The sequence below is a fragment of the Myotis yumanensis genome, unplaced genomic scaffold (assembly GCF_028538775.1).
Source record: "Myotis yumanensis isolate MYYU_CA2020_CCGP unplaced genomic scaffold, mMyoYum1.0.hap1 SCAF_18, whole genome shotgun sequence".
NCBI lineage: Eukaryota > Metazoa > Chordata > Mammalia > Chiroptera > Vespertilionidae > Myotis > Myotis yumanensis.
In genome coordinates, this window is record NW_027223769.1 from 9,357,664 (window position 1) to 9,501,842 (window position 144,179).

Genomic DNA, 144,179 nt, shown 5'->3' on the forward strand with positions numbered 1-144,179 from the left:
ATACTGTTTTAGAATACACGGACAAGTTTATCACCGCACTGGAACTTACAATCCTTCGGATGTTGTTTCTCAGAAGTTTGCTCAACTCTATATTTTGGATACAGCCAAAGCTACAAGTAAAAGATTAGCAATGCCAGAAAACCAGGGTTGCTCAGAAAGACTCATGATCAACATCAACAACCTCATGCATGAAATAAATGAATTAATAAAATCGTACAAGATGCTACATGAGGTAGAAAAGGAAGCCCAACCTGAAGCAGCAGCAAAAGGTATTGCTCCCACAGAAGTAACAATGGCAATTAAATATGATCGTAACAGTGACCCAGGTAGATATAATTCTCCCCGTGTAACCAAGGTTGCTGTCATATTCAGAAATGAAGATGGAGAACCTCCTTTTGAAAGGGACTTGCTCATTCATTGTAAACCAGATCCCAATAATCCAAATGCCACTAAAATGAAACAAATCAATATCCTGTTTCCTACATGAGATGCAATGACATATCCTATTCTTTTCCCACATGGTGAAAAAGGCTGGGGAGCAGATATTGCATTAAGACTCAGAGACAACAGTGTCACCAACAATAATACTAGACAAAATGTAAGAACATGAGTCACACAAATACAGTATTATGGATTTCATCTCTCTGTGCGGGAAACGTTCAATCCTATTTTAAATGCAGGAAAATTAACTCAACAGTTTATCATGGATTCATATTAAAAAATGGACGCCGCCGAAACCGGTTTGGCTCAGTGGATAGAGCGTCGGCCTGCGGACTCAAGGGTCCCAGGTTCGATTCCGGTCAAGGGCATGTACCCGGGTTGCCGGCACATCCCCAGTGGGAGATGTGCAGGAGGCAGTTGATTGATGTTTCTCTCTCATCGATGTTTCTAACTCTCTATCTCTCTCCCTTCCTCTCTGTAAAAATTCAATAAAATATATTTAAAAAAAAATAAAAAAATAAAAAAAAATAAAAATAAAAATAAAAAATGGACGCCAATCAGATAAATTTCATCAAAGCAAACCAATCTAAGTTGAGAGTTGAAAAATATAGTTGTTTGATGGATTATCTCAAATCTAGATCTGAAAATGACAATGTGCCGATTGGTAAAATCATAATACTTCCATCATCTTTTGAGGTTAGTCCCAGAAATATGCAGCAGCGATATCAGGATGCTATGGCAATTGTAACGAAGTATGGCAAGCCCGATTTATTCATAACCATGACATGCAACCCCAAATGGGCAGATATTGCAAATAATTTACAATGCTGGCAAAAAGTTGAAAACAGACATGACTTGGTAGCCAGAGTTTTTAATATTAAGCTGAATGCTCTTTTAAATGATATCTGTAAATTCCATTTATTTGGCAAAATAATAGCTAAAGTTCATGTCATTGAATTTCAGAAACGCGGACTGCCTCAAGCTCACATATTATTGATATTAGATAGTGAGTCCAAATTACATTCCTCTAATTAAGTCCCTTTCAATGTGCACGAATTTCATGCACCGGGCTACTAGTGTGTGTGTGTGTGTGTGTGTGTGTGTGTGTAATGGTATATTTTACCACAGTCTGTCAGTCAATAGATGTAGAGACCGTCAGGAGGCTATTTTGATTATCCAAGCAAAAGGTGATCCTGATTTAGACCAGAACCTCAATATTATTTTTTTTGTTCTTGAAAATCTATAGATAAAAGTTTGACTATCACCTAGATTTTATTTATAAATTATATATATATGCACTAATATGCTATTTACATTATGAAACATACATAATAGTAAAAAGAATTTTCAAAGAAAAAAACAACAGTATATATAAGTTTTAGGCCCTGGCTGGGTAGCTCAGTTGGTTAGATATGCCAAGGTTGCAGGTTCGATCCTGTCAGGGCACATACAAGAATCAACCAACAGCTCAGTTGGTTGGGCATCACCCTGTGCACCAAAAGGTTGCTGGTTCTTCTGGTCAGGGCATATGCCTGGGTTGTGGGCTCCATCCCCTGTAGGGGGCATTCATGCAGAAGCATGCAGGAGGCAGCCAATCTATGTTCTCTCTCACATAGATATTTCTCTCTCTCTCCATTTCTTCCTCTTTCTAAAATTCTATTTAAAAAAAGAGTTCTAAGATTTTCTTCCTGTTTCCCAGAAGATTGCCTTCTTATACTAGTGGGTATCTGAACCGCACTTTGAAAGCCACTCACAGACTGTGGTAGTGGCAATGGGGAATAAAGTCAATGATTAAACAGATATGGAGGGTCAGGAAGAGGAGGGAATCCTCAATTTCTTCTGGTTTCTGGAACTAATCATTGTATTGCTGACACATTGGTGGGAAGCCCCTGAAGAAGATGGAAGGGTGGAAGATGGGAAAAAAGGCCATGGCTGCCATTGTGAACATGACATCAAAAAGGAAGTACTAAGTAGGCACTGGGGAGAGTGCTAGGGATGCGACTGGGGCTTAGGTGGTCATTGAACTGTGGGTAGGAGCCGCAAGTGGGTATAGATTGAGGGGAGGCTATTTGGAGGTTGGTTTTTTAAGGAGGAAAGGACTAAAACATGTTTTCATGTCAGGAAGATATGACTGACAAAAAGAGAATAAGTATACAGGAGAGATATGCTCTGGTTCATCTTGTGAGATTCTGAAAAGGCTGTAGGGGGATCTAAAAAGCTTGATAAGCCCTGGCTGGGTTGCTTATTCCTCGGTTGGTTAGAACCTCATCCGGATAGGGTAGGATTGTATGCATAAATAGGTGGAATAGCAAATCGATGTCTCTCTCTTTCAAGTCAGTAAAAAATAAGACAAAATGCTTGGCAATGGGTTTATCTCAGGCTGCAGCAAAGAGTGAGGGGCACTTGGGAACAGAGGTGTGAGGAGAGTGAAAAAGGTCTGAAAGCAGAAAGGTGAGTTGACAGGAGAAATGTGGTAGAATTTCTAAATTAGGATCTATTTCAGGTTGATAATCATTAATTCAGAATAGAACCCTCTTTCTGATTAAGTGGCTTGCCCCAGCAGCTTTCAGGTAAAAGTGAAGAAGGTGGAGCAAGGATTTATCTGGGGGTTGAAAGACAGAGAAGGGGTAAGAGTATTACTGACATGATGGGCTGTGGAACCCAAGCTATGGGAGGAGGGATGTGATATGAAAGAGAACATCTGGGCTGGAGGAAGTGTTTCTGGGTGCTGGTGTCGTCTTATGTAGGCTGGAAAAGGGACCAGAGATGATGATGGCTGGCTTCTGAGTGGACCAACTGTGGCTCCTGCAGTCTCAGGACAAGCCTGTCTTATGTTTGAAGGTCCTAGCTCCTATTCCAGGCCCCAGAAGCCTCCAGTGTCCATGCCTAGAGGTACTGGCTAACTGCCGGATGGGACTTTAAAGAGGCCCCCTTCCCATGCGGCAGGCTCTGACCCACATTCCCAACCACCGCTGCTCACTTCAGTCCAAACATGATGGTTGCAGAATAAAGTTCTAGAAACCACTCGTGCTGGCACCATCTGGGCTCCTTCTGTAGACTTCAATCCAGGGCCAGGAGGTTCAAAGAACCATTCAGCCATACGCACAGTTCTTATTTGAGCTCAGTGTGAACATTGCCAACCTTGGGTGGCCTCTGTGGAGCCCTAACCCCTCAAGCTTACCTGAGGACATCTTGTACTGTGGACTTATCAAGTCCTCTTTGTGACTCCTCTGCAGTTATCATACCAACCTCATAAAGATTTGAACTATTTGTTTTCATTCATCAAACACACATTTATATAGAGAAGGAGGAGGAAAAAACGCCCATGTGCCCACCACACAGGTTTGAGACACTTGTCACTTTATGTCACCTCTATTCCAAGCTCTCTTTTTAGAGTGCCAAGAAAAGAGGTTGGAGCCCACAGGGTCTAGAGATGGGGTTGGGCCCTTCTGGAGCCCTTGTCTTCAGGGACAAGCTGTGATCCTCCAGCTCTCCAGAGAAGTTTATGATTGAAGCCTCAACATGCACACAGGGATGGCATGGTGCTCTAGAGATCACCAGACCAACACCTCAATTTGCTACTTAGGAGGCCAAGAAGGGCCAGGCCAGGGACAGGGTCTCCCTGAATCCACCCAGCACCCTGTGTATCTGGTTAGAAGCAGAATTGGAGCCGGATCCTGTGGAAGGGATGAGAATCTTGGGGGTTACTGCTGGTGAGAAGAGAGCAGAACGAGGTATCAGAAGCTCCTCAGTGACTGAAGAGCCCTGAGTTAGTGAGATGGGCCCAAGATGCACCTTGACCTTGGCATGAGAAAATAAAAGCAGATTTGCTATGGCTAGCTTTCATGAGGGCTTCACATTTCTAATGTCAGAAGGGCTGAAGAATACAAACATCTCTAGAGGGGTTCATGAGGGATTAGAGAACTGGTTTTCTTAAGCAGGCAAAGTTCCTACTGTTGGCTGTGCACCCTTCATGGATGTAAAAGCCAGGGCTTCCAGGCTGGGCTTTAACATGTTACTTTTTAGTCGGCCTGTCTGAAAGAAGAACCTTCAGGGAAGGAGTTTTCACAGCCAAGTGTTCTTGGGGGAGAGGGGCAGGGGCAATGGTCTTGAGTTTAGAGAGAGTAAAATTTTTTATTTTACCTTATCAGTCTCCCTTAGGCAGAGTGTGGAAGCTGGAAGATGGGCTGCGAGCCCAGAAGGAGTAGCTGCATTCCAGAATCCACAGGATTTGGAAGAAAGTCTGGAGAGGGTTGGCCAGACGTTCTGTACACAGAGCAGCTGGCTGTCTGCTTAGTATGAAAAGGCTGGGGCAAGATCAGTCCAGTCTAGTTTGGGGGGTGTGGCCGGCAGGGAAGGGGGTGAGGGCAGAGTGGGTCATGTGCTGAAGAGCAAACTCAGTCTTCAGACTGCCTGGAGCCCACAGGGTCTAGAGATGGGCTCCTTTGAATGTAACCATCTGAGCATCCTGTTATCCTTTCTTCATTTCACCCTCCATTGGCTGGAAATGGTTGTGCTGTGGCCAAGAGGACCTTGCCAGGCACATCAGCTTCTGTCTCACCCCTACTTTTAAGATCCAGGTTGCCTTTGATTGTTTTGAGGGTTTTTGGCTGGCCAGGAGCCTGGGAGATCTGATGTGTGGGTTGGACTGCAGGACTTCAGGCTCCTTCCCTTAGAACCAGGACAGGATGCCTGGTACCACCTTAGGGAACACGTAAGATACAGGAGGAGGGGCTGCCAGGGGACTCCCTGAGGGCTTTCCAGAGCTTGAAGAAGCACAGGTTCCTGGATGTATGAGCTGCCAGATGCACTAGGGACCACGTTGGACGCTCTGCCCACCATTTATCAGCTATGAAGGTGGAGAGGGATATTTTCCAGGCCCCCTAGACAGTCAGGGGTCCAAGAGTTTATGACCAGAAAAGGAAGGAAAAGTGTACTGGGGAGGTAACGAGGCAAGGTTCTGCTGTTGGTAGAGCCATAGGTGCTGTGGCCTTGAAGTCAAGCTACTCTGAAAGCCAAGGGCACCTCCAGTCTTATTCCAAAGCCAAGAGCCAAGGCCCTGCTGTCCTCAGATTCTAGTATGCGGAACTGGCCATGGGCACCACCCTAGCTCAGTGTCTATGGTGTGGTCTTGGTCTAGCAAAATGTGTCTCCCAAGGATTGTGGAAGGATAGTTTGCAGAGTCAATTCTGTCGTCTTGTAAAGAGTTTGGACTTGAATCTCTCAGATCTGCAAATTCTCCAGGGGCCAAGATAGAGGGGCATGAGAGATCTCTGTCCTTTTTGAGTGTGAGTAGACTTTCCTTTTGATTATCAAAATGTAATACTTCCAACACTTTGTCTCAGAAACAAGAGGGGCTTTATTAGCCCCAACCATAAAAAGCACTGTGGTCTCTGGATGACTTTCCTTGGCAGTAGTCCTGATACCTGGGAGTAACTTACAGACTGCCGCCCTGCTGCCCACTCTGGGTACAGTGGGAAGGAGGGCCTCAGGGGCTGGGTCTTCACTTCTTCAACACATAGTGCCAGTCCTCCAACCCAACAACTCTGACGTTGCCATATGGTTCAAATCTGAGATTTTTATATGTGCTTGTCATTATTACAGTTTGGTTAGCATTCCAATTGGATCTTCAATTGCTAGCAAGCAGGAGGAGTAAAGTGCCACTAGCTGTTTCTGGTGGCATTGGTTGGTGACTTGTGCAACCTTGGGAACTGGTCACAGAGCTTGGACTCCCTCCCTAAGAGATCTGTGCTACTCATGTTTGACGTAGGTGCTGTATGGCAGGACCACACATAAGAATTTCCCTTCATCAAACAGCTGGCAGCCTCCCCTGCGGAATTTGGAAACCTGGTGTTCTAGCCAGGTGAGAGAACAGCGTGTGTAAGTGGTGAGTGGTCAAAGGGGTTTCTCCCCCCACTCACTCCAGAGAGATGGGCTCAGGGCCCAGGGCCCAGACCTCTAGCCTTCTCACTGCCCATGTTGTGCCTAACCTAAACGCTAACCCTGACCACACAGAGCTACCAAATACTCATATCTTCCATTTAGGGGCAAAGCTGGGCAGAACTAAGTAACATTTATTAAAAATATATATATTTTATTGATTTTTTACAGAGAGGAAAGGCGAGGGATAGAGAGCTAGAAACATCGATGAGAGAGAAACATCAATCAGCTGTCTCCTGCACACCCCACACTGCGGATGTGCCCGCAACCAAGGTACATGCCCTTGACTGGAATTGAACCTGGGACCCTTCAGTCTGCAGGCTGACGCGCTATCCACTGAGCCAAACCGGTTAGGGCTAAATAACATTTTAAAGCCAAGTTACTAGAAATACTTGAGGAAAGGCTGAGTTTATCAACTAAAATTTGGCTTTTAACTTACAATGGTTTCAATACCATGAAAAATTGCTGTTAAAGTGAAAAATAATGTACTGTGATCACTGTACAGTGCAAGTGAGCCTGTAACACCACCCGGTTCTAAGATAATGAGGATCTAAGAGGGAGCTAATGAAACCAAAAGCCACCTTTGACTTGCCTTAGCTCTGAGCTTCTACCAGTCAACACTTAAAAGAAGCGCCAAGGCCGTAACCAGTTTGGCTCAGTGGATAGAGGATTGGCCTGCGGACTGAGGGGTCCCAGGGTCGATTCCAGTCAAGGGCATGTACCTTGGTTGCGGGCACATCCCCAGTGGGGGTGTGCAGGAGGCAGCTGATCGATGTTTCTCTCTCATCCATGTTTCTAATTCTCTATCCCTCTCCCTTCCTCTCTGTAAAAGGATCAATAAAAAAAAAAAAAAAAAAAAAAGAATCACCAAGGCCCTAGCCGATTTGGCTAAGTGGATAGAGTGTTAGCCTGCAGACTGAAGGGTCCTGGGTTCGATTCCAGCAAGGGCACGTGCCCAGGTTTTAGGCTGGACCCCCAGTAGGGACATGCAAGAGGCAGCCAATCAATGAATCTCTCTCATCATCGATATTTCTATCTTTCCCTCCCTCTCCCTTCCTCTCTGAAATCAATAAAAATATATTAAAACAATAAAATAAAAGAATTACCAAGGACACTGGTTTTACTGAAAGGGAGCCAGGTGGCCTTAAAAATATATGGAGAAACCCTGAATGAACCAAGTCCAGAAGCCGTCATAGGTTTGGCCCACTCCCAGACAGAACTTTGGTTGGAGGGTTGTTTTTTTAAAAATTTTTATTGATTTTAGAGAGGAGAAACATTGATTTGTTTTTCCACTTATTTATACATTCATTGGTTGATTCTTCTTTTTTTAAAAATATATTTTTATTGATTTCAGAGAGGAAGGGAGAGGGTGAGATAGAAACATCAATGATGAGAATCATTGATTGGTTGCCTCCTGCACACCCCCTACTGGGGATTGAATCCACAACCCAGGCATGTGCTCTTGACTAGAAGCGAACCTGGACCCTTCAATCCGCAGGCTAATGCTCTATCCACTGAGCCAAACCAGCCAGGGTTCATTGGTTGATTCTTATATGTGCTTTGACTGGGGATCAAACCCACAACTTTGGGGTATTGAGATGACGCTCTAACCAACTGAGCTACTGGGACAGGCCTTTTTATTTTTTACATTAAAATTGCTTTCCCGCCCTGACCGGTTTGTCTCGGTGGATAGAGCGTTGGCCTGTGGACTGAAGGGTTTCGGGTTTGATTCCAGTCAAGGGCATGTACCTTGGTTGCGGGCACATCCCCAGTGGGGGGTGTGCAGGAGGCAGCTGATCGATGTTTCTCTCTCATCGATGTTTCTAACTCTCTATCCTTCTCCCTTCCTCTCTGTGAAAAATCAATGGAATGTATTTAAAAAAAAATTGCTTTCCCAATTACAGTTTACATTTAATATTATTATTATTTTTTTAAAATATATTTTATTGATTTTTTACGGAGAGGAAGGGAGAGAGATAGAGAGTTAGAAACATCGATGAGAGAGAAACATCGACCAGCTGCCTCCTGCACATCTCCCACTGGGGATGTGCCCGCAACCCAGGTACATGCCCTTGACCGGAATCGAATCTGGGACCTTTCAGTCCGCAGGCTGACGCTCTATCCACTGAGCCAAACCGGTTTCGGCCATTTAATATTATTTTGTGTTAGTTTCAGGCATACATCATAGTGGTTAGACAATCATATACTTTACAAAGTGTTCCTCCTGATCTTTCCAGTACCCACTGGACACCATATTTTTATTATAATACTAGGGGCCTGGCACACAAATTTGTGCGTGAGTACGGTCCCTAGGCCTGTCCTGTGATCAGGGCCACCTTCCCCAGCTGCCTGCAGCCGGCCTCACACCCCACCGCCACCCACCCCCGGTTCCCTGTTCGCCGGCTGGGGGGAGGAACCGAGAGGTCAGCCATTCTGCCCGCTCCCTGGTCCTGCCCCCCACCCCAGTTCCCCGTTTGCCACTGGGTGATTGGAGCCTGCCAGCCAGGGAACAGGACCAAGAGGTGGTCAGTGCGCCTCATAGTGACTGGTTGAGCGGTTGTTCTGCCATTAGGGTCAATATGCATATTACCCTTTTATTATATAGGGTTATTGACATTTCCTATGCTGTACTTTATTTACATCCCTGTGACTATTTTGTAATTACCAATCTGTACTTCTCAATCCCTTCACTTTTTTCACCCAGTCCTTCAACCCTCCTCCCTTCTGGCAACTAGTCTGTTCTCTGAAGGTTGGGGGGCTCTAAGTTGTTTGAAAGCATGACCTCATGGGACTCCTCCTCCAGGAAGCCTTCTCTGGAATCCCCAACTCTGTACTTTCCCAGTTATAGTATTTATCTCAAAAATATGTTTTGCTTCTTCTGGATTATGAGGTTAGATATCCATCTCATACTCAATTGTATTTCCAGCACCTGGTGCTGTATATAGCAAACATCAAGCATTCACTAAGTGACTTCCTCCTTTATTTAACAAATTTCTGAGCACTTACTAAGGGCCAGGCACTGTGCTGAGTACTGGGGATGAAGTGGTGAATAAGATAAAAGTGATCCTAAACTCACTTGGTGGGGAAGACATTTAAACAAACAAAAAGACAAAGATAATCATAACATAAACATGCAAGCACAACTGGGACATGTTGAGTGAAGAAAATGTAAGAGTGCTAGAAGACTATTGCAAGGAAAACTTAAAGCATTCTGGAAGGCATCCCTGAAAAGGGAATGATTAAATTGACATTTGAAGAATGAGAAGCAGTTCTGTTTTTTTTTTTTGGTGGGGGGGAGGGGAAGACCTGTGGTAAAACTGCCTGTGCAAAAGCCCTGAAGTAAGAAAGGACTTGGCTCATTTTAGGCATCTAGGGAAGGCTAGGGGAGTTCTCCAGGGAATACATCATACAAGGCAGGATGGGAAGGATAGAACTATTTCTTAAGAGAAACAAAATTACTGAAGAGTTTGATGCAAAAATTTGTGTTTCCATAGCACTGGGGTGGGAGGACAGAAGAAGAGGGAGTTAGAAAGGCATTCAGGGGCCTGTGTGTGGTATCAGAGGGGCAGAGCAATGGGGAAAATCAAGGCCCCCTTCCATGTATCTTTTATATTGACATTTAACAAAACACTCAAATCTTAAGTACACAGTTCAAATGGTCACTTATGTATACATACATACTATCCCCACCACCCAATCCTATCTAATAAGAGTAATATGCAAATTAACCATCAATCCCTCACTCTATCACTCCCTCACTCAGTCACAAAGATGGCGGCGGCCACAGAGCTGGAGTGAGCAGGAGGATTGGGTTGCCCCCGGCAATGGAGGAAGCCAAGCTTCCCACCTGCCCTGGCTGGACCTAGGCTCCGCTCAAGGCTACAAAGTTTCAATTATAGAAGATAAATAAATCCCAGATACCTGCTTCCAGCCGGTGGGCGTGGCCAGCCTGAAAACAGTCCTCAGCCCCTCACCCAGGCTGGACAGGCACCCCAGCAGGACCCACACCTGATCCAGGACACCCTTCAGGGCAAACCAGCCGGCCCCCACCTGTGCACCAGGCCTCTATCCTATACAATAAAAGGGTAATATTTAAATTGACCGTAACAGCAGAACCTCTGGGAATGACTGGTCACTATGACACACACTGACCACCAGGGGGCAGATGCTCAATAAAGGAGCTGCCCCCTGGTGGTCAGTGCGCTCCTACAGTGGGAGCTCTGCTCAGCCACAAGCCAGGCTGAGGGCTGCCAGCACAGCAGTGGTGGCGGGAGCCTCTCTCGCCTCCTCAGCAGCGCTAAGGATGTCCGACTGCAGCTTAGACCTGTTCCCTGCTGGTAAGTGGACATCCCCCGAGGGCTGCCGGGCTGCCAGAGGGATGTCTGACTGCCAGCTTAGGCCCAATCCCCCGAGGGGTCCCAGACCTCAAGAGGGCACAGGCCGGGCTGAGAGACCCCCCCGCCCCAGTGCACAAATTTTTGTGCACTGAGCCTCTAGTCAAGATATAAAATACTTTATTTAGCAGGCCCAACCTCCCACAAAGATGATTACTATTTCATCTCTATCCCCGTAGGTTAGTTTTGCCAATTTTGAGTTTCATGTAAATGAAATCATACAGAATATACACTTTTGTGTCTGGCTTCATTCACTCATCATATTGTCAGAGATTCACTTATATTGTGTGGAGCAAGTTTTTATTTTCTCTTGTATTCCATTGATAAATATACCACTATCTATTCATTCTACTGTTGTCGGACATTCGAAATTATTTCCAGGTTTTGGCTATTATGATTACTATGCACATTCTTGTACAAGTCTTTTGGTGGACATAAGCCAATCACTTCTATTGGGTATGTACCCAACAGGGAAACTGCTGCGTCAGAAATATATTTAGCTTTAGTATATATTGCCCATTCGTTTCCCAAAGTGACTGTACCTGTTTACACTTCCACCATTTCACATCCCAGTTCTTCCACTTTCTCACCCACACTTCACATCATAGTCTTTTAAAAAGTTTCAGTCACGCCCAAACCGGTTTGACTCAGTGGATAGAACGTCAGCCTATGGACTGAAGGGTCCCCAGTTCCATTCTGGTCACGGGCGCATGCCCTGGTTGCTGTCCTGGTAGGGAGCGTGCAGAAGGCAGCTGACAGGTGATTCTCATCACTGATGTTTCTGTCACTCTCTCCCTCTCCCTTCCTCTCTAAAATCAATAAAAATATATATTAAAAAAAAGTTTCAGTTACTTTTGTGGGGGTAGAATGGCATGGCTTTGTGGTTTTAATTTGCATTTTCTTGAGGATAAAGTGTCAAGAACCTTTCATATGTTTATTAGTTTTCAATATCCTCTTGTATTAAAGATAAAAAAATTCAATTGTTGATCCTTTTTCTTTAAAAAACTGATTTTAAAAAATGTCTTTATTGATTTCAGAGAGGAAAGGAGAGAGAGAAACATCAATGATGAGAGAGAACCATGGATCAGCTGTCTCCTACACGCCCCACACTGGGGATCAAGCCCACAACCTGGGCATGTGCCCTGACCGGGAATCGAACCCCAATCTCCTGGTTCATAGGTCGATGCCCAACCACCGAGCCATGCGGGTTGGGCTAAAAAACTGATTTTTAAGCTCTCTATATATTCTGGATTCTGAGCTCTTTGATGACTAATATTACATAATGCAAATATCTTCTCCCAGGCTGTGGCTCCCATTTTCATTCTCTTAATGTCTTTTGATAAACAAATTTTGTCTTAATGAAGTCATTTATCAATATTTAGCCTTTTATAGTTATCACTTTTTGTGTCCTCTTTGCCTAGTCCAAGGTCCTGAAGATATGCTCTTATTTTTTTCTCAGAAATATTCTCAGTATAGATGTCTTGCATATTTTTTCCCCTTTCTCTAATAGTTCACTTATTAGTTTGTAGATTTGACACCAGTCTCAAGAGGAAAGAGTTCAATATTTCACCAGTACATATAATGTTGGCTGTACATCTTTTATTAGATTAGTAAGATTTCCATTTATTCCTTATTTGCTGAGGTTTTCCTTTAATCTCCTTTCTTTTGAAAAGGCTTAAGAATGTGTGCACACCCCGTTTATTCATTTGGTGTTGGTGTTTGTTAGGAGACCAAATGTGAAAAGATGTCAGTCTACTACTGAAGGCACCCTGGGGCTCATGCCAGCAATTGGGGTATTGCCAGGCTTTTCACTAAATCTCTGTGGGCTTATCATTGCCAGGTCCTCTGGCTGTCCTTTCCCAAAGTTGGCTGTGGCAGACATTACTTGCACTTACTCATGTTTAGTTTTATACTTCCCTCCCTGACTCCTTAAGTTAAATGAGAAGTTCAAGTTGGGTTAATGCAGAAACGAGCATGTCTGACAGCTCCTTTCCATTCCTGGGTAGAGAAAGCAGCTATCTTCTGATGGCGCTACAGAGAGACACCAGGAGAGTTCCATCTCAGTTCAGTGGAAGTCAGAAGACTCCAGGATTTCCATATTTAAACCAAGTAGCAGCTGGGAGAGAAAAGCTGGCCCAGACACTAGGTATGATTTGAGCAGAAGTCATGACCTAGGATGATGAAAGCTGCAGAGCAAATCCATTGACAGTCTGGAATCGAGACACATGGACACTACCAGGGAGAGGTTATTCTAAGTATGGGTTGGCATGGTATTTCTTGCTTTGTTAAGAAGCCTTTAGACACTTGTAGAGACTAGGCCTGGGATTCTAATCATTCCCAACCTAGATATAAGCCCAGTGCCAGATTATGGGTAGTTCTGAATCCTAATTGGAAGCTGAGCGGGATCTCCAGGCTGTCCACAGCAGTGGCAGTGCTGGACATGTGGATTCACTACTGCTGAACAGCAGTTAGCCACAGCAGTTAGCAACTGCAGGTGTGCAGTTGCCCTGCTAGCTCACAGCCCTGTGACTTATTTTTAGATCTGTGGCTCAGAGGCCTAGACCAGGACTGAGGCCTTAAGGAGAGAAGAGGCCCTGCTCAGGGGCTGCCTCTTGTGAGTACAGGTCTTGCTGTTTGACACCATGATCACATCCATATCAGACCATAGTTGCAGTGATACAATTTCCAATAGGACACCATCTCTTGAGGCCACCATATTAGATGTCTTAAGACATGTATGATTTGACAATCAGATTTGTGTTCCCAAAGGTTCATTTTGGCTACTGCACACACAATGATTTGGAGGAGTGTAGTATAGATGGTGACCAATGAGGAGGTAGTAGTACCATCAAGAGTTAAAGGTGCTTCACACTAGAGCAGTGGTTCTCAACCTTGGCTGCACATTAGAATCACCTGGGAATCTTTTTAAAATCCTGATTTCTGGGCCTCATCCTCCGGAAATTCTGTTTCTTTGTTATGGGGTGGGGCCACAACATTAGTAACAAAGAAACAGAATTTCCAGAGGATGAGGCCCAGAAATCAGGATTTTAAAAAGATTCCCAGGTGATTCTAATGTGCAGCCAAGGTTGAAAACAACTGCACTAGAGGCAAACAGATTTCCGCTTTAAGATGGTAAACCAACTACAAATGTCTACAAATGTTTACCTTCTTTTTAAAAAGACTACATTCATATGTTAATAAATGAGTGAAATGATATTTATAATATAAATAGAGCTGGGCAGGGAGGAATCTGTGAGGTATTTTTCCAACAAATTTCTAGACTGATGAGAACAGAATAAGTACAGTGACCAAGGGCAGAGAAGGTCCCTGGACCAGGCCTGGAGTGCTAGCGTGTAGGAGGAGCTACTCACCTGGAGCTCTGAAATGCTTCAGACTCTGAGGCAGCAGGTGTGACAGAAGGCAGAGTAAAAAGGAGGCTTGAAATCAGGAAAACTACTCTAAGGTCGGTCTGCACAAGCAGTGACCAATCCTGTGCCTCACTGTTGCAATTAGAATGACCTATAATTAGGCAACAAACTCCTGAGAAACACAAACAGTAAAAGAAAGACTCTTCTCTGCAGGTATCAGTGGGATCTGGAACTAATGGCATCTTTGAACAAAGCCCCTGGAATTCAGACATCTTGAGGACAAAAATCACTACCTGAAAGCAAACCTTGCCAGAAGATAAATCCTGGCCACATACTAGTATAGAGCTCTAGGACAACTAACTCTTCTGCCTTCTAAGATATTTGAATAAAGTCTACTATAGGAAGGAGATTAACAATCAGAATAAGGAAAGAAAATAAGGAAAAAACTAAGACAGCCCTGGCCGGTGTGGCTCAGTTTGATTCCCTGTCATATGGGAGGCAAGTGATTCATGTTTCTCTCTCTCTCCCTTCTTCTCTCTCTAAAAAATCAATAAAATATATATTAAAAAAACAAACAAAAGACTAAGACACAAAGGATGGATTCAACAGTTCATATCTGAGTAAAAGAACATGGTGGATTGCATCAAATAAATTATTTAAGAAATAATAAATGAACAAGCTAAAGGAAAGACACAATCTTTAAATCAAAGGTCCATGAACTACCCAGCATAACACTGGATAAAAAAAAAAAAAAGACCCATACCCACAGAAGTCATTATAAAATTTCTTAACACAAAATAGTGCTAAGTTTCCAGAGAAGAAAAACACACATCATATTTAAAGAAAAAGAATCAGATTGACATTGGATTTAGCAGTACTGCATGTTAGATGAAGGATCAGCAACTGACCTAAGAACGGTTTTATGGACAAAAAGGGGCCACATACTAACCTGACTAGCTCAGGGAAGGCCTGCTTGGCAGTTTTGCAAACTCAAAGACCTAAAGTAAACACAAAAGGATGGTCTGAAATTAAAATTTTAACTAAAAGCAGTTATGGTGGGTAGTCATTTCCTAGGCCTGTATCTTCACTGACAAAGATCAACTTTGATCTTAACTGAGCCTATTGTCCTTTTGCCTGTAAGATAACATACCTTTGGAATGTCAGGATAACTTGTAACTTCCCCCTTTTTAGACCCCTCAGGGCACAACCAATGCACCAAGGCAGAGACCATAAATTCCCTCATTGTTATTATCATGTTAATTATTAACAATCTTCTACCCACTTATGTAAATGTATAAAACTAGGTGAAAAACCATCATTCTCTGGAGCATTATCTTAATTCCTTGAGATTCTGCTTCCTGACAGTTTGGCTCAAATAAACTAACAAAAATTCTTTGGATTTGAATGTTTAACAGTTTTTATATTTTTAAAGGCTTGTTAAATAAAAAGAAGATGGAACTTTACTATTTGAAACTTTACTTTCTTAGAAAGCTCCCTAAGGAAGAATTCTATAAGCAAGGGAATAGAAAACATGCCACCCAGGAAACTGTGATTCTAACTTATAAGAGCAATGAAGAGAAATCCCAGGATACTACTTTGCTGAAGATCTTGAAAGCAACATGTTTGGATTTTAGCAGGATGGTGGAGGGTTATAGAACAACTGTCTCTAGGAAACAAAGAGACTTCCTAGACTAAATTAAATAAATAGTATGGTTGAGTGTTAGGGAAATCTTTATTATACGATAAAGGCAACAAATACAAGCAAAAAGGAAGAGCATTCAGAATCTCTAAGAAAAACAACCCAACAAAAAAAAAACTGTAGAGAAAATAATGGTCCAAGAAAAAATTGGCTAAATTAGATTAGAAAATCTGTGAACTCAAGAATGGAACAAATTCCAAGTAATAGAGACTATGAAAGAAAGATGGAAAAACAATTTAAAAACTGGAGAAGTTAAGGTCCAATCATGAAGCAAACTAAAATGTAGATGCTTTTTCATGGCTGGTGTGGTGCAGTTAGTTGGGCGCCATCCTGTTGCCAGGAAAGGTTGCGGGTTTGATTCCTGGTCAGGGCCCAGGCCCAGGATGCGGGCTCGATCCTGGGTAAGGGATGTGCAGGGGGCAGATAGATGTTTTACTCTCACATCGATGTTTCTCTCTCTCTCCCTTCCTCTCTCTAAAACAAAGCAATGAAAAGTCTTAAAAAGAGATGAGTTTTGAATTTATGAAAGACAACCCATTTAATCATGATCATAGTAATATCTTTTTTCAAGGTACAGTATTTATGATTACAACTGTAGGGAAGGCATACCACTTGGCTCTGTGCTGAAGAATTCTTATAAAATCATAGCAGAATATTGTTTATTATTTTCAGCTTTTAAAGTCACCAACATGTAATTAAGGCAACTCTTAATGGCAGGAAGAATAACATTTTGTAAGAAAGAAAATACAGATGGGATTTATACTACTTGGCTCATTCAAAATGATGTTTACTTAATAAGTAATATATATTAGCTATAACCAAGTGTTAGGGTAAGTACATTAATAAGATACAGAGCAATGATGTGTGAATCTGTGTCTGTGTGAGGTTAAGACAGTATATCTTCATATCAGGAGGTCTGTAGTTGATAAACAGGTAAATAAACAAAGTAAACAACAGTTCATATAGGCTCTTCCTAATGATATATTAATAAGGGGACACAGGTCTCCTTATTCATATAAGGTCTCTCTCTCTCTCTCTCTCTCTCTCACACACACACACACACACACACACACACACACACAATTTAGAGAGGAACACTTTCTAGAATACAAATAAACAAAAGTATTTGTCTTAAAGGAAGAGAAGCAGACTGACTATATACTATTTTGTTTCATTTTCATTACTATGTACAGGTATTATTCAATAAAAAAAACAACCCACTTTTTCCCCCTAATACAAAAAGAGCTCCTGAAAATAACTAAGAAAAGACCAACATCCAAGAAGAAAAAAAATCAAGCAATATTTATAAGCAGTTCACACAAAAGAAGTACTAATAACTTATGAAAAAATGTTCAACCTCATGCAACATGAAATGCATAGGGTACCAAGGTAACATTTTTCAATTATAAGATTGGCAAGCTCTGACCGGGTGCTCAGTGGTTAGAGCTTTGGTCTGCATATGGAAGGGTTGCGGTTCAATCCTGGTCAAGGGCACATACTATGCTTGCAGGCTTGATCCCCAGCCCCAGTCAGGGCATTTGTGGGAGGTAACCAATTGATGTGTGTCTCACATCAACTCTTCTCTCTCTCCCCTCCCTTCCATTCTCTCTAAAAATCAATGGAAAAAATATCCCAGGTGAGGATTAAAAACAACAAAAAGACTGGCAAAAGTTTTCAAAAGTTTGATAACATCATACTGGTGAATATGGGGTAACAGACACCCTCAAAAACTGGCTAAAGTGTAAATTGCTATATATCTCTATTGAGGGGGATACAGGAATATTAGAATTACAAAGCTATGTCTCCCGTTATCTAGAATTTCCAGTTATTGGATTTGTTTTACAGATAAATTCACCATTTATTAAATGATTCATGAAGGTTCTTCATTACAGCACTTTGTACTAGCCATGGAGAGGGTAACTGTAAGTCTGAGGGACAATGAGAAGAAGACTTCACTGTATCCTACTATTTATTTTTGACCTGTGTGAATGCATGCATTAAAGCCTTGGCCAGAGGACAAATCTGCTGAGGATACCACACTGGCCACCACACCACAGGGCTCACCACGAAGGCCTCTGCAATAGATTCAGTATTGGAAGTCTAAGCCTCATGTTCCAACTGACAAGGAGCCAGGAGAACCACTCTGGATTAGTGCACTGGCCTCCAACCCAGCCTCCCTGCTTCTTGCCCTACTATATAGTTTATTCTCAACACAGCAGCCAAGATTCCTTGTAAATTAAGTCAAACTGTCATTCCTCTCAAAACCCCAAAATTGCTCCCACCTCAGGATAAATAACAATCATTACAGTTGCCCCCAATGTTCCCTTTCTAACCTCAAATGCTACCATTCTTTCCCCACTCACTTCACTCCAGCTATTCTAGGTTTGCTCCTGCTTCAGACTCTTTGCAGCTATAGTTTCTTTTTCGTTTTTAAATGTTTTTTAATTGATTTTAGACAAGAAGGGAGAGGAAGAGAGAGAGACAGACAGACAGAGAGAAACATCAATCATGAGAATCAATCGGCTGCCTCTTGCATGCTCCCCTCTGGGGATCAAGCCCACAACTGGGGCATATGCCCTGACCAGGAATTGAACTCTGACCTCCTGGTTCATGGGTCGACGCTCAACTACTGAGCCACACCGGTGGGGCACAGCTACATTCTTTTGCTTGAATATTCAATCGCCTTTTTGAGTCATTTCTCAAATGTCAGCTTTTTATGTCTCTTTTTTAAAACCCCACACCCGAGGATATGCTTATTATTTTAGAGAAAGGAACGAAGAGAGAGAGAGACAGACAGACATTGGTATGAATCTATCCTTTGCCTGACCCGGGATCGAGCCCACAACCTTTTGTTGCATGGGACGACGCTCCAACTGAGCCACCCGGCCAGGATTCCCTAACCCCGGGGTTGGCAAACTGTGGCTCGCGAGCCACATATGGCTCTTTGGCCCCTTGAGTGTGGCTCTTCCTAAGCCTTAGGAGTACCCTAATTAAGTTAATAACAATGTACCTACCTATGTAGTTTAAGTTTAAAAAATTTGGCTCTCAAAAGAAATTTCAATTGTTGTACTGTTGATATTTGGCTCTGTTGACTAATGAGTTTGCCGACCACTGCCCTAACCTATTTTAAATTGGAAGCAGCAATTCCCCTCCAGCCCATACACTTATCTCCATCCCCATTCCTGGCTTTTTCTCCAAGCACTTAAGCATCTTCTTTTTTTTTTTTTTTAAAGTGATTATTATTATTTTTTTTATTTTTTATTTTTTTTTATATATTTTATTGATTTTTTACAGAGAGGAAGGGAGAGAGATAGAGAGTTAGAAACATCGATGAGAGAGAAACATCGACCAGCTGCCTCCTGCACATCTCCTACTGGGGATGTGCCCGCAACCCAGGTACATGCCCTTGACCGGAATCGAACCTGGGACCTTTCAGTCCGCAGGCCGACGCTCTATCCACTGAGCCAAACCGGTTTCGGCACTTAAGCATCTTCTTAGCATATTACATATTTTACTACTTTATCTCTCAAATATAAACTCTAATAAGGGTTGGGTTTCTTTTTCTCACTGCTGCTTACCCTGCAATTGCAAGAGTACCTCTTCTATAATAAGGGCTCAAATATTTGTTGAACAAACTGTTTCTCCTTTCCCATACTAAATCAGCAAAACTGAAAAACAGAATATAGGTAGGAAGGAATAAGACTGTTAGCATGACTATTGTCTCTCATGATAAACCTTTTTGAGGAATTTAAAATAAAACACATACATGGCCCTAACTAGTGTGGGTGGCTCAGTTGGTTGAGTGTCATACTGTACACTGGAAGGTTGACAGTTGGATTCCTGGTCAGGGCACATATCCAGGGTTTGGGTTCCATCTGTGGTCAGGGTATGTACGGGAGACAACCCACCAATGTATCTCTCTCACATGGATGTTTCTCTCTCTCTTTCCCTTCCTCTCTCTCTAAAATCAGTTAAAACAACAAAAAAACCCCCACATTCATGTACACATATCTCTCATCAAAATAATTTAAACATTTTTAATAAACAGATATTAGATATATTTAGGAAGAATTGATAGAACTTGGTAATAGGTGTGATGCTGGTGCAGAATTGAAAGAAACAGTGTTGAAATGACTTCCAGATTTCTGGCATACTCATGTTAGTAGATGGTGCCCACTGGAAGAAAAGTAGAGATTACTTCAAAATTTGAGAGGCCTTCAAGTAAAGATATCAAGAAGTCAGATCTAGATTCAGAAAAGAGAATTGTGCCAGACATGTGAATCTGAAAATAATTCTTCATAGGCGTTGCTGCCAGAGAGAGTATGCAGCTTAAAAAGGAGAAAAAAGCTAAAGAACTTTGAGGAACACACTTTCAAGATGGGGTGGTGGAGAAATCAAGTAAACAGAATGAGGAACAGCAGCTAGAGAGGGGAGGAGAAAAACCACATGAATATAGCATCTAGGAAGATAAGAGTATTTTAAGAAGGAAGAGGTCAACCGTATGGAATGCTTCTGTAAAACAAACAAGGGAGAAAAACTGAAGAGGCTCATTGGAGATCATTGGTGACCTTACCAAAAGGAGTAGATCAAATGCATCAAGAAGTGAAAGGGAGATCATCTTGACAGTTAAAGAGCTAAGTAGGAGCTGATAAGATGTAGGATTCAAGCCAAAACCGGTTTGGCTCAGTGGATAGAGCGTCGGCCTGTGGACTGAAAGGTCCCAGGTTCGATTCTGGTCAAGGGCATGTACCTGGGTTGCGGGCACATCCCCAGTAGATGTGCAGGAGGCAGCTGATTGAAGTTTCTGACTCTATCTCTCTCCCTTCCTCTCTGTAAAAAATCAGTAAAATATATTAAAAAAAAAAAAAAGATGTAGGATTCAAGCATAATTTTCTTAAAATAGGAGTTCATAACATAATTACTAAATATGCAACATAATTACATGCTAATTTATGAATATTAACACATTATTATGCTATATAGAATGTCAGCTTAAAAATTAAATGTGAACAGAAAGGATCCATTATTAAGGAAGAAGTTTAAGATAAAGAGGTAAATCAGTGTTTTAAGCCTGGGAGTTAAGGAGCTAGAGCACAAGCAATTTTTTGTTGTTTTCATGCTATTTTTATTGGGCCACCAGAAAAAGGCTAAACTGTGGATGAGATTGGTTTAGAGAGTATAAGTGCTTTGAGGCAGTTTCTAATAAATATCCTGTAGTTCTCTCTGAAATAAGATGGCTAGGCCATTTGATGACTGAAGTGATTACAAAAAGGTACTAAGTTTTGCTGGCAATGTGAGGGCCCAGTAGAGAGCAGTAATCAGATTTATAGAGGTACTAATTTACTCATTTGTGATTATTTTCCACAGGAAAAAGCCCTCTGGGTGAATACTGACAATGTGGATGCTTTCAGAGTTGAAGTTTCTCTAGGTAGGAGCAGAAGCAGCTCAAAAGAGGCACAAGGGTAGGGTTGGTGTGGTTCAGTGGTTGAGCGTAGATTTATGAACCAGGAGGCCATGACACATGAGCAGGTTGGGGGCTTGATCCCCAGGAGAGGGTGTGCTTGAGGCGCAGACAATCAATAATTGATGATTCTCTCTCATCATTGATATTTCTCTCTCTCTCCCTCTCCCTTCTTCTCTCTGAAATCAACAAAAACATACCTTAAAAAAAAAGAAAAAAAGAGGAGCGAGGAAGTTTAGATTATTTGCAAGATAGATGAAGGATCATGGAGTCTAGGCTGGTTGGAGATGGTGCTGAGGAAAGCAAAAGAGAGAGCTGATGAATGCAAAGTAGAGAGCACTGTTTTTAAAAAGTTCTTTCTTTGTTTTCTTAAAAAAATATTTTTATTGATTTGAGAGAGAGGAAGTGAGAGGGAGATAGAAACATCAATGATGAGAGATAATCACCGATCAGCTGCCTCCTGCACACCCCACCACTGGGGACTGAGCAGGCAACCCAGGCATGTGCCCTGACTGGGAATCCAACCGTGACCTCCTGGTTCATAGGTCCACGCTCAACGACTGAGCCAAATCGGCTGGGCAAAAAGTTATTTCTTGACGAAATGAGTGATGCCAGAGGAATGGCTACGTAAGTGCGTGTCGTTTCCTACTCCCCTGATATTTCAACAAGTTAACCATCTATCTATAATTCAATAAAGAAGTCCATGCTCAACATAGATGCATGCCTGAGACCTGCACACTAAAACACGGAAAGACGGGCTTCCTGGGATAATGGGGAGACAAGAAGTGAGGAAAGCACAGATATGGCTACAGATACAGCCCTGTAGTGCAGGGGGTCTCCAGTGCAGCTGGAAACTCCCAGCCTGGCCAGGAAAGGGGAGAAAGCTGGCTGTGGTAGCAGGCACTTCCTTAGGCTGAGAGGAACAGAGAGCTGTGGGGGGCAGCACCACGAGGCAACCTGTGAGCAGCAAGAGAGGACACCGAGTTGTGGGCACGCTGCGAATAGGGCCTGAGTCATGCCAGCGAGCAGCAAGAGCGAACAGTCAGCAAATGCCCGCCCAAGCAGCTCCCCACTGCTGGGCCTGGCGGTGGTGTTTCAGACAAAGAAAGGAAATCACAGAGCCCTGTCGCTGATTAGATTCCCAAAACTCACCTCCCGTTGCCCTTGGAGTTGCTCCAGGAGCATATTAGGTATAAACCAAGAGCGTTTCCCTCTGTGATTGAACCCCAGGAGGGGTGCTTCGCCTGGAACTGTGGAGGTCAGGGGTAGCCATTAGGTAGGGGCAAAACAAACTCCACCCTGAAGCAGCAGAGACTTGTACTATCTTATGGAAGCCACAGAGGCTCAAAAAAGTGAGGCCACAGAGGTAAGAATCGTGCAATTCAACGCCATCTACTGAAGCATAGTAGAAAGACCTCCTCAGAGATAAATGCAAAAACAAAGGAGGACAGAAAATACCATGAAGAACCAGAGTAACGAAAATGACCAGAAAGATAATGAAAAATCCCCAGAAAGTAGGCTGGAACAAATAGAATTATGTGATATAAATGACAGAGATTTTAACATTGCAGTTCTGAAAATACTCAACTAGATGTGAGAAAATACTGACAGGCAATTCAGTGCACTCAGAAAACAAATCAATGAACAAAATGAATATTTCTCTAAGGAGATCGAAACTTTAAAAACAAACATAACAGAACTCCTGGAAATGAAGCAGGCAGTTAAGGAGATCAGAGTAAACTGTTGAGCCTAGAAAACAGAACCAATAAGTTAGTGGAAAGAACTAGTGATATTGAAGGTAAGAATTAAGAAATGATGCAGAGGGAAGAAGAGAGACCCAAGAATAAAGAAAAATGAAAGAGCTCTAAAGACCTCTCTAACTGAACCAGAAAAAGTAATAGCAGAATCATAGGCATTGCGAAGGAGGAAGAGAGGGAGCAAGAAATGGAGATTCTATAAAAACAAATAGTAGATGAGAAGTTCCCATATCTATGGAAAGAACTAGATCCTTGAATCCAAAAAACAAATCAATCCAAAATGGCCCTCTCCAAGACACTTGGTAATGAAGCTGTCAAAAATTAATGACAAAGGAATAATTCTCAAGTAGCCAGGGAAAAGAAGGAAGTGACCTACAAAGGAAAACCCATCAGAATTTCATCCAACTTCTCAGAAGAAAATCTACAAACCAGAAGAGAGTGGAACCAAATATTCAATGAGAGAAATTACCAGCCACAAATATTATATCCAGCAAATTATCCTTTAAATATGAAAGAGAAAGAAGGACATTCTCAGACATACAAAAGCTGAGGGATTTTATCACCAGAAAACCTCCACTGCAGGAAATACTCAAGGGAGTTATTCTATCTGAAACAAAGAACATAAGGTCACAACACTAGGAGTAAGAGCACCAAAAAACTTACAGCATAAACAGGGATAATCTGTGACAACAAAAACATACAAGGGGAAAAGTCTGAACTGGCAAAGGAAAATGAAGATCAGATGCACTCAAAAGGGAAAAAACCATGATACATATGCAATTTCACTTTTTATAAACCTAATTGTAACCACACACAAAAATCTCCAAAACAGGACATATAACTTAAAAAAAGAGGAAAGATGTAGGGAAGACCACAAAAAACCCCCCAAAACCAAAAACAACAGACAGAAGCATAAAGGAGGCACAGAATACCAAAAAACGAAAGATAAAATGGCCATAGGAAATCCTCATACATCAATAACTACCCTAAATGTAAATGGTCTATAAATTCACCAGTAAAAAGGCACAGAGTAGCAACAGGGGATTAAAAAAACAAAACCCAACCATATGCTGCATACAAGAGACACATCTAAACAGCAAAGACAAAGGTAGATTCAAAGTAAAAGGGTGGAAAATGATTCTCCAAGCAAATAATATCCACAAAAAAGCAGACGTAGCCATACTTACATCTGACAAAAGAGATTGCTAGATAACAAAGATAACAAGAGACAAAGATGGACACTTTATAATGATAAAGGGAACACTAAATCAAGAAAACATAACACTTCTTTTTTTTATTTTTATTTTTTTAAAAATATATTTTATTGATTTTTTACAGAGAGGAAGGGAGAGAGATAGAGAGTTAGAAACATCGATGAGAGAGAAACATCGATCAGCTGCCTCCTGCACATCTCCCACTGGGGATGTGCCCGCAACCCAGGTACATGCCCTTGACCGGAATCGAACCTGGGACCTTTCAGTCCACAGGCCGACGCTCTATCCACTGAGCCAAACCGGCTTCGGCATAACACTTCTTTTAAAAATATATTTTTATTGATTTCAGAGAGGAAAGGAGAGGAAGATAGACAGACATTAATGATGAGAGCGAAACATAGACCAGCTGCCTCCGGCACACCCCACACTGGGGACTGAGCCGGCAACCTGGACATGTGCCCTGACTGTGAATCAAACCTTCCCTTTCTGGTTCATAAGTCGACGCTCAACCACTGAGCCTCACCGTCCAGGCAACACTTCTTTATATGCACCCAACCAGGGAGCAGCTACTCACAGAACTAAAAGGAGAAACAGATCAAAACACAATCATAGTTGGAGACCTTAATAGTCCATTCACAGCTCGGGGGACCCCAATGGAACCCGCCTTGGCTGGCCTGGTGCCGCCCGCTTGCTGGACCTGCCCCCCCACTGCCACTGCAGGTCGGGGCCTGGGGGCAGCTCCTGTGTTGAGCGTCTGCCCCCTGGTGGTCAGTGCGCACCATAGTGATCGGTCGTTCCACTGTTCGGTCAATTTGCATATTAGGCTTTTATTATATAGGAGGATAGTGCTGGAAGTCCTAGTCTGAGCAATAAGAGAAAGAAATAAAAGGCATCAAAATAGGGAAGGAAGAAGTCAAACTGTCACTTTTTGCCAATGACATGATGCTGTATATAGAAAACCCTAAAGACTATACCAAACTATTAGAAATAATAAACAAATACAGTCAAGTTGCAGATACAAAATCAATGTGCAAATATCCACTGCCTCCCTGTATACTAACAACAAAACTTTAGCAAAAGAAATGGAAAAAACAATTCCTTTTGCAATAGCAACCAAAAGAAAAAAATACCTAGGAATAAACTTAACAAACAAAGAATGTGGCCCTAACCGGTTTGGCTCAGTGGACAGAGCATCGGCCTGTGGACTCAAGGGTCCCAGGTTCGATTCCGGTCAAGGGCATGTACCTTGGTTGCGGGCACATACCCAGTAGGGAGTGTGCAGGAGGCGGCTGATCGATGTTTCTCATCGATGTTTCTGACTCTCTCTATCCCTCTCCCTTCCTGTCTGTAAAAAAAATCAATAAAATATATTTAAAAAACAACAACAAAAAAACCCCACAAAAAAACAACAACAAAGAATGTGAAAGACCTATATAATGAAATTTACAAAGCATTATTAAAAGAGATTGAAAAAGACACCAGCAAACAAAAAAAATATCCCGTGTTCATGGATTGGAAGAATCAACATAGTTAAAATGGCCATATTACCCAGATTTTAATGCAATGGGGATTTTAAAAATGTCATTTTTTCAAAGAAATAAAATGAGAAATCATCAGATTTGTATGTAACCACAAAAGACCCTGAATAGCCAAAGCAATCCTCAGAAAAAAGAACAAAGCTGAAGGTATCACGTTATCTGACTTCAAATTATACTACAGGGCTACAATAATTAAAACAGCATGGTATTGGCAGAGAAACAGACACATAGATCAATGGAACAGAATAGAGAACCTAGCTATAAAACCACACATATATGGACAGATAATTTTCGACAAAGGAGCCCAGAAATGCACATTTGAGTAAAGATAGTCTCTTCAATAAATGGTGCTGGGAAAACTGGAAAGCCACATGCAAACGAATGAAACTGGGTTACAGTTTGTCCCCAGGTACAAAAATTATTTCAAAGTGGATCAAAGACCTAAATATAAGACCTGAAACAATAAGTTACATAGAAAAAAATATAGGTATAAAACTTATGGACCTGGGTCATAGAGAACATTTTATGGACTTGATCCCAAAGGCAAGGGAAGTAAAGGCAAAAATAAATGAATGGGTCTATATCAAACTGAAGAGTTTCTTCTGCACAGCAAAAGAAATGGACAACAAAACAAACAGTCAACCAGATGGGAGGTGATATTTGCAAATAGTAGCTCTAACAAAGGTTTCATTTTCCAAAATATATAAAGAACTCATAAACCTCAACAACAAAGAAACAACTCAATCAAAAAGTGGGCAGAGGACCTGAAAATACACTTCTCCCAAGAAGACATACAGCCAATAGATATATGAAAAGATGTTCAACCTCACTGGCAATCAGGGAAATGCAAATCAAAACTACAATTAGATACTACCTTACAACTGTTAGAGTGACCATTATCAAAACAAATAATAACAAGTGTTGGGGAGATTGTGAAAAAAAGGGAACCCTCATTCACTGCTGGTGGGAATGCAGACTGTACTATGGAAAGCAGTCTGGTGATTCCTCAAAAAATTAAGAGTACGTAGAGCTACCATATGACCCAGCAAACCCACTCCTGAGTATATACCTGAAAAACGTGAAATCATGTATTCACAAAGCTATGTGTACCCCTATGTTCACTGCAGCATTATTCACGGTGGCCAAGACATGGAAACAACCAAAGTGTTCCATGATAGAGGACTGGATAAAGAGGATGTGGTACATATACTCGATGGAATATTACTCAGCTATAAGAAAGGAAGAAATAGCACCATTTGCAACAACATGGATGGACCTTGAGAACACTATGCTAAGTGAAATAAGTCAGACAGAAAAAGCTAAGACCCATATGATTTCATTCATATGTGGGATATAAAACTGAAACTTATGAACAGAAACAGCAGAGTGGTAGCTGCCAGAGGGAAGGGGGTGGGAGAGAAGGGGGTTTTAATATGAGGTGACAAGAGAAAATTTGACTTTGGGTGGTGGGCACACAGTACAATACACAGATCTTGTAACAGAAACTCACACATGAAATCTATATGTTCATGTTGACCAAAGTCACCTCAATCAATTTAATAAATAAAATTTAAAAGAAAAGTTATTTCTTGAGCAAGCCAATTGGAAGATCCAAGTGTGGAGTGTCTACAGATGAGGTTGATGGACAAGGTCCAGGTATATCCACAGCTTTGGATGGAAGGGGATGAAAGAAAAAGCCACAGGATCAGGATCAGGGTCAAGAACCAGGGTGGAAAAAAAAAAAAAAAAAAAAAGAACCAGAACCAGGTGGGTTTGAAGAGTTAACATAGCAAGCTTGACTGCTATCATTTACCAGGCCTGCTTACAAGTTCGACCCTTGGTTGACATCTGGAAACCTGGATTTCAGTTTTTCCACCATTTCCAGAACTTATAAGAGTGGCTCACTGTGCCTAAACAGCACATCCTGTGTGACTCCTTTCAAAATTCCCTCTGAAAGTTTGAGCCTGGTTTCTCCCAGACTTTGCCAATTCATCTTTTCCATTTGCTAAATTTGCTTTGTATATTTTTGCTGTAAGAAATCATAACCATGAGTATGGTTACTTGGGGATTCCCAAGACAGAAGTGTAAACCACACAAAAGCTGAAGTCATTTGGAAGAATAGAAGCATAGAGTAAGAGGCAAGCAGTTATCAGGTTTTTCAAGATGATGGGCAATAATTAGGTCATTAAATGATCAAATCAGGAGAGTGAGAGGGCTATATGAGCCTCAACAGAGTAATAGAGGTTTTATCAGGAGAGGGAAGAGAGCAAAGACACCAAGCCCACATCCTGAACATAGGTTTGTAGGGCAAGAAATACTCCAATGCCATCATTGGGGAAAGCTGGTGATGGGGATATTTCCACCATTTCCTGGACTTATAAGAGTGGCTCACTGTGCCTAAATGTGGAACTGTCCTTAGAGGTCAAAGGCTAAGAACAAAGAGGATTAACCCCGAATCTGCTCTAATATACACATCTGTCTACATTGACAGTACATCAGGGTTTTCTGGTACCTTATGGTAACGAATTACTTGCTGAGCACACTGGTGTAGAGTGGTATCACAGCTGGTCACTACTATCTTTCACCATATTCTAAGTCTTCAAGAAGTGTAAACCAATGTTCCTCTCACCCACTTTAGCTTTGGCTTCTTTTGCAGAGGGAAAGACATTGCCAACATTATTTTAATAGCCAAATATAGACATTATCCAAATGTGGCATCATCAGAATGGATAAATTGTAGTCTACTGACACAATGGAATATTACACTGCAATGAAAACAAATACTTCACAACCAAATGCAACAATATGTTCAACTCAAACACAATGTTGAGCAAAGAAGCTAAGCATACATAAAGTATATATTATATAATTCCGTTTATATAAAGAATAAAAAACAAGCAAAAGCAATTCATCCTGTTAGAAGTCAGGACAGTAGTAATTCTTGAGGATGCAAGGGGCTACTGAAAGGCAGCTATGTGTGTGTGTGTGGGCTAATAGGGGTACTGTTAATATTTGGATTCCTAATCTGGGTGCTTGTTACATAGGTAATCATGATTATTATGCACATGATTTCAGTGTGCATATACTTTAAAACAAAAGGCATACTCAATATATGTGAAAAAAAGCAAGTACATATTTTACAACAGTACATTTACCATGAATCCATTTTTGTTGAAAAGTACATGGCTGTACAGAACAATGCCAGGCAGAATATACACTCAAATAGTGTTAACAATGGTTAGCTCTTGGTAGTGGAATTGTAGATGATTTTTTCTTTTCTTTTACCTATTTTTAAAAACCGTCCTCAGTACTTCCCATATTCTTTTTACAATGTATTAATTTACAAAAACAAAACAAAACTATAACTACTTGCATTTTATAAGCTGCAACATATAAGACTTTGGGACAAAGAAATGCTATTAAACTCTGGGGAATGGAGCAAGGGATAACCATCACTCAACCAACTCATAAAAAAATTTATAGAACAATTTCAGCACAAGCAAAATCCTGAATTGCAATGGTGGGATTTGCATTCTCATCAATCCTGTGTGAGACTAACACCCAAGGATTACCAGAATTAGGTGAGTACCAGGATTATAGAGGCACACAGACATCTGTTCCTGTCCTCTGTAATGGGATGACTATAAACCATTTACAATCAGTACAATCTTGTCTGGGCCTAGGCTTCTCACACCCCCTCAAGATTAGCATTCTTTGCTTTCTTCCCCTTCCACTCCCAGACTGCTCTTCAAGTCTGGAGGCAAAGGCAAGGCTTTCTGGGCCATGAGCTCTTTTGCTGGCTGCTCTCAGTTTTTTCTGTGCACCTAAAGTATGAATCACTCTAAGAAAGCCTTATTATTGAATTAAAATATGCTTTGGTCTCACAGAGCTGCTTTGTTTCTTTATAAACCACAACATTGGACATCAGTGCATTTTAAAGCGTTTCCTTAAAACCAACAGTCATTATAAACTGGAATCAGATTCAGGTTTATTTTGGTATGTTTATGAGCTAAACCTGAGAACATTATATCAGTCAGCCAAGTTAATTAAATATGAAGACAGCTGGAATTTAAAGGACACACATACCACTGGCTTCAGCTATGCACCATCACTGAGAACAGAAACCACATTAGATTCATAGTTTCACTACGTGCTCTCATAGCTAGATTTATAAATGTCCCCAAACCAGAAGCTTGCTTTTATTAACAGTGGTTCTGAAAAACAGGATACGAACTTAGCATCACCCCTCCTCAGAAGGCTGGGATTGTAAGAGTAGGGACTGGGACCTGTACCTCTAGCTTCCTAGTGCACACACTGGCTGGCTGACTGGCTGTCGCTGGCCTCTGCTGCTCAAAGCTACATTTTCCCTTACTTCCCTCACTTGATCAACTCCTACTCATGGGATACCTCTTTTAAGAAGTTGTCCCTGTATCTCCATCTTTCAAGAAGCTAAGGCAGCCTGCTCTGAGCAAATCCCCATTTAGCATCCTCACATTCAGGGATTAATGGTGCTATTTTACTTCCCTAAACTTGAGTCCAATTGTTTTAATACTTGTCATCCTTTAAAAACACACTCAAAACAGGTAAACTAAGCAAACTGAAGAGATCACTAAGCTCCTTTAAGAGATCACTCATGATTGTGACACTCTCCCCACTCAGTTTAAAACAGCTTACAGTCTCTAAACCAGTGGTTCTCAACCTGTGGGTCGCTACCCCTTTGGCGGTCGAACAACCCTTTCATAGGGGTGGACTAAGACCATCCTGCATATCAGATATTTACATTACGATTCATAACAGTAGCAACATTACAGTTATGAAGTAGCAACGAAAATAATTTTATGGTTGGGTCACAACATGAGGAACTGTATTTAAAGGGCCAGAAGATTGAGAACCACTGCTAAACTAAGAGGGCAGGGGTATCTTGCAACACTGAATTCAGACATGATTACATCTATTAGCACTGGTGCTTACAGAAGCTTCTTTCAGGCAGATAACCCAGAAACAGGGACAACAGCCATGTAAATCTGAGACACAACACACATTCATTTCCTGTATGCTAGGAACAAAATACTCAAGTCTTGGTACTCAAAGTAGCCTAACCTTGGAGGAAAGATTCTGTCCTGCAGAAATGTGTCCCCCCTGCCCCCCCCCCCCCCCCCTTGGAGGAAAGATTCTGTCCTGCAGAAATGTGTCCCCCCCCACCCCGCGAACACACACACACACACACACACACACTTGGTCCTTTCCCTCTCTCATGCCCTAGTCACAACCTGGATACACCAGATTTGGAAGGATGGGGAAATGAAAAAATAATCCTACTGAGAAAACTTCACCAAAGCCCTTAAAGGAGGGGGCTAGATTAAATGAGCCAGCTGTGATGTTTTTTAAAACTCTTTTTCTAAGCCTGGCTGATTAAAACGATTAAAACTACCTGTGGAACCAAGACTGATTCCTAGGCTCCACTATAAAACTTCAGAACAGAGTCTCTAGATGTGGAGCATGGAAATTTGGACTTTAAGAGTGCTTCTCAGGAGATTCTGATAAGAGATTTGTGAACCACCAGAGAGGGAACTGGATGGAGTGGTAACTCCTACCGTGACAATGGGTTCCCTAAATGCTAACACTGCTACTGGGAGTTAAGTCCCTTTATACTTGTCCTTTCATGTCCCATGTATAAAGTTAGTTTTGGGGGCAGGGAGGAACTGAATTCCCCACTCATTGTCTTCCCACGTGGAGGGAGTTCAGCTAGTATTTCTCAAAGTGGAAGGGCCACTGCTGTATTTTGGGCTGGATAAATGATTATGTGGCACTGTCCAGCATAGTGTAGGACATTTACCATCCCTGACCCTGACTCTTAAATGCCAATTGTTCCTAGTCATTGGGACAGCCCAAAACACATTTCTTCACTTTCCTAATTACTCCTAGGATGTCAGTTCAGACTCTGATTAAGAGCCATTGAGCTGGATTAACATTCCTGACCTATCTTTCTACCCCTTCCATTAAGTTCCGATTTTGGAGGGAAAAAGGTCTACCCAATAAGTGAATTTAGGAGGAGCCAGGCGTTCCCTCTCTCCTCATTTGCACCTGCCTGGCCAGAGGTCACATTCTAGCCTGAGGTTTCCCACTTGGCTGTCTCCTCACGTCGCAGACTTGAACTTAGGTGTGGTCTCCACTCTAGAGGGGAGTTCCTTTACCTAAACACCTACAGCCATAAATAAATCTTAGAGAGAAAATAATTTAGTTCTTTTAGGGAATATAAACATGACCATAATTCTGTTCTGACATTTTAAAGATGCCTTTATCTTTCTATTGTAAGAAAACATTACTGTTTAAAGAGAAAGAACTTTGACGAACATTTTTTATTGAAGAGTTTTATTCTGTCTTAGAATAAAATCTTTGCTTTAATATTGTAAGGTGCACTGCAGGTATGCCATGCTGCCAGTTATTGGGGCACCAAATGCCCTAGTCAGTGACCCAGAGGGCTTGGAAAATGCATGAATTCATATTTTTAGAGCATGTAGACTGGTATTTACAGTTTTTCTTCTTGAAATAGGCCCAGACATCTCAAACAGTCTATAAGTATTGCCATAGCACTTGCTTTGATGTTCAGAATGCCTCAGAAATGTGTTCAATATCATGATTTATGGGTCCTCCAAAAGGTTTTGTTGTTAACATGCAAACAAACAGTATTAAACAATATTATCTAAATTATGGCTGTCAAGTACTGAAACTTAATAATGAAACCAAATTACAAAACATCTTCTTGTAGACCTATACAAAAGATATAAAATTAAAAATATCAACCATCTTTAAATATTCTAATTCTACTGTGCAGTTTTCCACATCTTTATCACTACTGAATAGCTTAAGGAGAAAGTTAACAAAATCAAGAGAGATAAGAATATTTAAATCTTTGGATCCCTTTATTCCATGGCCTTCATAAAACACAAAGGTGGCCAGATTTCCCCGCCAGTATAGCTTAAAATATCAAAAAGATTTACTAGTAATTTATAGTTAGCAATGAACTCTATATTGAGTCATTTGTGAATCACAGGCCGAAGGACCAGTGTTATGATATCTGATAAGTTGCCAAAATAATTTCTAACACTCTGAATCCTCTTGAAATATAATGGAATGAGTCAACTTATCACGACAAAATTCCAGGCATTATCAGGAAGAACAGGTTAATTGATGCCTAGTTTTACTGTCTTAAAAAAAGGGGAGGACTTACTTATTTGAAAATACAGCTAAGTACATGGTTATCTATGATTATTTACATTCATTTACTGAAAATATCTATTATTTGGACAAATCCTGTGATATGCCATTTACTATAAAATGAAATTCTTACAATGAGCATGAGTAATTTATCCTTAATAAAAGAATGTATCAAATCTTCATTTGTGTTCTAAACATTAAAACAGAAAATCAAAATCAAAAATCTTAAGCCTGGAAAGCTATGGAAAAAAAAAAAAAAAGACCCACCCATAGCTCTGTTCCTCAGCACAACTTCTGCAAGGACACAGTATGTTTGCTGACTTTAAAATGTTTATTCTTTAAAAAATTAGTTGCTTTTTATACAGCTATACAAAGTTCTTAATGTTTCTTTGGCAATGGAATATAATGGAATTTTATAACTATATAAAAAAGTTACCTTTGCCTAAGAAACAGTATTTACTGTGTGTACATAGTTGACTAACAAAATTCTCTACCATCCAGCACCCCAATTAACTGATGAAATAAGCTACCTCAAAAGGGATATTACAGGATTTCCAAAAAGAAAGGGAAAAAGATACACAGACACAGACACACACACGCACAAACACACCCTTCTGTGGCTTGAAACACAGTATCACGGCCCTAACTGCAGGTAACTTGCAATAATTGCCAAATACAATTTAGTGATAAGAAAAATCCTTTCAGTGATGAAAAAATACTTGTAAGTCCCATTGAAGTACTGCTTTAGTTTACACATAAGAAATTACTTAACCTTCTGCTATTTCAAATATATTTAATGCTCATTTTTAAAGATGAGCTGCCCCCTCCCCCCCCAATATAACTGCATCATATCTTTGAAATTAAGCAGAAAAATAAACAAACCAACAAACAAAAAAACCCAGTGCTGGTGACAAATATACAGCAAATTCACTTCTTCATTCTTGGTAAAGGCTGAAACCAATTCTCAGGACCTTGAAGAGCTAGAAATTCACCTATTTCCAAAGACTTGTTTGTAGACTATGCAGCAACTTTGTTGTCTTTCTAAAAAAAGGAGAAAAAAAATTAGCTGTTTCAAATTATTGGTTAATTAATAATCATTTCTTTCTAATATCCTTAAATATACTTTCCATTATCTTTAAATATATCCTCCCTTTACTCTCACATATAAATCTGTACCACTGATTTCCAGAAAATACTTTTTACTTCCATACCCCAGCAGGAGCTCATTATTTGTTAACTACATTTTCTAGTCAGTATAGAGTTTATTTATTTTAAAAAATGTTGTTTTTATTGATTTTAGAGAGAGATAAAAGAAGAGGGACACACAGATAGAAACATTGATTGTCTGCCTCCTGAACTACTGCTACTGGAGACTGATCCCACAACCTGGGCATGTGCCCTGACTGGGAATTGAACCGGTGACCTCTTTTTTTTTAAAAAATATATTTTATTGATTTTTTACAGAGAGGAAGGGAGAGGGAGAGGGATAGAGAATTAGAAACATCAATGAGAGAGAAATATCGATCAGCTGCCTCCTGCACACTCCCTACTGGGTTATGTGCCCGCAACCAAGGTACATGCCCTTGACCGGAATCGAACCTGGGACCCCTGAGTCCCCAGGTCGACGCTCTATCCACTGAGCCAAACCGGTCAGGGCGTGAACTGGTAACCTCTTGGTGCTGAGCTACACCAGCCAGGCTCTAGTTAAAGTAGTGGTGTTATAGGCTAGTCCCAGCAAGAAGCCACCCCCCCAAGATATAGGTATACCCCGCTATCTTTGATTGCCATCCTAATAACCTTTAAAATTAATGATAGAACTTAAACCTTCAATATACTACTACTAGTCAATTCATCAAGTATAACCAACAACGTACTTTGGAAAAAGATTAATAAAATCTCTAAGTCTTTGATGTCTTTACTAAGTAATAGCATATCCAGACAGTAAAATAACATTTCTTTCCAAAGGGTCATTCCCTTAGGAGAAAGCAAATGATTTAGAAATTCATTTTAAAAGATAACTTTTAAATTTGAAATAAGTTTCTGAAAATCTGAGAATTGACTGGGAAGTTTAAAAAAGCAACTAGGAAAAAAGCAGTAAAAATCTCAAGGGGCCTCTAACTTTCCAGTGAGACTAATCTTAAACTAAAGTCTTGTACACACACAGTATCAGAGCCAGGGGCTTCCATTTTCCTCAGAACTAGTTGCTACTATGTATCTGGCTTATACTGCTGATTGTCATCCTGTTAGAAATATACATTTCCTATGTTAAAGACTAACTTTATCTGTGCATACAACACCAAAGCATTTGTATAATGTTGTTAAAGTAGAATACATATGGCATGGTATAAGTTGGTGCAGAAAGAATTATGAGGAAGATGATCCTGCCACCCCCACCATAGCCAACCTTTACATGTTCCGACTTTTAAAAAATCTTTCAGAAAGCTACCTGATTAATCCAGACCTGTAAGAGCCCATAAGCTGTGGTTTTCTGAAAGGAAAAATAAGCAAGAAAGAGGAGAGATGGAAGGGAGGGAAGGACAGAGATGGAAAGAGGGACAGAGAGGAAAAAGTGTGAAAGGGAGAGAGAGAACCATACTGAGTCATTTGGGATACCCCATTGTCTCTGGATGCTCCCTGAAGAAACACATACTTAAATGGGAGGCCATCTGTCTCATCCATCCTGGTGGCTTAACGTCTTAGCAGCAGCATATAAACCAGGAGCTGGCTGTCCTCTTATTATTCCTGGCCTGACACCCTCCCCCAGCCTCCCCCCCCCCGCCCCCCAAAAAAGGGGAAGAAAGCGCCATAGGACCAAACTCAACACAAGTTTATGTTTCTAACATTATCCTTAAGGAAAATTGGGCTAGAAGTCAAAGAGAGGGAGTTTTGGCTTTTTATATTAGTTTGTACCTATATCTAGAGAGTTAACCTCTCTGGCTCTTTGGTTTCCTAACCCTATGTATTGGGGTGGGTTTGGAGAAAGGTTCTAGTCTCTCACATGAGGGTATTTTTTTTTATTGATTTTTCAGAGAATGAACGGGAGGAAGAGAGGGAGGAAGGGAGGAAAGGAAAATGGGAAGAGGGAGACAGATACATCGACTGGTTGTCTCCCACACACACCGTGACCAGGGCTGGGGATGGAGCCTGCAATCCAGGTATGTGCTCTTGACCGAAATTTGAACCTGTGACCCCTCAGTAACCACTGAGCCCCACTGGCCAGGGCAGTATATGGCTATTTTTAAAGAGTCCTAAAAATTGGTAATTCTATCAAACACGTTTTCATTAAGCTATCAGATTTGCTTATGCTCAGCCTAAAAATGTAATGATTCATGCCAACAGAGCACAATGATCAAAACCAACCATTACATGAAAGCTACTACAAATACTATTGACATCCACTTTGAAAAACGAGTTTAATCCCTGCGGGTAAATCTCCTACTAGTATATGTAATAGTGATCACTCACTATTTCTACCTTTGAAGGAGCCAAATGATACGATTTGAAGGCACAGGCTGCTGAGAAGGCCTCTGATGGCAGGCAGAGGGTCATTCAACTTTGTAATGAACAATCAAGGGCTAGCCACACTGATGGGCCTTTGTTGAAGGCTGAAGTAAGTACTCCTAATGAACATATGCTAGACACTTACTTCAAGCCCATTATGGCTCCATGCTGAGCAAGTGTTTTGGTGGAATACATATTCACTAATGCCAAGAGGCTCCCACATAGCTGGTGATACAAAACAAAATGCATGAAATAGGGAACATGAATGTATTTAACATGTACACTAGCAAAAGCAGATACTACAGGAGGTGAGAAAAGGAAGAAATCAGTGGAGGAAGGAAGAAGTTTATAAGAATAGAGGAAACCTTGGGTAAGACTGTGAAGTGTAAGTGAAAGGGATCCCTTGACTTTTAGCTGTGTCTAACTTCCCACTGGACTATAAACACCAAGGAGGCAGAACTGAGTCTGTTCTGTTTACCACCAATGTCCAGCACAGTGCTTGGCATATACAAAGAATTCCATATATATTTGGTCAATGAATGAATGAGGTCAGAGTCTGAATCAAAAAACAATGTGACTATGAGTGAACTTGCTTAAACCAGATAAGTTAAAGGGTAATAAGAAATGGGGCTGGGTATGTCAAGTGGGACCCTCAGTAAGAGGAGGCAGTGCAATGTCACATTAGAACTTTTTTAACCACCAAGGCAATGCCTCAGGGTCGTGAATCTGTCACTTCTTGAAATACTCAAGCAGATTTTGTCAGAAACACACTAGTGCAGATAAAGACTCATGTAGACAATTTCTACAATGCATTCTAATACTGCAATATACAGGGTGGGGCAAAAGTAGGCTTACAGTTGTTCATATGGAAAATAATACAATTAATAATAATACAAGAATAAAGGCTATGTTTTGCATATGTACTCACAACTGTAAACCTACTTCTGCTCCACCCTGTCTATGAAAGGGTTTTAACTAAAGGATCAAAATGACTGAATAGTGAGACAGTTTCAAGAAAATATTTGCATTAATAAGTGCATATATCATGCACACAGTGATTATTCAGTTTAGATAAAGTAAAATAACAGTCCAGTCTTTACACAGACAACAAGACAGCTATGTTTTCAAATATCTAAAAAATTATGTAGAGTAAATATACTCTGTGTATTTACAAAGGACAGAGTTAAACTAATCATTTGAAGATATAGGAAAAAGATTTTCACTCGAATTGTATGTATACTAGTATCTGTAAAATCCAAATAACTAGATATCCCTGGAGTGGGATAATGGTCTCAGGAAAAGTAAGGTCCCAGCTACCGAAGAGGTTTGGCTAGGAGGTCAGACCTCTCAGACGCTTTCCAACTGAGACTTTAATAATCTGTAAAGGTTTATCTGAGATAAGACTGTGCAACTCTTTCCACAAATGTCAAAACCGAGTGACTGAAAGGTTTAATGACTCAATTGAGATCATACTAGCAATAAAATTCTCACTGGGACCACAGTCTAATTTAAATGCACTTTTTCTCAAACCAAGCTGACTCAATATAGTCTTCAACAAGGAGTTGTCCTAAGTTCTTCAACAGGTAGCTGATATGCCTAAAGTGAGGTAAAGAAAGACTGAAGGTCTGAAGACCAATCAGTAGGTTATTATGGTAGTTGGCAGGGACATGTCAAAGGAATGAATGTGGTGATATGAAAATGGGCCATGATCTTGAATACCTACACGCCCCTGGGGACAAAAGAATGGCAGGTTTGGCCAGTTGGCTCATTGGTTAGAGCGTTGGCCTGAGGATTGAAGGGTCATGGGTTTAATTCCGGTCAAGGGCACATACCTTGGTTGCAGGCTCGAACCATGACCCCGGCAGGGGCACGTGCAGGAGGCAACTAATCGCTGTGTCTCTCGCATCGATGTTTCTCTCTCTGTCGCTCCCTATCCCTTCCACTCTCTCTAAAGATCAATGGGAAAAAATCCTCAGGTGAGGATTAATGAAAAAGAAAAGAAAAGGAAAGAAAAGAAAAGAAAAGAGAAGAAAAAGAAAGAAAGGAAGAAAGAAAGAAAGGGAGAAGGGGAGGGAGGGAGGGAGGGAATGGTATATTATTAGCCAATCAAACACTAGGAAGAGGCAAAGCTGAAATAATGGGAAGGCAAGATGATGATGAGGTCATTCTGAGGAAGGTTAAGTTTAAGTTGATCATAGGCACAAAGCAGGTGAAGATAGAGCAATGCAGATGGAAGCATATGAGGTCCAAACTGAAAAACTGATTAGAAGCTTTGCTCCGACAAGCTGGAAAAGGGAAGGGGGAAAGGGAAAGTCAGAAGGAAGAGGGAAGGGGGGCAGAGTGGGAGAAAGAGCGCACTTGGACATGCTTTAGCATATGCAAGAGTGCAAACAGAAGCATGAATGCTTTCAACTAGCAGCAAACTGAATGTTCCAGGCAGAAGGAATGGATAAAAAAGGTCCTGAGATAGGATTAAGCTTGTCCCTAAACAAGAGCAAGAAGGCCCACATATTTGTGGCAGGGTGAATGGAGAGAAGCAGAGTCCCACTGGCAAAAAGAACTAGAGGTAGTTCTAGACTTCTAACCTGGAGAAGATCATGAAGCATCTTATAGGCTGTGTTGAGAAACATGTGTTGTTTTATTTAAAAAACAAACAAACAAGAATAAAAGACTCTGCCCAGCCAGTGTGGTTCAGAGGTTGAGAATTGACCTATGAATCACGAGGTCACAGTTCAATTCCCTGTCAGGGCACATGCCTGCGTTTCGGGCTTGGTCCCTCCGTAGGGCACGTGCAGGAGGCAGCTGATCAATGATTCTCTCTCATCATTGATGTTTCTAGCTCTCTCTCCCTCCCCCTTCCTCTCTGAAATCAATAAATGTATTAAAAAAAAAAGAGAAAAAAGAAAAAAACACTTCAAGTTGGGTGTCAAGTATTGCAGAGGAATTAAGAGCAAATATTTGTGAAAAGGCTACTGAATTCTGTAAGCAAAATGTTATGGGCAAGAGCAGTAAGTTTCTAAGATATAGTTTTCTAGCTGGAATGGCAATTTTGCGTCAGATGTGCTGCAGCTCCATTAGGCCACCATGGCTGAATAGCCAGAGCTAATGATGAGGCTAATTTTCAGCAGTCTTGTCTGTGATGAGACAATATCAAAGGCATCAAAATTAACAGACCATCCCTGGCTGGCTAGCTCAGTTAGTTAGAGCGTTGTCCCCATATGCCAAGGTTGCAGGTTCGATCTACGGTCAGGGTTCATACAAGAATCAACCAATGCATGCATAAATAAGAGGTACAACAAACTGATGTCTCTCTCTCAAATCAATCAACACAAAACAAATAAAAAATTAACAGATCAGATTCCAAAGCCACTAACACATAACCTTCAGAAGGATCTCAACAACGGTCAGTTACAATGGGATTTTGATCCTTTCTGTATATATACCTTTCTCTTCGCTATCCCTAAAAATCAATAAACTAGGATAGTGACAGACTCCTTTAAATAATAGTACATATAAACATACTATAGAGAACTATACAATTTTCTAAGAGCAGTTCTCAAATGTCAATATCATGATATTTTCAAGACCATGGCAAAATAAGAAAACCAAGGAATATGTGGTTGCGTTTTTCACAAAACTAAATTAAGAGCACTGACTCAGGAACAAATTTCCTAGGTTCAAGACCCAGCATCATCACTTACTAGCTGACTTCAGACAAGTTATTTAATATCTTTATACCTATTTCCTCATTTGTAAAATGGGGATTAAAAAGAGAATCTACACCACAGAGTTGCTGTGAGGTTTAAGTGAGTTTGATATATACATGCAAAATACTATATAAATGTTAGCTGCTATTAAACATATAGGTTTGTCTTCCATTGTGAAGTATGTCCTTCCTAGACTCTTTTAGCGTTAAAGCATACTTTGTTATCTCAAATAAAGATGGTATGCTATAAAACTTTTGTGGATAATGCCTTAAGTGATCTTCTGTGCTTCCAACAAAATATAATCTTAAAAGAAGAGATAAAAAAAAAAAGAAGAAATAATCCTAAGTCAGTCTCTAATAGCTTTTTTGGGGAAATTTTACCAATCTGTAAAATCTAAAACTATAGTTCTATAATAAAAAGACAAAAAAGACTTATTAGCCAAGTTACTACTCATTAAAATTATATAAATATCCTAATCAGGTAAAAAATGAAAGTTATACAAATGTCCTAAAAATATTCACCCAAAATAGGATAAAGGCAAAAACATTTTGAGTTTCATTAAAATGCATGCTGTTTGGCATGCAGTTTTATGAAAAACATATAATACTTACCCTATATTCAAAATCTGCAAATTCCCTGCCCCCACGACCTCCTCTGAATCCACCACGAAATCCTCGAGGGGTGGTGAAGGTACCACCTCTACCACCACCACGCCCTCGGCCACCACGGAAACCAAGACCTCCTCTGCCTCTGTACCCCCCACGGCCACGGTTTGGTCGAAGTGGGATTCCAAATGTTTCAGCATTTAATCTTCTTTCTTCAGCCCAGGTTGGTCTCCGTTCTCTATTTTAAGCACAAATAATCTTTAGTGTATATCAGGTTTTAAAGAACATTTTTCAAGCAAAACTATGTAACACTAATTCCCAAATTAAGGCGAAGCAATTCCTAAAGATCAAGTAAGAATAAGCATATTATATAAGCCATCACAAACTGTTCTTGTTCCTTTAATATTGTTAAATTTCATGTGAAAATATAACTGGTATTAGATTCTTGCAAACACAGTTAATAAAATAAACATGGTAACAGCATCAATATAATGGGAATTCAGATATAATGGGATTGGCAATTAACTCCACCCCCCCTCAGCCCCAGTGGAAGAGAAAGTAAAGCCAGAAAAGGAAACCGTCTCAGGAAAGTGGGAGCAGGAGGGTAGGTTCCTGAGTTCCCAGTATGATCCCGGCCCAATCCCTGGACCTGATGCCTGAGGCGTCTGAATTGCTGCTGTTGCTGCTTCTATTCTAGAGCCCAAACACGGCTCAGAATCATCCCCATTCCTGTTTAAACAATGGCCACCAGGTGGCACTAAACCACAGCCTGGAGGACAATTTGGATTGATCAGCAGAATCCTTGGAACTCTTTTAGCTTGTTATGCTAGGTTTTTTAACCTGACAATCTTCTGGATCGACATTTACTTAAATGTGGCAGAGTTTTACTATATCAGCAAACTTCAAAGTAACATTAGTACTTTGGTCCTGCTTTATTTGAACTACACTGTAAAGGGTAAAGTAAAAGGTCTTACTTAGATGAAAGCTTCTGTTTTTGTTGTTGTTTCCTTTTTATTGATGAAAGCTTCTGTTTTAATTACTAATTTTAATTTTCGTGCACTTACTTTCTTTTAGGAAAATAAAACATCAAAAATTTGCTGTCATTAGATATTTTTGTTTTATTTTTTGATTTTTTGATACTCCTCCCCTGAGGATGTTTTTTTTCCATAGCTTTTCAGATAGAGTGGAAAGGAGAGAGAAGTAGGGAAAGAGAAGAGAGCGGGGGACACACAACTGGCTGCCTCCTGCACAGCAAACCTCAACCCAGGTAGGAGCCCTTGACCTTGACAGGGAATCAAACCATGGACCCTTCAGTGTGTGGGCCAATGCTCTAACCATGGAACACACCAGCCAGGGCAGATATTTTTAAGTATTCATTAAACTTTGTGAAATTATAAGAAATCATAAAAAAAAAAAAAAAAAAGTTCACACATCAACCTCCTAAAAGCTTAAGAACAGCTTAAAAGACAGTACCTATTATCATCACAAGAAATATTATCAAAGAAGGATTTAGTTTTGTCATAATAGCAATTAGGTCCAAGTGGATCTTCTTCATCTGCATTTCCTTCACTGTTTAGAGTATCAACTCCTGAGTCTCCTTTATCTTCACCATTAATAGGCTTCTCCTGTTTCTCAAGTTTATCTTCCACTGAAAAACAAGCACATACCATAAAAGTCAACACTTGTACTAAACATCGATTCACAAGTCAAATAAGAGTATTTTCTGAGTAGAAAAATAAAAATTCACCTTTCAATTTAAGTTTATTATGAAACTCTCTGTCAATTTCCTCCTTGTTAAATTGTGCATTTGCACTTTCAAAGTCAAAGTCTTTCTCAAATTTCATAGGACCATCTCGTCGAATACCAAATCTTCCTCTGCCACCTCGATGACACCCACGCCCTCTCCTTGGAGCTGAAGGAGCACCTGGAACTATGTTAATAAAGAAAAAAAATAAGCTGGTTTAAGACGGATGTCATCATTATGGTTTTTATATTGAATGGTCAACAACAGAAATGCTTATAGGTCTCTATACATTATTATATTTATATTTTTATATAAAAAAGAAATGAAGTTTCACTAACATTTAATATATAGCACACATGAAATTTATAAACAGCACACATGAAATTATATTTATGAGGTCCACACTCACATATATAGGTGAGAGAGTGCACAACCAAACAATTTGGGAGATGTTGGTACTAAATTACTGTATACTCCTTGAGGGCAGGGACTATGTTTTGCTTATTTATATTCCTTACTAGAGGCCTGGTGCACGAAAATCATGCATTGGGGGAAGGGATGGGTCTCTCAGCCTGACCTGCGTCCTCTCGCAGTCTGGGAGTCCTCGGGGGATGTCCGACTGATGGCTTAGGACAGTGGTTGGCAAACTGTGGCTCGCGAGCCACATGCGGCTCTTTGGCCCCTCGAGTGTGGCTCTTCCACAAAATACCGACTTCTGTGCATGGGCCACGAAGTTTCAATTGCACTGTATGCGCCTGCACGTGGTATTTTGTGGAAGAGCCACACTCAAGGGGCCAAAGAGCCACATGTGGCTCGAGAGCCGCAGTTTGCCGACCACGGACTTAGGACATCCTTAGCGTTGCCACAGAGGCGGGAGAGGCCACTGCCGCTGCGCTCGCCAGCTGTGAGCCTGGCTTCTGGCTGAGCAGTGCTCCTCCTGTGGGAGCACACTGACCACCAGAGGGCAGCTCCTGTGTTGAGCACCTGCGCTCTGGTGTTCAGTGCGCATCATAGCAACTGGTCGTTCCGCTGTCAGGCTGAAACTGGCTCTCCAACATCCCCAGAGGGGTCCCGGATTGCGAGAGGGTGCAGGCCAGGCCAAGGGACCCCACTGGTGCACGATCGGGCCAGGGAGGGATGCAGGAGGGCTCCAGGGCGTGTCTGGCCTGTCTCGCTCAGTCCCAATCGGCCGGACCCCAGCAGCAAACTAACCTACTTGTCGACTATCTGCCCTCTGGTGATCAGTGCATGTCATAGCGAGTGGTTGAGTGGCCTTAGCATATCATTAGCATATTACGTTTTGATTGGTTGAACAGATGACTGGACGACCAGACACTTAACATATTAGGCTTTTATTATATAAGATACCTACAGAGTACCAAATACATTGTGGGTTCTCAAAATTTAGGAAGCCGCCCTAGCCAGTTTGGCTCAGTGGATAGAGTGTAAACCTGTAAACTGAAAGGTCCCAGGATCGATTCTGGTCAAGGGTACGTACCCCAGTTGTGGGCTCGACCCCCAGTGGGGGGCTTGCAGGAGGCAGCCGATCAATGAGTCTCTCTCATCATTGATGTTTCTATCTCTCCCTCTTCCTTCCTCTCTGAAATCAATAAAAATACATTAAAAAAAATTCAGGAAGCCTTTTATGGAAAGGATCAGAGGGACCAAGATTTAGAGTAAGAAAAATAAATGAACACGAATCAGAACAAACTGCAAGGTGGAGATGTTATTGCCACATCATAAATAACACAAAAGACAAGAAGCACCAGGTGTCAACCATTCTAAACACTTCCTACTCCATCTTTATTGTTTTTCCTCTAAGTGGCTCCATATTATTCAAGTCTTCCTATACCTAGTCTTTCTCTATAATATAATAACAGAATTTATCCTATATAGTAAAAGCCTAATATGCTAAGTGTCTGGTCATCCAGTCAGGGGTTCAACCAAAGTGTAATATGCTAATGATAGGCTAAGGCCGCTCAACCGCTTGCTATGATGTGCACTGACCACCAAGGGGCAGACAGTTGACCGGTTGATCAGTTGCTATGACATGCACTGACCACCAGGGGACAGACGCTCTGACCAGTAGATTAGCTTGCTGCTGGGGTCCGGCTGATCAGGACTGAGCGAGACAGGCCAGACACGCCAGACACGCCCTGGAGCCCTCCTGTGGTTTCTCTCCAGCTGACCAACCTCCCACGTCCCTTCTCAGCCCCAATCGTGCACTGATGGGGTCCCTCGGTCTGGTCTGCGCCCTCTTGCAATCTGGGACCCCTCGGAGGATGGTGGAGAGCTGGTTTTTTTTTTTTTTTTCTTTTTTTTCTTTTTCGCTTAAAGTATTACAAAGGGTATTACATAAGTGTCCTTTTTTCCCCCCCCGCCCTTGACAAGCCCCTGCCCTCCCTTACCCCCCAGTGTCTTATGTCCATTAGTTATGGTTATATGAGTGCATACAAGTCCTTTGGTTGATCTCTTACTCCCCTCCCTCCTGTCCCCCAACCCTCCCTGGCTTTCCCACTGCAGTTTGACAATCAGTTTTTTTTTTTTTTTTTTTAATATATTTTATTGATTTTTTACAGAGAGGAAGGGAGAGAGATAGAGAGTTAGAAACATCAATGAGAGAGAAACATCGACCAGCTGCCTCCTGCATATCTCCTACTGGGGATGTGCCCGCAACCCAGGTACATGCCCTTGACCGGAATCGAACCTGGGACCTTTCAGTCCGCAGGCCAACGCTCTATCCACTGAGCCAAACCGGTTTCGGCGACAATCAGTTTGAGGCAGCTCTGCCACTGTATTTATTATTGTTCAAAAGTTTGTAATGGTCTTAATTATCCATGAAAGAGTGAGATCATGTGGTATTTTTCCTTCATTGACTGGCTTGTTTCACTTAGCATAATGCTCGGTGGAGAGCTGGTTTTGACCTGATCCTGCAGGCCAGGCTGAGGGACCCCACTGGTGCATGATTCGTGCACCGGGCCTCTAGGTAGGTATAAAAAAACAATACCAAAGCATTATAAATTATAATGAAAACTTGAGAACCCAAATATCCAACACAAGAGAAACTGTTAAGAAAAAAATGGAATATGGAATATGGAATAGTACTTGATATGAGTTAATAGAAACATAAAGAGCACAAAGCAGTATGTATTCAATGATTAGAATTATGTGTAATCTTTATTTATTTATTTTTAAAAATATATTTTATTGATTTTTTACATAGAGGAAGGACGAGGGATAGAGAGTTAGAAACATTGATGAGAGAGAAACATCGATCAGCTGCCTCCTGCACACCCCCAACTGGGGATGTGCCCGCAACCAAGGTACATGCCCTTGACTGGAATCGAACCTGGGACCCTTCAGACTGCAGGCCGATGCTCTATCTACTGAGCCAAACCGGTTAGGGCTATGTGTAATCTTTAATACATACTGACAAAGATTGGAAGTGACTACAGAGTAACAGACATGTTTGTGTTCACTGAAATTTGGCAAACTGCCCGTTTGAGCAAACAAAACACAAGCCCCCCCAGCAATGTATGCAGACACTTAAAAAAAAAGGTTGTCCTGGCTGGGTGGCTCAGTTGGTTGGAGCGTCGTTCCCCTACACCAAAAGGTTGTTTGACCCCAGGTCGGGCATGTAAGGGAGGCAGCAGATTGATGTTTCTCTCTCACACTGATGTCTGTCTGTCTGTCTCTCTCAAATCAATAAACATAACCTTGGGTGATTTTAAGTATAAAATTTTAATGAGCCTTGGGTGATGAATTGTGAAGAGTGAAAGATACTTTTATTTATTATTTTATATAATTTTTAAATGATGGAGTATAGTAATTATTTTGAGAGAGGGGTTCTCTCCTTTTCCAAATTAAAAAAGTGGAATATAGCCGTGGCCAGCGTGCTCTGTGGTTAGAGCTTCAGCCTGTGCACTAAAAGGTCTCAGGTTTGATTCCCGGTCAAGGGCACAAACCTGGGTTTTGGGTTCACTCTCTGCCTCCCCCCACCCATTGGGGTGCATGCAGAAGGCAATGGGTTGATGCATCTTTCACATTGATGTCTCCCCCTCACCACCCTCCCCCCTTCCTCTCTCTCTGAAAAGCAACAGAAAAAACATCCTTAGGTGAGGATAAAACAAATAAACAAAAAGGTGGACTATAATAAATCAAACCAGAAACTTTGTCTATGATACATAGCACATAATAAAAAAATGCATAAAAAATGTACAGCACAAATGAGGTGTTTATACATTTAAAATATATCTAGCTTTTAAAAACTAAATGAAAGATCACTTTCCATTCTTATCTGAGCAAGGTAATTACACATTGCCTTAATTTTTTAAAATTGGAAGTGTTTTAAATTATAATTTGTTCTCTAATAGAATGGATGAATTTGGGATTAATAATATAGATTACAAAACATAAAGTATACAATCTTATTAGATCAATAATTATAGCCCTAGCAGGTTTGGCTCACTGGATAGAGCATCAGCCTGGGGACTGAAGGGTCCCAGGTTCGATTCCAGTCAAGGGCATGTACCTTGGTTGCAGGCACATCCCCAGTTGGGGGTGTGCAGGAGGCAGCTGATCGATGCTTCTCTGTCATTGATGTTTCTAACTCTCTATCCCTCTCCCTTCCTCTCTGTAAAAAATCAATAAAATTTATATAAAAAAAAATAATTATGAAAGGAAGTTAAAGTTCTTTTTTTAAAGAAGTGTATTTTTTATTGATTTCAGTGAGGAAGGGAGAGGGAAGGAGACAGAAACATTAATGATGAGTGAGAATCATTGATTGGGAACTGCGACCTCCTGGTTCACAGGTTGAAGCTCAACTCGTGAGCCACATCTGCAAGGTGGAAGTTAAAGTTCTTGAACAATTACTTCAAAAAAAGGCTCAGGGCATAATTAATTTAAATGAGAAAAATGTCAAACTTTTTTTTTTAAATCCTCACCCAAGGATATATTTTTCCACTGATTTCTAGAGAATGGATGGGAGATAGGAGGGGGTGGGGGTGGAGAGGAAGGAAGTGAGGAGGGGAGAGAGGGGGAGAGAGAGAGAGAGAGAGAGAGAGAGAGACACTGACACTGAGGTGAGAGAGACACATCAATTGATTGCCTTCTGCACAGGTCCCTGGGCCTGGGGAACCTGCAACTGAGGTACACACCCTTGACCGAGGTACACGCCCTTCACTGGGAACTGAACTGGAGACCCTTTGGTCTGAGGGCCGACACTCTAACCACTAAACAAACCAGCCAGTGTGAAAATGTCAAACTTTTAAGGTACAGATAATTCTATTCTTAAAAACATAAAAAATTCTTTTTTATAATGCTAATATGAAACTGACACAAAAACATCTATCTATATAATAAAAGCCTAAGCGACCTTTAGGGCAGAACAACAGAATGACCGGTTGCTATGAGGTGCACTGACCACCAGGGGGCAGACGCTCAATGCAGGAGCTGCCCCCTGGTGGTTAGTGTGTTCTCACAGGGGGAGCACCACTCAGCCAGAAGCTGGGCTCACGGCTGGCAAGCGCAGCGGCAGTGGCGGGAACCTCACACGCTTCCGCGGCAGCGCTAAGGAGCAGCAAGCAGGCAGGCAATAAGGAGCAAGTGGTCCTGGACTGTGAGAGGGAGCAGGCCGGGCTGAAGGACACCTCCCAGTGCACCAGGTCTCTAGTGTCTCTCTCTCTCTCTATATATCCTATCTAATAATAGAGAAACATGTTAATTAGCCGTACCTCCGCTACCCTTCCCATTGGCTAATCAGGGCGATATGCAAATTAACTGCCAACCAAGATGGCGGCCGGCAGCCAGGCAGCTTGAAGCGAACAGGAGGCTTGCTTGCTTCAGTGACGGAGGAAGCAACGTTCCCTGCCTGCCTTGCCGGCCTCTGAGCTTGCACTCTAAGAAACAATGTTACAAATATAGAAGCTAAACAAAAACCCAGAAACCTGCTTTCAGCCAGCCGGGCTTCAGCCAGCAGGAACGCAACATTGTTTCAATTATAGAACAAACGCAGATCCCTGCTTTCAGCCAGCCGGGATCTCAGAGCTGGAGTGAACAGGACTGCAACAGTGTTACAATTATAGAACCCAAACAAACCAGATACCAGCTTTCAGCAGCCGAGGCCAGGGCTGGAGCCAAGCCTCAGTGCTAAAGCTGGCGCAGAATAAAAAAGAAAGAAAAAAAGGACAGGTTGGGAGCTTCAGTCACCCGCCAGCCTGAAAACGGCCCTCAGCCCCTCACCCAGACTGGCCAGGCACCCCAGTGGGGACCCGCACTCTGAAGGGGGTGTGACCAGCTGCAAACAGCCATCATCCCCTCATCCAGGCTGGCCAGGCACCCCAGTGGGGACTCCCACCCTGATCCAGGACACCCTTCAGGGCAAACCAGCCGGCCCCCACCCGTGCACCAGGCCTCTATTCTATATAGTAAAAGGGTAATATGCCTCCCAGCACCGGGATCAGCGGAGCAGCTAGGCCTCCCAGCACCGGGATCAGCGGAGCAGCTAGGCCTCCCAGAACCGGGATCAGTGGAGCCACGAGGCCTCCTGGCCCCTGGAGCAGCATGACAGGGGGCAGCGACCAAACCCCCTGATCACCCTGCGGCTCTGTGTGTGACAGGGGGCGGGGCCACAACCTACCTATCCGCCCTGCTCTGTTCGTGACAGGGGAAGGCGCCCAACCCCCTGATCAGCCCTGCGCTGTGCCTGATAGGGGGGAGCTCCCCAACCCCGATCGCCCTGCGGCTCTGTGTGTGACAGGGTGCGGCGCCCCAACCCAACCCCCCCCGCCCACAGGCCCTGCTCTGTGTGTGACAGGGTAGAGCCATAACCTCCCCATCGGCCCTGCCCTGAGTGTGACAGTGGCGGTGCCCCAACCCCCTGATTGGCCCTGCTCTGTGGGTGATAGAGGGCGGCGCCCCAACCCCCTGATCTGCCCTGCTCTGTGTGTGACAGGGGCGGTGCCCCAACTCCCCTATTGGCCCTACTCTGTGAGTGACAGGGGGGAGCTCCCCAACCCCCTGATCAACCCTGCTCTGAGCCCGACCAGGGGCTGCACCTAGGGATTGGGCCTGCCCTCTGCCACCCGGGAGCAGGCCTAAGCCAGCAGGTCATTATCTCCCGATTGGTCCCAGACTGCGAGAGGGCACAGGCCGGGCTGAGAGACCCCTCTCCTCCCTGAGTGCACAAATTTTTGTGCACCGGGCCTCTAGTATATATATAAAGCCTAAGCGACTGGCAAACCGCTATGATGCACACTGACCACCAGGGGGCAGACGCCCAATGCAGGAGCAGAAACTATAGGCATGGAAACATGGAACAGACTGATGAATCTCAGAGGCAAGGGGGGAGGGCAGGAAGAGATTAACCAAAGATCTTATATGCATACTAGAGGCCTAGTGCATGAATTCGTGCACTCGTGGGGTCCCTCAGCCTGGCCTATTCCCTCTCGCAATCCAGGACCCCTCAGGGAATGTTGGAGAGCCAGTTTTGGCCTGATCCCCACAGGCCAGGCTGAGGGACCCCACCAGTGCATGAATCCATGCACCAGGCCGCTTCCAGTAAAAGATAATACAAAAGAGAAAGCCATACAACAATGTCGCCTACCATCAAGCAGGTTTTATTTCAGAAATGTGGTGATGCTTAAAAACACTTTTATTTTAAAACTAGAGGCCCGGTGCACAAAAATTTGTGTACTCGGGGAGGAGAGGGGGTCTCTCAGCCCAGCCTGTGCCCTCTTGCAGTCTGGGACCAATCTGGCTTAGGCCTGCTCCCGGGTGGCAGAGGGCAGGCCCAATCCCTAGGTGCAGCCCCTGGTCGGGCTCAGAGTGGGGCTGATTGGGGAGTTGGGGCGCCGTCCCCTGTCATGCACAGAGCAGGGCGGATCAGGAGGTTGCGATGCCACCGTAGTCACGCTCAGGGTTGGGTCGAATGGGGGGTTGGGGCACCGCCCTCTGTCACACTCAAGGCAGGGTCCATAGGGAGGTTGCGGCGCCACCCCCTGTGATGCACAGAGCAGGGCCGATCAGTGGGTTTGGGCGCTGCCCTGTCACACTGATCCCGGTGCTGGGAGGCCTCGCTGCTCCGCTGATCCCGGTGCTGGGAGGCATATTACCTTTTTACTATATAGGATTGAGGCCTGGTGCATGGGTTGGGGCCGGCTGGTTTGCCCTGAAGGGTGTCCTGGATCAGGGTGGGTGTCCCCCTTGGGTGCCTGGCCAGCATGGGTGAGGGGCTGATGGCTGTTGCAGCTGGTCACACCCCCTTCAGGGTGGGGGTCCCGCTTGGGTACCTGGCCAGTCTGGGTGAGTGGCTGAGGGCCGTTTTCAGGCTGGCGGGTGACTGAAGCTCCCAACCGCTTCCTTTTTCTTTTCTTTTTTATTTTGGGCCAGCTTTAGCTCTGAGGCTCGGCTCCAGCTATGAGACCTCCGCTGCTGAAAGCAGGTTTCTGGCCTTTGTTTACCTTCTGTATTTGAAACTATGTTGCGATCCTGCTGGCTGAAGCCTGGCTGACTAAAGCAGGTTTCTGGGGTTTGGTTTAGCTCAGTGATTCCCAAAGTGGGCGCTACCGGCCCCTGGTGGGCGCTGCAGCGATCCAGGGGGGCGGTGATGACCACAGGTGCATTTGTTTTAACTTTTTTTGTATTACCTTTCTATTCTGAGTTCAATAAATAGTTTCATAATTTCAAACTTCAATGTTTCTAATTTATACCTTTCTTTACTATATTTTACGAAATAGGTAGAAACATTAATACATATATCTTTCTGTTTAATTGCTATTAAAATTTAAAAAAAATTAATTTCCAGGGGGCGCTGAGTAATATTTTTTCTGGAAAGGGGGCGGTAGGCCAAATAAGTTTGGGAACCACTGGTTTAGCTTCTATATTTGTTACAATGTTTCTTAGAGAGCAGCTGAGAGGCCGGCAAGGCAGGCGGGGAACCTGGCTTCCTCTGTCACTGGAGCAAGCAAGCCTCTCTGTTCGCCTCAGCTGCCTGGCTGCTGGCCGCCATCTTGTTTGTCAGTTAATTTGCATATCTCACTGATTAGCCAATGGGAAGGGTAGCAGATGTATGGCTAATTACCATGTTTCTCTTTTATTAGATAGGATATTTACAAGATTCTCGCCCCCCCCCCCCCCCAAAACAACAAAAACTCTGAAAAAATGGTCATACGTGCCCATCACCCAGCCTCCCCTTCAAAGCTAACATTTTAGTTACCTACTGTACATTATCAAAACCAGGAAAATTGACATTGGCACAATATAATTAACTACATTACAGATCTCATTCAGATTTCAACAGTTTCTGCATGTACTCATTTCTTGGTAGATCTGCATAACTAACACGAAAAATTATGAAAAAACTGTTCTGCCCAGCAGGCGTGGCTCAGTGGTTGAACTGAGGAGGTCATGGTTTGATTCCTGGTCAGGACATATACCTGGGTTGCAGGCTTGATCCCCAGGGTGGGGGTGCAGGAAGGCAGCTGATCAATGATTCTCTCTCATCTCCCTCTCCCTTCCTATCTGAAATCAATAAAAACATTTAAAGACAAACAACCTGCCCTGACCAGTTTGGCTCAGTGGATAAAGCGTCGGCCTGTGGACTGAGGGGTCCCAGGTTCGATTCCGGCCAAGGGCATGTACCTTGGTTGTGGGCACATCCCTAGTAGGGGGTGTGCAGGAGGCAGCTGATTGATGTTTCTCGCTCATCGATGTTTCTAACTCTCTATCCCTCTCCCTTCCTCTCTGTAAAAAATCAATAAAAAATGTATTTTAAAAAAAAGAAAAACAACCTGTTCTGCTACCACAATGAAACTCCCATGCTACAGCTAGCTACCAACCCTTACCGTTCTTTTTTTTTTAATCTTCACCAGAGAATATTTTTTATTTTTATTGATTTTTAGAAAGACAGGGAGGGCCCTAAATGGTTTGGTTCAGTGGATAGAGCGTCGGCTTGTGGACTGAAGGGTCCTGGGTTCGATTCCGGTAAAGGGCACGTACCTTGGTTGTGGGCACATCCCCATTGGGGGGTGTACAGGAGGCAGCTGATTGATGTTTCTCTCTCATTGATGTTTCTAACTCTCTGTCCCTCTCCCTTCTTCTCTGTAAAAAATCAATAAAATATATTTAAAAAAAGAAAAAGAAAGACAGGGAGGGAGGGAGAGAGAGGGGGAAAGGGAGAAGGAGACGGAGAGGGAGGGAGGGGGAGAGAGAGAGAGAGAAAGAGAGAGAGAGAGAGAGAGAGAGGAAAAATGTTGATCAGTTGCCTCCTATACTCACCCCTACTGGGGATCAAACCCACAACCAGGTATGGGCCCTAACTGGAAATCAAACCTGCAATCCTTTTGGTGCAAGGGATGATGCTCCAACCAACTGAGCAATCTGGCTGGGGCCACAATTCATTTTTTTTTAAAGCAATTACTCACCACACATTTCAAATATCCTCTCTATTGAGAAGCATAAAATATGGCTTTTAAATTCAAGTTACTTACCTATTTGTCTCTTGCTATCATTTCTGAGTTGCTCATTTTCTGGTCTTGAAACTTTGTGTATATCAGCTATAAGACATACAGAATAACACATTAACTCAGGACAGATAATCAAAAATTTCTATTAAGGTAGAAATGAGAAAACAAAAGAAAAAACCCTCCAAATCTATACCCCCACCACCATCACTATTCTGAGCCAAATTTGAAAGAATGAATATTCTATCAAAGTTCAGTTTAAACCTTCTAGGATCATTCATATAAAGTTTATCTTTTTAATGAAAATAAGGTGAATGGAAAATGTTGATGAGTCAATTAAGGAATTAGTAAATAGCTCAAGTTCTACCTCGCCTGTGCTCTTGATTCTCTATTGCTTTTTGGCTGGTAGATGGTAAAGGCCTGGTTGATACAGGGCTCCTTCTCCCAACAGGTGCTGGAGCAGGTAAGTGGGCCGAGGCGGTCTGTACTGCTTGTTCCATGGTAGGGCTTTTTCTCAAAGGATCTAACTGAGGGCTTGAACGACCTAAAACGTAACCAAAAGATAAGAAACTACCCTATCCTTTGGGGATTTCAAAATAACCTAGATGCTAAAAATATGTCTTATTTTATTTCTACCAATTCAAATCCTTAGCACAAATTTGAATTCTTCTACTTACTAGACCAGAGTTTAAAACTGATTATCTTTAGTGGGCTGGTCACTAGGTTAGTTAAAAACAACAACAACAAAATACTCTGGAATTTTATCTGTATTTCTACCTATTGAAATAAGGTTAAATAAGTTTTTCAAAAATTTCTGCCTGGTACAAGATTCCCCAGGAATATTATCAAAGTTCATGCTGTTGGTCAGATGCAGGTTTATACCAATAACCATAACCACAAGATTCTATTGATACTTCAGCCATTATTTCCAGAAGCTTTAATATTTTCAGTACTTTCTGAAGATATGTCTAATGATTACCTTTATATTTATAGGTAATATCTCCAATAAATTACTATTATAAATAAAGTAAAGAACTAGAAAGTTAAGTGAAGTTCTTCAATACTTTAGGGGCTTGGGTAAATTAAACATCAATACTTAAAAGGCCAGCAACAGCCATAGCTGGTTTGGCTCAATGGATAGAGCGTCAGCCTGCGGACCAACATGTCCTGGGTTCGATTCTGGTCAAGGGCACGTACCTTGGTTGCAGGCTTCTCCCCAGTCTGAGCCCTGGCTAGGGCACTGCAGGAGGCAACCAATCAATGTGTTTGTCTCACATCAATGCTTCTCTGTCTTACCCTCTCTCTTCTACCCTCTCTAAAAGAGCAATGGAAAAATATCCTCGGGTAAGGATTAACAACAACAAAAAGGCCAGCAACAAATAAACCCTTCAGGTAATTACACAGCAGTGATAATAATTCCTTGCCATTTAAAACATCTCTTGTCAATTTTTACTTAATACAGATTTTGTACTTACAAATTCCATTTTTCCTTTTGAGGTCAGAGCTTCATAGTACAGTTACAATATGAACAGAAGAATGCAACATCGGGTGTTCCCATCATATTTTTTGTCCCTATATTTGCTATAAATCTCTGTTCAAGGTGCTCTCATATCCCATGATACTGCACCAAAATGTTTTGTTAAAAAAAATTATGCTCATTTTAAAAAAATAAAAAATTCCCATATATGCTGCAAATGTCAACAATTGGTGAACCAGTGAATGCTGACAAAGCATTGGTTATTGTTCACTAGATGCTTCAGGGATCATTTATTAGTACCTAGAGCCCCAATGCACGAAATTCAAGCATGGGTAGGGTCCGTAGGCCTGGCCGGCGATTAGGGCCGATCTGTGTGGTCCCCTGCTGGCACCCGCCTTGGCTGGCCTCGGGCCTGAGGGCAGCTTCTGTGTTGAGCATCTGCCCTCTGGTGATCAGTGCGCGTCATAGTGACCGGTAGTTCTGCTGTTTGGTCGATTTGCACGTTAGGCTTTTACTCCCCAAGATGATGGTTATCTAAAGTAGGCAATTGCAAATGTGTACCATTTCCAGCCATTAATGCCAAAGTTTACTCTGCCATTAACAAAAACACTGTATATTCTGGGAAATCATGGAGGTTTATATAAGTTTTGGCCTATCAGAAGACATTTTGTCATTACGTATGATCTTCTAAAGAGATTTAATTTATAAAATAAGTGTTAAGTTTTTTGAAAATCCTATTGTTTAGTTAATGTTACAATACTACATTCTTCTAAGTTTACAAAATTTACTTTATCAGGTTTTTCTTTGAGAAAAGACCCTATGACAAGTATTAAAGCACCACAAGTGACAGGGCAATCACAACATCTCATTTGTTGTATACTTTGTAATTAAAATCTACTAGCCATGATGGCAATTTTGTTATAAATAGAGAAATATAGGTGATACTAGACATATTATTAGGAATACATACAATAGCCATTTCAGCATAATAAAAACACACCCCTTGAGACATCTTCACATACTGATATCAGTTAAAATTCTAGATGTTCTAATTTTGTAAAATTCAGAAATTATCGGTGGTAAAAATGCAGATTCCCAGGCCATCTCAGCCTTGTTATTGTTTTATTAATCCTTATTAGAGGATATTTTTTCCATTGCTTTTCAGAGAGAGTGGAAGGGAGGGCGAGAAGAACAGAGAGAGAGAGCGAGCGAGAGAAAGAGAGACTGGTTGCCTCCCACACTCACGCCAATCAGGGGATGGGGAGCAAACTAAATACCCAGGCACGTGTCCTTGACTAAGCCACACCAGCCAGGGCTGCCATTCTTTATATAAATATATCTCTTTCTTACAATAAACTAGAGGCCCAGTGCACAGATTCATGCACTGGTGGGGTCCATCAGTCTGGCCTGTGCCCTCTCAGGGGATGTCGGACTGCTGGTTTCACCCCGATCCCTGCAGGGATGTAGTATTGTGTGAAGGGGCAGGTGGCCAGGGAGGAGCCTGAGGCCGGGCCAGATGCTGTGCCGCTCCTGCTCATCCTGTTCCCACTGTGCCTGCCACCACTGCTTGGTAGTGCTGCCGCGGAGGCAGGAAAAGCTCATGCCGCCACAGCTGTGCTTGCCAGCTGTGAGCCCAGCGTCTGGTGCCCATCAGTCAGCTGAGCAGTGCTCCCGCTGTTGGAGCACACCGACCACCAGGGGGCAGCTCCTGCACTGAGTGTCTGCCCCTTGGTCGTCAGTGCATGTCATAGTAACTGGTTGACTGGTCCTACAGTCACTTAGGCTTTTATATATATAGATACATACTTTAAAAAATTTGTATCTAAAATTTAACTTAGTCCTAAGTAAGAGAGAAGGAATCTAGTTATTTTCCCCAAATGATCAGGCAGTTGTCTTTCCCAATATCATTTATTAAACAGCTTCCCTTTTTCTAATTTAAAAATAATACCTCTATCATATACTAATACATATTTATACTTGGATCTGTTCCTGATTTTTATTCCATTCATCTCTTAATTTATTCCTGCACTGTTTTATTTTATGAATAGATTATTGAGGAGGAAAGCCCTATTTCACTGCTTTTTATTTTTTAGATATGTCTATACCTCCACTTTTATTTTTAAGATAGTATGTGTACCTGTTTTATTAAGTTCTCATACCATTCCACTTAGACTTATTGAAATTACAATAAACTTAATTAATATGACAAGTAAAGCCTTCCCAATACTTTATCTCTGTGTCTAGGAATAAAATAATTCTCTAATTGCATTATCTTATTAGATCCCTCTATGACAGCGGTTCTCAACCTGTGGGCTGCGACCCCTTTGGGGGTCGAATGACCCTTTCACAGGGGTCGCCTAAGACCATCGGAAAACACATATATAATTACATATTGTTTTTGTGATTAATCACTATGCTTTAATTATGTTTAATTTATAACAATGAAATTGGGGGTCACCACAACATGAGGAATTGTATTAAAGGGTCATGGCATTAGGAAGGTTGAGAACCACTGCTCTATTAAATTTTGTTTTTAACATAGAAATTGGTCTTATTTCTTTTTTTTTTCTTTCTTTTTTTTTTTAATATATATTTTATTGATTTCAGAGAGGAAGGGAGCGGGAGATAGAGATAGAAACATCAATGATGAGAGAGAATCATTGATTGGCTGCCTCTTGCACACCCCGCACTGGGGACAAAGCTCGCAACCCAGGCATGTGCCCTTGACTGGAATTGAACCTGGGATCCTTTAGTCCACAGGCCAATACTCCACTCACAGAGCCAACCGGCTAGGGCGGTCTTATTTCTTATTATGTATTTTTTACATATTTTCTCATTATTGTGAACATCATCTTTTATCCCCATTACATAATTAGTAGGTTAGGTTTTAGAACAATGATTGATTTTTGTGCATTACTTTATATTTTCCTTCTAATTTAAGCCCTTTATTAGTTCTAGGTTATTTAGTGAATTCTTAATTCCAAGTAGTAAGTCATAGCACTGACAAATAATGCTAATTTTAATAACTATGCCTCATTTCTTTTTCACGTGTTCCAGATTTAGCTAAATATCCAAGAATAATGGTGAATAGCAATGACGATAGGCATCCTTATTTATGATTTAATAAGAATTCTTCTGGTGCTTCCATATTAAGGTTAAAGTTGGCTATTCATTAAGATAGCTAACATTTACTGATCATGTTCTATGTGCTAGGTACTATGATACTAATGGCACTGTATATATATAAAAAAATTAATCCTCATAAGTCTGTTAGTTACCAGTAAAGTCCCATTTTATAGTTTAGGAAACTAATGCTTAAAAAGATTAATAACTAAAATAACAAACTAATACTCATACACACAAATATACACTTAAATTAACCTATAAAAAAGTCTGGAAGCATGTACAACAAAATATAAATATTTGTTATTTCTGGGTAGAGATTGTGGGCATTTTAATTTTTTCCTTATGCTTACTATATTTCTAATTAATCTACAACAAATCTTTAGAATGTTTAAAAATTAAGTTATTTTAAATCAATGAGTAACAGTAACTACAATTATTTCAAAATATCTACAGTAAGAGAGATTATGTTTAGCATTAGCTTGATTTTATTCTCAATAGATTTTTAAAATATTGTCCTGCGATTATGGCATCTTTCTGAAACGAATTCACATTGTTTTTAAAGTAAACATCTATATAAAGCAATGAAGCCAATAACATTTACTTTGGCAACAGATAAAAATAGATATGGAAACTTGGGACCACTGAAGGCTGTAAGACTGGGTGAGGGGAAAAATATAATTTAAAAAAGAAAAAGAACAGGGTAGTTTAAGAAGCTTGTTAAATGCTGACCCTAAAAGGGTTCTGATGTAGCGGTTCTCAGGATCTACATTTTTAAGTACAGTACTCACGATGATTTGGTTGTGGGTGGTCTACACTGAGAACCATTGCTCTAGATCAGCAGTTTTCAACCTTTTTCATCTCATGGTATACATAAACTAATTACCAAAACAAACAAACACCCAGGTACTGTATAATTTTAATTCATTCATACCAAATGGCTATTGTTGTGTTGGCTGTTGTCATTTTTTTTCCCCATTTGACAATTTAAGGGAAAAGAGGCCAGTGCCCCCGATTAAATAGTCAGGTATTGTATGTTTTAAAAATTCTTGCAGCAAACCCATTGATCATTGCTCTAGATCCTGTAAGGATGCTAGGAAAGATGCAGGAGCATAATGAATAGTTTGCTTTTTTCAGCTGTTATTTTAAATTCATTAAGGAGAGTTCATTTTCAGTGGTGGCTCTAGGATTAATTTGATATATTTAAGTATAATCATACAATTTATATTACACTTGCTTTGCAAAAAATTGTCAAACTTACGGAAAGGTCACTGCTTCAGTTTTATTATCTAAGACTAGAAAAAGTCTAAATAGTGAAGTCATTCAACAATATACTTATTGCAACAGCAATTAGGAGAAAAAATTTAAAAGAACCAAATAAAAATTATACAGGTCATTACAAACTGCAAAAGTTCTTACATTCAGAGAAAGATAAAACCAGTATAGAAGTTTAGAATGGAAATATTTGAAAGAAAAAAACAACTTACCTTGAGATAACTGTGTTTTTACAGATCTTGTATCCTGTGTAAAGGCAGAACCAACTGCACTACTTTGGGACAGGTTACTGCTGTTTGATGTTTCTGTTCCAAAGGATGTCAAGGAGCTTCCAGCTTAAAGAGATTATTTTAATGACAAAAAAATCTTTTTTAAAAATTTAAACCTTTAAGTTATATAAAGTAATGTACCAATTTAATAATAATTTTCATCACCCTCTTGTATCACTTATACATATTAATAATGCTGGAAATTAATGAAAGTGTAACAAAAATTAGTTTGAGAAATCTTTGATAATACTATACAGGAAAAAAGCATGCCATATATATAATCCAGCATCCTAGATGCAAAAATTTTTCTAACGTGCAATACTGTCATAAGCAGTTATGTGGATGGCATAGCAGGGACCCACATGAGATAAAGAAGCAGCAGAAATGGTACATTCTACACCAACATTAAGGTTCAATTATTTTAATTCCAAGTATTTGCACAAATAGCCAAATCAGCAGATAGGTCTATGATGTGCTTTCCCAGCATTTCCAAGGCAACAGACAATGGACATTAGTCCATTTTAATGCTTCTACTCAGGATGGCACTGTGGGGGGCTGCAATCTGCCTAAAGCAACCACAAGAGCTTTGGTAAAGCCAAGTAATAAATCCCTAGAAAGGACCCAATTTTTTGTTATGTTAGTTTATATCAATCTTCTTTCTTCCTTAAGTTTCTACAGTACTCATGGATCATTCACTTTTCTTTCTAAAAAATATTTTTAGTGATTTTTTTTAGAGAGAGGGAAAGAGAGAGAGAGACATTGATGTGAGAGCAGAACATGAATCAGCTGACTCCTACACATACCCCACTGGGGATCGAGCCCCAAACCCAGGCATGTGCACCGACCAGGAACAAAATTGACAACCTTTCAGTGCACAGGATGACACCCAACCGAGCCACACCGGCCAGGGCAATCATTAAATTTTCATATGCTGTGCTCTCTTCTTACTATTTCATCTATGCAGGTTTTCTCTAGGAAGCATGTACAACAAAATATAAATATTTCTATAGCCCTTCTCCCATCCCTAAATCCAATCTAAAGATGGTAATCAGAATAATATTTTTATGAGATATAAATATAATCACATTACTACAATGTGAGCTTTCCACTGCTCTAAAGATAAAAGTTCAAACTACCTACACACCTCAGTTTATATGGCCTTCTCCTTATCTGCCTACCTTTTCTCTCACCACTTTCCTTTTCACCAGTCTACTGCACAGAAATGTATCATCAATCTACTCTTTTGTTGTTGTTGTTAATCCTCACCTGAGGATATTTTTTCTATTGACTTTTAGAGAGTGGAAGGGAGGGGGAGAGACAGAAACATACATGTGAGAAAGACACATTGGTTGCCTCCCACATATGTCTGCAGGCTGATTCTAGTACAAACAGGTTGGCAAACTATGGCCTGTGAACCAAATTCAGGTTTGATTTCCTAGGAGGGCATATACAAAAAACAACCAATGAATGCATAAATAAGCAGAACAAATCGATGTTTCTCTCTCTCAAATTAATAATAAAAAAAGATATTCCCCTCTCCACTGTACTGCACTGGCATCTTAATTTTACTTTTTAATAATCTTATTGATTTTTAGAGAAAGGGGGAGAGAGAAACATCTATTGGCTGCCTCCTGCACGTCCCCTACGGGGGGATCCAACAGGCAAAGCAGGCATGTCCTGACCTGTAATCAAAATAGCAACCTTTTGATGCATGGGATGATGTTCAACCAACAGAGCCACAGCGGCTCTCTTTATTTTAAATCAGGATTTAAGTGAGTCTATTTCTTTATTCTTTATTCCTTATTCCTGATGTATTTGTGGCAATAATTCACTGTTCTGATTACTGTAACTTTATAGTAAATCTTGAAATTGAGTAACAATCTAAAGCTTTCTTCTTCAAGACTGTTTTTCTTATTCTAGGTTTTTACTTCCAGATAAGTATTAGAATCAGCATGTCAATTGCTATTTTAAAAATGTCTGATGGGATTTTGATCAGGGTTATGTTCAATCTGTAAATCAATTTTGGGAGAAAAGTCATCTTAAAAATAGTGAATCTTCCAAGCCATAAGCATGGATTAACTCTCCATTGATTTAGATCTTTAATTTCTCTCAGCAATGTTTTGTGGTTTTCATTGTAGTGTTGTTGTTTTTTTAATATATATATTTTATTGATTTCAGAGAAGGAGAGGGAGAGAGATAGAAACGTCAATGACAGAGAATCATTCATCGGCTGCCTTCTACACGCCTCTTACTGGGGATTGAGCTCGCAACCCGGGCATGTGTCCTTCACTGGAATCGAACCTGGGAACTTTTGAGTCCATTGGCCAACGAAAATATATATATATACTAGAGGCCCAGTGCATGGATTCATGCACTGGTAGAGTCCCTTGGCTTGGCCTGCAGGAATCAGGCTGAAACCAGCTCTCCAACATCCCCTGAGGGGTCCTGGATTGCAAGAAGGCATAGGCCAGGCTGAGGGACCCCACCGGAGAGGGGCTGAAGGAGGACTCCAGGGCGTGTCTAGCCCTTCTCACCCAGTCCCGATCGGCCAGATCCCAGCAGCAAGCTAACCTACCAGTCGGATCATCTGCCCCCTGGTGGTCAGTGCACGTCATAGCAACTGGTCGAACAGTAGGACACATAGCATATTAGGCTTTTATTATACAGGATTTTTTATTGATTTGAGACAGGAAGGGAGAGAGATATGAACATCAATGATGAGAGAGAATCATTGATTGACTGCCTCCTGCACACCACCTTCTATGGATTGAGTCTGCAACCCCGGCATGTGCCCTGACCAGAATCGAACTTAGGACTGCCTTGAGTCCACAGGCCAACGTAGAGCAGTGTTCTTAACTTCAGCAATACTGACATTTTGGGCCAGATAATTCTGTTGTGAGGGGTTGTCTTATGCATTGTAGGATGTTAAGTGGTATCCCTGGCTTCTACCCACTAGATACCAGTGGTAGCCTCCAGCTGTGACAACCAAAAATATGCCCACACATTACCAAATGTCTCCTGAGGATGGAAGGTAAAATTCCCCTCCATTGAAAACTACTGCTGTAGAGGTTTAAAAATATCTTTTGTTATATGCATTCCTGGCACCTGATGTTACCGATGCTATTGTAAGCTGTGCTGCATGTTACATTTAATTTCCCAATAATCTGTCCTAAATCAGGTGTCAGCAAACTTTATCTGTAAGTGGCCAGATAGTTAATATGATATTTAGGCTTTTCAGGCCATATGATCTGTTGAAACTACTCAACTCTGTCCTTGTAAAAGCAACCACAGACTACATGTAAATAAATGAGTGTCGGTGTATTCCAATAGGAGGCTGGTCGAATTTGGTTCACAGGCCATAATTTGCCAACCCGTCTGTACTAGAATAGATATACATATCATCATAGAATACTGCTGGGGTCCAACCCCAGCAGGTCCAGGGGTCCCCAAAGGTGTGGACGGAGTCGGCGAAGAAGGAATGACACAGAGGCAGTGTTCAGTTGATCAGCAGCCTAGCCAGGTTCTCTAGCCAGAATCTCCAGCCAAGTTCTGGTCAGGATCTCCAACCAAGTTCTGGTGCCATGTTCTCTCGCTAGGTTCTCCAGCCAGGTTCTCCAGGTTCTCCAGCCAGGTTCGGTCACCAGGTTCTCCAGCCAGGTTCTATTGCCATGTTCTGTCTAGGTTCTCCAGCAAAGTTCTGTAGCCAGGTTCTGTCCAGGATCTTTTGCCATGTTCTCCTGCTAGGTTCTGTCTCTAGGTTCTGTTTCTAGGTTCTGTCTAGGATCTCCAGCCAAGTCCTGTCTCTAGGTTCTGTGTAGGATCTCCAGCCAAGTCTTGTCTCTAGGTTCCGTGTAGGATCTCTAGCCAAGTCCTGTCTCTAGGCTCTGTCTCTCTCTAGGTTCTGTGTCTAGGTTCTGTGTTTTATTGTCTTGTTACATCTGTATTTATACCAGTTGATTTTAATCCTATCAATTTCTATTCCAAAGGTTAGGGCTTTTCTTATTCCAGGGAGTAAAGATTATGTAGCTTAAGTGTGATTGTTCTTAGTTAAAGTGATTAACTACCCACCTGGCACTTAGTTAAGGGGTTTTATTCCCTCCCTAACTTCAGGGGAAAATCCCTACCTGGGAAAACAACCTTTCTCAGAGAGGTGACCTTGGTTAAAATACATAGCGCTAAGGGGAGCAAACATATTAAGAACAGTATGCCATATACGCCAGGTTCCTTGAAACATATGCTGTGCAGATGTTTCTTCTCTGCAGCGACTGTGTCAAGCAGCAAGGATGGACCGGCTCCCGGCAGAATACAAGTAGAAATATAGTTGATTTTATTCATTCATTTATTTATTTACTTAAATCTCACCAGAGGATATTTTTTCCATTGATTTTTAGAGAGAGTGGAAGGTGAGGGGCAGGGGGTGTGTAAAGAGAGAGAGAGAGAGAGAGAGAGAGAGAGAGAGAGACATTTATGTGAGAGAGACACATGGATTGGTTGCCTTTTGTACTCACCCCAACTAGGGCTGGGGATTGAACCTGAAACCCAGGTATCCACCCTTGACTAGAAATCGAACCTGCGACACTTCAGTGTGAGGGCTGATGCTTTAACCACTGAGCTCACTGGCCAGGGCATTATTAAAAAATTTGACACTATTGCAGATGTCTCCCATTTGCCCCCCTCAACCAACTACTCCTCCCCATACCTAGGCCTTCAATACCCATTGTCCATGTCCATGGGTTTACAGTTGATAGTTGTATATTTACCACTTATCTCCTTACCATACTAAATTCATGTATTCATTCTAGTGGTTTGAATATTCTTTTGCATTTTTTTAAAAAAGATATTTTTATTGATTTCAGAGAGGAAGAGGGAGAGAGAATCATGGATTGGCTGCTTCCTGCACGCCCCCTAGTGGGAATTGAGCCCCAGATCCAGGCATGAGCCATTGACCTGAATCGAACCCGGGACCCTTCAGTCCGCAGGCCAATGCTCTACCCACTGAGATAACTGGCCAGGGCCCTTTGCATTTTCTATGTACACAATTATGTCACCTTCAAATACTTTTAGTTCTTCCTTTTCATTCTTTAAATCTTTTATTTTTTTCTTGTCTTACTGAATTGAGGACCTCTACATTAAATAAAATATTGAGACAATTTTGCCTTTGCTTTTTATTCTTTACCCCAAGGGAAATGCATTCATTATTTCACCATTATGTAAGCTTTTTCATTTCACTGATCAAATTTAGGATTACCTCCCATTTCTTTCAAATATATTTCTTTATTGATTTCAGAGAGGAAGGACGAGGGAGAGAGAGAGATAGAAACATCAATGATTAGAGAGAATCATTGATTGGCTGCCTCCTGCACGCCCCCAACTGGGGATTAAGCCCGTAACCCGGGCATGTGCCCTTGGCTGGAATCAAACCTGGGTGGGACCCTTCAGTCCGCAGGCCAACGCTCTATCCACTGAGCCAAACTGGCTAGGGCTCCCTCCCATTTCTTAGTTGTTGATAAATGGGTGTTGAATTTTATCAAACGCCTGTTCTATCTTTTGGAATTGCAGTTTTTTTCCTTTATTCTGGTAAGGTAGTAAATTACTAATGATTTTCAAATGTTCAAACAGCATTGCATTCCTGAGATAAACGTGACTTTGTCATTATGTACTCTCCTTTTTATAAACTGCTAGCTTCCAGTGCTAATATTATGTTAAGAACTTTTACATGTGTGTTCATGGGAGATGGTGAGCTGTAATTTTCTTTTCTTTTAATGACATCATCAGGTTGCCTCGGTTATTTGGTTAGGAAGTATTCCTCTACCTTTATTCTCTCAAAGAGTTTGTGTTAAGACTGGTAAAATTATTTCTTCCTTAAGTGGAATTTTTTTGCAGTTTTTCAGAGAGTGAGGAGGAGGAAAGGGGGAGGGAGCAAACCTGCAACTCAGGTACATACCCTTGACCAAGAATCGAACCAGAGACCCTGTGGTGTGCAGGTTGACACTCTTAACTACTGAGCAAACCCAGGCCAAAGCTTCAATTAAAAAAAAAAAATTCCTCACCCAAGTATATGTTTGATTTTCGAGAGAGGGAGGGAGAAATGTGAGAGAGAAACATGGAACAGTTGCCTCCCGACCCACTGGGGATCGAACATTCAACATTTTGTTGTACAGGACAACGCTCCAAACCAACTGATATTGGTGATTTGGGTCTTCCTTTTTGTCTTGATCAGTCTTGATTAGGGCTTATTAATTTCATGAAAATTTTCAAAGAACTAACTCCTGGCTGTGTTGATGTTATATATATTTTGGCTTGTTTCTACTATTTTGTTTTTTGCTTTTAAAACTTTTCTTCCTTCTGCTACTTTTGGACTAAATTTCCTTTTTTTTTCTAGCTTAAGCTGGCAGCTTAGAATACTGATTTTAAAACATTCTTGTTTTCTAGTATATGTACTTAATGGCATGAAATTTTCCCTCAGTAGCAATGCTTAAGCTCAACTCCAATTCTGGTATATTGCATTTTATAAACTTTATTTATTTAAATCTTTATTGTTGAAAGTATTATATATGTTCCCCTTTTCCCCTTATTAACCCCTTCTAGTCTGCCCTCCACCGCCTGCCCAGGACTTCACCACTCTATTGTCTGTGTTCATGGGCTACGCATATTTGTATACAAGGTCTTTGGTTGATCATTCCTATCCACCCTCCCTTCCCTCTATGCTTGTATGCCTCTGGATCTATTTTGTTCATCAGTTTATTTTGTTCATTAGATTCCACATAAGTGTGATCATGTGGTACCTGTGTTTCTGACTGGCTTATTTTTGCTAAGCATAATACTCTCCAGGTCCCTCCATGCTGTCTCAAAGGGTAAGAGATCCTTCTTTTTTTACTGCTGCATAGTATTCCTTGGTGTAAATGTACCACAGCTTTTTTATCCACTCATTTACTGATTGGCACTTGGGCTTGTTTCCAAATCTTAGCTATTGTAAATTGTGCTGCTATGAACACAGGGGTGCATACTTTCTTTCTGATTGGTGTTTTGGGTTTCTTAGGATATATTCCTATAAGTGAGATCACTGGGTCAAATGGCAGTTTCATGTTTAATTTTGGGAAATTCCACACTGTTTTCCATAATGGCTGCACCCATCTGCATTCCCACCAGCAGTGTACTAGGGTTCTCTTTTTTCCACATCCTTGCCAGCACTTGTCATTTGTTGATGGTAGTCATTCCGACAGGTGTGAGGTGATACCTCATTGTCATTTTAATTTGCATCTCTCTGATGATTAGTGACTCTAATTTTTCATGTCTCTTGGCCATTTGTATGTCCACTTTGGAGAAGTGTCTATTTAGGTCCTTTGCCCATTTTTTAATTGGATTGTTTGTCTTCCTTTTAATTGGATTATATGAGTTCCTTATATATTTTGGATATTAACCCTTTATCAGATGTATCATTGCCAAATACATTCTTCCATCCAGTGGGCTCTCTTTTCAGTTTGTTGATGATTTCTTTTGCTCCGCAGAAGCTTTTTATTTTGATGTTGTCCCATTTGTTTATTTTCTCTTTAGTTTCCTTTGCCTGAGATGTATCTGTAAACATATTGCTACAAGAGTTGTCTCATTTTATAAATTGTAAATTAAAAAAATTTTTTTTTGCTAATTTCCCATATGATTTCTTGTTTGATTCATTAGTGATTTACAAGTTTTCTCAATTTCCAATTATTTGGATATTTTCAAGTTATCTTTATTATTAATTCCAAATTTAATTTCTTTGTGACTTGAGAAGATACTATGAATGCTTTCTATCCTTCTGAATTTAATGTACTTGTTTTATGGCCCAGGATTTGATCTATCCCATTGACCAGTCTATTTTATTTGAAAACAATTTATTTTCTGCAATAGTTGGGTATTCTATTTTTATAAATGTTACACACACATTTAGGTTATAACTTTCTGATGAACTGTCTGCCCTTTGTGCCATTATGAAGAATCACTCTTTATCTCTGACAGTACTGCTCACCTTTAAGCTGTTTTGCCTGATGTTCACTTACCTAACAGTTTTGTTATCAGTGTTTGTGTGATATGTTGTGCCTATTTCTGTATTTCAGTGCATCTCTCATCTTCTATATATATAAAGAGCCAGGGTCTATAACAACCAAAGGCTCGACCAAACACCGGAATCAGTGCTGGGTTGCTGTGGTGACCCAGCACTGACTGCAGCTGGTGCTGGCGCAGCGACCCAGCACTGACTGCCGAGGGGGCTGTGGATCAGGCCTGGAGAGAGTCAGGGTCTGATCCGCAGCTTCTGTGGCAGCTGTTGGTCAGCTGTTGCCTCTCTCCTTCTCTCTGGGCCTCTGTAGGGGCTGCTAATCAGCCTCGCCTCTTTGATCAGGCCCAGAGATAGGCCCAAAGACGCTGACTGGCATAGAAACCAACCAATCAGAACCTAATCTGGGTGAACTGCGAAGGCAGAACCTAAGGTGGGGGCTAAGGAGGAGTTTTAAGGGCAACAGCTGTTTGGTGTAAGGTGTAAGAAAGCGGTTCAATTTTTTAATGACCACTTTGGCAGTATAGTGCATATGGCTGGCTATCAGTCCAGATATAGGGATTTGTGTTTTTGTCTGCCAAGAGCATCTCTTCCTGCTGAAAAAGGCTTTAACACGCCCCCCCCCCCCCCCATTTAAGCAATTCTATCCTATATAATCTATTTATACTAATAAAAAGGTAATATGCTAATTAGACCAGGTCAACCAGCCATCTTCCGGATGTCCGACTTCCTTCTGGACAAAGCCATGGTGGTGGGGGCTGAGGCAGAGACAGTTAGGGGCGATCACGCAGGCAGGGGAGGGCTGTTGGGGGCGAGATCAGTCCAGCAGGGGAGGGCAGTTGGGGGCGACCAGGACGGCAGGGGAGGGCACTTGGGGGTGAGATCAGGCCGGCAGGGGAGGGCAGGTGGGGGCAATTGGGCCGGCAGGCAGGCAGGCAGGCAGGAGAGCGGTTGGGAGCCAGCAGTCCCAGATTGTGAGAGGGAGGTTCAACTGCCGGTTTAGGCCTGATCCGGCCTAAACTGGCAGTTGGACATCCCCCAAGCAGTCCCAGATTGGAGAGGGTGCAGGCTGGGCTGAAGGACAACCTCCCACCCCAGTGCACAAATTTCATGCACTGGGCCTCTAGTCCTATATAATAAAAGCCTAATATGCTAAGTGTCTGACCGTTCGACCAGTCGCTTTGACGCGCACTAACCACCAGGCAGTAGACACACCGACTGGTAGGTTAGCTTGCTGCTGGGGTCCGGCCAATCAGGACTGAGCAAGACGGGCCGGACACGCCCTGGAGCCCTCCCACAGTCCCTCCCCAGCCCTGATCGTGCACCAGCGGGGTCCCTTGGCCTAGCCTGAGCCCTCACAATCCGGGACCCCTTGGGGGATGTCGGAGAGCTGGTTTTGGCCTGACCCCCACAGGCCAGGCCGAGGGTCTCCACCAGTGCACGAATCTGTGCACCAGGCCTCTAGTAAACATCATATAGCTTGATCTTTTTTTTCTTTAAATCAGTCTGATAACCTCTGTTCTTTTACACTTCACTAAAGTACATCTTTAATAATCCTTTAGTCTGTTAGCCTTAATGCATGAAATAACCCCCTAGCTTTATGCTAACTGTAAAGTTCATAAGCATGCCTTCTAGGTATTCATCAAACTCAATTAAAAATTAATCTGTACAAAACACTGGAGACCTAAGAGAATCGTCATGCAATATGATTTAACTACTTAACCAGTTAAAATAAAATATATCCATCTGTCTGTCTGTTCAGCCAATATTCCTCCATCTTGCCCATAGTAGTATTATGAGCCTTAAACAGCATGCCATGGATGCTTTGCTTCTTGATTTATTGTGAGATAATTAATTTTTCCTAAGGGTTGGTAAATTACTAAAGTTAATAATGACCTAATCGTCACACATAAGAATTATTTTTAGCTTAAAAAAATAGTGCTTGCCCTGGCTGGTGTGGCTCAGTTGGTTGAGTGTTGTTCCTTGCAATGACAGGTCACCAGTTCAATTCCTGATCAGGGCACATACCCAGGTTGAGGTTTCAGTACCTGGGGTGAGTATGGAAGGCAGCTGATAGATGTTGCTCTCCCGCTTTCTTTCTTTAAAAAAAAAAAAAAAAAAAAAAAGAGTTCCTTGGGTGAGAATGTTTCATGTGCACTAGAGAAGAATGTATAATCTGATATTTGGGGATGAAAGCCTCTGTAAATGTCAATTATAACCATTTGGTCTAATGCAGTGGTTCTCAACCTGTGGGTCGCGACCCCTTTGGCGGTCAAATGACCCTTTCACTGGGGTCGCCTAAGACCATCCTACATATCAGATATTTACATTACGATTCATAACAGTAGCAACATTACAGTTACGAAGTAGCAATGAAAATAATTTTATGGTTGGGTCACAACATGAGGAACTGTATTTAAAGGGCCAGAAGGTTGAGAACCACTGGTCTTATGTGTCACTTAAGGTTGATATTTCTTTATTGATTTTCTGTTTGAATGATCTACCTAGAGCTGTCAATGGAGTATTAAGGTCCCCAACCATGACTGTGCTTTGATCTGTTTCTTCCTTTAGTTCTAAGTAGTTGCTTTAGATATATCAGTGCTTCCTGATTGGGTACATATATATTAAGAAGTGTTATGTTTTCTTTTTTTAAAAATATATTTTATTGGTTTTTTACAGAGAGGAAGGGAGAGGGATAGAGAGTTAGAAACATCGATGAAAGAGAAACATCAATCAGCTGCCTCCTGCACACCCCCTACTGGGATGTGCCCGCAACCAAGGTACATGCCTTTGACCGAAATCGAACCTGGGACCCTTCAGTCCGCAGGCCGACGCTCTATCCACTGAGCCAAACCGGTTAGGGCAGGAAGTGTTATGTTTTCTTGATGTAGTGTCCCATTATCATTATACTAGAGGCTCAGTGCATGGATTTGTGCACCGGTGGGATCCCTTGGCCTGGCCTGCGGGGATTGGGCCGTAAACGGCACTCCGACACCCCCTGAGGGGTCCTGGACTGCGAGAGGGCGCAGGCCAGGCCGAGGGACCCCACTGGTGCATGATTGGGGCTGGGGAGGGACCATGGTAGGGGTCCAGAGCATGTCCGGCCTGTCTCGCGCAGTCCTGATCGGCCCGACCCCAGCAGCAAGCTAACTTACTGGTTGAAGCATCTGCCTCCTGGTGGTCAGTGCACATCATAGCTACTAGTCGAATGGTTGCTTAGGCTTTTATACATAAAGATAATGTCCATCTTTGTCTCTTTTTATCAGGTGAGGATGTAAAAAAAAAGTTGAAAACAAGAGACAGTTTAAAATCTGGCTTAATTTGTGCCAACAGAGACTATATTTTAGTTAATTTTCACCTTAATGCTACAGTTCTTCTCCTCACTTAACAACTTTAATTTTGATTTGTTTTGTTAATCATCACCCAAGGATATTTTTCTTCCATTGATTTTTAGAGAGAGTGGAAGGGAGGGGGGAGAAACAGAGAGAGACACATTGATTGGTTGCCTCCTGCTGGTGCCTGAGGATTAAGCCTGCAACCGAGGTATGTGCCCTATGGAATTGAACTATGACATCCTACTTCATTGGTTGACGCTCAACTACTGAGCAACACCGCTGGCACAACTTTAAAATATATGTTCCTTAATAAGCCACTTCACAAATTATCCTACCAATATTAAAATCAAACAATCTAAAAAGAATCTGCCACTGCAAAAATTACTCTGCCAAACATGGAAAACACTGCCTTTGTGATACCCAAAGAACACCACACCAGCAACCCCCAATAATATTAAAATTAAGTAAAATCACTTACAAGGAACATGTATTTCACCACCACAAAATACTTTAATTAGAGGGGCAGGCTATGAAGAATGGCAGAGCAATATTTACTATGTAGACACTATGTGTATGACTTTGTTCAAATGCTTTACACATATTAAGTCATTCAAACTTCACAGTAAAGTAGGAGGTAAGTACAATAATAATACCAATGTTAATCAAATATCTGATTTAGTGAAAGGAGTTTAAAAGGATAATATAATTTGCAATTGTCTGTTATTTGAATAGTATTCTAAACAGTTATAGCTAACATAGGGTATATCCAGATTTAACATGTATAATTAACACTGGTCTTACTGCTTGAGTAGGTTTGGGAGGTACATGAACCAAAGTTATATTATTTCACCTATCCAAGAATAAGTCCAAAAGGAAAGAAATATTTACAGTTTTAATTTTGAAAAGTGTCAAACCTATATCAAAACTGAAAGTGTATACTTGAATACCGATATATTACTTATCTAGATTCACCAACTGCTAACATCTTTCTAGGCCTACTGTTTTCTTTATGATATACACACTTCTCTTTTGCCAATGTAGACTATAATCACCCTTAAATACTTCAAAACTATCTCTCCAAAAAAAGACATTCTCTTATATGGTTAACCACAAAACCATTACCACATCTAAGAAAATCAACAAAATAACTCCATCCAATGTACCCAAAGTTCCTCAGTAGTCCCTACAATGCTCTTCATATAAACTTTTTACAAAACCCAGATCTAATCACATATTTGGATGCTATATCTCTTTAGTCTCCCCAAGTTCCTGTACTTCACAACATTGAATTCTTTGAAGAGTGTGGACTTCTGGATATATATGGAACATTTCCTCATGATTAGAATGTGCATTTTTAGCAAGAACATCACAGGACCACAGAGGTCAAGTTGTGTAACCCCTTCCTTTCTCCCTATAACATTACATTAAGAAACATATAATTATTTAACTATGGCAATGGCAAAATTGATGACTTGATTAAGATGGTGACTATCAAATCATCTTACTGAATAATAGACAAAACATGTAAATTGACTATACCTTCGCTACACTAACCAGTCAATCAGGAGAGTATGCAAATTAACCCAACAAAGATGGCGATTAATTTGCATACGTAGGCACGAGCGGCCTGGGTCCCGGGAACATCCTTGGGACCCAGGCTGCTCCTAGCCTGTAGGCCCACGCATAGGCCCTGAGCAGTTGGGGTCCCAGAACGCCCCGGGCCACTCCGGGCTTATGGGCACAGGTGCCAAGCGAATGTTCCCGCCCTGTGGCCCCTTGCGCATGTGCAAGCGCCAAGCAGCAGCCTGGATCCACGCCCCCCAGCCCAGCACCCATCACGGGGGCAAACAGGCCAGGCCAGGCCTCCCCGCATCCATCGTGTACCGAACAGAACAGGCCTCCCCGAGATCGGTCATGGGGTGAACAGAACAGGCCTCCCCGAGATTGCTCGCAGGGCGAACAGAACAGGTCTCCCTGGGAACGATCACGAGGCGAACAGGACAGGCCTCCCTGCAATCACTGGTGGGGTGAATAGGCCAGGCCTCCCCCAATCACTCTTGAGGCGAACAGGCCAGGCCTCCCACAGGGCGAACAGAACAGGCCTCCTGTGAGGCGAACAAAACAGGCCACGCCTCCCTGCGATCCCAGGCAAAGAAGCTGTTCTGCTGACCAGCCTGCGCTATGGACCTGTTCGGGTGGGTGGCGCAGAGTCCGGGGCCTCTAGCCTGCAGCCACGGGAAGTATCCCTTTCCAGAGTTAGCAGTACCAGCCCAGGTCCACCCAGCGCCGGGTCCTGACTGCCGGGGTGAGTTCCTGCAGGTTGGGGTTTGATCTCTAGGCATTAGCAGTAGGAGACCAGTGCCTTTGTTATTGCTGTGTGTCCAGGTTTTAATTGAACAAATGCCTGTTGGTCCTGGGTGCCAGCTTAGCAAAATCTTTTAGGAGAATTCTGTCTGGGTTTCCTCAAATTCCCTCAGCCACTACTCACCCCTCTGTAAAGGCGCAGAACAAGTGAGGCCCCTTAAATAAAAATCAGAGATCTCCTGCAACGGTGGGCCTCTCTCATCACAGTCATTTGGACTGGATGGCATTTGAGTATTTATCTAGGCACCATGACAGGGAACACACAAGCTCAAGTCACAATCTCTGCCCTTAAATAATTCACAATCTTATTAGAGCGAGTGGCTGATAAAAGCGCAGTAATGACATCAGAATGTAAGGCAACAATACAGAGAGGAACAGAGGCAATTGCTAGGATGATTTTCCAACAATTAGTACAAAGAGTATGTGCTGTGAATTAAATAAAAAAATATGTGTGGAAGTAGCTGCTTCATGAGTATGAGATCCCTTCCTATTTTAAAGGAAACTGAGTTCCATGTGAACTGTGTAATATGCTATGATATCTGAGGCACAGGACAAGGGAGGCCCTAAGGGTACTATGCTTTTTTTTTTAAATATATTTTATTGATTTTTTACAGAGAAGAAGGGAGAGGGATAGAGAGTTAGAAACATCAATGAGAGAGATCGATCAGCTGCCTCCTGCACGCCCCCTACTGGGGATGTGCCCGCAACCAAGGTACATGCCCTTGACTGGAATTGAACCCGGGACCCCTCATCCGCAGGCCGATGCTCTATCCACTGAGCCAAACCGGTTCGGCAGGGTACTAAGCTTTGATATTTGAGTCATTCTTTATTGTTCAATGTGATTTATTTCTGCACGCTTCAGTTTTGTAATAGTTAAATTACTAGAATAATACATCTTGCTATAAAATATTACTAGAAGAGCAAATGATCAGGTGACATTTATTGTTATTTTCTATAAATGAACACAATCTCTGGTATGCTAAAGTGACAGATATTATAGAAATATTCAGATAGGGAGACCTACAGGCTTAATTACAAGTTAGGCTATCACAACCCAAATTTATTGCTTAAAAGCAGGGAGCCAACTAGAAACTGAACCAAATATAAGCCCTTGAAGGGTAAATGTAAATTGGATAAGCTCTGCTATTACAAGAGCAAGAAGAAAAAAATTCAGATGCAAGAATGAGAAGCACACTGCATCCACTCTAAGTTGCTGTTAAAGAAAAAGAATGATATATTATGAAAATACTTAATACAGATTGTAAAGAGATTTGTTCAAAGAGGATTTCCTAGAGGAGGTGGTATTTTAGTTAATTTTTTTAAATGTGAAGAGGTTAGCTAGATAAGAAAAAGGTTTAGGGGTCCCAAATTGCAGAGGGTGCAGGCGGGGCTGAGGGACCGCCCCCCCACCCCCGTGCACGAATTTCGTGCACCAGGCCTCTAGTCCTATATAATATCCTATATAATAAAAGCCCAGTGACCGAACGGCTAAACGACCAGACCAACCGGTTGACCAGTCACTATGACACACACTGACCACCAGGGGACAGATGCTCAATGCAGGAGCTGTTCCCCTGGTGGTCAGTGTGCTACCACAGTGAGAGTGCCGCTCGGCTGACCGAAATGAGTGGCTGCTCCCGCCGTGAACCCTGGGCAGCCGGGCAATCCATCATTGCCTCCTCACCCCAGGCTCCTCCTTCTTGCTCCCTGCCGCCTCCTCTGGATGCCTGCAGGCTGCTGCTGGGCTTGTAGAACTGACCCTGGAGGCTGGGAGGCGGGTTCATGGCTGCTGCAGGACTGAGGCCTACTCTACTGCCTCTTAGTGCTATTGTCCCTGGGCCCGGCCCCAACTAGGTCCCTTGGAGAGGTGAGTGCTCCGGCTTCATGGAAGATGCCAGACCAGGGAGCAGCCACTCGGCTGACTGGAATGAGCAGCACTAGGAATGAGCAGCACTACGACAGCAGGCCAATCCCTGCATGTCACGCCCCCCACCAGTGCAAGAATCCCATGCACCGGGCCTCTAGTTCCATTATAAAGGCACAACACTCACCCTCTTTGTAATTAGTAAGTAAACTGTGGGATGAATACCTTAAGGACATTTTAATATCCTCTTTCAACACCATTTACTCAATGATTTTAGCTGATAATAGTGCTGCTAATTATTACACCAGAGATTATTTTTTTAAATACATATTTTATTTATTTTTTACAGAGAGGAATAGAGAGCCAGAAACATCAATGAGAGAGAAACATCAATCAGCTGCTTCCTGCACACCACCTACTGGAGATGTTCCCGCAACCAAGGTCCATGTCCTTGACTGGAATCGAACCTGGGATCTTTCAGTCTGCAGACTGATGCTCTATCCACTGAGCTAAACCAGCCAGGGCGAGATTATTAAATGATGACTTTCTATTATCTACCATTCCTTCCTTTTATTAGCTGGTATTTTTCTGTTAAAAAAGAGCATTGTTTCCCCTTCTTTTAGTGGGGAATGGTATTTAGAAACCAAGAACAGAGTCTACACATGTTCTTTGCTACTGGATATCACTGCTTCTAGGTCTGTCAGTCAGGAAATAAGCAGTTTTTAAAAAAAATGTGTTCATTCTCATACCTCCAATTCATCTTCAACATCACAGGGTTCTTCGGTACCTTCCCCATTCCATATTTTTATATCCCTACTCCACACCACTTCCCAACATTAATATACTAATTTGTTCTCCCCCATTATACATAAAAAATAGTTTCAAAACTGCCTGGCCAGTGTTGCTCAGTGGTTGAGCACAGACTTATGAACCAGGAAGTCACAGTTTGATTCCCGATTCCTAGTCAGAGCACATGCCTGGGTTGCAGGCTCAATCCCCAGTGGGGGATGTGCAGGAGGTAGCCAATCATGATTCTCTCTCATCATTGATGTTTCTGTCTCTCTCTCCCTTCCTCTCTGAAATCAATAAAAATATATTTTAAAAAATAGTTTCAAAATTAACACCAATGCCACTACCAATTACAAACCCCAAGTCAAAATTTTTTAATAGTTCTATTTACTACCACATAACCTACTAAGAGTGTAAAAGATACTTGAATTAAATACTTTTTTCCTGTGTGGCTATGTTATTGATTTGATATATATTTATTACCAGTTGTTTCAGTTTATATTCATTCAATTTTGGGATTCACCCTATCCTTTTTTATTTTGTGATAAAGTCAAACGTTTACATACTTGAAAAGTTACAACTATATAAAAAAGAAATTAATTTTAACAAAACTCATTAGCATGCTAAGACATAAAAACAAAACTTAACACCGAGTTGATCTGATTACACCTAGCTTTTGCACACAATGAATGGCCTTTGTCCTTGTAAGTAGGACTGTTTGTTATTAGCCCAGCCCTCCTACACATTCTCCTTATAGTGTCATATTTCTAAAACATTGTTACTATAAACAAAGCACCAACCCTCCAAATATGCTCTATGTGAGCATCTTTCATACGTGATGAGATAATCACCCACATTCAACATAAATACTTCTTAATGGCATTAATATTCCCTCATCACAATGGCATTATTGCCAATCCCTTTTTGAAAATCTATCCTATTGAAAAAATACTTATTTTAAATGTATATACCTTATGTAAATTTAAAATAACATTCAATGAAATCTGATCACTGGATATATCCAGATTTTTTCTGTTGTTTTTTTAAAGTGACTCTTTTGAGAGATGACCATTTTATTTCCTGATTTTAAAGAGGGAAGAAAGGAGGAAGGGAGACAACGTGGGAGAGGGAATGGGAGAAGTGGAGGAGAGAGGGAAAGAGAAAGAGAAATATCAATTTTGTTGTTACACTTATGTTTTCATTCATTGGTTGATTCTTTATGTGCCCTGACCGGACCCACAACCTTGGCAGATTGAGATGACACTTTAACTAACTGAGCTAGCTGGCCAGGGCCAAGAGAGACCATTTTAGAACCACTGGTCAATGAGGACATTAAATAAAGCCTGTAAAATATAGTAATAGGCCACAAAAGGAATACCAAACAAGATGTCTAAAAATGTGTGGTTATAAAAAAAAAGAAAAACGAAAAACGTACCAACACCAACAGCACCAAATTGCTGCCCGACTAATGAACTTGGACTGAACTGACTGTACGTCGACATCCTGCCAAAAGGTCCATAGGAACCCACTGACTGGAATGAAGAAGTAGATGAGCCTAGTGAAGACTGAAGAAAAACCATGGGTTATTTTTTTCAGGCTCTAAACAACATACATATAATGGAAAGAAATTTGAATATTTACACTTTTAAAGAAAACGATTAAATTATAACTACTAGACACAAAAGCAATTATAATCTTACAACATGTATTTAACATTAGAACAGCTGAATAACCTTCTGATTTCACTATTTGTATATCTAGCTGACCCTTGAACAACACGGGTTTGAACTGTGAAGGTCCACTTATATGTGAATTTTTTTCAATATAGTCAGCCCTCAACAAATGGAGAGGGTCCATTGTATGTTTTGTTCTACACCATTTTATACACTGAGTGGCCAGATTATTATGACCACCTGACATTTGTAGGCAAATTAGCTATAATTTCACGCTGAAGTTGCTAGAGGGCCAGACCATTATAAATAGGGAAGCAGGTTGTTTACCCTGACAGTAGAAGTAATTTTTTCTGAAGATATGGGTAAACAATGCGATTTAACAGCCTCTGAACGTGGGATACACACACACACACACACACACACACACACACACACACACACACACTGAGTGGCCAGATTATTATGACCACCCCATCAGTACTTCGTTGGGCCACCTTTTGCCTTCAATACTGCGGCGATTCTCCTTGGCATTGATTCCACGAGATGTTGAAAGGTGATGTGAGGAATCTGACACCATGCCTGATGAATAGCACTGTCCAGTTTTGTGAGATTTGATGGTTGTGGAACCAGCTGCCTGATGGCTCTTTTAACTTCATCCCACAAATGCTCCATTGGATTGAGATATGGTGATTGTGGGGGCCACCTAAGCAAGGTAAAGTCTCCCTCATGTTCTTGAAACCACTCCTGCACAATACGAGCACCGTGGCATGGCCCAATGTCTTGTTGGAAGAAGCCATCTCCATTGGGATACGCCATCAACAAGATAGGATGAACCTGATCAGCAATGATACTTAGGTATGTTGTGCTATTCAGACGTTGTTCCACACGAATTAAAGGGCCCAAATCATGCCAGGAAAACATGCCCCAAACCACAACACTGCCCCCACCAGCTTGAAAGGTTGTACTCATGCATGTGGGGTGCATGCTTTCATGCTGTTTCCGCCAAATTCTCACTCTGCCATCTGCATGATGCAACTGGAAATGTGATTCTTCGGATCACATGACTTTTTTCCAATGCTCGGCTGTCCGATCCTTGTGTTCCTGTGCGACTTGGAGACGTTTTATCTTGGTAACTGCAGACAGCAAAGGTGCTGGAACAGGCCTTCCGCTTCCATATCCCATACGATGCAGTGTACGGCTAATTTGCCTACAAATGTCAGGTGGTCATAATAATCTGGCCACTCAGTGTAATACATATCTCACGTTCAAAGGCTGTTAAATCACATTGTTTACCCACATCTTCAGAAAAAAAAAATCACTTCTACTGTCAGGGTAAACAACCTGCTTCCCTATTTGTAATGGTCTGGCCCTCTAGCAACTTTAGCGCGAAATTATAGCTAATTTGTCTACAAATGTCAGGTGGTCATAATAATCTGGCCACTCAGTGTATAAAGGACTTGAGTATCCACAGATTTTGGTATCTATAAAAGGTCCTGAAATCAATACCCTGCACAATCCGAGAAACAACTATAGCTAAGTTTTGGGGAGTCGGAAGTTACATGTGGTCCTGGTTGGGTGGCTCAGTTGGCTGGAGTGTCGTACTGTACACCAAGCATGTCAAACTCAAAGGCTAACACGGGCCAATTAAACGAGGCATATGGCCCGTGGATCGCAAGTTTGACATCCTTGATGTACACCAAAAGGTTACAGGTTCGATTCCCCGTCAGGGGATGTATGGGAGGGAACTGATTGATGTTTCTCTCTCTCCCACTTCCTCTCTAAGAAAACAATATATCCTCAGGTGACGATTGAAAAAAAAAAAGAAAAAAAAAGAAAGTATCTTTCATAGAGAAGTTAAAAATAAAAATACATGTAGATGTTTTATTGTGTGAGGGTTGGCACCCCCAAATTCTGCATTGTTCAAAGGGTCAACTATATGTGCTAATTTTATAGTCATTGATATATACACTTTTTTTCTACAATAAACTCCTCTTTTGAGTAAAGAGTTTTATAGCAGATTTAGGAAAGAACTGAAGAAAAGTTACTTGACTATCAAGTAAAATAACTTTGCTTAAAGGGAAAAAAACATGAAAAAACATACTTGATTATATTGAGTTTTAAATCTGTGCTGACAAATAAGACATTTCACTTTTGATTTTATTTTTGATCTTGTGAGGTGCACTATTAAATTTACAGGAAAGAGATGGAAAAACAAACTATTCCACACAAAAATTTACATTTTTAAATATAGTTATCATTAAGTTAAAGAAAAATTAAAAAAATATTAAGTTACTAAACCCAAAATATAATTTAATATGTATATACACAAACTTTTATAATATTAATTTATCTTAATATAAAATATTTCATAATATAAATATGAAGTGTAATAACAACTACTGGCATACAAGCTCACTGATGGTAGGACTTTGTCTGTGTATTCACTGCTGGTACCAGGCAAATGGCAGGTGCTCAATAAATCCTACTGAAAGAATGAATTAAAGTTCAAAAGTTGCCCAACCAGTGTTGCTCAGTGGTGGAGCATCAACCTCTGAACTAGGAGGTCATGGTTCTATTTCTGGACGGGGCATATGCCTGGGTTGCAGGCTCGATCCCCAGTAGGGTGCATGCAGGAGGCAGCCAATGGATGATTCTCTCTCATTATTGATGTTTCTATCTCTCTTTTCCTTCCTCTCTCTGAAAATAAATAAAAAATAAATAATCCAAAGTCAAAATTTAAGGTGGTTAGAGGTTATTCAATACCATTTTGATTTGCATTTTCTTTGATTTTCCTCATTCCATAAAGCTGATTACTTAAACAACTGGTTCCCTGGAGAATTACAAAAGTTATCTAAATATATAAAAGCCTAATATGCAAATTGTCCCCACAGGAGTTCAACAGGGAGACTGATTACTCGCTATGATGTGCGCTGACCACCAGGGGGTGGTGTAAACTAAGGGAGGCCCTGGCTGGCAGCCGGAAGGTCCTGATTGACCCTGATTGCCGGCCAGGCCTGGGGACCCTACCCATGCACAAATTTCATACCACCAGGCTTCTAGTCCTATATAATAAAGAGGTAATATGCAAATTGAGCATCACACCCTCACACAAGATGGCTGCCCCCATGTGGTCACGAGATGGCTGGCAGGGGAGGGCAGTTAGGGGTGACCGGGCTGGCAGAGGAGGGCAGCTGGGGGCGACCAGGCCGGCAGGGGAGCAGTTAGGTGTTGATCGGGCTGGCAGGGGAGTGGTTAGGGGGTGATCAGGCTGGCAGGCAGAAGCAATTAGGGGCAATCAGACAGGTGAGCGGTTGGAAGCCAGCAGTCCTGGATTGTGAGAGATGTTCGACTGCCGGACATCCCCCCAAGGGATGTAATTAAGCTTGCCCACATGGGAGAGGGTGCAGGCTGGGCTGTGGGACACTCCCCCCAGTGCAGGAATTTCATGCACCGGGCCTCTAGTATCTATCTATAGATATCTATCTATCTATCTATCTATCTATCTATATAAAAGCTTAATAAGCTAAGTGTCCGACTGAGCGTTGACTGACTGGTCACTATGATGTGCACTGACCACCAGGGAGCAGATGTTCCAACCAATAGGTTAGCTTGCTGCTGGGGTCTGGCCAATCGGGACTGGGCAAGATGCGGCTGGACACGCCCTGGAGCCCTCCAGTGATCCCTCCCGCAGTCCCTCCCCGGTCACCGGCCACTGGCCCCGACTGGGACTGGGCGAGATGGCCCTGATCGACCCCGATTGCCGCCAGGCGGAGAGACCCCACCCATGCATGAATTTCGTGCACCAGGCCTCTAGTATATATATAAAATAGATACCACCACTATTTGGTGTAGGCCAGTGATTTTCAACCTTTTTCATCTCGTGGCACACATAAACTAATTGCTAAAATTTCGTGCAGCACACCAAAAAGTACATTATATTCTTTGCCTAACTGACAAAAAATAAATAGGTATAATTATCATGCATTCACACCGAATGGCTATAGCTGTGTTGGCTGTTGTCATTCTTTTATTTGACAATCTAAGGGAAAGGAGGTCAGTGCCCCTGACTAAATAGTCAGGTATTCCAAGTTTTAATAATTCTTGTGGCATACCAATTGAAAATTGCTGGTGTAGGCAGCTACTTCTATTAGAATGTGTTTCTTCTCCCTCCACTTAAGATGTCAGATTTTCTCAGGATTCCTTCAGACTTACTTCCCCAAAATTAAGACATAAAAAGGAGAGGATAATCAACAATTGAATCTAAAAATCAAAAGAAACAATCAAAAAATCTAATGAACAAAATAAACTGATAAATAAAATAGAATCAAGAAGCATGGAAACATGAAATAACAGACTGAGGAATCTTAGATGGAAGGAGAGAGAGGGACCAAAGATCTTATATGCATACTAGAGGCCCAGTGTGTGTGTGGGGTGGTGGTGGTGGTAGTGTGTGTGTATGTGTGCGTGTCCCTCAGCCCAGCCTGCGCCTTTTCGCAGTCTGGGAGCCCTCGGGGAGCGGGCCTAAGCTATCAATCGGATATCCTTAGCGCGGCTGCAGAGGCGGGAGAGGCTCCTGCCACCGCCTCTGCGCTCGCCAGCCGTCAGCCCAGCTTGTGGCTAAACGGTGCTTCCTCCTGTCAGAGTGCACTGACGACCAGGGGGCAGCTCCTGCATTGAGCGTCTGCTCCCTGGTGGTCAGTGCGCATCATAGCGACCAGTTGCTCCGCCATTAGGGTCAATTTGCATATTACCCCTTTATTACATAGAATATGCTTTACCTATGGACACAGACAATAGGGTTTTGAAGGCCTGGGGTGGGGCGGGAACTGGGTGGAGGTGGGCAATGGGGGGGTGGGGGGGGAAGGGGACACCTATAATACTTTCAACAATAAAAAAGAAAGGAGAGGATAGATGAAAGAATTTCTCTAGTTTATGTTATAAGAATAAAATTTACCCATTTCTTATTAAAAAGCTTGTCTTAATATTCAAGAAAAATGAGTGGTAAATAAATGTTAAAAGGTCCCTTTTCTTTTTTCTGCTTTAATTTTATATTAGAAGAGTTCCTGAGGTATTTTAATAACTAGAAGACAAATTGTATATAATATGTACTTTAAGAATCTGATTTGTGGGAAACTAAGATTTTTATCACTCACAGAACAAAAAAAGGAAAGTTAATTTAAAAGTACTACATTGATAAATGAATAAGCATCTTTTAGCGCAAATGACCAAAGACTTTTTTTTAAACCAGGGGTTTTATTTAATTTATTTACTTTTTAATCCTCACCCGAGGATATTTTTCCATTGATTTTTAGAGAGAGTGGAAAGGAGGGGGAAAGACTGAGAGAGAGAAGCACATTGATTGGTAGAGGTAGAGTTACGTGCCCTTGACTGGAATCAAACTTGAGACCCTTCAGTCAGCAGGCTGAGGGTCTATCCACTGAGCAAAACCAGCTAGGGCCAAACAAAGACTTCTAATAAGAAAAAGGGTTAAGAAAAAAATGAATTCAGGAGGAAAACCAAGGGGGCCACAAGGTTTTAATCAGCTATGCCCTCAAGTAAAAATATTCTTAAGACCTGCTTCCTCTGCATTATAGCTGACAGTTTCTATATGCTTCCAATTAAAATGTAAAATGAAAACAGGTACTGTAATGGACAGCCTCTTTATTGTTATTTTATTTTTTTTCTTTTCTTTTGTTGTTTAGGGGTGGGGAATCCCAGGGGATCCTGGGAGGGGAGGGGGTCCCGGGCCAGGGCCGGAGGTGGGGTCGGGCACCAGAGCTTTCAGTTTGTTCCCTGGACTTCCTCTTTAATCCATAATTAAAATCTTTTAGATATATGTGTTTCTGTTTTAAATAAAATACACAATTAAAAAAATATATATATTTAGAAAATATATATATTTCAAATTGTGGCTCTATCCCAATCTCACTTGACTTCAGAGAGGAAGGGAGAGGGAGGGAGAGATAGAAACATTAATGATGAGAGAGAATCATTGATCAGCTGCATCTTGTATGCCATCTACTGAGAAGTGAACCCGCAACCCGAGCATGTGCCCTTGACTGGAATCGAACCTGAGATACTTCAGTCCGCAGGGTGACGCTCTATCCACTGAACCAAATTGGCTAAGGCTAAAATACTCAATTTTTTACTTCTCTCACTGAGAATACTTAAGTCTTCTTTTTAAATACCTTATTTAGGGAATTGAATATGTCTGTATATTAAAATTTTTTTATGTTTGGCTCTCTTTTTTTAAAAAATCCTCACCAAAGGACACATTTTTTTTATTAATTTGAGAGAGAGAGAGAGAGAGAGAGAGAGAGAGAGAAACATTGATCAGTTGCCTTTTGTATGTGCCCTGACCATGACGCTCCAACGAACTGAGCCACCTGGCCAGTGCTATGTTTGGTTATCTTATATAACGTTGCATGTATATTGTATAACATATAATGTGATTTTACTCCCCTGACCCCAAACCTAATATACCTAAGAGTAGCCATCACCATCTTGGTTTTTATTTTTTAATTTTTAAAAAAATATATATCTTATTGATTTTTTTACAGAGAGTTAGGGAGAGAGATAGAGAGTTAGAAACATCGATCAGCTGCCTCCTGCACACTCCCTACTAGGTATGTGCCCGAAACCAAGGTACATGCCCTTGACCGGAATTGAACCTGGGACCCTTGAGTCTGCAGGCCGACGCTCTATCCCCTGAGCCAAACCGGTTAGGGCACCATCTTGGTTTTTAATATGAACCACATGAGAATTAATATAGTGGCACAGATCCTGGATTCGAGCCAACTGCCTGAGTTTGTTCAAATTGTGGCTCTATCCCAATCTCACTTGTAAAAACTGAGAATAATTCTAATAACAAGCTCAGAGGGTGGTGTGAGGATTGACTTTTTTTTTTTTTAATGTATTTTATTGATTTTTACAGAGAAGAAGGGAGAGGGATAGAGAGTTAGAAACATCGATGAGAGAGAGACATCGATCAGCTGCCTCCTGCACACTCCCCACTGGGGATATGCCCGCAACCAAGTTACACGCCCTTGACCGGAACCGAACCTGGGACCCTTGAGTCCGCAGGCTGACGCTCTATCCACTGAGCCAAACCAGCCAGAGGGAGTATTGACTTTTATGTATAGTGGTTTGAATAGTGTTTCTCATATAATTAGATCTCGATAAAATATTTTAACTGATGTTGAAATTAGAAAATATTTTATGATAAAAATAAATTCATTAGCTATTTCAGACTTTATTTAGTTTCTTATGCTCTGGAGAGAAAAACCTAGATGAAACATTATCCAGGTATTTTAGGTATCTACGGAAATAGAAAATGGTAAGCTATATATGGGTATTCAACTGAGAAAACAAGCAAACAAACAAAAAACCCTGAAAACCCAGGAGCGGCAAAAGCCAAGGCATCAAGTTTATTTGAACGCCAAGACAAACTTATTATCAGTTACCTGAACGATAGCTGGGTCCTGAGGCAAAGAACATTGTGGTTTTGGCGGCTCACAAACAGTGAGGTCTTTAATATCACTTCCGCGGAATATTATGTATTCAAAGACTTCATCTCGAGGTGGTATTGGACGATCTGTTGGTCTGTCTTCTGTACCAAAGGACCGAACTGGTAAGAAAACAGAGGATATGAGATATGTGCCTATTCATCATATTCAGGTAGTACGTCTTATAAGTGTACTGTTCCAAGTATAAGCAGCAGTTCTTACATGTCACCCATGAGATAGTACTCATTAATTCGTAGCTAAATAATTTTTTTAAAAAAGAAAAATAAAGTGAGTTTTGCCTAGAGCCAAATGTATTCAATTTAAACAAAGACTGTATTATAAAGTTGTGTTATTCCTAGATTTTTATTTATTTACTAGAGGCCTGATGCACAAAATTTGTGGAAGAGTAGGCCTTCCTTTCTCTGGCTGCCGGCACCGGCTTCCCTCTGGCAACCAGGACCAAGGCTTCCCTCGCAGCCCCGGCTTCATTTGGAAGGTCATCCAGTCTAATTAGCATATTACACTTTTATTATTATAGAAGATATCTTTGGTACTTGTGGTGAGAGGAAATGTTGATTTATTTTTTATTTACTTATTTTCACTGTTTGATCTATTTTTTAAAAATTTTTTTTAAAGAAATATTTTATTGATTTTTTACAGAGAGGAAGGGAGAGGGATAGAGAGCGAGAAACATCGATCAGCCGCCTCCTGCGCACCTCCTACTGGGGATGTGCCCGCAACCAAGGTACATGCCTTTGACCTGAATCGAACCCGGGACCTTTCAGTCTGCAGGCCAATGCTCTATCCACTGAGCCAAACTGGTTAGGGCTTGATCTATTTTTAATGTCCTCATTCAGCAAAATAGAAAATTGGAAACCTATGTGATATTTCCTGTGTGTGTGGTGGGGGGAAGTGGGAGTGGAGAGGAGAGGCCAGTGCGTGAAGATTTACAGAGTCCACAAAATCCCAAAGTTCTGAAAATGCCTGCATCTGTATAGAAGTTTCAAATAAGAAAAGTCTGAAAGATCATATATTATCCATTTAAAGAGCATCCTAGAGGAAGTAAACGCAACATAGTGCAAAGTTTTGAATGTATGCATTTTTCCGCAGAATTGATCCAAAGCTAAACTGAAGATGAATGTTATTTCAGTTTAAATAATACCTTTTTTTTAATCCTAAAAATTCTTTCTAGTACTTATGAGACTTCCAGGAAAGATGGTGGCATAGGTGTAGGTTTACAGAAGACTATCCTTCCCTTAGGCTAATAAAAAAAGTTAAAAGTATCCCTAAGCCAGGAAATGATCTCAAACTCATACCATGCAATTTTGTTAAGTATCTTTCAGATGCTGAATGAGTTAGTCTGAACTGGAAGATGAATCCCAGAAACTGTATGTAGCATGTCCTTAGAAATTTTTACTGGTACCCACAAACTTGGTGGATGAGGATAGGGGCACAGATGTGGAAAAAAAGTTGAAATTCCCTTTCCCCTGGTTGCCAAACAGTACTGTATCAGGGCAGGAATAAGAGGCAGGTTTTACATTTTGTCCTTTATCCAAAAGGAAGGCTAAAGAGTTAGAAAAAGCAGAACTACTAAGAAAATTACAACTAAATCAATCTCCCTTCTAACCTCAGGATCACCACCATTACCACCACCACCACCACCACCACCACACAATGTATAATGTCCCAGCCCTCCAAAGTAATAGATTAGCTTATCCTGAAGCAGAGGAGGGGAAAAGTCAAAGCCCTTCCTCTACAAAATCATAGAGAAGCTCCATAGCTTCCTAAGGACTAACGATAATCACATATTCAAAAGATAGATTAATTGCTTTATATTCTAAAAAAAAAAAAAAAATCAACTTTATACCTTAAGAAATTAGAAAAAAACAAAACAAAATAAATCCCAAATCCAGCAAAGTAAATAATACAGATAAGAGCTGAGATAAACAACAAAAAGAACAGAAAAATAATCAACAAAACTAAAAGTTGGTTTTCTGAAAAGATGAATAAAATATAGAAACCTTAGCTATAGTGACCAAGGATAAAGTGAGAAGATGCAAATAACTAAAATCAGAAATGAGAATAAGGATACTACTACCAGTCTTACGGAAATTAAAAGGCTTATAAGATAATCATATGCCAAAACAAACTAGATAATCTAGATGAAACAGAAAAATTCCTAGTTACCAAAAGTGATTCAAGAAAAAAAGAAAAACATAAAATCTCAACAGACCTGCAAGAGATTGGACTAGTAATCGATAACCTCCAAAGAGCCAGAACCAGATGGTTTTACTGGTGAATTTTATCAAACATTAAAAAAAGAATTAAGCCGAAACCGGTTTGGCTCAGTGGATAGAGCGTTGGCCTGCGGACTGAAGGGTCCCAGGTTCGATTCCGGTCAAGGGCATGTACCTGGGTTGCGGGCACATCCCCAGTAGGAGATGTGCAGGAGGCAGCTGATCGATGTTTCTCTCTCATCGATGTTTCTAACTCTCTATCTCTCTCCCTTTCTCTCTGTAAAAAATCAATAAAATATATTAAAAAAAAAAAAAAAAAGAATTAAGATCAATCCTATTCAAATTCCTTCAAAAAAAAAAAAAAAGAAAACACTTTTTAACACATTCTAGGAGGCCAGCATTAGCCTGATACCAAAAGTCAGACAATGAGACCATAAGAAAACTACAAATCAATCTCTCTTTGATTGATTCTAAAAAAAGTTCTAAAAAAATTTAAAATTCTAAAAATAAAATTCTAAACACAAAAATTCTAAAAAAAACAAAAACAAAAAATACTAGCAAACTAATCCTCAGTACATTTAGAAAATTATATACCTTGAACAACTGGGATTTTATCCTAAGAATGCAATGGTGGTTTAACAAATTCAGTGTAATATACCACATTAATAGACTGAAAGGTGGAGTCCCTCACAATCATCTTAATAGATGTAGAAAAAAAAACATTTGATAAAATTTAACACGATTTCATGATAAGAACACTTAGTGAACTTGGAATAGAAGGGAACTTCTTTAACATGAAGGGCATACCAGTATATGAAAAACCCACAGCTAACATCTACACTAATAAAAGAGAAACATGGTAATTGGCGTACGACCGCTACCCTTCCCATTGGCTAATCAGCGTATCATGATGCAAATTAACTGTCAGCCAAGATGGCGGCCGGCAGCCATGCACTGAAGCGAGCAGGGAGGCTTGCTTCCTCCAGGAACTGCAGACTCCAACGTTCCCCGCCTCACTTGACGGCCTCTCAACTGCAACTCTAAGCAACTATTACTATGTTGCAAATAAGAAGCTAAACAAAACCGGCTTTCAGTCAGCTCCGGACCGCAACATTGTATCCATGTTTTCAGCAGCGAGGCCTCAGAGCTAAAGCTGGCCCAGAATTAAAAAAAAAAAGAAAACAAGGAGCAGTTGGGAGCTTTTAGTCAACTGCCAGCGGGAAAACAGCCCTCAGCCCCTCAGCCAGCCTGGCCAGGCACCCCAGTGGGGACCCCCACCCTGATCCAGGACACCCTTCAGGGCAAACCAGCCGGCCCCCACCCATGCACCAGGCCTCTATCCTATATAGTAAAAGGGTAATATGCCTCCCAGCACCGGGATCAGCGGAGCAGCGAGGCTCCCGGCACCGGGATCAGCGTGACAGGGGGCAGCGCCCAAACCTCCTGATCAGCCCTGCTCTGTGCCTGGTAGGGGGGGAGCTCCCCAATCCCCCGATTACCCTGCGGCTCTGTGTGTGACAGGGTGAAGTGCACCAACCCCCTGATCGGTCCTGCTCTGTGTGTGACAGGGTAGAACCATAACCTCTCCATCGGCCCTGCCCTGAGTGTGACAGTGGTGGCGCCCCAACCCCCTGATCGGCCCTGCTCTGTGCGTGACAGGGGGTGGCGCCGCAACCTCCCCATCGACCCTGCCTTGAGTGTGACAGGGGGCGGTGCCCCAACCCCCCAATCAGTCTATCCTGAGCGTGACTGAGGGTGGCATTGCAACCTCCCGATCCGCCCTGCTCTGTGCATGACGGGGCGGCGCCCCAACTCCCCAATCGGCCCTGCTCTGAGCCTGATCAGGGGCTGCACCTAGGGATTGGGCCTGCCCTCTGCCACCCAGGAGCAGGCCTAAGCCAGCAGGTCATTATCTCCCGAGGTGTGCCAGACTGTAAGAGGGCACAGGCCGGGCTGGGGGACCCCCCGCCCCCGAGTGCACAAATTTTTGTGCACCGGGCCTCTAGTAGCCTATATAATAAAAGGGTAATATGCAAATCGACCAAACCACAGAATGACAGGTTGCTATGATGCGCACTGACTACGGAGGGGAAAGGGGGGCAGACGCTAAAACAGGAGCTTCCCCATGGTGGTCAGTGTGCTCCCATAGGGGGAGCGCTGCTCAGCCACAAGCCAGGCTGATGGCTGTTGAGCGCAGCGGCCGCCTCCACCGCAGTGCTAAGGATGTCCGATTGACGACTTAGGCCCAAGGGGAGTGGGCCTAAGCTGTCAGTCGGACATCCCCCAAAGACTCCTGGACTTCAAAAGGATGCAGGCTGGGCTGAGGTGACCCCCTCTAGGCCCCCCCCCCCCCCCCAGTGCATGAATGTCGTGCGCCGGGCCTCTAGTTCAATAATAAAAGACGAAAGCTTTCCCCTAAGATCAGAAACAAGACAAGGATGCTCACTTTCGCCACTGCTATTCAGAAGTCTTAGCCAGCACAATCAGGCAAGAGAAATAATAGGTAGCCAAACTGGAGAGGAAGAAGTAAAACTATCTCTTTTTGAAGATGACAGGATTTCAAGTATAGAAAAGACATGAAATTCATTTAAAAAAATCTACAAGAGCTAATAAATAAATTCAGCAACGTTACAAGTATAACACCAACACACAAAAATTGATTGTTTCTATATACCAACAATGATCAATCCAAAAAAGAAATTTAAAAAATAATTCCACTTATAACAGTATTCAAAAAAAATAAAATATCTAGGAATAAATTTAACTAAGGAAGTGAAAGACTTGCACACAGACAATTACAACACATTGCTGAAATAAATTAAAGACCTAAATAAATGGAAAGTCATCATGTTCTTGAACTTGGAAGACTTAAAATTATGATGCTTCCTAAAGTTATCTACAGATTTAGTACAATCCCTATCAAAATTGTGATGGACTTGTTTTCTTTTTCTTTTCTTCAGAAATTGAAAACCAATCCTCAATTCATATGTAACTTTAAGGGAGCCTGAATAGCCAAAGGATCTTGAAAAAGTTAAGAGGACCCATACTTCCCAATTTCAAAACTTTCTACAAAGCTACAATAGTCAAAACAGTGTGGTACTGGCATAAGATAGACATACAGATTTATGGAATGGAACAGAGTCCAGAAATAAACCCAAACATCTATGGCTAACTTATTTTAGACAAAGGTCCAAAACCACCCAAAAGGGAAAGATTAGTCTCTTCAAAAAAAGGTCCTGGAACAACTGAATGACCACATTAAAAAAATGAGTTTGGGACCTACCTTACTCCACATATAAAAACTAGAGGCCCTGTGCACAAAATTCGTGCACAGGTGGGGTCCCTAGGCCTGGCCAGCGATCAGGACCAATCAGGGCCCAAAGGCCCCAGCGGGGTCAGGAGAGGAGGTGATGGTTGCCAGGCTGGGCACAGAAGGAATGGAAGCCGGACGCTGCCATTGTCGGCGCCCCGCCACTGCATGGTTTCTCGCCTTCCCCGCCCCCTTACCTCATCGCCACGGCGGGTGGGCAGTGGGCCAATCAGGGCCTGCTGACCAGGAGTAGGACAGAGCAGAGTAGGTTAGCCGCCAGTCCCAAGGGAGCCGGCCTTCGGCCACCCTGGGAAAGGGGCCATGTCCGCTGCCACCAAACCCTGGTTTCCTGTCCCAGCCTGGGGCCCAGCCCTGATCAGGTGATCAGGGCCTGCAGGCCGGGGGGAGGAACCATGGGTGGTTGGCTGGCTGGGGGAGGTTGGCTGTGGAAGTGCACTGACCACTACGGGGCAGCTCCTGTGTTGAGTGTCTTCCCCCTGGTGGTCACTGTGCATCATAGCGACTGGTCGTTCCATTGTAATGGTTGCTTAGGCTTTTATATATATAGATTATCTCAGCCCAGCCAGTGTGGCTCAGCGGTTGAGTGTCAACCTATGAACCAGGAAGTCATGGTTTGATTCCCAGTCAGGGTACATGCCAGGGTTGCGGACTTGATTCCCAGTAGGAGGCGTGCAGGAGGCAGCCAATCAATGATTCTCACTCATCATTGATATTTCTTTCTCTCTCTCTTCCTCACTGAAATCAATAAAAAGATATTTTTAAAAATTAGCTCAAAGTGGGTGTGATATTGTGAAATAAGACACATATATATTTTGGTCTTTGTCTCCAGCTCCTGGCCAGAGTTCATAAAAACCTTTGTAGATTCCAAAGAAATAAAGGTACTAAGAGTGTGAATCTTGTTCTCATAAGATATGAGACACAGAGCTCCTAAATCTCTTGGAATTTCCTGGATGACAGGCACATCTTTTGCTCTAATGAGAAGACTCTTGGTGGGCTCCTAGATAGCTTCAGGAAAGGGGCTGGTCACCAGATTAGAAGCTTAGAACTTTCAACCTCACTTCCCATCCTCTGGGAAGGAGAGAGGAACTGAAGATTGAGTTGATAATCATGTCTACATGATGAAGCTTCCACAAAAATCCCCAAACTACAGGATTTGGAGAGCTTCCAGCTTGGTGAACAATGCGGAGGTGCTGGGAGGGTAGAAAAGTCATGAAAGCTCTGCACTCCTTCCCACCTGTCTTACCTTATGCATCTCTTCCATCTGGCTGTTCCTGAGTTGTACCCTACTGTAATAAACTGATAATCTAATAAGGAAACTGTTATTTTGAGTTCTGTGAGCTGTTCTAGCAAATGATCAAACCAAGGAGGGAGCCCTGGTGGCTGTGAGGCCCGGAGCTCAGGCCTCGCAGCCATCGTGGCCGGCAGTGGCAGCAGCAGTGGGGTGATGGGGGTGGTGCCTTCCCCTGATCAGCCCGGTCACCTCCTGCAGAGGGAGGCCAGACTATGGCTTAGGCCCCCTTCCCTGAGGGCTCCCAGACTGTGAGAGGGGGCAGGCCAGCTGAAGGACAACCCCCCCAATGCACGAATTTTCATGCACCAGGCCTCTAGTATACAATGTACAATAACCATTCAGTGACATTTAGTATAGTTATAATGTTGTGTGACCACCACCTCAGTTTCAAATTTTTTTCGTGGCCCTAGAGTATGCCTACTCATTAAGTAATCCCTCCCCATTACCTCCTACCCCCAGTAACCACTAATCTGCTTTTCCTACCCTGGATAATTAAGGGAACATACAATTTGAGACATTTTGTGTCTGGCTTCTTTTACTTAGCATAATGCTTTGTAGTTTCATTCCAATTAACATGTATCAGCATTTCCTTTTTATGACTGAACTAGAGGCCTGGTGCATGAATTCATGTATGGGTGGTGTCCCGAGGGGGAAACCGGGACACGATCGGCCCTCTGGGCAGGCAGTGGGATGCCCTTGCCGGCCTGGAATCCGGATCTGTCCCACTGACGTTCACACTGGTTGTCAGGGGCCACCTGGCAATCGCTTTTATATCCTTTCTTCCTTGCAGAGCGTCTAGGGAGGGGAAGCGGCCATGGTGTCCGAGGCCGACTTCCAGGAGGCTGACGGCGCTGTCAGGATCGTGCCGGCGGCTCTGGTCCGTCAGTGCCTGGCCCATTCTCTGGAGATTGGGCCTGCAAGACTACTAAGGGAATGAGTAACTGCCGCTGGGCGGGTGGGCCACCGAGACGGGTCGGTCAACTAAGCGGTGCTCCTGCTGTGGGAGTGCACTGATCACCAGGGGGCAGCTCCTGTGTTGAGTGTCTGCCCCCTGGTGGTCAGTGCATGTCATAGCAACTGGTCATTCTGGTCGTTTGGTCACTTAGACTTTTATATGCTACCAGAGGCCTGGTGCATGAAATTCGTGCACAGGGTGTGTGTGTGTGTGTGTGTGTGTGTGTGTGTGTGTCCCTCAGCCCAGCCTGCACCCTCTTCAATCTGGGACCCCTAGGGATCGAGCCTAAACAGGTAGTCAGACATCCCTCTCACAATCCAGGACTGCTGGCTCCAAATCGCTCACCTGCCTGCCTGAATGCCCGTAACCACTTCTGCCTGCCAGCTTGATCACCCCCTAACCGCACTCCTGCTAGCCTGATCGATGCCTAACTGCTCCCTTGTTGGTCCAATTGCCCCTAACTGCCCTCCTCTGCAGGCCTGATTGCTCCCACCGGACCTCCCTTGCAGGCCTGGTCCCTCCCAACTACCCTCCCCTGCCGGCCATCTTGTGTCCACATGAGAGTGGCCATCTTTGACCACATAGGGGTGGCCATCTTGTGTGTTGGAGTGATGGTCAATTTGCATATTATGCTTTTATTAGATAGGATATTAGAGGCCTGATGCACGAAAATCATGCAAGAGTAGGCCTTTCTTTCCACGGCTGCCGGCACTGGCTTCTTTCCGGCACCTGGGTCCCGGGCTTCCCTCACAGCCCCGGCTTTGTCTGGAAGGTCATCCAGAAGGACGTGCGGCTAGAGAGAAGAGTTGCAGTGACCAACTTCCCCATACAGTATCTATATTATAAAATACCAAAGCTTTCTAAATTTAATGTTATAAACATATACATAAGTATACTTAGTACCCCCAAGTGAAATCATTAATATTTTCCACAAGCCTTAATTTTTGAGACAAATTCAAAATTATAAATTAGACTCTGATAGCAATTGATAAAGAAGAAAAGCAAATCTGTTGAAGACCAAAATGTGACAGCAATAAACAAGACTAAATTAGTTAAGAAATGCCCAAAAGTAAGGAAAATAAGGCTAAGTTCAAATAAAAAATTAGAATAAAATCTATGATGTAGTTTTAGTTAAAACTCCTCAAGTATCAGTTGTAAGAATTGGTCCAAACCCACTTATCCTAATCTAAGTTCCAACCAAGCTCATTATTCTCAATACATAGAGCAGGTTTTCTGTCCTCTACTGTAGCTCCTCCCCATATCCAACCCATCCTAAATTTCAGCTTTAGACACTACTTTACTACTTGTATTTGTCAGGGTTCTCCAGATAAACAGAACCAACATGATGCACACACACACATATTTATTTTAAAGAATTGGCTGTGAAAACCCAAAATCTGCATCATAGGCTGGCAGGCTGGAGATCTAAGAAAGAGTTGCAGTTGGAGTCCAAAGGTGGTCTGCTGACAGAATTCTTTCTTACTCTGAGGAAGTCAGTCTTTGTTCTAGTAAGACCTTCAACTGATTAGATGAGGCTCATCTCCATCATGGAGGGAAATCTGTTTCACTCAGAGTCTATAGACTTAAATATTAATCTCATCCAAAAGAACACCTTTACAGAAACATCCAGAATATTTGACCAAATATCTGGGCACTGTGGCCCAGCCAAATTGACACAAAATTTACCATCACATAACTCTACCAGTGATATTTCCACGTGGAAATAATATGAAATAATATGTTCTTCACGCTTCCTTGCAGTCTTCTGGGAAAGACCCTTATATTTCTTCCTTCCTTCCTTTCTTTTTTTTTTACAACATACATAGACTTCATTTACTTGATTGAAAGCATTCTTATGGTACATATGATGTTTTACATAGTTGATCTCTACTTTGTTCACACTGACTTCAGTGAGTTGTATTTGGGTTTCTATGCTCAAAACCCCACTCAATTGCTGCTGTGGCTGTTGGTTTGCTTTCTTTTAGGACCAAGGTGGGTACTTTCACATAAAATCTTATTTTTAATTCCTTCTCTGGTGATTCTTTCCTGGATTTTTAGCTTTGCATAATTATACCTACAACAGAACCAGCATCGTAAAGTCACCAAGATAAATCCTCCTACTCCAACACCACACAATCTTTTAATTCCACTATCTAATAAAAAATGTCCAAGGCCAGCTACAACAGATCCTAACGAAGCATGCAATACCAAGTCCTGTGCACAGGAAATATTCTTGACATCTAAAATTCCTAGGAACTTAAAGGGCTTCCCCTTCCCATGCTCACCAGGCTTCAGCAGGTGGCCACAGGGACAAAGCGGGTGGCCACATGGATACGTCAGTGCCTCCAGCTCCACCCTGTCTCCACCAAGGGACACTGCCTGCGGAACCCCCATATTTTTCTTTTCACCCAGAGTCATCTCCCATAATTATAGATTTGAGACCTTGCTCCGTTAATTAACTCCTCTCATTTGGAACTTTACTTGCTTCCTCCATGCAAGATTCTTCCCCCTGAATTACTAATACATGTAGATTTACTCAGACATTATCTTTTCCTCAACCATGAGAATTTCAGACTGAGTGTAAGATAACAATTACTAGTGATAATAAGAATTTAGGGAGAGAGGCATGAAGAGAGAATTGTAAAACAAATTTTAAAAAAATTTAACAATTTAGATGGTGATACAATAACAAAAGTAATAATACAAAAACACATTTAGAAGAATCTCTTTGAAATTGTAGATAAGAAAGATCTTGAAACATTTCTATAAATCATAGAATGGCAAAAGAAAATAGATTTATATTCATTATTACCAATCTGAGAGAATACAATATCCTTAACACTGTCTTCATTTATCATACTGTCTTTTTCTATGAAATACTAAGTTATTCCACTATGCATTTTCTGACCAAGGAAAATTTTCAGAAATAATAACCCTTCATGTGATCAACAGTTAATTTGCCATATACAAAGAATACAACGAAGGAAAAGATACTGAAATAATAAGAAAAGCTGATAAGCACACACAGAAAAGAGAAGATAAAATGAGAACATGGGTGCACCTAACACTTCCTAGCTAGGACAATCAGGGAATGCTTTGCAGGACTAATAATGTTCAAGCAAAATCCAAAAGGATAAACCTGATTCCCTCCTGATCCATTCCCAATTTGGTTGATAGAAACCACTATATGCACCACTGCCCAATTCCTCTCTGTTTCTTGTCCAATTATTAAAGAAATATATTTTTATTGATTTCAGAGAGGAAGAGAGGGGGGAGAGAGATAGAAACATCAATGAGAGAAAATCATTTGATAGGCTGCCTCCTGCATGCCTCCTACTGGGGACCAAGTTTGCAATACGGGCATGTGCCCTGACCAGGAATCAAACTGTGACCTTCTGGTTCATAGGTTGATGCTCAACCACGGAGCAACACCAGCTAGGCTTGTCCAGTCCATTTTTAAAAGTCCAACCCAGCCGAAACCGGTTTGGCTCAGTGGATAGAGCGTCGGCCTGTGGACTGAAGGGTCCCAGGTTCGATTCCGGTTAAGGGCATGTACCTGGGTTGCGGGCACATCCCCAGTAGGAGATGTGCAGGAGGCAGCTGGTCGATGTTTCTCTCTCATCGATGTTTCTGACTCTCTATCTCTCTCCCTTCCTCTCTGTAAAAAATCAATAAAATATATTTAAAAAAAAAAAAAAAAAGTCCAACCCATTCTCTAATTTCTCATGTATCTGTTCCTTCCTCTCGATTTTAACTAATTTAGGCCTACATTTTCTCTTAAAAGATTCCAACTGAGCCTGGCTGGCATGGCTCAGTGGTTGAGCATTGACTTACGAACCAGGAGGTCACAGTTCAATTCCTGGTCAGGGCACATGCCCAGGTTTGGCACTTGATCCCAGCTGGGGGCATGCAGGAAGCAGCCGATAAATGATTTTCTCTCATAATTTTTATATATATATTTTTTTTTCTCCCTTCTTCTCTGAAATCAATAAAAAAGTTAAAAAAAAAAAAAAGATTCCAACTGACTTCACTACTGTCAGCTTCCACCCTCACCCCCAATCAAATTTTACACTAATTTCCTAAAGCTGTATTCTGGAATGCCACTTTATTGGCTAAACTCTTTCAATGATTCCCTATAACACACCAAGAAAACTCAGACTTGTTAGCATGTCATTCAAATGACAAACTGAGTAAGATAAATTTATCAGAAGAAGCTAAATAAAAAGGGACTTGGGGGATAGGGGTTCCTAAATCTGTTATCTGACACATTTTTCATCAGCACTTGAGCCTTCCAGATCTGTTCTTCTCTTTCCTTTGTGACTTCTAGCATAATTTGTTGCATTGCTCACTTCTTCAACAGTCATGTAAAGAGTAGGGGAAGAGCATCCCAATTCAAAGGAACCTTATGATAGATGCAGTATCCTCAAGAACCTTGGTCTGTATTGCTCTTTTGTTTCCTAGCATCTAGCATAGTGTCTAGCATGTAATCATAGTTGGCACTCAGTAATTCTCCTGTATTAATAGCTTATCAAATAATAAGCACCAGGCAGATACCAGCTTTCCCTCTATTTCCCCCATTTGCTTCAGGCTATCTTTAGTGTGGTAGATTACCTGTGATCTTAATTGTGTCTAGGTTTCTCCAGAATCTCTCTTATGCTCTCCAGAGAGTACCAGAGCTCAAGAGGAGTAGCTATCCAATTATATAAAATGCAAGAGGGGATTGGAAATATCACCACTATTGAAAAAAATTGAGTTAATCTTCCAGTTTTTAATTCCATCTTCACCCCTAATTACTTCAGTATTCTAGTTTCTATTAGCACCTGGTGATGCCAATTCCTGAGCCTTTTAGAAGTTTGGGTGGAAATCAAGTCACTTATTGGCTTTACCCACGGCCTCCTTATATTGCAGCTTTCTCAATTATGCTAAGAAGTCATTTAAACTCATCCATTTGCTTTTCAGCCTCCAAAACTGTGTTGTCTCCTGTGAAAATTGACTCTGTCCTTTACGGGTTTATGCCTTTTAAAAAGAAGTCACTCTCATGAAGTTTTACTAGGATTTATCAGCAGGAAGAAAAAGTATGTCCAATCTGTAATCTAAATTTAATCTTGAGTGAAGCTGCTTTCAGTTGATCATTATTCCTTGTGGTTGGTTTTTTATTGTAATCTCCCAAACTATAAAACCAAGAGACAGAGATATGAATACACGACATAAGGAAAGAAGATAAATGCATTCAATAAAAATTAACACACACACACACACACACACACACACACACACGGTGGGAGGGACAGAAACAAAACAGAAACTAATCTGAGAGTCAAAAAGAGAGAAACACAGATAGACAGGCAGACAATTTATTATGTTAAAGAGACTTAACTCTTCAGATTTACAAGATCCACAGAGAACCACTCAGGAAAAACACACACCAGTGTTGTAACACTTCTGAACTCCAAGAATAAAATCTCCAGAGAGTAAGTGACTGAGAATCACACTGGCATTAGCAACACTAGAATGCTAGAAGGCAACAAACCAATAACCTCAAAGTTCTATAGAAAAAAGATTCTGAATTTGGAATAATATAGCTGACCAATCAATCAAGTAATCAAGAAAACCACAGGTTCACTAAGAAAATTTGCTACCCACACATTCCATGTTCTTTGTTTTTACAATGACAAAGATGCACTCAAGAAATATTGAGGGGAAAAGAGAATCAAGTAAAAGGCCAACACTGTAAACAAGAAACAGGAACCTCTGGGTATCTATAAATATACTGGTAAGAGATAATGGACCAGAATAGAGCAGCAGAGGTGGTAAGAGGTCAAATTATGGATATATTTTGAAAGTAGAGCTGATAGGATCAGAAACATATGAGGTATGAGAGGAACAAAGGACTTAAAGATGACTCAAAGGTTTTTGGTCTTACCAACTAAAAGAATAAGGTTGTCATTCAATTAGATGGAGAAACCTAATGGAGAAACAGGTTTGGGACATGTGGAATAGATGCCCAGTAGACATTTCTCCAGGTGATATTAATGAGGCAGTTTGATACATAGCAGGTTCTAGAATAACATCTTTTCATTTTAACATTGATGTTGTAGGAACTTAACTCTTGTTTATATCAATTAGCCTACAGTATAATTGGTTTCATTATACACTGTTTCACTTAAAGTCACAGAACCCACTGACAACCTTAAGTGAGGATTTACTGTACAAATCAGGAGTTAAGAGAAGAGGTCCAGGTTAGAGATAATAGTAATGTATAGATAGTATTTGAAGCCATGAACTAGATGAGATCAAGAGAAGAATACAGATGATAAAATAAGTAAATAATTTTTCTAGTTTTCATTGACTTTAGAGAGAGGAAGGGAGAAGGAAGAAGAGAGAAACATCCATTAGTTGCCTCCCACATGCACCCTGACCAAGGATCAAACCGGAAATCTTGGTATGTACCCTGACAGGGAATTGAACCAGTGACCTTTTTGGTGCATGGGATGATAACCAACCACCAAGTCATACTGGCCAGAATGTAAGTAATTTTTTAAGAGAGGGAGATAGAGAGAAAGAACCAACTAACCCTGGAACTCTCCAACATTTAGAGGTTTAAGAACTGAAGAATCAACAAAGGAGACTGAGATGCAAACAGTTGAGGTCTGAGACAAAAATCAGAATGATGTCAAGTGAAGAAAGTGTTTCAAGCCATAACCGGTTTGGCTCAGTGGATAGAGCGTCGGCCTGCGGACTGAAGGGTACCAGGTTCGATTCTGGTCAAGGGCATGTACTTTGGTTGTGGGCACATCCCCAGTAGGGAGTGTGCAGGAGGCAGCTGATGATGTTTCTCTCTCATCTATGTTTCTAACTCTCTATCCCTCTCCCTTCCTCTCTGTAAAAAAAATCAATAAAATATATTAAGAAAAAAAAAAGGAGAAACCAAGATGGCAGCATAAGTAAACACTGGAGTTTGCTGCCTCGCACAACCACTTCAAAAATACAACTAAAAGACGGAACGGACATCACCCAGAACCACAGGAAGGCTGGCTGAGGGGAAATTCTTCAACTAGAAGGAAAGAGAACAGCATACCGAGGCTCAGAGGAGGCGCAGTGCGGAAAATACAAAGGTGCGGAGGTGCGCGTGGAGGGGGCTGGTGGCTGAGGGCGCGGTTGTCGTTTTCAATCAGGAGGGAGTCTCAGGCTCTGAGCTCCAGATCCGGGCGAGTCTCTAGGGACCCAGACTCAAATGGAAGAAGCGGGACTGTCTGGCAACAGTCGGAACGCGAGGGCAGCTTTCTCTCCGAGGTTTGCAGCAGTTGCTGGGACTCTGAGAGGCAGATCCTCTGGGGACGGGACTGAGAGCAGCCATAACTGCTCCCTCCGCCTGCCCTATTGATCCCCTGCAACCCGCCCCGCCCAAGCCCTGCGCAGAGCCATTTGCCGGATAGCCTCAGGCAAAGGCTAGATTAGCACCTCCCCAGAGGACAGAAGTTTTCCCACTGCAGACACAGCTGATTCTCACAGCCAGTTTGCCTGGAGGTCAAATCCCCCTAGTATTAACTACAACAATCAAGGCTTAACTACAACAAGACTGCGCACAAAGACCACAAGGGGGTGCACCAAGAAAGCATAAAAAATGTGGAGCCAAAGAAACAGGACAAAATTGTCAATGGAGGGTATTGAGTTCAGAACCACACTTTTAAGGTCCCTCAAGAACTGTCTAGAAGCCGCCGATAAACTTATTGAGATCTACAAGAAATCTAATGAGACCCTCGATGTTGTGATAAAGAACCAACTAGAAATTAAGCATACACTGACTGAAATAAAGAATATTATACAGACTCCCAACAGCAGACCAGAGGAGCGCAAGAATCAAGTCAAAGATTTGAAATGCGAAGAAGCGAGAAACACCCAACCGGAAAAGCAAAATGAAAAAAGAACCCAAAAATACGAAGATAGTGTAAGGAGCCTCTGGGACAGTTTCAAGCGTACCAACATCAGAATAATAGGGGTGCCAGAAGATGAGAGACAGCAAGACATTGAAAACCTATTTGAAGAAATAATAACAGAAAACTTCCTCTTCCTGGTGAAAGAAATAGACTTACAACTCCAGGAAGCGCAGAGAACCCCAAACAAAAGGAATCCAAAGAGGACCACACCAAGACACATCACCATTAAAATGCCAAGAGCAAAAGACAAAGAGAGAATCTTAAAAGCAGCAAGAGAAAGAAACTCAGTTACCTACAAGGGAATACCCATATGACTGTCAGCTGATTTCTCAACAGAAACCTTGCAGGCCAGAAGGGAGTGGCAAGAAATATTCAAAGTGAAGAATAGCAAGAACCTACAACCAAGAGTACTTTATCCAGCAAAGCTATCATTCAGAATTGAAGGTCAGATAAAGAGCTTCACAGATAAGGAAAAGCTAAAGGAGTTCATCACCACCAAACCAGTATTATATGAAATGCTGAAAGGTATCCTTTAAGAAGAGGAAGAAGAAGAAAAAGGTAAAGATACAAATTATGAACAACAATTATACATCTATCAACAAGTGAATCTAAGAATCAAGTGAATAAATAATCTGATGAACAGAATGAACTGTTGATTATAATAGAATCAGGGACATAGAAAGGGAATGGACTGACTATTCTTGGGGAGGGAAAGGGTGTGGGAGATGCGGGAAGAGACTGGACAAAAATCGTGCACCTATGGATGAGGACAGTGGGTGGGGAGTGAGGGCGGAGGGTGGGGTGGGAACTGGAAGGAAGGGAGTTATGGGGGGAAAAAAAGAGGAACAAATGTAATAATCTGAACAATAAAGATTTAATTAAAAAAAAAAAGAAAAGGTTTCAAGGTGAAAAGACCAATTGTGCAGTATATTGCTGATCTGTCAAGTAGACTGAGGATTAGAAACAACTAATGGATTTAGCAACACAGAAGTCTTTGGTAACCTTGATAAGAACAGTTTCTTACTTATGGGAATAAAAACCCTAAATAAAGTGGATTCAAAAAATAATAAAAACAGGTGGTGCAGAAAACTTCAAGAAGTACTGGTATAAAGGATAGAACTAGAAGATGAAAAAGAGGAAATGCTGTTAAGAGTAGTAGTGTCTTATTGTTGCTGTTTTAAAATATGGGTGAAACAATAGCCTATCTGTAAAAAGACAGAAAAAATCTGGTAGAGAAGGAAAAGCTGAATATATAGGAGAGTAGAAAATTGCTGGAATAGTGTTCTTGAATCATCAAGAGGGGATGACACCTACTGTACAAGTAAACGGTGGCCTTAAAGAGAAGAACAGTTTGTCTATATTGAGAGACAAGGTTGCCATTTTGGGCACAGATGCAGGTAACTGGTAGGTCGAGCTCATCAAAATTCGCATGTTTGCTCTTTTTCTCTCATTAAAATAGGAAGCAACGTTCACAGGCTGAAAGCAAAGATGGGGGGAGGTGTGAAGGTCTGAGGAAAACAGAAGAAATGTAATAGTCATGCAGAAAAATGGAATGAACTATGGAAATATAGTATGACTATGGGGTTAGTGAATATATATTTAGAGTGAAACTGATGTCTAGGTTGATTTAATTAACAATGAGATAGCTACTCTATTAAGTGCTACAATAAACTAGTTACTTTTGATACTAGCTATTAATTTTCAGAATGACTCTGAAAGATGGGCATTATTATACTTATTTAAAAAAATAAAGAAGTTAGAGCTAAGGTTAAATACGTTGTCCAAGATCAAAGAGCTACCAAGTATTCAACTGGCCTTTTGGGTCACATTTTCTTCCAGAAACAAACACACACTCTACAAAATGAGAATAAGAACCTTGTGAATAAAATATTCTACAGATCACACTTTGCCCATTACAATTTTTTACTTCAATGACATCGTTTTAAAAATGGTTCATTAAAGTGTTACTTTAAAGCATCATAGAGAAAATAAAATGTAAATTATTCCTATAGAGAGCATCTTCTACATGGAGTAATACATTCAAGTTAAATCATCTGCACTACTGCTATTATGTCATGCACATAGCAAGATAAGATTTCTTTACTCTTTCTTCTACTACTATATTTTTTTTCAGGCTTTATGCTGTTTTCCTACTTCTGATTCATGGTTTATTTTACTCCACTCGAAAATACACAGTTAATTTTGGCACCTGACTTCAGACTCCCATAATTACCAAGTACTTCTATGGACTATAAAGCAACAATAAACTGTTTCCAAGGCTCCAAGTTCTGACAACCTGATTAAATAGGGCAAACCAAAAGAAATCACAGCTTGCAGTTTCACTAGATCTTTGACATTCTAGGTAGTGATTTTATGAACTGCTAATTTTAGGTCTCCAACTCCTGTGAGAATGCAAAAAATCAATATAGCACTTCACAGGTATTGCATCCATCATATCAAACTCTTCCACTCACTCACTGTAATTTATGACTAAGTGGCTAATTAACAATCAAGAAGTGGGTAAGCTATGCCAATGGGCAATACTTAGAAGATAATTATGGAAATACTCTATTACTAGTTTACCCTTTTTTATATTCCTCCATCAATTCCTTGATTTTAAGGACAAATCATTTTAAAAGCAGCTAGCTTAGCTTTTTCCCCTCTTAGCGCTCGATAGCGATAGCCCGTGTTCCGCTTTCCTCTGCTGCCACCCAGCCCCTGGGTCAGCCAATGCCATGGGCTTTGGAAACCTCAAAAGCCCCTCCGGCCTCCAGGTGCTCAACAACTACCTGGCGGACAAGAGCTACATCAAGGGGTATGTGCCATCCCAAGCAGACGTGGCAGTGTTCGAAACAGTCTCTGGCCCACCACCTGCCACATCAAGTCTTATGAAAAGGAGAAAGCCAGCCTGCCCGGAGTGAAGAAAGCTTTGGGCAAGTATAGCCCTGCTAATGTGGAAGACACCACAGGAAGTGGAGTTACCGACAGAAAAGATGACGACTACGACATTGACCTCTTTGGATCTGACGATGAGGAGGAAAGCGAAGAAGCAAAGAGGCTAAGAGAAGAACGCCTTGCACAATATGAATCAAAGAAAGCCAAAAAATCTGCACTTGTTGCCAAGTCTTCCATCTTATTAGATGTGAAACCTTGGGATGATGAGACAGATATGGCAAAATTAGAGGAGTGTGTCAGGAGCATTCAAGCAGATGGCTTGGTCTGGGGCTCTTCTAAACTGGTTCCAGTGGCATATGGAATTAAAAAGCTTCAAATACAGTGTGTAGTGGAAGACGATAAAGTTGGACATGCTAGAGGAGCAGATCACTGCTTTTGAGGACTATCAGTATATGCAGTCCATGGACGTGGCTGCTTTCAACAAGATCTAAAATCCATCCTGAATCAGTGCCCTTAAATAAAAGCTTGAAAGATAAAAAAAGAAAAAAGAAAAAGAAAGAAAAGCAGCTAGCTTATATAATCACTAGAGGCCCGGTGCATGAATTCATACACCGGTGAGGTCCCTCAGCCTGGCCTGCGGGGATTGGCCAAAACTGGCTCTCCAACATCCCCCAAGGTGTCCCGGATTGCGAGGGCCCAGGCCAGGCCGAAGGACCCCAATGGTGCATGATCGGGGCCGGGGAGGGACTGCAGGAGGGCTCCAGGGCATGTGTGGCCCATCTCACCCAATCCCAATCGGCCGGACCCCAGCAGCAAGTTAACCTACCGGTCAGAGAGTCTGCCCTCTGGTGGTTAGTGTGCGACTGGTTGAATGAATGGTCGGACACTTAGTATATTAGGCTTTTATCAGATAAGGATTCTTCTTCACAAAGTTTCTTTTCCTACTGCAGTGGCAATCTGGTTTTCATTTGAGTAGTGGATTATCCAGGTACAGCTAACTAAATATGTTAGATATAAATTTCATTCATCTTAGCCCTTTTATTTAAACAATGTTAAAATTTATGTGTACTTCCTTGAATTTTGAAATTCCCATAATTAGAAATCTTCAGTAACTACAAATATCCTTTCATTTATTCTAATATTTGCCAAGAGCTTGCTATGTACCAGATACTAAAGATAGAACAATGAATGAGACAAAAATCCTGATTTCATGGAGCTTCCACTCTGGGGGGAATTTCTTGGTATCCAGGATCTAATATATGCTTGGGCATTATATTCACATACATAATTGGAAATATTCCACAAACTATTCATGTATGTCACAACTTTGCAAGTCCCTCAAATATCCTGAATTGATTCTTGAAAATTACAACTGAGCCAGGCCGGTGTGGCTCAGTGGTTGAGGTCACTGTTCAATTTCCGGTTGGGGCATATGCCTGGGTTTCAGGCTCGATCCTCAGTGTCGGTGTACAGGAGGTAGCTGATTGATGATTCTCTCTCAACACTGATGTTTCTCTCTCTCCCTCTCCCTTTCTCTCTGAAATCAATTTTAAAAATATTAAAAAAGAAATTACAATTGAGCTTGAGCCATAAGATTAAACTGTCTCCCCAATAATATAAATTTTCTCATAAGATTATATCCTCTTGTACCCCAATTCTCCAAAATTGGTTACTTTTTTGGAAGGGGAGAGGGCAATGTATGTTAGGTGTTTTATTTTTAAAGAGAAATACAATTGTGAACAAGGAAAAGTATTATTTGGAGATATGCCTAAGAGATTTCTACAAGGTTAACAAACTAAATGTTAAATGGTTTACATTTACTCATTCATTAAAGAAACATTTGTTCATCCCAGGAGCTCATTCTATGGGGGAGGAAAGGTGAAGACTGATAATAGACATATACAAATAAGCAAGGAAGATTACATGTAGGTCATGATCAGTGCTAGGAATAAAATACACTCAGAGATATGACAAGGACAAACTACAATTCAGACATCAAAGTCTTTCTAGGTTGTCTTTAAAACTTCCTGACATTCATTTAGAAGATTCTGAGTATCAAAGCCTATCAAACTTACCTAATTTCATTTTTATAGAATTAAGAGCTAGTCTGTGAAATCTCTAGCAAAAAATAAAGGACATTATCCATTTAGCAATATGTTTGGGGTTAGGTTTTTTTATTAGCTCTAGTGTGACTTATCACCCAAACTAAAATACTTATCACCCAAACTAAAATACTTTCAAGAGAGAAAATGGATGTTCTGCCTAGCCAGTGTGGTTCAGTGGATTGAGCATCATCCCATGCACCAAGAAGTCACTGGTTCAACTCCCGGTCAGGCCACATGCCCAGGTTGTGAGCTCAATCCCCAGTAGCGAGTGTGTAGGAGGCAGCTGATTGATGCTTCTCTCATTCTCAAAATCAATTTTAAAAAACATAATAAAAATATTTTTTAAAAAGGGATGCCCTAATATTTATATCAGACCACAGGCACAAACAAGGACTTTCCACCAGGGCAAACAAGTCCATATGGTCACCCTAATCTAACATAACTAGCCCAAAATTTTAAGAGTATTTTACAGTTCCTGAAGAATTTAAATTATAAGTAATATCTGGAACTATAAAATACTTTTGAAATTTTGGGCTAGTTATGTTAGATGTGGTATATAATCAGGGGGACCATATAAACCAAGTGAATCCCTTACTAAATTTAAAGATTTAAATATCTCACACAATACACGTCAACTTCAGGTGCACTGTAGACCAAAATGTGAAAAGACAAAGCAAGACATTTTGAAGAGACCATTAAAGTATATCCATGATCTCGGAAGAGGGGAAAATTCCTGTAAAAAAACAAAGGAAGAAAGGGAGGGAGGGAAACACTGGCCATAAAGAAAAAGAATGATGAACATGTTTGTATCAAAATGAAGAAATTCTCTGTTCACCAAAAGAAACCATTAAGTAACAAAAATTATTTACATCAGATACATCCAGTAAAAGATTCATATTCAAAAGACCCAACTCTGGAAAAATACATGAATTTCAATAGAAAAATGGTCAAAAAATTTCAAAGGCATTTCATGAAAGATGAAATCCAAATGACCAAGATATGAAAAGGTATGCACCTCATCTGTAATTAGGGAAATCAGTTACACTACATACCGACCAGACTGACTAGAATTAAAATATCTGATCCTAAGTATTCCTTGTTGATGAGGGATGTGGAATAATTAGAACTCTCATATACTAATAACTGAAACAAAAACTAGAAAACTACTTTGGAAAACTACTTGGCATTACCTAATAAAGACAACATATTCCTCATGATCCTGCAATTCAAAGAATATAACCTCAAGAAAATGACATAAACGTGCATCAGTGCACTTAAACACAATGTTCATAAAGGCATTCATAGTAGCCAAAAAACCTGTAAACATCAATCGCAGAATATCCAAAATAACTGCAGAATAGATAAACCCTGTGTTAGTTATGATGCAATACTATGTCACAACAAAACCCAAAATGAAAAACAGGGTGAGCAAAAGTAGGTTTACAGTTGTAAGCACATGAAACACAAGTTTATTTATTTTTAAAAAAATATATTTTTATTGATTTCAGAGAGGAAGGAAGAGGGAGTGATAGAAACATCAATGATGAAAGAGAATCATTGATTGGCTGCCTCTTGCACAACCCCTACTGGGGATCAAGCCGGCAACCTGGGCATATGCCCTTGACCAGAATCGAACCTGGGGCTCTTCAGTCCACAGGCCGACACTCTATCCCAGGGGTCCTCAAACTACGGCCCGTGGGCCACATGCAAATACAAATATTGTATTTGTTCCTGTTTTGTTTTTTTACTTCAAAATAAGATATGTGCAGTGTGCATAGGAATTTGTTCATATTTTTTTTTTTCAACTATAGTCCAGCCCTCCAACAGTCTGAGGGACAGTGAACTGGCCCCCCGTTTAAAAAGTTTGAGGACCCCTACTCTATCCACTGAGCCAAACCAGCTAAGGCCACAAGTTTATTCCTGTATTTATTTTTTATTCTTGTACTAGAGGCCCAGTGTATGAATTCGTGCACCAGTGGGATCCCTCGGCCTGGCCTGTGGGATTAAGCTGAAACAGCTTTCTGACATCCCGAGGGGTCCCAGATTGCAAGAGGGCGCAGGCCAGGAACCTCACAGGTGCACGATTGGGGCCGATTGGGGCCGGGAAGGGATTCGGGAGGTTGGCCAGCCAGGGAGGGGCCAAAGGAGGGCTTCAGGACATGTCCAGCCCATCTCGTTCAGCCGGACCACAGCAGCAAGCTAACCTACCGGTCAGAGCGTCTGCCCCCTGGTGGTCAGTGCACATCACAACGAGCGGTTGAGAGGCCTCAGCATTTCATTAGCATATTATGCTTTGATTGGTTGAATGGATGACTAGACACTTAGCATATTAGGCTTTTATTATATAGGATTATATATTTTTCCTTAACAACTATAAACCTACTTTTACAACCCCTTTATATACAAGATGATTCCATGTATGTAAGGTTAAAAAATGGTCAAAACTAAACTCTATTATTTAGGGATATAAACTCAGATGAAACTATAAATGTCAGAATAACATTTACATCTAGCTTAAGAGGGTGGTAGTCATGATGGGAAGATGCAGGGTGTGGAAGTCTTCTCAGATGTTGATAATGTCTGTTTTGCCCTGGGTGGTATTTACAAGGTTCTCTGTTTAAAAATACTGCCCAGTTGGGACCTGCGTACAGGATGTTATATCATGTTCCTAGAAGGGCACTTGAAGGAAATCTATGGAATGGCTACCACATTGCAACTGGCAGTGGTGACAACACCTGCAAAGTACGGGATCTTCGACAGCGGCACTGCATCTATACCATCCCTGCTCATCAGATTTTAGTGACTGGTGTCAAGTTTGAGCCTATCCATGGGAATTTCTTGCTTACTGGTGCCTATGAAAACACAGCCAAGATCTGGACCCATCCAAGCTGGTTCCCACTGAATACTTTGGCTAGCCATGAAGGCAAAGTAATAGGCCTAATTTCTTTTATGGGCAGCTTATAGCCACTTGCTCATATGACAGGACCTTCAAGCTCTGGATGGCTGAATAGGCACGACCATAGAAAATGGACTCAAACCTCAAGCTCTCCCTTAAGAGCCATTTTGTTCTATCATGTTTGCTGCCAATTACCATGTATAGACCCTCAGTAGATTGGATTCTATGTCAGCCCCTACTTCAAGCAGGCAGTCCAGTTCCTGAGTGCTGGTGAACCCCTTTCATGCTTAAATTTTAATGTCATCTTCAAGCCCTGCCAGTAACTATGTAGACAATTGTTTTTATTAATCTTTTGTTTGAACACCCTGTTGCCTTCCTCACAGCACTCAGGATTGTGGCTAGCTCCATTTTTAATTCTTGAAACTTGGCTTTCTATTACATGGTACATGCTTTAGGACTACATGTGACCCAGGGAGCAAGGTGGCTGGACTGCAGTCTGGGAGCCCTCGAATAAAGAGGCACATCTCACCACATACTGGTTAAACAATGCCTGACAAAGCAAGAACCTTGCCTCTGCCCTGAGAATGGGAGGTGAAGAGGTAGACCCACAGTGATGCTCAGAGTTATGCATACACTTCCTGTTGACTTCACTTGGAATGGTACCTGCAGTAGGGAGCTTCAGGAAGCTCAGAAAAGATCATTTGTCTTGTTGGAAAATGTCTTCCATTTTTCTTTGAAGTTTGGCATCTTTGTGTTACCCCAAAGCTAGACCATTGTATCAAGATTCAATGAAATTTTTAGAAAGCTAAAAAAGCAAACAAACAAAAAACTTCCCAGCCTATTTGGCTCAGTGGCTGAGCGTCCACCTATGAACCAGGAGGTCACGGTTTGAATCCTGGTCAGGGCACATGCCAGGTTGCGGGCTCAATCCCCAGTGTGCAGCATGCAGGAGGCAGCCAGCCAATGATTCTCTTTCATCATTGATGTTTCTATTTCTCTCTCCTCTCTGAAATCAGTAAAATATATTTTTAAATTTTTTTTCTACGTATCATTTCAACATGTGTGGTTATATTTCCAAGTAGGAAAAGGAAAATACTCTCCTCAGAGGGGATAAAAACAAAATTAACATCCTAAAGAAAATTTTAAGAATGTTACTCAAAGAGATGAACTCAATCTTCAGCTTAAAAAAAGTAATCGGGATCTCTAATTCCAAATGCATACTGTATCCTAAACTCTACAAATAAACTTTGAACTTTAATGTTAGAATGCCATTCTTCATCCAAATTTTGAAAAAGGTGGAATTTCAGATATCAAATGACTCAAGAAGTCATATAAATCCTATAATTTTAATATCAAACACCCCACTTCTAATTTTGAAACTTGAAATAAATGTCCAGTGTTGACTGGGCAATTATATAGCAATTTAATTCCAGTTTTTGCAAACAATTAAATTCCCAAACATATTAAATACTCATACTGATTTTTTAAAAAGCATACATTATATATGTAGGATTAAATAGCAAAGTCATATAAATTAAATGATTAAAAGTGTTTTTATTGTACTTATACCACATTTCTCAAGTCATGATACAAGGAACAAATTATGTTTGGCATATGAATTTAACTATTACAGATTAATAAAATGTTTATTGACTTTAGAAGCTGTTGAAAAGACAATTAAAAAATGTGAGCCATTAACAAAACATAGACTTTTTAGATTCTTGTATGTAAGAGTATATTCATAGATTTTTAAAAAGCTGGAGTTAATACATTAGAAATCTTAAAAATGTATAGATCTTTTCTTTGAGAAGAGTAAAGGTGGCACAGTCAACTAAGTCACTAAACTAACAAGATACCTTAAAATCCAGATTAGGTAAAACAGTGGTTTTTAAAAAGTTATTGAACCACTTTATTAAGGACTACTTTTTGCACCAAGAACATTAGAGAGTCTGTTTCATAATTTCATAAAGTCATGAAAACTAAAACATTATACAGCTAAATATCATCTGGGGGGAAAAAAATGAAAAGAACAGAAAAGGAAACAAAATAAGACTCCTTACCCAGGTATAAAATTTGCCCCAATGCCAGTGCTATTAAAAGGGATCTACCAGGGCATCCAAACATGTCATTAAATATTTGTTTGATATTATGAAGTTACTCTCTTACCAGTTAAAGATTCAATTTTTTAAAACAGATTTAGAAATTTTCTTCCTATCCCCGGACCTCCCCTACCAAGCTTCTTATTCCCTAAGTCTACCAGATGTGCTGTGTAAATTACCTTAGTTCAGCGGTTCTCAACCTGTGGGTCACGACCCCTTTGGGGGTCGAACGACTCTTTCACAGGGGTCGCCTAAGACCATCGGAAAACACATATATAATTACATATTGTTTTTGTGATTAATCACTATGCTTTAATTATGTTCAATTTGTAACAATGAAAATACATCCTGCATGTCAGATATTTACATTACGATTCATAACAGTAGCAAAATTACAGTTATGAAGTAGCATCGAAAATAATTTTATGGTTGGGGGTCACCACAACATGAGGAACTGTATTAAAGGGTCGCGGCATTAGGAAGGTTGAGAACCACTGCCTTAGTTAATTAGTGCTTCCCTCTCATAAGTATGCCAAACTTGTGAGATTTCTTTTATGATGAAGAGCTAAAAAGTTTATTTTCTTCTGGTTTCCTGGCGGAAAGAAGGCTCAGAGCACGCGAAACGGAAACAAAACCCACACACACTGTGGCTCTGCTAAATACTATAGGTAGGGCACCTCCTTCAACACCAAAGCTCCGGTCCCAGCGAGCCTCCGCTGGGGTGGTCAGCGCCCGCGGACCACGCACAGCCGCCTTCGGAACACCGGGCCTGGGCCAAGCTTGAACCCCGCTCCGCACAGGGTTTCAGAAACAAGGTCAATGCGAGTGCAGCAAGCACTTTTAAAGAGGTGGTTGCACAACAGGCTTAGGGAAGGATTCCGGTTTAACAGGTAAATACTACATAGGAGACAGGAGGGATGTGAGCTGCTCGAGACTGTCTGCATCACAGAACAAACCCAAAGTTTCAGCACATCACCTACAGTTCACCTGAGGAATATCGCAACAAATCGAAATTGAGAACGTGAGAAAATGGTGCTGCAGAATTAAGAAATCAGCACTAAATTCAAGCGAGGCGGAAAAATTCTTTACTACTCGGGCTTTTGTTTCGTGGAGACGACAGACCCCCGAATTTCAGAGTTGGAAGACACGTCTCTCCGCGTTCTCCTGCCCGTTCTGGGGCTTCAGGGCAGCCCCGCTCTGGGTCGCGTAGTTCCCGGATGGAAGGCACGGACCTCGGCAGTGGACGCCAGGGAGTCCTGGGGGAGGCCGCGGCCGGACCCGCCACGCCAGGGCCTGGGAACGGCCTCCCGGAGGACGGCGGAGGGGGCAGGGATGGAGCGAGGGGGCCGCAAACCGATAGCAGAGCGCAACCCTGATTGGGCGCAAGGCCCGACACCCCACCCCGGAGTACCTTTGGCGAGAGCTACGGTGGAGTTCTCGGTGTCGATGGTGTAGAGGATGCCCTCGTAGCGGATCTCCGCCTTGGAGATAAGGCTGATCTTGCTGCCGATGTACGGGGTGCCCCCACTCATGGCGCCGCCGCCGCTCTAGGCCGCTGGCAGAGAGGCAGATTCCACGCCGCGGTCGCCGCTCTGCACGCCCGCTCGCTCCGTCGGTGCCTACAGCAGCTGCCTCAGACCCAACATGGCGGCGGCGCCGGCTCCGCTACCCTCCCCCAGCCTTCCGCCCTCAAGCCGCGGCGCGGCGGCGGCGGCGGCAGTAGCGGCGGCGGCGCGGGGCATGCTGGGCCAGTGAGGCCGGGCTCTCGCGAGACTCGGCTGGCTGCGTGAGGCTCCGCAGTTCTCCGCGGATTCTGTAGTCCCTGTAGCACCCCTTGACCTGGTCTAGTGGGATCCTGTTTGGGCCGCCGGAGAGGAGTTTGAGGAGAGGCGAAGTGCTTCCTGGCGCCGAGACACCGTGGGTGCGCGGCCCTGTTGACCTCAGGTGTGGCCTTCACTATTTCCATTCCGGTTGTAGCTTGTCTTTGCCAACGTCCCCAACCCTGGCCTGGAACTGGTATTCTGTCCACACTTTCAGATGGTCCCATTCCGGCTCTTAGCTTTCAAAACCATTGAGTATTTTTTTAATATACATATTTTTTATTGATTTCAGAGAGGGAGGGAGAGTGATAGAAACTCACTCTCAATGATGAGAGAATCATTGATCGCCTACCTCCTGCCCTCCCCCTACAGGGGATCAAGCTGGTAACCTGGGCATATGCCCTTGGCTGGAATCAAACCTGGGACCCTTCAGTCTGCAGGCCTACGTTCTATCCACTGAGCCAAACTAGCTAGGGCCCATTGAGTATTTGCAGCTTTGATCAATTCTGTGAACTCAGAATTCATATAAATAGACTCAACCTCAGCTGGATGTCTTAATTGGCAACTTTGTGTGTCCAAAGCCTTACTTCCAATTTCCTGTCCAAACCTAACCTTTTTAAAAAAAATATATATATTATTGATTTTTTACAGAGAGGAAGGGAGAGAGAGAGTTAGAAACATCGATGAGAGAGAAACATCGATCAGCTGCCTCCTGCACACCTTCTACTGGGGATGTACCTGCAACCATGGTACATGCCCTTGACCGGAATTGAACCTGGGACCTTTCAGTCCTCAGGCCGACGGACGCTCTATCCACTGAGCCAAACTGGTCAGGGCTCCAAACCTAACCTTTATTGTAATCCATTGAGGTGTGAAAATGAATAAAAGGAAACCTCTTTCAAAGTGGAGTGGGGAAGCCCTGAAATGTAGCTCTCTGGAAGGTACCATCCATCACAGCTTACTTTACAAATCTAGTCATGAAGAAGTTTATTTTGCTACCCCAGTAGGAGGAAAGAAGGTTTTTCTCCTAATCCAGCCAATGAAAACTACCACACTCAGCCAATGAGAAGCCCCCATTACCCTGAATTTTCACTCTCCCCCAATGGACTTTTGCTTAGAACTGCCCATCTAATCTAACCACTTCTCACCATCTCCACCTCTACTTCTCTGTGACATGCTACCATTATTCTGGCCAGGATTATTGCAATGACCTAAAACAGTGGTCGGCAAACTCATTAGTCAACAGAGCCAAATATCAACAGTACAACAATTGAAATTTCTTTTGAGAGCCAAATTTTTTAAACTTAAACTATATAGGTAGGTACATTGTTATTAACTTAATTAGGGTACTCCTAAGCTGGCCTTTGCTAAAAACGTCCTCAATCTGATTGAGGTACGTTTGCTGCGGTCGACCCCTTCCAACTCTCCCATCCACACTCATCTTGTATACTTGTTTTGTCTATCTCCTTTCGTTCATCCTCTCTATATGTCCAAACCATCTCAACATAACTTTCTCAATCCTCAACACTACATCTTCTTTCACTCCACAACGTTCCCTAAAATTAACTTAATAAACTTTACTTAAAGTTCTGTCTTAGTTAAACTATAGGTACGTTGAATAAAACTTGATATACTTAATAACGATATTATTTATTGATAAAATTAAATTCCTTACAATTTACCTTACAATATCCATAAAATTAAATCATGACAATGACTGACAAACACTAATGTGAACAATGGCCTTGCATCTCTTTGGAAAGTTTGGGTAAGTCAGGTTTGTATGTTGTTGTTTTTAATTTTAGGCACGATTCCAGGTTCTCATCAATAAGACTTCTCAATTTACTCTTGATAAGGGTCATGCTTGAAAATGTAGGATTTGCAGCTGGTTGGAAAAATACAGGTAACTTTATGCTTCGAGTAGGTACTTTTGTCACCCGCGCACGATTTGCGGACACAACTAGCACTAACCACTGCACAATGAGACTGCTGACTGACTGGCTCACTCAACTCATGCATGAATCTCGCGCGCCTCCCCTGTACTGCATATCCCGCGGCCCGCCTGTGCTGCGTCTCCCGTCGCCCGACCGACTGACCGACCGACACCCCCCACTTCTTCTAACACCACTTCTTCAAAATAGACTCGCCCAGGCCGAAAACTGACTTCTGCGCATGGGCCTCGAAGTTTCAATCGCACTGTATGTGCGTGCCCGCACGTGGTATTTTGTGGAAGAGCCACACTCAAGGGGCCAAAGAGCCGCATGTAGCTCGCAAGCCATGGTTTGCTGACCACTGGCCTAAAATATCCCTCAACTTCTGTCCTTGCCCCCAATAGTTTATTCTCAACACAGCAGCCAGAGGGATATTGTTAAAATCTAAGTTAAATCATGTCCCTCCTTGCTCAATATTCCTCTCCCCAATGAATTCACGCCACACAAAGTAAAAGCCAGACTCCTTACTTTGTCTTATGAAGACATACATGATTTAGCCCATGGGTTACCCTACATCCCATTCTGTTTCAGCCACCCCTTCTTTTCCCAGAGCTTTCACAATTCATTCAGAATTCTGCTCAAATTCTGCTCCAGAGATGACTTTCCTTAGTGTCCTACTTAAAATAAGAATACTTTGCCCTGGCCGGTACGGCTCAGTTGGTTGGGTTTTCTCCTGTGCACCAAAAGGTTCCCATTTTCTCTCTCTCTCCCTCTCTCCCTTCCTCTTTCTCTAAAAATCAATAAATATAAAATGAGAACATCTGCTCATTCAACATTCCCTTACCTTGCTTGCCTTTTCTTTAAAGCATTTATCTCTTCCCAATATGTCTGTTATTTCCGAGTGTCTTCTTCTTCACTAGAATGTAAATGTTTTGAGGCAGGGACTTAGTTTTCGTCACTGCTGGATGGTCAGGACTGAGTACAGTGCCTGGCACAGGGCAGTTGCTCAGTAAATGGCTTCATGAATGAACAGTTAGAGGAAGGCAGAGCATAAGCAGGATGTCTGGTAAGCTGAGTGAACAAATGGTGAAAAGTCTGGCAACTCAGAGAAGGGGAAGCAGGAGAGAAGAGAAAGCACTAGAAGCTGTGTTGGGACTGATACACAGTGGCTTCAAAGGAAGGCTGTGAAATACCTGCTTAAGTGCAAGGTTGCTTGCTGGGAGTTGAACTCTTATTTCTGTTCTTTCCTCCCCCTTCCAGGCCTAGAACCTAGTTTACCTTCCCATGCTTGCCGGGTGAGCTCATCTTTTTCCATCTATAAGCTGAGAGTTCCTAAACTTACATCTTCATTCCTGATCTTCTGACTTCCAGAGTCACATTAACTACATATTAACTAGATGCAATTGCTTGGGTGTCCCACTTGCACTTCCAACTCAACATGTTCAGTATTATCTACATCTACTCTCCTCCTTCCCCAAAATAAACCTGTTCTTTGTCCATGCTCCCCATCCCATAACTGACTTCAGGACTCACCCAGGAGTCCAATCCTGAAACCAAGAGTCCTTATCTTCTTACACCCAATCAGTCATCAATCTTGTAGATTCTACTTTATGTTATGTAATTCATGGTTTCCTGCACCCTAGGGCACCAGAAACTATGCCTACATGCATTTGATCAATGTAGTAGCCCATAATGTATTATCTATGTGACTCTTCTATTTATGTGCTAAAAAAAAAAAGTTGACAAGTGTGACACATTTCACCACCAGAAAAACAACTTCCTGGGGTGGGGGGACCAGGAAGAGATTAACCAAAGAATTTATAAGCATACTAGAGGCTCAGTGCATGAAATTTGTGCATGGGTAGGGTCCCTAGCGGCTGCCGGCTGCCATCCGCCAGCCGAGGTCTCCCTTCGCACCCGCCTTGGCCTGGTGCCACCTGCTCACCTGCTCCACCATCCCGTCGAGGTCCCACTCTCCTCGGGGCCCATTGGGGCTGGCAGCACCTCCACTGCTGCCTGCTGCCAGCATTGCATCACAGATGCCCACCATGTTCCGTGCCGCCCCCTGGTGGTCAGCACATGTCTAACTCCCAGTTGGTCGAACTCCTGCCTGTGGGGACAATTTGCATATTAGCCTTTTATTATATAGGATATGCATAACCCTTGGACAGACAATAGTGCAGTGAAGGCCTGGGATAGGGGTGGGAGTGGAGTGGACAGGTTCAATAGGGGGAAAAAAGAGCGCATCTGTGATACTTTCAACAATAAAAATAAATTTAAAAAACACAATTTCCTCTCATTGAATGTTTTCAGCAAAAGATGCTCTAGAATTTCTACATTGGAGGGGTTAAGAAGAGGCAATCTAGTTGGAAGGGGAGACAGGGAGGATTGGAGGCTTGTCCAAAGCAAATTTTCTAGCCAGTATACTGTTTTTTCTTTTGCTTACATTTGTCTTTGCTTGGTGAGGCAGGGGAGTGGCTGATGAAGAATATGGGGGAAACAAAGCTCCTACTCCTCATCATCTTTTGGTGTAATTGCTGTTATTCACTGTAACTCCTGCATGCCTGAGGCTATGGTCACAATTAAATAATTGCTTCCCAGAACATAAATCTCACTCTTCCTCTTCTACTCTCCTTCATTTCTGGTATGATATGAAAGACTCTCTATCCTATCTCCATTTGACAGGCAAGATTCATAGTCACCCTTCTTCTATAAATAAAAATTAGCTCAGAATAGATCAAAGACCTAAATGTCTGAATTAAAAATATAAAACTCTTAGAAGAAAATATTGGAGTAAATCTTTGTGACCTAAACTAGGCAATGGTTTCTTAGATATAGCACCAAAAGCTTAAGCAACCAAAATAAAAATAGGTAAATTGACTTTATAAAAATTTAAAACCTTTGTACTTCAAAGGATATTATATAGAAAGTAAAAAGACAACCCACAAAATGAGAGAAAGTATTTTCAAATCAAAGCAAGCATGATTTGCAAATCTGATAAGGGTCTTATGTCCAGAATATATAAAGCATTGTTATAATCAACAATAAAAACACAAATTAAGTTGTCCAATTTAAAAATGGGTAAAGGATTTGTATGGACATCTCACCAGAGAAGATTATGTAAATGACTAAATAAAGGGAAATATTCTTAACATCATTAATCATTAGGGAAATGCAAGTCAAAACCACAATAAGATACCACTTCATAACTACTAGGATGGCTAGAATTAAAAAGACAGACAATCACAAGTATTAGGATGTGGAGAAATTGAAATCCTCACATATTGCTCATCCTATATAATAAAAGGCTAATATGCAAATTGACCAAATGGCAGAATGACCAGTCGCTATGATGCACACTGACCATCATGGTGCAGGCGCTCAGCACAGGAGCTGCCCCCTGGTGGTCAATGCACTCCCACAGGAGGAGCGCCGCTCAGCCAGAAGCCGGGCTCAGCCAGAAGCCGGGCTCACGGCTGTGAGTGCAGCGGCAGCAGCAGGAACCTCTCCTGCCTCCACGAAAGCACTAAGGATGTCCGACTGACGGCTTAGGTCCCGGAAGCAGGCCTAAGCCGTCAGTCAGACATCCCCTGAGGGCTCCTGGACTGCGAGAGGATGCAGGCTTGGCTGAGGGACCCCCCTCCCAAGTGCACAAATTTCGTGCACCGGGCCTCTAGTGGGAATATAAAATAATGCAGCCACTTTGGGAAAAAGTTTGACATTTCTCAAAAAGTTGAACATAGAGTTACCATACGATGCAATTATTCCATTCCTAGATATATTCTCAAGGAAATTGAATCCAACCCCTACTCCCCCCAAAATTGTACATAGCTGTTTAAAGCAACATTATTTATAATAGCCAAAGTGGAAACAACCCAAATATCCATCAACTGATGAATGGATAAACAAAATATGATATATTCATAAATTGGATTTTATTTAGCCATAAAAAGAAATGAAGTACTGCTACATGCTATAAGATGCATGAACGTTAAAAAGGTTATACTAAGTGAAATAAATCAGACACAAAGGCCACATATTACATAGTTCCATTGATATGAAATGTCCAAAATAGGGAAAATTCAGAGAGACATAAAATAGATTAGTAGATGAGTAGTTGCCAGGGGCTGAAGGTAAAGATAGGAAGTGGGAATGGGGAGTGAATGCTAATGGGGGCAGGGTTTTTAGGGTGATAAAAATATCCTAAATTAGATAGTGGTGATAGTTGCATTACATTATGACTATCTTAAAAACCACTAAATTATACACTTTAAAAGGATGCATTTTATGGTATGTGAATTGCATATCAATAAAAAAAATATTCAAAATATAACCCTACCCGAGGCTGGGTGCATGAAATTCATGCATGGGCGGGGTCCCTAGGCCTGGCCAGCAATCAGGGCCAATCAGGTTCCCTGCCTCCCTCCCCCCACCCTGTGTCCTCCTTCCCTCACTGCCTATGCGCTGCCACCGCATGGTTCCCCACCTCCCTATCAGGCGATTGGGACCTGCCGGCCAGGGGTAGGGGCCAACTGCCACCGTGGCAGGTGGGCAATGGGCCGATCAGGGCCTGCTGGTGGGGAGGAACAGGGGGAGGGACCCAGGAGGTTGTCCGTCAGCCCTGAGGAGGGAGCAGGCTCTTGGCCCCCCCTGGGAAAGGGGCCACATCTGCTACCACCCACCCCCGGTTCCCCTTCCCAGCCCAGGGGCCCAGCCCCGATCAGGTGTTTGGGGCCTGTTGGCTAGGGGGAGGGACCGGGAGGTTGGCCAGCAGGGCCTGCCGTCTGGGGGCATCTCCTGCGTTGAGCGTCTGCCCCCTGGTGTTCAGTTTGCATCATAGAGACAGGTCGTTTCCTCATAACAGTCACTTAGGCTTTTATATATAGACTAGAGGCCCGGTGCACAAAAATTTGTGCACTCGGGGGGAGAGGGGGTACCCCAGCCCAGCCTGTGCCCTCTCACAGTCTGGGACCCCTCGGGAGAAAACAACCTGCTGGCTTAGGCCTGCTCCCTGGTAGCAGAGGGCAGGCCCAATCCCTAGGTGCAGCCCCTGGTCAGGCTCAGAGCAGGTTCGATTGGGGAGTTGGGGCGCCACCCCGTCATGCACAGAGCAGGGCGGATCGGGAGGTTGCGATGCCACCCTCAGTCACACTCAGGATAGACTGATTGGGGGGTTGGGGCACTGCCCCCTGTTACACTCAAGGCAGGGTCAATGGGGAGGTTGCGGCGCCACCCCCTGTCACGCACAGAGCAGGGCCGATCAGGGGGTTGGGGCGCTGCCCCCTGTCACTCACAGAGCAGGGCCAATCAGGGGGTTGGGGCGCTGCCCCCTGTCACTCACAGAGCAGGGCCCATCAGGGGGTTGAGGAGCTCCCCACTGTCACTCACAGAGTAGGGCCAATCAGGAGGTTGAGGAGGTCCCGCCTGTCACTCACAGAGTAGGGCCGATAGGGGAGCTGGGACACCGCCCCCTGTCACACACAGAGCAGGGCCGATCAGGGGGTTGGGGCGCTGCACCCTGTCACACTCAGGGCAGGGCCAATGGGGAGGTTATGGCTCTACCCTGTCACACACAGAGCAGGGCTGATCAGGGGGTTGGTGCGCTGCACCCTGTCACACACAGAGCCGCAGGGCAATCGAGGGATTGGGGAGCTCCCCCCCATCAGGCACAGAGCAGGGCTGATCAGGAGGTTTGGGCGCTGCCCCCTGTCAGGCTGATCCCGGTGCCGGGAGGCATATTACCCTTTTACTATATAGGATAGAGGCCTGGTGCACGGGTGGGGGCTGGCTGGTTTGCCCTGAAGGGTGTCCTGGATCAGGGTGGGGGTCCCCACTGGGGTGCCTGGCCAGGCTGGCTGAGGGGCTGAGGGCTGTTTTCCCGCTGGCAGTTGACTAAAAGCTCCCAACTGCTCCTTGTTTTCTTTTTTTTTTTTAATTCTGGGCCAGCTTTAGCTCTGAGGCCTCGCTGCTGAAAACATGGATACAATGTTGCGGTCCGGAGCTGACTGAAAGCCGGTTTTGTTTAGCTTCTTATTTGCAACATAGTAATAGTTGCTTAGAGTTGCAGTTGAGAGGCCGGCAAGTGAGGCGGGGAACGTTGGAGTCTGCAGTTCCTGGAGGAAGCAAGCCTCCCTGCTCGCTTCAGTGCATGGCTGCCGGCCGCCATCTTGGCTGACAGTTAATTTGCATCATGATACGCTGATTAGCCAATGGGAAGGGTAGCGGTCGTACGCCAATTACCATGTTTCTCTTTTATTAGTGTAGACTAGAGGCCTGGTGCATGGTATTCATGCACTCTGGGGGGGGGGGGGGTCCCTCAGCCCAGCCTGCGCCCTCTTGCAGTCTGGGACTCCTGGGGGGCAGGGAGGATGTCTGCTTGCCGGCTGGCGGACATCCCTCTTACAGTCCAGGACTCTTGCAGTCCGGGACCCCTCGCTTCTTACCGCCTGCCTGCAGTGGAGGCAGGAGAAGCTCCAGCCACCACCTTTGGGCTTGCCAGCTTTGAGCCCAGCTTCTGGCTGAGCGGTGCCCCCCCTGTGGGAGCACACTGATCACCAGGGCGCAGCTCTACATTGAGCGTTTACTCCTGGTGGTCAGTGTGCATCATAGCGACAGGTCATTCCTCTGTTCAGTTGATTTGCATATTAGGGTTTTATTATATAGGATAGATTATTAAACCAAGTGAAAGGTTAAAGTGAGCGGTGCATGGGCAGACTAAATAGCCATCTCAGATGGTAATTAAAGAAAATTGAATTTACTTAAGGAACAGGGGATGGGAGATAGAGATATACAAAGGGAAGGGCTACACAGAGAAAATGGAGCCTTGGAGACAGGTTCAGGGAATTCGCCCTGAATGATCTGCTGCTGCCATTGCTCCCTTAGTTGCAAATCTCGTGAGGCCCTTAGAGGTTAGGGGATCCATGCCTGTGAGGGAATGGCATGGGCGTGCTCTTAGGAGAGAGGGCACACACTGGGTCCTTTGTCCTGAGATATTTACCTCTTTCTTGCAGGTGGAAATCTTAAGGGTGGTCTCAGAGGAGGTACTTAATAGAATATCTATCAGCTCTCCAGGTGTGCTCTTTCAGGGTCATGGTTTCCACTGCTTGGTCGGTGCCAGGGCAGGGGTCTTTAGTTAATGTAGCTGGTCCTGAGGCAGCCATGGCATCACTTAAATAGCAGCCAAATGCATGCCCTAAATCAGGGGTCCTCAAACTTTTTAAACAGGGGGCCAGTTCACTGTCCCTCAGACTATTGGAGGGCCGGACTATAGTTTAAAAAAAAACTATGAACAAATTCCTATGCACACTGCACATATCTTATTTTGAAGTAAAAAAACAAAACGGGAACAAATACAATATTTGTATTTGCATGTGGCCCGTGGGCCGTAGTTTGAGGACCCCTGCCCTAAATGATGCAAAAAGAAAGGCAAGTGACATCTACTGAAGGTCTACTTTGTGCCAGGTATTGGGTCATTTTATATACATTTCTGAGAAGAACCAACTGACACACATGCTGAGTTTAGAACGTAACCCTGTGTAAGTTGTGGCTCCTCCAATGAGCAGCTGATTATTTGGATCCAATCAAGAGCTGATCTGAATTAGGCTGGAGTGCAGCTTTAGTTAGTTTCAGTTTACCTGGGCTTCAAATGTCCTAAGGGCAAGATATAGTCTGAGGGTCTTTAGGGCTCCTCCTTCTAATGCAGCGGTTCTCAACCTGTGGGTCGCGACCCCTTTGGTGGTCAACGACCCTTTCACAGGGTTCGCCTAAGACCATCCTGCATATCAGATATTTACATTACGATTCAAAACAGTAGCAACATTACAGTTATGAAGTAGCAATGAAAATAATTTTAAAAAAAGAAAATAATTTTACGGTTGGGTCACATGAGGAACTGTATTTGAAGGGCCAGAAGGTTGAGAACCACTGTTCTAGTGGGATTTGGACTCAACTATTGGGAGTTGAAGAAGATCTTTTTCTGTCTTTCAGTCCAGGCCTCAGCCTGCTACGCTGCCACCCACTTAACCAAAGAGGAAGACTAGCTCTGTGTTTTGGGTTCTTATATATCCTCATCTGTTCCTTTAGTTCATACAGATGTTTAAAGTATCAGTGATTTATTTAAAAAAATATTTTTATTTCAGAGAGGAAAGGAGAGGGAAAGAGAAAGAAAAACATCAAAGATGAGAGAAAATCATTGATTGGCTGCTTCCTGCATGCCCCCTACTGGGGATTGAGTTCACAAACCGCCCCCCCCCCTCGCCCCCCTGCATGTGCCCTGACCAGAAATCAAACCCATGACCTCCTGGTTCATAGGTCCACGCTCAACCACTGAGCCACCTTGGCCAGGCAGTGATTTCTTCTTAGCCAAGTAGAGCCCTCTGACTGTGGCAGGCACCATCATTTGCCTGCCCATGCCCAGACTTGGCAAATGCCCCAGTAGTCACTAATCTTTTCTCACTTATGAAGTCTTGTTCCCCTGCTCTAGGATTTAGTTCCTTTATACTACTTTGTGATTTTTGTAAAAATAAATAATAGTATTTTACACATTTTCCCCTAATATTATAGTTGAAGTGGTCATTTGTCGAGACCTTTTATAGTCTACTTGGCAGAGGAATTTGGAAGATTAAAAAATATGTTTATTGATTTCAGAGAGGAAGGGAGACAGAGAGAGAGATAGAAACATCAATGATGAGAGAGAATCATTGATCGGCTGCCTCCTGCACATCCCACACTGGGGGGATTGAACCTGCAACCCGGGCATATACCCTGACCAGGAATTGAACCATGATCTCCTGATTCATAGGTTGATGCTCAACAACTGAGCTACATTGGCCAGACTGGGAGATTTTTTTAGCCATGTTCATATCCATTAAGGTTATCTACACTAATAAAAGACAAACATGGAAATTGACCATACCTTCGCTATGCCTTAAGCCGTGCCCACAAGCCACACTCACAAGCCATGCCCACTAGCCAATCAGGAGCAAATATGCAAATTAACCCAACTAAGATGGCGGTGGCCATGGAGCTGGAGTGAGCAGGAGGCTTGGGTTGCCTCTGGCAATGAAGGAAGCCAAGCTTCCTGCCTGCCCTGCCGGCTCTGAGCTCCGCTCAAGGCTACAAAGTTTCAATTATAGAAGATACATAAATTCCAGATACCTCCTTCCAGCCGCAGTGGCCTCCACTCAAGGAGGGGCTGGGAGCCTGAATTGCCAGAGGCAACCCAGTCTTCCAGGACCTGGGCTCCACTCAAGGTTACAAAGTTTCAATTATAGAATATAAATAAATCCCAGATACCTGCTTCCAGCCCGCGGCCATGGCCAGTCTGAAAATGGCCATCAGCCCCTCACCCAGGTTGGCCAGGCACCCCAGTAGGGCCCCCCGACCCTGAAGGGGCTGTGGCCAGCCTTCAAACAGCCCTCAGCCCCTCACCCAGGTTGGCCATACCCCCATGGGGTGAGGGTCCCCGCTGGGGGGCTTGGCCAACCTGCAAACAGCCATCAGCCCCTCACCCAGTCTGGTCAGGCACCCCAGCGGGACCCCCACCCTGATCCAGGACACCCTCAGGGCAAACCAGCTGGCCCCCACCTGTGCACCAGGCCTCTATCCTATATAATAAAAGGGTAATATGCAAATTGACCCTAACAGCAGAATGACTGGGAATGACTGGTCACTATGACACACACTGACCATCAAGGGGCAGATGCTCAATGCAGGAGCTGCCCCCTAGTGGTCAGTGCGCTCCCACAGGGGGAACTCTGCTCAGCCACAAGCCAGGCTGATGGCTGCCAGCACAGTGGGGGTGGTGGGAGCCTCTCCTGCCTCCTCAGCAGCACTAAGGATGTCCGACTGCAGCTTAGGCCTGCTCCCCGCTGGCAAGTGGACATCCCCCTAGGGCTCCCGGGCTGCCAGAGGGATGTCTGACTGCCAGCTTAGGCCCGATCCCCCGGGGAGCGGGCCTAAGCCAGCAGGTGGACATCCCCCGAGGGGTCCCAGACTGCGAGAGGGCACAGGCCGGGCTGAGGCCCTGCCCCCCCCTGAGTGCACAAATTTTTGTGCACCGGGCCTCTAGTATCCATTATATTCTTAGAAAGGCCCTCACAAACAGTTTTTCTTCTAGAGTTGGGTTAGACTGATAGACCTTCAGTTAAATAAGCTATGACATTGTTGGCTTGCATTTATGGGTTGTGTTTTTTTGGGAAAATATATCCCTTCAAACACCAGAACCACTCTCAGTGCAATGACATTCCCATTCTATGAGAGACACACTGAAATTGAGACTAATGAAGAGTGCTATAGAGGATGTCTCCCATCTTATATTTGCTCTGCGGTGCATGCACGTTGAGTGAGATTATTACTGTGTTCTGTCTCACTCTTTCTATTTTCTTTACAGAGCACAATTGTTTAATTTACATAGTTAAAAGCACAGGTTATATAATTTCATTTTTGTTACCTTTTAATTAACAGTTACCCTCTGAATCATATGTTTTTATTCCTAATTTTAAAATAATGAAACTGAAGTTAGAGAAGTCAAATAATTTAGATCCAGGATTGAGGTGGGAAATTGTGAATTTCAACCAAGTCTGTATGATTTAATAATATATGTGCTTTAGAATGGTCAATAGAATTTTTCATCCCATGACAACTCAAGTAGATGGCCCTGCTTGCCTGGAGATTGTGTTGGGAATTTTTAGGCTGTGTCTGATACAATCAGGACTTTGTGTCCTGGTCAATTATCAGTATCTTCCATGGACATAGAATGGAAGAGTGGTGAAACCAGGTCCAAATCTCTGTTTATTCCACCTGCCTTCTGAGTATATGCAGTGGGAGTACATATGGTAAAGTGCTTTGTAAGCCTAATAACTATCTATAATTACATTATTCTTACCATTACTCAGATGTTCACCCAATGATCTTAACAAGCAATAGAAATGGTTAAAAAGTGTGGGTGATTGGAAAGTAAGAACTAGTAAAATAATGGAAATTAATCTATAAAGAATTTGTACATTTCTAAAATGGAAATTTGATGATGGCAGACCCGGCCTACAAGCCCCTCCAAAAACCTTCAATGGCTTGTCATTGCTCTATGATCTTAGAATTACCTGGGGTTTATGATTCTTTTTTTGTTTTAAAATATATTTTTATTGATTTCAGGGAGGAAGGGAGAGGAAAAGAGAAAAACATCAATGATGACAGAGAATCATCAATTGGCTGCCTCCTGCATGCCCCCTACTGGGGATCAAGCCTGCAACACAGGCATGTGCTCTGACTGGGAATAGAACTGTGATCTCCAGGTCAATGGGTCGATGCTCAACCACTGAGCCACACTGGCTGGGCTGGGATATATCATTTACAAAACAGAAATGTGTGATTGGGCTCCTGCTTAACTCTCCTATCTCACCTTTTGCCACTCTCCCTTATTCTTTCCTCCACCCCAGCCTTTGTCCTCCATTCTAGAAGCTATATTAAACTTCTCTCAGATTCTCCCCCTGGAGTCTTCCCATTGTAGCTTCCAGCCTATATATCACTTCAGTCCAGAAGCCTTCTCACTGCTGTCCTGAGAGCAACTGTCTGAGATAGTTTGTCTTTCCACATGATCCTATCCAACCTGTACTAACTGCCATTGTGCTAATCACATTGTGGTGAAATTGCCTCTTTACTTATCCATATTCTATACTAGTTTGTAAGTTGTGCTGAGAGCAGGGACTGTATGTGCCTTTCCACCATTGCATTCTTAGCACCAACTAGGTCCTTGCACGGAGCAGACTTGCAAAATATCTCTGTCAGATGAATTAATAGATTAATGATATTTTTTATTTTGTGAGTTTTCAACAAAAATGCTCACAGTAGGAGGTGACATTTTTTTTTAAAAAAATAGAAGTTATAGCAGGAACTACTTTTAGCTTTAAAGATTGTATTTTAATACATGCATGCTTAAATAAGTTGTGTAGGACATTCATTTCTTATTGTGTGCTGAGTTAACATGCAAATTTCCATCATCAGTTGAACAGTTCTATGTGATGGTTTTTTTGTTACTATTATGGAAGACACCCATGGCTTTCTCAGACACCCCATCTGCCCCTCCAGTGTGGTCTAATTATTCTGAGAAGCCAAGATGTGTTAGAGTTGAGCTTGATTACTCTAATGGCGCACAATGTTTTTACAAACCTCCCTATTCCTGAATAATTATCATTATCATATGTATGTGTTTAGCCAAAAGCTTAATTGAAAAATTCCAGAATGAAACAGTGCTACACAAAAAAACCCACATTCCAGTCATTTTCTTGAAGAAAAAAAATCAAAGTGCTGCTAAATACATGCATAAGGTTAAATCATCAAATCATGCAGAGGGGCTTATGATGAAAGCATATTCCCAGCCCACCTCTCCTAACCGTGGTCCTATGGAGACAACCATTTTAACTCTTCCAGCTGTTTTTCTTGGTGGGTATCTTTGTCTCTAAAGAATATACTTACATCACCAGTTCTTGATTCATCCATTTTAGACATTTTCTATTTATTTTCAGCTATTATAAATGACGGTTTATTTCACAGGGCATGTACTTAGAGATATTTTAAATTTCTTTTCCATTCCTGAGTTGCCTTTATTTCATCCATGCAGGACTGAGGTCCATGTTGCTTGCATTGTAAGGTGAGCCTGTTATGCCCAGGTGGTACCTGCTCTGACTATTAAGGACTTTGCTATACTGATAATTCCATATATGCAGATGCCTCTTTCTTGGTTAAGGTTTTTGTTTGCTTATCTTAGAGTCTTTTATGTTGGAGGCTTTCATTGGAGCATATATGAGAACAAGATCATAAATCCTATCTGTGATGAGGCCTCTGTGTTTGTAGTGGTCTCAATGATTGAGAGACTTCACTTAGGATGATCAGGTAGGAAGCCTCTCTCTAGACATTTAACTGGTGAACCTCTGAATGTCAGATTGTGGAAGTTTTGGGGTGTCCAATTATTTTTTACAAAAGAACCTCTGCAATTTTTCTGGGGAGTGCGTGTCAGGCCACCACATGGCTGCTACATGAGAGTGGTGGGGAGAGGAGTAAGATTCAGCCCCAGGTCTTATGGCTATCCTTTGCTGTGGTAGGCTGTAATAGAAGTACAAAGGATCATTTGCTCCAGCTTGGCTGCTGTTTCCCGCCCCACTCCTCACCATGTACATTCCAGTTCTTGGACTCCTGTATTTGGCTTCATCAGTTACCTCCACTTCCTATTTTTGTGTGTTTAGTAAAATATACATAACATAAAATCTACAATTTTCACCATTTTTACGTATACAGTTTGGTGGCATTACCTATAGTCACATTGTTGTGCAACCATCAGCACCATCCACCTCCAGAAATTTTTCATCTACTCAAACCGAAACTCTGAGCCCATTCTCCCCTCCCCGCAGCTTCTGAAAATCATCATTCTTCTTTCTGTCTCTGTGAATTTGACTACTCTAGATACGTCATGTAAGTGAAATCAGACAATATTTTCTTTGTGTCCACTCTCTACTTCACAACTTTAATAAGCCTGTTGAAATTTCTTATCTTCACCCCAGACTTTTATCTCTTGATTTCTGTTGAAATGCCCATCTCTTGTGGATTTGCACTTTTACCGTCTCTACAATTATTTTAGCAGGGGTAGGACTTGGAGATAAAAGTCTGGGGTTAAGTAGCCATTTTTAACCAGGAGTTCATTCATTTTTTAAAATGTACTTTTTAATTGATTTCAGAGAGGAAGGGAGAGGAAGAGAGAAATAGAAATATTAACGATGAGAGAGAATCATTGAGAGGCTGCCCCCTGCACACCCCACACTGGGGATTGAGCCTGCAACCCGGGCAAGTGCCCTGACCAGGACTCAAACCATGACCTCCTGGTTCAAAGGGTAATGCTCAACCACTAAGCCACGCTGGCTGGGTGGAATTCACTCATTTTGAAAAAGGAATATACCAACTAAAGGATAAATATGTAAGATTCCAGTTACATGAGTTATCTAAAATAGTCAAATTCATAGAGACAGGAAGTAGAATGGTGGTTACCAGGGGCTGTGGGTAGGGAGTCATGGGGTACTTTACTGTTTCAAGGGTATGGAATTTTAGTTTGGGATGATAAAAAAGTTCTAGAGGTGGGATGATGGTGATGGTTATACAATAAAGTGAGTACACTTACAAACACTTTTAAGCTTTTTAAAATTGTACACTTAAAAAGGTAAAAGTGGTAAATTTTATGTTATGTATATTTTCTCACAATAAAAACTGCTTTTAAAAGAAGGGGAATATTTAAGATTTCTAACTTCACTATATATAATTTTACTATAATCAAGTGTCTGAGAAAAAGTCACTACTTCAAAATGCTATGGATGATGGGGATTTAATTCTGGGAATGACAGTATCTTGTATTGGATCTACTTACCTGCTGATAACAATGATTAACCCTGTACAAAAAATATTAAATGCTGTCGCTTGAAGGCAATGGTAAGCAATCTAAAGTAGGTAGGAATTAAAGAGCATATGAGTCTTATAAGAAGGGAGGGAAACTGGGTTAGTTCTATTTTACCAGGCTTTCCCTCTGAGGGCACTTCCAGTTGTAAAATATTTATATAAATTCCCCTCAAATCCATTGCAAGACCTCAGGGAACTCAGCTGAAAGTTTTAACTCGAATTTTAAGCAGAAATTTCAGTACTAGTTTGAAGTTCAAGTTCTGACAAACAAGAGGGGTTTGGTGAACAAGAGCTCTTTATTGAAACTCCAAACGGCCATGCCTTAAAAGTAAGTACAGGGTTAAAGGCTATTAGAAATAAAAAACACCCATGAACAGATTTAATAACAAACTGGAACTGTAGAATACAGGAGAGTCAACTTGAAGAAAGGTCAGTAGAAATTATTCAAATAAAGTATAGGGAGAAATGATTGAAAAAGATAAACATTCTCAGTGACCTGTGGGACATTATCAAGTGTGTGTATTTGGAGTCCCAAAAGGGGAGGAGAAAAAGAATAGGACAGAAAAAATATTTCATGACTATCCTCTAAGTACCAATTTGTGATTCTTAATCCCTTAACCTTTTTCAACCACCCCTCTAACCCCCTCCCACCTGGAAACTGTTAAATGCTATATGTATCTACGAGTCTGTTTCTGTACTGCTATTCATTTATGTTGTGTGTTTTTTAGATTCTACATATAAGTGAAATCATATGGCATTTGTCTTTCTCTGTCTGACTTATTTCACTCAGTATAATACCCTCTAGGTCCATTCAGATGGCAAGATTTCATTCTTTTTATTTTTTATTTATTTATTTTTTTAAAATTAAATCTTTATTGTTCAGATTACATTTGTTCCTCTTTTTCCCCCCCTCCCCCCATAACTCCCCTCCTCCCAGTTCCCACCCCACCCTCCGCCCTCATTCCTCACCCACTGTCCTCATCCATAGGTGCACGATTTTTGTCCAGTCTCTTCCTGCATCTCCCATTCCCCTTCCCCCCCCAAGAATAGTCTGTCCATTCCCTTTCTATGTCCCTGATTCATTATAATCACCAGTTCATTCTGTACATCAGATTATTTATTCACTTGATTCTTAGATTCACTTGTTGATAGATGCATGTTTGTTGTTCACAATTTGTATCTTTACCTTTTTCTTCTCCCTCTTCTTAAAGGATACCTTTCAGCATTTCGTATAATACTGGTTTAGTGGTGATGAACTCCTTTAGCTTTTCCTTATCTGTGAAGCTCTTTATCTGACCTTCAATTCTGAATGCTAGCTTTGCTGGATAAAGTACTCTTGGTTGTAGGTTCTTGGTATTCAGCACTTTGAATATTTCTTGCCATTCCCTTCTGGCCTGCAAAGTTTCTGTTGAGAAATCAGCTGACAGTCGTATGGGTACTCCCTTGTAGGTAATTGAGTCTCTTTCTCTTGCTGCTTTTAAGATTCTCTCTTTGTCTTTTGCTCTTGGCATTTTAATGATGATGTGTCTTGGTGTGGTCCTCTTTGGATTCCTTTTGTTTGGGGTTCTCTTCGCTTCTTGGACCTGTACGTCCATTTCTTTCACCAGGTGGGGAAAGTTTTCTGCCATTATTTCTTCAAATAGGTTTTCAATATCTTGCTGTCTCTCATCTTCTGGCACCCCAATAATTCTGACATTAGTGTGCTTGAAGCTGTCCCAGAGGCTCCTTACACTATCTTCGTATTTTCGGATTCTTTTTTCATTTTGCTTTTCCAGTTGGGTGTTTTTTGCTTCTTCGAATTTCAAATCTTTGGCTTGATTCTTGCACTCTTCTGGTCTGCTATTGGGTATAATATTCTTTATTTCAGTCCGTGTATGCTTAATTTCTAGTTTCTTTATTGTAGCATCGAGGGTCTCATTAGTTTTTGTGAGGCTCTCCACAAGTTTATTGCAAGCCCTCAAGATTGCGTTTTTTAGCTCCATATCCTCCATTTCTGTCATGTTTTTTTGTCTCCGCATTTTTTATGCTTTCTTGGTGCACCCCCTTGTGGTCTTTGTGCGCAGTCTTGTTCTAGTTAAGCCTTGATTTTTTTACTTAATACTGAGGGATTTGACCACCAGGCTGACTGGCTGTGAGAATCAGCTGTGTGGAAAACTTCTGTCCTCTGGGGAGGTGCTAATCTAGCCTTTGCCTGAGGCGATCCGGCAAATGGCTCTGCACAGGGCTTGGGCGGGGCGGGATCAACAGGGCGGGTGGAGGGAGCAGTTATGGCTGCTCTCAGTCCCTTCCTAGAGGCTCTGCTTCTCAGAACCCCGGCAGCTGCTGCAAACCTCAGAGAGAAAGCTGCCCTCAGATTCCAACTGATGCCGGACAATCCCGCTTCTCCTGTCTGAGTCTGAGTCCCTAGAGACTCGCCCGGATCTGGAGCCCAGAGTCTGAGACTCCCTCCCGACTGAAAACGACAACCGCGCCCTCAGCCACCAGCCCGCTTTGCGCGTGCACCTCGGTACCTTTGTATTTTCCACACTGCGCCTCCTCTGAGCCTCGGTTTGCTGTTCTCTTTCCTTCTAGTTGAAGAGTCTCTCCTCAGCCAGCTTTCCTGTGGCTCTGGGTGATATCTGTTCCGTCTTTTAGTTGTATTTTTGAAGTGGTTGTTTGCAGCGGCAGTCTCTGGTGTTTACCTATGCCGCCATCTTGGTTCTCCTCATTCTTTTTATTGGCTGAGTCATATTTCGTTGAATATATGCACTATTTCTTCATTATCTATTCATCTATTGATGGACACATAAGTTGTTTCCATATCTTGGCTATCCTATATAATAAAAGAGAAACATGCAAATTAACCATCCCTCTGCTACACTCAAGCCACGCCTAACAGCCACACCCACCAGCCAATCAGGAGCGAGTATGCAAATTAACCCAACTAAGATGGCAGCGGCCACAGAGCTGGAGGGAGCAGGAGGCTTGGGTTGTCTCTGGCAATGGAGGAAGCCAAGCTTCCCACCTGCCCTGACTGCCTTGGGCTCTGCTCAAGGCTACAAATTGGGCTCTGCTCAAGGCTACAATTATAGAAGATAAATCCCAGCCCTAACTGGTTTGGCTCAGTGGATAGAGCGTCAGCCTGAGGACTCAAGGGTCCCAGGTTCGATTCTGGTCAAGGGCATGTACCTTGGTTGTGGGCACATCCCCAGTAGGGAGTGTGCAGGAGGCAGCTGATCAATGTTTCTCTCTCATCGATGTTTCTAACTCTCTATCCCTCTCCCTTCCTCTCTACAAAAAATCAATAAAATATATTTTTTAAAAAAGAAGATAAATCCCAGAAAAAAAAGAAAAGAAAAAAAGGAGAGGCTGGGAGCTTGGGTCGCTGGGGGCGTGGCCAGCCTGAAAACGGCCATCAGCCCCTCATCTAGGCTGGCCAGGCACCCCAGTGGGGACCTCCACCCTGAAGGGGGTGTGGCCAGCCTGAAAATGGCCCTCAGCCCCTCACCCAGGCTGGCCAGGCACCCGAGTGGGACCCCCACCCTGATCTGGGACACCGTTCAGGGAAAACCAGCTGGCCCCCACCTGTGCACCAGGCTTCTATCCTGTATAATAAAAGGGTAATATACAAATTGACTCTAACAGCAGAACAACTGGGAATGACTGGTCACTATGACACACACTGACCAGGGAGCAGATGCTCAATGCAGGAGCTGCCCGCTGGTGGTCAGTGCAGTCCCACAGGGGGAGCTCTGCTCAGCCACAAGCCAGGCTGACGGCTGCCAGCACAGCGGTGGTGGTGGGAGCCTCTCCCGCCTCCTCAGCAGCGCTAAGGATGTCCGACTGCAGCTTAGGCCTGCTCCCCGCTGGCAAGTGGACATCCCCCGAGGGCTCCCGGGCTGCCAGAGGGATGTCTGACTGCCAGCTTAGGCCCCCTCCCCATTAAGCCAGCAGGTGGACATCCCCTGAGGGGTCCCAGACTGCAAGAGGGCACAGGCCAGGCTGAGGGACCCGCCAGAGTGCATAAATTTTTGTGCACCATGCCTCTACTTGTAAATAATGCTGAAATGAACATATGAATGTATATATCTTCGGTTTAGTGTTTTAGGGTTCTTCAGACAAATACTCAGAAGTGAAATTGCTGGGTCCTTCTATGTCTCTTGTTATAGCCTTTTTTTAAAAAAAAATTAAACTTTATTGTTGAGATTGTTATAGATGTCCCTCTTTTTTCCTCCCATAGCTCCTCTCCACCCAGTTCCCACCCCACCACAGGCCCTCTCCACCCTATTGTCTGTGTCCATATATAGCCTTTTTTTTTTTAAGTCTGTTTTGTCTGGTATAAGTATTGTTACCCCAGCTTTCCTTTGTTTCCATTTTCATAAAATATCTTTTTCATTCCCTTACTTTCAGTCTTTTGATTGGAAATGGGTATCTCGTAGACAGCATATCTAATGACCTTTTTTGTTATCCATTCAGCCACCTCAGATGGCCAATATATTTTTTTATTGGAGCATTTCATCCATTTGCATTTAAGTTAATTGTTGATAGATATGCATTTATTGCTATTTTATTATTCATATTTTAATTTTTTTCTTCTTCCTCTTAATAAAGACCCTGTAATATTTCCTGTAATTCTGATTTGATGGTGATGAACTCCTTTAGCTTTCTCTAATCTGGGAAGCCCTTTTTTGTTGGTGTTGTTAATCCTCACCCAAGGATATTTTTCCATTGGTTTTTTAGAGAGAGTGGAAAGGAGGGAGGGGGAAGGAGAGAAGAGAGAGAGAGAGAGAGAGAGAGAGAGAGAGAGAGAGAGAGAGAGAGAGAACACTGAGAGAGATACATTGATTAGTTGTCTCCCACACCCCCCTCACCCCAACTGGGCTGGAGATCAAACCTGCAACCCAGGCACATGCCCTTGGCCAGGAATTGAACTCATGACACTTTGGGGTGTGTGTGTGGGGATGGGGGTGGGGGCATGATGCTTTAACCACTGAGCAACACCGGCCAGGGCTGGGAAGCTCCTTAGACCTTTGATTCTAAATAATAGCTTTGATTTAGAAAAATGGGGGCAGAGTAGGAGGATGCTGCATGGACATGCTCCCAGGAACAAGGTGGAATTACAGCTGAAATATGAAAGGCTTCCTGAATAATCAATGGAAAACTCACAGGAGAGAACTCTGATACCCAGGGACCAAAGGTGAAGGCGGCATAGAGATTGGTAGGAGGGGTGGAGGCATGAAAGGGCTGGCCGGGCACCCACAGACAGCAACTGAAGCCCCAGAGAGATATCTCAACTGTTGGGGGAGGAGTGCCACTGAGAACTCTAGGATCTAATGCCGAAGCTGAGCTCCCCAGCAGAGAGCACCAAACTGAGGAGGTTATCCACATAACATTTAGCTGTGAAAAGCAGTGGGGTGCTGTCTGCCAGGGAGTGGCAGCTGAAAGTTCAGGCACCCTCTTAATGGGCCATGCACAAAAATTCCCTGTGGTGCCACCCACCTTGTGTTCTGGCAGAGAGAGGGTGAAGTGGACTGGAGCTGTGAGAGCAGAACCAAGGACTGGGGATTTGGGGGGATAGAGCTCAGAAGGCAGACACCCCAATTTTCCTGGGCTGAGTCATTCCCTCACACAGTGGAGGACATCTTTCCCACATAGACCTCTGCCTTGCCTGGGGGGAAGACAGTTGGCACACCGTGTTGGAAAACACCTTGCCCTGAGGCCACTTAAGAGATTAAAAGTAACAATTAGCCTCCAGGTAGAAGCAACTGCCCCACCCTGTTGAAAAAAACTCTCGCCACATATGAGGACAATTGCCTGGGGGCAATTCAAGTCAGAATCGTATTAGTCTGTAGACAGAGGTGGTCTCTGGAGGCTTTGAGTCTTTGCCTGATTCAATTAGTCAGAAACAGCCTTTAACACTGTACTGCACTAGAGACTGAGAGGTATAGAGGATCTACCTAATACAGTCACAAACCCAAACAGACAACCAAAATGAGGAAACAAAGAAACAACCCCCAAATGCAAGAACTAGTGAATTCTCCAGAAGAAGAGATAAATGAAGCAGAGATAAGAAATTTATCTGAAACAGAGTTCAGAGTAATGATGTTAAAAATGCTCAACAGTATGAAAAAAGATATAGTAACTATGAAAAAAGAGCAGCCTGAGATAAAGAATGACATAACACAAATAAAGAATACATTGGAAGGAATACACAGCAGATTAGGGGAAGCTGAGTATCGAATCAGTGAATTAGACCGAGTTGAAAATATCACTCCATTAGAGAACCAAAAAAAAAAAAAAAAACAATTAAAATACAGGAGGCCAGTTTAAGGGAGCTGTGGGACAATGTGAAACATAACAATATTAGAATAAGGTATGCCTGAAGAGGCAGAAAGGGAGAAAGGAATAGAGAAGGTGTTTGAAGAAATAATGGTAGAAAACTTCCCTAACCTGAGAAAGGAAAAAGTCACACAAGTTCAGGAAGCACAGAAAACCCCAAACAAGAAGAACCCAAATAGACCCATGCCCAGACACATAATAATTAAAATGCCAAAAATTAAAGACAAAGAAAGAATCTTAAAGGCAGTGTTATGCCCAGATTTCAGGATCCCCAAGAAACCACATCAGGGAGCCAGCCATGTCCGATGCAAAAGCATAAGAGTCTTTATTCGAGCTAGCTCGGCTCCCCCACCTTGCCGACACAGCAGCAGGAAGCAGAGAGAGATAACTCTGTGTGGAGACGGGTTATATAGGGGGAGTTGGAGTAAGGGGAGGAGAAAGGACTGTGCTCTGCCGATTGGCCAGGCACAAGTTGGTGTCTTGTTCCTGGGTGTGGCTAGCAGAGGCTTAGACTTCCGGGAAGAAGCTCCTTGCCAAACACGTGGCCAAGGTAAGATGGAGCACTTACCCTGGGGCAAGATGGAGGGCGTAGCCCTTACCCTGGGGCAAGGTGGAGGGCGTAGCCTTTACCCTGGGGCAAGGTGGAGGGCCTAGCCCTTACCCTGGGGCAAGGTGGAGGGCCTAGCCCTCGCCCTTTCAGGCAGCAAGAGAAAAGAAAACTGTTACCTACAAAGGAGTTCCCATAAGGCTGCCACCTGATTTCTCATCAGAATCTCTACAGGCCAGAAGAGAATGGCATGAAGTACTCAAGGTAATGGAAAGCAAGGATCTGAGACCAAGATAACTACATCCAGCAAGGTTATCTATCATTCAAAATAGATGGTCAAATAAAGAGCTTCCCAGACAAAAAAAAAAAAAAAAAAAAAAAAAAAAGGCTAAAGGAGTGCAAGGAGTGCATCACCACCAAGCCAGCATTACAAGAAATGCTAAAGGGATTGCTGTAAGGGATTGCTGAGAAGAGAAGGGAGAGAAACCTAGCCATACAGAATTAAAATGGCTATAAATAAGTACCTCTCAATAATAACCCTAAATGTGAATGGATTAAATGCTCCAATCAAAAGGTGTAGGGTAGCTGAATGGATACAAAAACATGACCCAACTATATGCTGTCTACAAGAGACCTACCTCAAAACAAAAGACACACACAGGATGAAAGTGAAAGGATAGAAAAAAATTTTCCAAGCAAATGGAAAAGAAATAAAAAGCTGGAGTAGCAATACTCATATCCAACAAAATTGACTTTAAAAGCATCATACTAAGTGAAATAACCCAGTTGGAGAAAGATAAATATCATATGATCTCACTCATTTGTGGAATATAATGAACAACATAAACTGATGAACAAAAATAGAGCCAGAGGGAAAAAATATATACTAGAATATAATAGAAGTACTCCTGTTATTTGAAGATTTTTAATATTTCTTAACAACTTTTGTGATATCATACTATGTTAGTACAGTTTTGGTAATACTACTATACTTAAAATCCTTTTATTCTTGAAATATTAATGTTTATTGCATATAATGTTATCATATGTAAGATCATTTTTTTTGAATAATTGATGTTTATTGAATGTAACATATTTAAAATCATTTTTCTTGAGAAAAAATAAATAATAACTTTGCTTGGTAGAGTAATCTTGGTTGTAGATCCTTGCTTTCTATTACTTTAAATATTTTATGCCAGTTCCTTCTGGCCTGCAAAGTTCCTGTTGAGAAATCAGCTGAGAGTCTTATAGGTGCTTCCTTATAGGCAACTAACTGCTTTTCTCTTGCTGTTTTTAAGATTCTTTGTCTTTCCTCAAACTGATTGTCGGACTGCAGTGGGAAGACCAGGGAGGGTTGGGGGACTGGAGGGAGGGGAGTAAGAGATCAACCGAAGGACTTGTATGCATCCATATAACCATAACTAATGGACATAAGACACTGGGGGGTAAGGGAGGGCAGGGGCTTGTTAAGGGCGGGGGGGGGGGGGAAAAAAGGACACTTATGTAATACCCTTTGTAATACTTTTAGCGAAAAATAAAAATTAAAAAAAAAAAGATTCTTTGTCTTTAATTTTGGGCATTTTAATTATAACGTGTCTTGGTGTGGGCCTCTTTGGGTTCATCTTATTTGGAACTCTCTGCACTTCCTGGACTTGTGTGTTTACTTTCTTTACCAAGTTAGGTAAGTTTTCATCATTATTTTTTCAAATAGATTTTCAATTTCTTGCTCTTTTTCTTATCCTCTGGTACCTCCATGATGCAGATGCTAGTATTCTTAAAGTTGTTCCACAGGTGTTTTAAACTATCTTCATTTTTTTGGATTCTCTTCTCTTCTCTTCTCTTCTCTTCTCTTCTCTTCTCTTCTCTTCTCTTTTCTGTTCTGTTCTGATTGGGTATTTTCTGCTTCCTTCTCTTCCTCTGATTCACCTATTCTACTTTTGATTCCCTGTATTAATTCTTCAGTTCAGTTACAGTATTCTTCATTTTGACTGGTTCTTTTTTATGTTTTCTATTTCTATTTTTATGTTTCCTATCTTTTTGTTGAAGTTTTCACTAAGTTCCTCTACCCTTCTCCTAAGTTTACTCGGCATCCTTATAACTAGTGTTTTGAACTCTGCATGTGTAGATTGCTTGTCTCCATTTTATTTAGTTCTTTTTTCTGGAATTTTGTTTTGTTCTTTCACTTGGGACATGCTTCTTTTTCTCCTCATTTTGGCTGCCTCCTTGTGATTGTTTCTATATATTAGGTAGAGCTGCTACATCTCCTGGTCTTGGTTGAGTGGCCTTATGTAGTAGATGTCCTGTAGGCCCCAGTGGCACAGCCTCCCCAGTTACTTGAGCTTAATGTTCCAGTGTGCCCCTCACCCCCATTTGAACTGTGTGCACCCTTCTGTTGTAGCTGAGCCTTGATTGCTGTTGATATGTAACAGGAGGGATTTATCCCCATCTGATTGGCTGCGAAGACTAGCTGCTACCACTGTGGAGAATCTACTGTGCAGGGGCCACACCCACAGTTCAGCTAGATTTCAGTCAGTTTGCTTCAGCGGGGCTCTGGTGCTTGCTTAGTTGTCCTTTGAGTTTGTTGCTTGTGGAGGTGACAGAGTGGTGCTTTAGTGTGGTCTGAAGTTGTCCACTGTGTGTGCTAGCCATGAGGCTTTCTGGGAGGTACAGGCCAAGATCAGCTGCCACCTGTGTCCTGCCTGGGGGCCACCCAGCGTGAGCTGCAAAGTGATCCTCAGATGGCTGCTACTTGTGCTGGGCTTAGAGGTGCCCAGGGGAGGCCAAGGTGTTCACCAAGGCCAGCTATGGCTAGTGCTAGGTCTGGGCCGTTTAGCAAGAGGCATGGGGAATACTGAGGCCAGATGCTGCTTGTTTGAGAGATTTCAGAAAAGTCCACAGAAAGGTCCAAGATAGGCCATTTGTATGGAAAAGCCACTGGAAACAGCTTGAGTGAGTGGGGTCTCAGGGAATCACCAGGGTGGGGGAACAATGTTAGCTAGGTTGATGGAGATTCAGAATGGTTCTTGCCTGCTGGCTCAGTGGGGGAAGGGTTCGGCAAAGGAACAATTGTCTCTGCCAGCACTCGGTCTGGGAGAAAGCTGCCCCCCCCCCCCCCCGAGTCCTTTTTCTGATACTAATGTCCCTAGCACATTTCTAGCTGCTGCCCCAGTGCTGGAGCTCAGAGCAAGTGAGTCCACATTAATCCATGTGTGGGCCTTTTCAGAGGAACTGCCTGGAACTCTGGCAAACCTCTGTCTCACTCAGCCATACTCCTCACTGGTTTCCACAGCCAGAAGTTATGGCGACTTCTCTTCCCAGCTCTGGAACCCTCGCCTTGGGGGTCTGATGTGGGACTGGAACCCCTGACTCCTCAGAGGGGAACTCCACAGCTGAGCTATGCCTCCCAATTAAAAAATATGTTTTTACTGATTTTTAGAGAGAGGAAGGGAGAGGGAGAAGGGAGAGAGAGATAGAAACATCAATGAGAGAGACATTGATTGGCTGCCTCCTGCATGCCCCCTTCTGGGGGTTGAGCCCACAACCTGAACATGTGCCCTGACCAGAAAATGAACCAGAAACCTTTTGGTGCATGGATAAAAGCTCAACCACTGAGCAACACCAGCCAGGGCTTTTTACCAATTTTTAGCCACCATACATATGTGTGGGACCAGTACTCATCTCTGACCCTGCTACCAGTCTCCTTGTGGCTTCTTCTTTAGATACTTTGTTATAGGACTTCTTTTCAGCTAGATTTCAGTCAGTTCTGAATGATGGTTGATCTGTAGTTTAGCTGTAATTAAAAAGAACATTCTTATTTATTTTTAGTGAGAGAGGAAAGGAGAAGGAGAAAGAGAAACATGGATGCAAAAGTGGAACATTGATCAGCTACCTTCTACATGCACTCCACCAGGGACTGAATCTGCAACACAGGCATGTGCCAGGACCAGGAATCAAACCAGCAGCCTCCCTGTGCACTGGACAACTCCCAACCAACTAAGCCACACTGGCCAGGGCTAGTTGTAATTTTGATGTGGTTGTGGGAGAATGCAAGTACTGTGTTGACCTACTCTGCCATCTTCCAAAATTTCTCTTCTTTCTCTACCTCAAATCTTTTTTATTTTTTATTTTTATTTTTAAAAATATATATTTTATTGATTTTTTACAGAGAGGAAGGGAGAGGGATAGAGAATTAGAAACATCCATGAGAGAGAAACATCGGATCAGCTGCCTCCTGCACACTCCCCACTGGGGATGTGCCTGCAACCAAGGTACATGCCCTTGACCGGAATCGAACCTGGGACCTTTCAGTCCGCAGGCCGACGCTCTATCCACTGAGCCAAACCGGTTAGGGCAACCTCAAATCTTGACTAATTATGTGGTCTGATGGTTGACCTGAATTATTGAGATATAAATAAGTAAATTGTGATAATAGGGAAAACTATTGGCAAATAAAAGTGATAGAGTAAGTCAATATATTATTATAAAACACTCATAAAAATTGCCTTTTTCTAGAGATTCAAAGCATTATAAGAAGTATTACAATGGAACAACTTTCAGAGTATATTTATAGAAAATAATTTTAGGACAAAAATAAAAACATTGAGGAAAAGAATGAAAAGAACAGTAAATTATGTTGCTATATTATAGTAGTTATGTGAATTACACAGCAATAATTCTTAAATTTGGGTGTTATTGGATGTCTTAATAAAATTATTACATTATTCCAGAAACACCAATCAGAAAGGATATATGCACCCCTATGTTCATAGCAGCACAATTTACAATAGCTAAGATTTGGAAACAGCCTAAGTGCCCATCAGCAGATAAGTGGATTAAAAAACTGTGGTACATCTACACAATGGAATACTATGCAGCTATAAAAAAGAAGGAACTTTTACTGTTTGCAACAGCATGGATGAAACTGGAGAGCGTTATGCTAAATGAAATAAGCCAGTTGGAGAAAGATAAATATCACATGATCTCACTCATATGTGGCATATAATGATCAACATAATTTGATGAACAAGAATAGATCGATCTAGAGACAAATGGTAGGGGAGAGGTGGTTAGAGAGCAACCAAAGGACTTGTATGCATGCAAGACACAGACACTGGGGCGGTGGGGGCTTGCCCAGGGTAGGAATGGCTGGCAGGAGGGTGTCAATTGGGGAAAAAGGAGACATATGTAAAACTTTAGACAAAAAAAAAAATTAAAATTAAAACAGTTCTCTCCCTCCTTTGTCATAGTTCTAAAATCTTTACAGGATGGGAGTGAAGTAACATATTTTTATTCCATCATTTTTAAAATGAAGCCTTCTCCTCAATTACATTTATATAATGTCAATGAATTCCCAAAAAGTATTCTGTTGGCATTTATTATTATTTTTTCTTTTTAAATATATTTTATTGATTTTTCACAGAGAGGAAGGGAGAAGAATAGAGAGTTAGAAACATCGATGAGAGAGAAACATCGATCAGCTGCCTCCTGCACACCCCCTACTGGGGATGTGCCCGCAACCAAGGCACATGCCCCTGACCGGAATCGAACCTGGGACCCCTCAGTCCACAGGCTGACGCTCTAGCCACTGAGCCAAACCGGTTAGGGCTGTTGGCATTTATTGAGGTATAACTCAGATGCTATATAATTTGTGTGTTTTAAGTGTGCAATTCGATGATTTTTAATAAATTAAGTGTGCAGTCATTGCAAAAAATTATTACATTGTTGAAAGTGATATTTACATGAATTACCTCAAAAATATTATTAAAAGTTAGAGGTATTCCATGGGGTAACATTTTAAAGAATTGCTCATCATTCCAGATACACTCCACAACTTACAAGATCTGAGCACCATATTGGTGTTACTTAGTTGGAATTCCAAAGTGTCTTAGATATGAGCATGCAGTAGTATTGGTAAAATTGTAACTCCCTACAACATCTGGCATTGGAGTGTTCTGGCTAAGGGAAATGTACCTCTGGTCTAGTGGTGGGTATTGTGGTGATGGCAGAGGTGGCAGTAGTTATGAAGGTGGTGGTGGTGGTGGTGGTGTGTTAATGAATGAGAGGGAGACAAAGAAACCTTCAGAAGCCTTAAGTCTATCATAGGGGAATTTGTTGTTAGAACATCAGGAGGTTCAAAGAAGTTAGATGAAATAGAAAGAAAAAACTTTCCAGAGGGATAGGGTGAAAGGAATGAGAAACTAGCCTACTTGTAGTCTTTCTGTTCTGTTGTTGAGAAGCTGAGCACTGAGCCTGGGGCCTGTTGCCAAGTTGAGGGGCTGTAGGCAAGGGAGGCTGGGAGGCATTTCCCCAGATGGTTCCTGACTCTCCCAGGGGCAATGTAGAGATAGGCTCCAGCTTGCCGATTCCCTTTGCAAGTAAACACCTGTGGGGACCAGTTCAGTCTGGCTGAGGCTGTTCTGAGAAGTATTTGTATTTTTACACGGACTGCTCCTTGCATTAGGGGCAGGGGTAAATTACCAATGGAGACCACATACCATATATCTAAATGTTTAACAATTGTAATTCAAACAATTAACAGTTAAATAAAATATCCTTTTCTCTGGATAAACTATACTTTCAAATTGACCTGGAAGGCCAGGTTCAAATGTGGAATTCTCAGACTCCTTGGAGTTCCACACCAGAACATGGTGAACTGGGGAGAGACAGCCCCCACTACAGCCAGTCCCTCTTCTCTTTCCACTCTCAGCTCTTTCCCCCACTGTGAAATCTCACCTTCACATTCAACTGTGATTTCAAATCTGTTTATAGTCCTCGAACATCCCTTTTAGTTACATGGAAGCCTAGGGAAATGCACACCCTAGTGGCAATATGGGACACCTCAGGATGGTAGACATGGGGAAGAGAGGCCCGTACAGGTCCACCCTGGAAATGGGCTTGGCTGTTTGGGCATGGAGTTCTGGAGTTCTCGGTAGCTGGGGCATGGATTAGAATAGGGGTAAGTAAACTATGGCTCATGGGGCAAATCTGGGCCCTCCACCTGTTTTTATAAGTAAAATTTTATTTGAATATAGCCACACTCATTCATTTACATATTATCTATGGCTGCTTTCTTGCTATAATGGCAGAGTTGAGAAGTTGTGACAGAGATCATATGGCTTGCAAAGCCTAAAATATTTACTTTTTGGTCCTTTAAAGAAAAAGTTTGCTGACCTCTAGTCTGGAAGGGGGAGTGGCAGTCTCCCGTGGGCTTGCCTCCTTGGCTCTAGGCTTGAGAAAATGCAGCTAGAGGAGGGCCAGAGTGAAGTTCCCTAAGTGAGGGGCCCCAAACCTGAATCTGACCATTAGGAGTCATCAGACAAATCTAAATTTGAAGGACTTTCTTTTATAACAAGGCCTGTTCTCTTCAAAATGCCCATCCCATGAAAGATGAAACAAGGGTAAGGAACTATTCCCAATTAAAGAAGACTAAAGAGACATGATAACTAAAAGCAATAAGACAACTAAAAGATTGCATCTGGGACCAAGAAAAATATGCTATAAAAAACAATATTGGGACACCTGGTAAAAATTTCAAAGGCCTGTTAATTAGGTAATAGCATTGTATTAATGTTAATTTCCAACTTGAGAATTATACTCTGATTATGTAAGTAAATGTCTTATTTTTAGGAAACACACAATAAAGTATTTAAGAATAAAGGGATAAGATGGCTGTAACTCACTCTTCAATAATAATAGTAAGAATAATAATACACAGTTATGTAGAGAGAAAATATAAGTAAAGCAAATGTGGCAAAATGTTAACAACTGGTGAATCTCTGTAAAGCCTTTCTAGTTCTTTATATTCTTTTTGCAACTTTTCTGTAAGTTTGAAAGTATCCTATATAATAAAAGGCTAATATGCAAGTCAACCAAACTACAGAATGACCACCAGGGGACAGACACTCAACGCAGGAGCTACCCCCTGGTGGTCAGTGCACTCCCACAGGGGGAACAACTCTCAGCCAGAAGCCTCCACGGCAGTTGGACATCCCCCAAGGGCTTCCGGACTGCGAGAGGGTGCAGGTCGGGCTGAGGGACTCCCCGGCCCCCCCCCCCCCCCGAGTGCATGAATTTCATGCACTGGGCCTCTAGTTTCATAATGCAAAGTGAAAAAATAGCCCTAGCTGGTTTGGCTCAGTGGATAGAGTGTTGGCCTGTGGACTAGAGGGTCCCAGGTTCAATTCCAGCCTAGGGCACATGCCTGGGTTGCGGGCTTGATCCCCACTAGGGAGCGTGCAGGAGGCAGCCAATCAAGAATTCTCTTTCATCATTGATGTTTCTATCTCTCTCTCCCTTTCCCCTACTCTCTGAAATCAATAAAAAATATATCTTAAAAAAAGTGAAAAAATAAAATGTGAGAACAAGGCATTCCCTCTCTCATCTTCACCCACTGGACCCCTTCCCTCACCATTATGTTCACCATACTTCAACAAATTATAACAAATAAATGAAAAGGAAATGAGTGCAGTTATGGAAAGAAAAAAGAAGTCATTTTTGGCACCTGATGGTTTTACCTATGTGGTGTTCTTAGGCTTATTCAGACTTATAAGGTGACTACAGGCCCCACTCAGGCTACTTAGAAAGATATAGGGCAGGAACCACAGCAATCAGCAGGGCAGCTTCAGGTGT

At 42.3% G+C, this 144,179-nt stretch overlaps 1 protein-coding gene and 1 pseudogene across 2 annotated transcripts; one reads left to right on the forward strand and one right to left on the reverse strand.

Annotated features, from left to right (window-relative positions):
• Positions 1-32,140: 32,140 nt before the first annotated feature.
• On the reverse strand, positions 32,141-112,174 carry LSM14A (LSM14A mRNA processing body assembly factor). Of its 2 annotated transcripts, XM_070398704.1 has the most exons (10): positions 111,911-112,174; positions 84,712-84,875; positions 77,011-77,140; positions 59,135-59,257; positions 53,415-53,591; positions 53,075-53,140; positions 42,591-42,773; positions 42,317-42,491; positions 40,850-41,081; positions 32,141-34,071 (listed from the first exon to the last, which is right to left on the reverse strand). In XM_070398704.1, exons 1-10 carry the CDS (start codon positions 112,029-112,031, stop codon positions 34,048-34,050), a joined length of 1,395 nt encoding a protein of 464 aa, XP_070254805.1. In that variant the 5' UTR covers positions 112,032-112,174; the 3' UTR covers positions 32,141-34,047. The 2 variants fall into 2 exon arrangements, with proteins under 2 accessions (XP_070254805.1, XP_070254806.1); XM_070398705.1 differs by lacking the exon at positions 53,415-53,591.
• Positions 103,240-103,908, forward strand: LOC138996846 (elongation factor 1-beta pseudogene; annotated as a pseudogene).
• Positions 112,175-144,179: the final 32,005 nt, after the last annotated feature.

Excerpts from the sequence above, each read along its gene's own strand:
- LSM14A (XM_070398704.1), bottom strand. The coding sequence starts at position 112,031 with ATGAGTGGGGGCACCCCGTACATCGGCAGCAAGATCAGCCTTATCTCC. Across the intron at positions 59,258-77,010 it reads ATTTGGTGCTGTTGGTGTTG|CTGGAAGCTCCTTGACATCC; the intron begins GTACGTTTTTCG and ends AATCTCTTTAAG. Across the intron at positions 34,072-40,849 it reads TTGCAGATTTTGAATATAGG|AAAGACAACAAAGTTGCTGC; the intron begins GTAAGTATTATA and ends TCCTTTTTTTAG.